The sequence below is a fragment of the Sus scrofa genome, chromosome 13 (assembly GCF_000003025.6).
Source record: "Sus scrofa isolate TJ Tabasco breed Duroc chromosome 13, Sscrofa11.1, whole genome shotgun sequence".
NCBI lineage: Eukaryota > Metazoa > Chordata > Mammalia > Artiodactyla > Suidae > Sus > Sus scrofa.
In genome coordinates this window covers 75,099,114-75,241,629 of record NC_010455.5, presented here as the reverse complement: position 1 = coordinate 75,241,629, position 142,516 = coordinate 75,099,114, and the positions used below count along the sequence as shown (strand labels likewise).

General features: G+C 50.8%; 1 protein-coding gene across 1 annotated transcript; it reads left to right on the top strand.

Moving 5' to 3' along the window:
• Positions 51,970-133,090, top strand: SLCO2A1 (solute carrier organic anion transporter family, member 2A1). The gene is made up of 14 exons (NM_001123195.2): positions 51,970-52,065; positions 90,424-90,561; positions 95,331-95,493; positions 113,473-113,700; positions 114,502-114,600; positions 116,869-117,005; positions 119,523-119,601; positions 120,069-120,233; positions 121,265-121,454; positions 123,361-123,526; positions 125,863-126,026; positions 129,506-129,570; positions 132,027-132,150; positions 132,970-133,090. Exons 1-14 carry the CDS (start codon positions 51,970-51,972, stop codon positions 133,088-133,090), a joined length of 1,935 nt encoding a protein of 644 aa, NP_001116667.2.

Genomic DNA, 142,516 nt, shown 5'->3' with positions numbered 1-142,516 from the left:
TTCTTTGGAGAAATGTCTATTCAGGTCTTTTGCCCATTTTTCCATTGATTGATTGGTTTTTTTGCTGTTGAGTTGTATAAGTTGCTTATATATTCTAGAGATTAAGCCCTTGTCAGTTGCATCATTTGAAACTATTATTTAACCTCAGCTCCTGGTTCAGTTCCCCATTCTAGCTGTATTCATGCTCTGTACAAGCCCAGAACTTTCCTGAGACTAGGTTTCCTCATCTCCGAAGGGAGATGGCCACTGTGCCTACGCTGAGGGTGTCAGGAGGACTCCATGAGCAGTGTCTACCAGGGCTGGGGACACAGGTGTTCTGCAGTTGGCCCTGGTCCACTAACACAAGGGCCCTGGTGCCAGGCAAGGGGTGGACTCTAGAATGCAGAGCAAGGAGTTCCTTGCCTTGCTCCTGCCAGCCTAGGGTTTGGGGAAGCAATGTCATGGTTGGCAACTTTTTAAGAGAGAGAAACATCAGGGTGAGTGCCTTTTTCTTTTGTGCTTCCTAGAAGGCAGCAGTGGGGAGCTAAGGTTCAGGTTTCCATAAACTTGGGGAATGCTCGGGGGTCTTAGAGGGAGCCCTGAAGTTGCAGTGTTGGCTGGGTCTGGTCCTTCCTACCACCCTGATCAGCTCAGCCCTCGGTGGCCCTTTGACCACTGCCTCTGTGTTCAGGGCTCCTTGGTGCCTCTGAGTTTGCCAGGGAGAATCTTGCTATTAAGACTTTTGTGCAATCTTGGGAGGCCTCCATGTCCTAAGCTGACAGATGAGGGTCTATCAATGTTCTCTAAACTTCAGTCATTTGCATGTCATCTGTGTTTTTTGCACAGAATCATCTATTATTTGCAGAACACACTTCTTTAAAAATCTATTAAAGACCGATTCAGGAGTTCCCATTGTGGCTCAGTGGGTTAAGAAACCAACATATTGTCCATGAGGTTGCAGGTTTGATCCCTGGCCTCGCTCAATGGGTTAAGGATCCGGCGTTGCCCTGAGCTGTGGTGTAGGTCGCAGACATGGCTTGGATCCCGCGTTGATGTGGCTGTGGTGTAGGCCGGCAGCTACAGCTCTGATTAGACCCCTAGCCTGGGAACCTCCATATGCCATGGGAGCGGCCCTAGAAAAGGCAAAAAGACAGCAACAACAACAAAAAAGTATTGACAATTTATTATATTCCAAGCCCTGGTCTGTGCACCAGTCGCAAAGAACTTCCTCCCACCCTGTACTTACTGTCTCTGGTTCTCCTAGTCTCTCTTAATTTTTTTGAAGTATTTTTTTATTTTTTGGCTGTCTCTCTTAATTTTTAAAAATTGACTTTACTAGGGCATTTTTTAGTACTATAAATTTGCATACAATAAGACACACCCATTTCAAGTGTACACTCAGATGGATTTTTAATAAATGTATACACCTGGGTAACCACAACCCAAATCAACACACAGAACATGAGCACCACCCCTAGAAATTCTTTCAGACCCCTTTGCAAGCCAGTCCCTCTCCAACACCAGCGCCACACAACTGCTGATCTACTTCCTGTCACTATAGATTCATTTTGCCTTTTCTAGGATTCCATTTAAATGAAATCCTACAGTAGCGATTCTTTGGTATCTGGCTTCTTTTGCTCAGTATAATGTTTTAGTGTTTGCTTCATTTCTGTTGCTGGGTAATATTCTATGGTGGGTATACACTACAATTTGTTTGCCTGTTCATCTATTGATGGATATCTGTGTTGTTTTCAGTTTGAGGCCTGCTGTAAATAAAGCTGTCTTTTCATGAACATATGTCTTCATTTCTCTCACAACCTAAGAGTGGAATTGCCAGGTCACATGGCAAGTATGCATTTTAGTTTATAAGAAACTGCAAAACTGTTGTACCATTTTATACTCCCATGGCATGTGAAAAATGAATGAGAGTTCTGGTTGTTCCACACTCTTGGCAATGTTTGGTATTATCAGTTTTTAAACCGTACCCATCCTATTGGCTCATTGGATGCACAATGGTTTCTCATTGTGGTTTTAATTCATATTTCCCTGATTACTACTGATCTGAACATCCTTTCATGTGGCTTATTGGTCACTCATTCATTTTCTTTTATAAATTAAGTTTGAATCTTCTGCCCACTTAAAAAAATTGAGTTGTTTGTCATCTAATTATTGAATGGTGAGAGTTCTTTGTATATCCTAGATAAAAATCCTTTGTATAATATTCGTATGTGAATATTTTTTCCTGATTTGTGGTTTGCCTTTTCATTTTCTCAAGTGTCTTTTGAAGAGCAGACATTTTTAATTTTGATGGAATCTAAGTGGTCACTTCTTTTATGGTTAGTGCTTTACTTGTGTCTTGTCTAAGAAATCTTTGCCTGCTCTAGGGTCCCAAAGAGTTATTCCTATATTTTCTCCTAGAAATTTTATAGTTTTGACTTTTACATTTGGGTATACCTCCACTACAAATTGCTGTTTTTTTCTTTTTGGCCATGCCCACAGCATGTGGAAGTTCCAGGGCCAGGGATTGAACCAGCACCACAGCAGCAATCCAAGCCACAGAAGTGACAGTGCTGGGTCCTTAACCTGCTGAGTCAACAGGGAATCCTCAATTAATTTTTGTGTACAATGTGAAGTAACAGTTGAGGTTCCTTTTCTTTCTCTTACAGATACTCAGTTTTTCCAGCATCATTTATTGTAAAGATGATAGCCTTTTTCCTAATTGGATTCTTTGTCAAATATCAATTGACCATATATATGTGGATTAATTTCTGGACTCTTTAATTTTTTCCATTGATCTTATGCCTATATAATACTTCATTGATTACTATAGCTTTCCAGAATATCTGAAAATTAAGTATAAGTTCTCAAAATTTCTTTCAAGATTATTTAAGCCATTTTTTATCCTTAGCATTTCCATATAAATTTTGATATCAGTTTTTCTATTTCTTGAGAAAAGTCCATTGGAATTTTGATTGAGATAGTAGTGAATTTATAGCTCACAGTGGGGGAGAATTGACATGTAAACAATGTAGATCTCCTAACCCATGAACATAGAATATCTCTTGGTTTCTTTAGGTTTTCTTTGGTTTCTCTTAACAATATTTCGTAATTTTTTTGTGAACAGGACTTGTACACGTTTTGTTAATTTTTATTTTCTAGGGCCACACCTGTGGTGTATGGAACTTCCTAGGCCAGGGTTCAAATTGGAGCTGCAGCTGCTGGCCTACACCACAGCCATGGCAACACCGGATCTGAACAACATTGGCAACCTATGCCACAGTTTGCAGCAATGCCAGATCCCTAACCCACTGAGTGAGGCCAGGGATGGAACCCACATCCTCACAGAGACAAGTTGGGTATTTAACCTACTGAGCCACTATGGGAACTCCTATTTTATTATATTTATCTCTAAATATTTCTTATTTTTGTTGCCCCTGTAACTGATATTTTTAAAAATTTCACTTCCAATTATTAATTGATGGTAAATAGAAATAAAATATAGATTTTTGTATATTGACCTTGTAGGCTGCAATTTTTCTAAATTCTCTTGTTGCTTCTAGTAACTTTTTTGGGTAAATTCCTTAGGATTTTCAACATAGAAGAGGATATTGTCTGCAAATAAAGACAGTTTTACTTCTTCCTTTCTAACTTTTATTTGTTTGCTTCTTTTTCTTATTTTATTGCCAAGGCCAGTACCGCCAGTGTTATGTTGATTAGAAGTGGTGAGACAAACATCTTAGAATCACTCTTGGTCCTTTCTTGAGTTCCCACATCATGTCATTATCAGATCATATTGATTCTTTCTCTGAAATACACTCAGAGTCAGATGACCTATTATGCACTCTGTAGAGTGGGCTGGTTGAAAGTGCAGACTCTAGAGTCAGAATACCCGAGTTCAAATCTTGACCTTACCCGTTCCTGGCTCTATATTGAGCAGTTACTTAACCTCTTTGAATCCATTTTTTGACTTATAAAAAGCATGTGACTATGATCCTACCTACTCCATAGTGGTAGAATTTTGTTGTTGTCTTGTGAGGATTGGGCTTTGGCTCATGGCTCATGCACACAAAAATCTGTACCAAATAGCTCCCTGGATGATCTCACACTTCCAGCTCTGCCCCCTTGGTCTGCTCTCACAGCAGCCAGCTGGGTCCCGTGAAAAGGCAGGTCAGAACGTGTCGCTCTCTAGTTCAAAACCCTCCAGTGGTTCCTGATTCACTCGGAGTAAAAGTCAAAGGCCTCACATTGGCCTGCTAGTCTAAGCAAGGAGGCTCTGCAAAAGCCCCCACCTCACAGTTCAGACACCCTCTGCTGCAGGGATTGGACTACAGGAAGTTGTGTGAGTTGTTGGGGGCAGGTGAGGGGAGCTGCCCTCTCCCTTTGTGAGGTTGCCCTGCCCTCCAGGAAGTGTGTTCTTGCCCAGCCCAAACTCCTGTTCCCTCCCTGAGATAACAGGGCCACAGCACACAGGCTGGCCTCAAAGGGCCACTGGGCTCCAAGATTGATCTCAGCGAGCTGCAGAGACCCCAGTGAGGTCAGCCAGCCTGGCAGCCAAGCTGCTGATTTCCTGATGGGCTCTGTGTCAGGTCTAGGTTTTCCTGGGGTCCGAGCGGTTCAGCGGCAGACCCTTGGCTTTGGAAAGGGAGGGGTGTCTGCCTGTGCCATTTGGAGGACAAGTTCCAGCCTCGTGCTGGCGTGTTCTCACTCCATGTGTGAGACTCAGTGGCTGGACCCTTGTGCTGGCTGCCAAGGATACAGTGATGAACGAGACACAGGCTGCCCTCACAGTGCTTCCCGTCTGGTGGGGAGGCAGACAGGCAAAGGGCCAGTGGGCCGAGCATTGGCGTGGCAGGAACTCAGAGAAGGTTAGCCACACGCCCCTGGGGGTGTGGCAGGGAAGGCTTCCGGGGAGGGCCACCACTCAATTTCTTGGGAATAAAAGTTGCACCAATCTTCATTGATTTCTTTAGGGACACAAAGACTCAGAGGATTTTCTTTCCAACAGTTCTGATAAGCTGAGCACTGTCACCTACTTCTTACACACCTGTACCAATGACACCTGGTCATTCTGTGTGAGTCAGCATCCTTGGCTGGAAGCCTAAGCCCAGAGTTGTTCTTCTGTCATCCCCAGCACAGGGGACAGCAGGGGTTCTGATGGGTGCTGAGCACCTCCTGTCTGCCCTGTGCTACCCTGGGCGCATTGTATGCTTGACTGCTTATCCTTTGCAGCACTGCCCTGTGAGGTCGGGCTCACGGCTTCCATGTTAGAGATGAATAGACTGAGGCTCAAAGGGGTTCCATTTCCTCCCAGCCATGCAGCTAGGAAGAGGCCCCGTCTGGATTTGCACAAAGATCTGTCAGCCTCAGGAATGAGCCCTTCCCACAGAACTCAGCATTTGCCTTTATGCCCTTTGACACTCGTGAGCAAGGGACAAGTGACGTTTGTGGTGTCACTCTCACAGCCTCCAGGCAGCTGAAGTTTCCGAAGCTGTGGCTGTGACTCAGTGGGTTCCATAACTGCCTCCAAACCTCAGCTCACTCAGGCAGACTTCTTAGCCTCCAGGGTAGCCCTGGGCAGGGCAGGGCTCAGGACAAGCTGAACTCTGAGACTGAATTTCACCCCGTCCCCACCCCTCCAGCAGGACCGGCACTATCGTTGGCCAGCCACAGGGAGACAGACAGACCGACTGACACCCCTCCCCAAAGATGGTTCCCTTCTATGGCAGGTAATGGGTGAAGGCTCGCGTTGATGCTGCAACAGTTCCCAGGTATCCAGCCCTTCCTGGGTACCAGTGAAAGACTCATCATTAAATCGGTCACCTTAAATCTGAATCAGAATTTCCCTCCTCATTTTAGGAGAAGAGGCTGAGAGAGGTTAAGTGATTTTTTTTTTTTTCAAGGTCACAGTATCTGATTTGAGACCCAACTGACCCAAAGTCCCTGCTCTTACCCCCATGGTGTCTCCCTTTCTCTAACCCGTCAGGAGTTGCAAACCCAGCAGCATTCCCGGGACTCACACTCCGCCACTCAGGGTGCTTCTCTGGATGATGGAGCGCTGGGCCGGCGGTACACTAAGTCTGTGTTTTCTCTTGTGGATAAGGGCTAGTTAGTAGGACACTGATGCATGGTCCAGGAGAGGTGACCGCAGAGTTTAAGTCAAAGGGCTGGAGGCTCGCCTTCCAGCTCCCCCTTCACACCACTTCTCCACATGTCATATCAGGAGCTGGGCCAGGAGCTGGTCCTGGCTGCACGTTGTAATCCCCTGACCTAGGCCCCACCCTGGAGATTCTGATTCAGTTGGTCTGGGATGGGGTCAAAATGTTGTGGAAACCGCAAAAACCGTGGCAACGGAAGGAGACAAACAGCACTTGGAGATATGGAAAAGCAAGGTTTATTCAGCACTGGTGTGGGCTCAGAGGAGTCACCTCCAGAATCTGAGCACCAGGTCTGTGTTCTCAGTAACTTTTATACACTACAAGGTCTTGATTTTCCCATGTAAGCATCCCGGACCTCCCCCATCCCCAAGCAGACAGTGTTCCTCCCTAAGAAACTGAGCAAGCAAGGTTACAGAAGCGGAACTGATAAGCAACGCTGGGTACCTGATTAGCAGGGCTGCTGGCTTGGACAGAGAGCACACAGTTGTTACATTATTACAAGAAGGGTGGCATAGTGATGAGCACAGCTGGAAAGGCTTGCAGCTGCCTTCTTAGCCAAGGGGGGGGGGGTTGTTCTTTAGTTAAAACTCCATTTCAGAAATATTGCTATTTTTAGAAATCTCCCCTGTCCCCAGTGATCCTGATTTGCAGCCCCTGGGGAGCCCCCTGGTTTGGCTGATGCAGAGTCCTGCAGCCCCTCGTCCTCTGGCTCCGGCTCACTGACCCCATGGGAGGCTCTGGACTGGAATCCAGTGGCAGTGTAGGGGCCTGAGCCGTGGGGCCTCTGCTAGGCAGATTCTGGATGCCCACTCAGGCTGGCTGGGCCCTTTGGAGAGCCAGGCTCTTCACACACCTGGACAGAGGCTGGGCATGTCCTGAGGAAGTGGATCCCAGTCCCTGGCTAGCCCCTCCCTCAAGGACTGAGGAATTTCAAGACTTTGAACTTGTTTCCTTGGAAGTCTGATTTTGCAGTCTGGTGGCTTAGCCTAGTACCATCCCTTTATGCAGGCATGGAGCCAAGGGCCAAATGAGTGGGACACCTCCCAAGGTGACAGGCATCATCCATTCTTTTCTTTCTCTCTTCACTCAGGTTCTGTTCTCACTCCTCTGAGGCAGGCCCTCCACTGCTGCTGAGTCAGGGAACTGATGGGGAGACACAGCGACACACCCTCATGGATGACAGACAGCTGAGGGGCTGTGACAGCAGTGGGGGGCAGGGGAGCACTGGCAGGGCCATTGTAAGACAAGGCTGTTCATATTTTCCAGCTCCATCAAATGTCCCTGCTTTGATGGGCAGGTCCTCTAGTCTGACTCCGGGCCTACATCCCACTCTGCCCTAGAGAAACCAGGGGTGGGGGTAGTCAGAGGCCCCCATTCACATGGGGTTCTCAGTGCCTCTGAGCGAGGCTGGGGTAGCTGGACACACAGGGGCTCTGTCTTGGGGACCAGATGCACCTCAGTCTGCCTCTCCGCCTGTGCTACCCTAGGGGTACAGAGGAGGGCCAGAGGCATCAGAGCCCTTCCAGGCAAAGCTCCACCTGCCTTTTCACACCCAGCCCCTCCTCTGAGGGGATGTCCTTTTTTAATTTTTTTATTTAAAAAAATTTTTATTACAGTTAATTTTGGGAGGACTTCCTGCTTGAAGGCTCCTCTTCTGCAGGGGTGCACGGCCCAGCTGTGTGCCACAGGCCAGAGCCCTGGGGGGGAGGCCTGCATTTCTTCTCCCCTGGCCTGAGCTCACAGCACTGCCAACCACACTTTCCCAGGAGGAGTTGAGTGCCTGGAGACGGGCCTATAGCCAGGTTATCAAGAAGGTGTGGTAAGCCTGAAACACTGACAGGTAGCTTCCCACAAGACCTGGAGCATTAGGACTAGCCCCGAGAGTCCTGAGCTCTGACGGTAGTCCCCCAACCCTGAGCCCTGATGAGGGTCCCCAAGTCTGAGCCTTGATGAGGGCCCGCCGGCCCTGAGCTCTGATGATGGTCCCGCAGTCAAAAGCTCTGTAGCATCTTCTAAATAAAGTCCTTCTGCTGGAGAACTCTGTCTCATTTTTGGAATGAACGAATGAATGAATGAATCCCAGCATCCCTTTTCAGAATGAATGAATCAGTAACTGACTGCCTCTCCCCCTAACCCCCCGCCCAGCCCTGGCTGTTCCGCCTCCTCCTTAGCCCAGGATTCCCTACTTCCCCTTCCCACCCCCACCCCCCAGCCATCTGTCTATTACTTGCTGGACTTACCTTTTCCTTCTTTGAGCTTTGCAGACTGAGCCCTCTTGGGGGCCATGTAAGCCCATCCTGCTCCTTCTACCACATGCTGCCCTGTGCTGACCCTCCACTCTGTCCCCTCCCAGTCCACGTGCACCTCTTCATTCTCCTTCCATCATGGGCAGCAGCCTGCAAAGGACTCAGATGGCTCAGGCGGTTCTGGCCTGGCCAGCTTCCCAGGAGGTCAGCGCATCACGGGAGCTGAGGCGGGTTTGCTGCTTAGCCCGGGGGTATACACAGGAGGCTGCCTTCCCAGATGGAGGTGGTGAAGGAAGGCCTGTCTGGAGACCCAGAGGAGGAAAAGTGAGCATGGAGGGGAGGGTCCATGGGGAGGAGGAAGTCAAAGATCACGGCCCTTCCCTGTGGTCTGGGAGGACTGGGGCTTCCTCCCTGCAAGCAGATTTGTGGCAGACCAGGCTGCCAGGGATCTGTCTCTTCCCCTACTATGTCCCATGTGGCTGCAGAGAGGTGGGCAAAGAGAGAGAGGAGGGAGGATCAGCCTGATCAACCTGAGCCCAGGAGAGCTGATGGCGGGGTTATGGCACAGAGTGAGGGTACCTTGTGGATTCAGGGAGGGGGTGGGAGGCGGGGGGGAGGAAGCCAGGACAGCATGTGAGTGAGCCCACTACCACTCCTGCCCAGTCCAAAGGGTTCCATCTTTTCAAGTGTATTGATCCCCTTTTGGTATCCAAAATTCTGATGTCTTTCACATGACTGACAGTATTTTTACCTCCTCTTTATGCTAACCATTTCCAGAAAGTAAATTAAAAGCAGACTGTCTACTGAGGTATAGACACTGGACAAAATATTCCTGAGTGCTGTTTAGGAAGGAATGTCCACGTTTTTGAGAAAACTAGCTTCATTTCAATAGGTTAAGTCTTCTTCTCAGATTTGATGTACTGTTCTCTTTCCATCCAATATGTAACTGTGGTGTATTTGGATTCAATTAGTTGCATTATTTAAGAAGCCCACGAATTGTAGCATGTTGCTTAAAAATACTTTTTTTTTTGACTATGGAGATTTTCAATAACAAAAGTAAACAGTAAAACAAATCCCCATGTGCCTATGACCAGCTTTAATAATTAACATATGATGGATCCTGTTTCATCTCCAAGGCCCATTCTCACCCCTTCCCCAGCCTCTGGCCACCGTTAAAGTAAATTCCAGACTTATATCTTTTCATCTGTGCATACTTTGTTTAAGAAGTAAGGACTCTTTCTTCAAAAACATAACCACATGCTATTGTGACACCTGAAAGTTAACAATTATTCATTAACAGCAACTATTCCATTATGTTTAAATTCCTCAGTTGTCTCATTAATGGCTTTTTAAGGATGGTTTGTTTAAGTCAGGATCCAAACATTACACATGGATTGCTTTGGGCTGATATCTCTGAAATCTCCTGTAATATCAAGCAGTTCTGCCTCCCTCTTTTTGTTTTTTTCCCTGGTCATTGTTTTATTGAAGAAACCAAGTCATCTGTCCTGCAGCGTTTTCCATATTCAGGACTTTGTTGATTGCACCCTCTTGGTGTCAGTCACATTTCTCTGTTCCTTCTCTTTCCTATGAATAGTAGTTAAGTCTGGAAGTTTAATTAGATTCATAGGCAATTTCCTCTAAGAACACTTCATAGATGGTGTGATTTAGTTCTTATTTTATTGTAGCAGGAGTCACAGAAATGCCTATTGTCTCTGTTTGCGAGATATACTTCGTAGCGTGAGGCACTGCGGAGATTTCCATCAACATTCTAGCTCATGGTTTTGAAGGACAGTCATGACAAACATCCCCTAGATCCATTATTACATTAGGGTGTACCAACGGATGATTTTCAAACCCTATCCCCCCTTTTGAATTTATGAGCTAACATTCTTCTATAAAGAAATTTAGACATCAACTGTTTAGTGATACTGATATATAGTTTGCACAGGAATTGCAATAAATGATTACTTTTAACCAATATTCAAAATAATAAGCTGGCATCCTAAGAACTTCTAAAGGTGACCAGATTAGCGCTTTGGATGCCTGTCCGGCTGAGACTGGAACTTACTTACTAAGGCCACTGAGTTCACTGCCACAGCCGATGGCTGTCAGCCAAACACATGCAGCTCCCGGCTCAGAGACAACAGACGTTTACTTAGGTCACAGCAAGCAGCATCGGCTTCATGTTGGGGTCAGTCCCTTTGTCTCCCAGGTCCTACGGGATGACATGGAGCACCCCAAGTGAGTATTACACATGCACTTGTGTTGCCTCACAATGTGAAACACTTAGATTTGAGGATGAGGAGTCATCTTTGTCCTGGAGGGAGAGAATGTCACCTCCAAAGTTGCTCTCTGTGAACATAACCCTGATGAAAACCCTGGACAAAGATTGGCTGGGGCCCTGCATCCTTTGCCTACCCATTAAAGAAGGCAGGCGTGCTCAGGGCCGTGGCCTACCCCAGGGTCTTTGTTTTTGTATTATGATGTATTGACTTAGTTTAAGTATATTTGACATGAATTTCATTGCGGTCACTATTCTTTTGATGCTCAAATTTTTCCCTATCTGGCCAGTGGGACTTGACGCTTGTGATCTTCTGAAGTGACCCTAGTAGTCTTGGGCAGCATCCTTGCTTTCTAGTTTAACAAGGTTATTGTAGGATCATCTTGTAAATTTCTTGCTTCAACCTCTGGGCATTTCTCCAGTAGTCTTTCATCAGGAGATGGTACTTAGAGAGTATAAGGACCATAATGCAGGTGCTAGAGGTGCTCATTGTTACTAGGTGGGTCATAAATTCTAGGTCTTTTCAGAGGGCAAAACTAGGAAATTCTTATTTGTTTTTAAATGTAAAAATAAATTATGAATCAATATTAATATTTCAGATTAAACTTTAAGATTACAGAATTTGACTTCACCTTTAAAATTTTTGTATTTGTATCTCCTTTCTCTTACACTGAAAATTTTGATTCCTATAACACTAACATAATTACTTATTTAATTCTAATATAAAATAGTTTCAAAATAATATTACTAATACCATCACACAGTATGATTACTGGAATAAGCAATTTAAGATGTTTCAGTTTCTTTATCACATGTCTTATTTGGAATAATCAGCCAACTTACTGTATTTTAAGGTTGTTTTAATAATTCTCTTGATACCCAATTCGGTTCATTTGATTTAATTTTCTTTAATTACTTTGTAAAACATTAACGTGATCCCAGAGTCAAAGCCATAAAGATAAATTCATAGAAATTCATGGAGTTACCATTGTGGCTCTACAGAAACGAATCTGGTTAGTATCCATGAGGATGCAGATTCCATCCCTGGCCTCACTCAGTGGGTTAAGGATCCAGCATTGCTGTGAGCTGTGGTGTAGGCCAGCAGCTACAGCTCCCATTCGACCCCTAGCCTGGGAACCTCCATATGCTGTGGATGTGGCCCTTAAAAAAAAAAAGAGAGAGATAAAATCATAGAAATTCAGCTTCCATTCTCTTCCCCTAAATCCTTTACACTCTCTTTTCAGGTAGGAAGCCGTTTTTAATTCCTCTTCAACATTGCTTTGGGTTTTGAAATATAAGCAAATATGAATGAATATATATATGCCCACAGTACTTATATAAAAGTAGTGTACTAGACACATGAGTCTACACCTTCTCTTTTTTTCATAAAACAATGCATGCCCTATAGATTACACCAAGAATGTATACAGAAATCCTATTTCTCTTCATAGCTGCATGGAACCCCATTGTCTTGACTTTCTGTGGTTTATTAAACCAGTTCCAGATGGCTGGAAATGTGTATTTCCAGACTTTGGCTGTTATAAGCAGTGCTTCAGTCTTACATTAGGTTGCTTTGTATTTTTTGCTAGTGAATCTTTGGGATAGATTCCTGGAAGTAGGATAGATGAGTAAAGGTGTAATTTTGCTAGGTGTTACCAAATTCCCCTCCATAGAGTTTGTGCTATTTTGCATTTCCTTCCTTGCATACAGTTTAAAGAGGGATGTGACTGTTTTAGTTACTATTTACAATATATCAAAATTGTGTATTTTAGAGCAATTTAGACTTGTGATAAAATACTTTAGAGTTAAATTTTGAAAAAGTACGGAGTGTTTCAAAAATCTTTTAGGATTTTCCGAGCAATGTTTTAAAAGACAAGTGGTATATGAAACAGTAGGATGATTGTCTGGTTTATATTCGTGTTGTTCCCAGGAGAAGGGTGAGGCTTTGACATCAGGTAGACCTGTGTCCTCATTCCTGCCTCTCCATCTATTGTCTGAGTGACCTGGGAGAAGTCATTTAACCTCTCTGGGATTCCAGGGGAAAGCATTAGTGGAAAGTGTGGGATGAGATACAGGTGTGAAAAGCCCTTGGCATAGAGTCTGGAGCAGGCAGACCCCCACATGGGAGAAATTACTAGGAGCTGACTTGTTCTTATTAGAACAACACTGCCTCTCCCCATCCTCACGGATCAGAGCAGAGAAAGCAGCTATGGCAGGACTAGGTTGAGAAATTTGTCCTGGTTTGCCCTGGACTTTTCTGGATTCTGCTCTCAAAGCCCCATGCCCTGGGAACCCTCTCAGTCCCGCACAAACTGGGACGGTTGGTCACGCTCTTGGGGAAACAGGCCTGGCTTGAGGGCCCCAGGACCCCTGCCAGAGGTTGGAGAGAGCACCACCCCATTGTTCTGGGAAGGTCACATGGCAGAAAAAAACAAGCTACTACAGAGGGGACCCGAAATGTTTTGCAGTTGAACCAGAGCCCTCCTCTTGAAAGGCTGATGCCAAGGGAAATTGGGAGTGCTCTGCTCCTTTCTCTGAGTCTGTGGCTAGGATGCATTTTCCATAAGGCCTTTGGCCTCTTGCTGTCCACCGTAACTGAAAGTCCTTTTGGCTGTCCCCAAACGGTTGCTATCTTATTGATAACAATAGTGAGGTGTACAGTAGCCTATTAGGTATTTCAGAATATAAATTTTAATGTAATGAAAAGCAATCCAGGAAACTTTATTTAATCATCCCTATTCACAGGAGGAAGTCATTGTTTAATATTGACCCAGCAAGTGAGAACACTGGTGTTTGGCAGCCTGAGCTTCAGGACTCACAGCAGGGATTTTCATGTCAGACTTGTATCACTCAGTTCCAATTATTTCAATATCTTTGTAAAAGAAAAATGTCCTTCCATAGACTGCGGGGTGCCCCAAGATTGCCAAGAAGAAGGCCACTCAGCCAGAAAGTTCCAGAATGTGCCAGGACCCAGAGTCCACCTCTGACATTCTCCAGCGGATGAGCCTCCCCAGGAACATCGCTGGTGCTCAGCTCTGATTCCTGCCAAGAACCAGGCTCAGGGTGCGGCTGTGGCACGCCAGCCACTCCAAGTGTTAACCCTGATCGGCTTATAGCATGAGTCACACAACCAAATCCCATTAATTGCCTCTGAAATTGTAACTTCATGTTCAGAAGAGCTTTGCAGTCCTTCCAGACCCAGGTCCCTTTCTCCCACGGGGTGCTCTGTCAACAGGAAAGGCTCGAAGCCTCCTGGGGCAGGTTACTCACTCCCTCACTTCCTTTGATCTGCCCGCCCACTGGGCCACATTTCTCCCCTGTAGTTTCAAGCGTGGTGTGTTCCATCACCCCCGAGGGGGATATTCAGACAGTTGTGGTCTGACACCCGACAGCACCCAGGTGAGTGAGTGAAGTTTCTTCACTGTGGGCAGCCCTGGTAGAAGTGATCCCAGGCGCCATCAGGGTGTCCATTCCCAGCCCCAGGCCCTTCCTATTATCACCCAAGGGCTGGTCAGTGGGACCTCCTTCCTGGGGACCTTGATTCTCCAACAGAGCCATCTGAGGGCTAAGCAAATATTTGGACTTGACCCCACTCGGGGTGCAGTGGCGGGAGTGGCGCAGATGCAGCCTGGCTCTCTGGGTCCCTGCTGCAGGCTCTCAGGCACCTTCCAGTCCAGGTGTTGTGTGTACGGGTGGGCCAGAGCCCGTAGCGTCCCTGGGGCCGCAGCACTTCGCCGGCACCCGCTGGTGGGGCAGGCCTGTGGGCTACCATGCTTGGGGACTTGCTTGTGAAGCAGTCTGGCTCCTCAGAGCCTGGGGATTTTTTTTTTTAAGTGTTAAAAATTAGTTTCTTATTTTGATTAAATCATACATAAACCTGAAACAAAATTCAAAATGTATCATAAAACACAGGAAAAATGAAATCTCTATCCCTCTCCCGTCCCCCACTCCATGCTTCCAGCATCTTAGTTTCTTCCCAGAGCTAACCTCCATCCATCCATCACTATGCTAACTTTTAACATCGTCAATGGAATCCCCCTCCCCGAGCGTTGTTGCACACCCTGCTTTTCCCCAGGAAGGACACCTTAGTGTCTCAGTGTTTCTGAAGGGAGGGAGTTGGGTACTTCTGTTGGAAGAAACAAGGGCCACTCGAAAGGATTTGTTTCAAGGCAGGAGGCTGGCCTCCAGGGGCCTGTGGGCCAGCAGCTGGGGGCAGCCCATGGGTTGCTCTGTGGATCTTCCAGTGCCACTGCCTGTTTTCTTTTTCTTTCTTTCTTTCTTTCTTTCTTTCTTTCTTTTCTTTCTTTCTTTCTTTCTTGCTTTCTTGCTTTCTTGCTTTCTTGCTTGCTTTCTCCCTCTCTCTCTCTTTCTTTCTTTCTTTCCTTCCCCCCTTCTCTCTCCCTCCATCCCTTCCTTCCTTTTTTGCTTTTGAGGGCCATACCCATGCATATGGAGGTTCCCAGGCTAAGGGTCGAATCGGAGCTGTAGCCGTCAGCCTACACCACAGCCACAGCAATGCCAGATCCAAGCTGCATCTGCGACCTACACCACAGCTCACGGCAATGCCGGATCCTTAACCCACTGAGTGAGGCCAGGGGGGATTGAACCCGTGACCTCATGATATTAATCTGGTTCGAAACCATTGAGCCACAGGAGAACACTGATCACTGCCTGTTTTCTATTGGGAGAAAGTTTCAGAGACTTGACAAGGGCCACTGAAGAAACTCTCACCCAAATATGTCTTCTCCATGTAAGTGTGTGAAAATTCATTGTGTGTGTGCATAAGCGTGTATGTGTGTGTGTGTGTGTGATGCTGACTGAACATGTATTTCTGATACCATTCCCTTGTGCAGAGTGAGATAGGGCAGGGAAATCAAGCCTTGTTTGTATTCTAGCACTGAGCACATGACAAGGACTGGAGAAACATTTAATCATCTCTTCCTGCCTCCTCCGCCGCCCCCCCCAGGATGAATCCTACACTTTAGCCAATCTACACAAATGTTCTCCAGCTTCTCGGCCTCTGCTCAGGAAACAATTTTGTTGTTTCTTATTGCATTTTAATTCTTCTACGTGGAATTTTCTCCCAAATTCATGACCACCTATTGAAGCTGAGAGCACGCTTTCTGGCCCTCCTTCTCTGGAGTGATTTTCCTGGCCAGCTGGACTAGCCAAAGGCCACCAACGGCATTCCTCTGTCTCACACAAAACTGCTCTGAACCCTAACCCTAACACACAGTAATCCATTCCTTTCCCTGCTCCCAATTCTAACATCAACACCAGCAACACAACATTATACGTGTAAATAGAACAGTTCTTCCCCAGGGCCTGGAACCAGAGGGTTGGGACTCGTGGTCTTTCCATGGGGAGCCACTGTCTCTGCAGCTGAGAACCCTCAGCAGGTAACTTCTATGCCTTGCTCTCCCCTGGCTGATCTTCTCTCTAAACTCCCGAGAAAAAGGAAACTGGAGTCCAAAGAGGGCCTTGCCTGCACAGCCCCAACTTGCCTGAAGGCTGAGTTTTTTCTAGGTGCTGGCTCACCTGGGGACCTGTGGTACCCAGTCCCATCTGCTATGGGTGGAGGAGCGGAGTCATGGCTCTCTGGGGCTGCCCTCAGTATCCACTCATTTAATCCTCATTTATTCGACAAGTGTTATTCCAGACCCCAACAAGCCAGTGATGAGCAGAGAGCTGAGGAGTCAGCAATGCTGTGAAGTGAACTGCAGAGGAGAATCGGGTATGCAGTGGGGCAGACACTGGCAATTTGTCAGGATGGGTAGGGAAGGGTTCTCTGATCGTGGGATCCCTGAGCAGGGACTCAGGAAGTGAGGAAGGCTGTGTGGAGCAGGGGGAACAGCTGGGCTGTCTTGGGGTCGGGATGGGGGAGTGTTCAGGGGAGAAGGAAGGTCCCAGTGAGCCTGGGAGGGGTGGCTGAAGGGAGAGTGGTAAGAGCTGAGGCCCAAGGTTACTCTGCTGGGATCAGGGGTGGGGGTGGAAACAGGCAGTACAGGCCATGGAAAGGACTCTGGATTTGATTCATGTCAGCTGGGAAGGGTCCTCTGGGCTCTGGAACATTCTGAAAGAGTGACAACATCGGACTTACATTTAAAATTGATCATTCTGGAGTTCCCTGGTGGACTAGGATCTGGCATTGTCACTGTTGTAGCCTGGGTTGCTGCCATGGCATGAGTTTGATCCCTGGCCCAAGAACCTCATGCCACAGGCATGGCCAGAAAAAAAAAAAAAAAAAAAAAAAAAAAGATGGTTCTCTAGCCAGTAGATGATAGCGGGGTGAAAGCAGAGACAGGGAGACCCAGGAGGAGCCACAAGAGTGACCCAGTAGGAGACGGTGCTTGGGCCGGGCAGCCACCATGGAGGCCATGGGAGGTGGTCCAGTTCTGGGCAGATGCAGAAGGAAGGTCAGCAGTTGTAGGAGGGAGAGGCACCCGTGTTTGTCAGGAGCCCCTGGAAGGTGGAGATGGGGAAGGCGGCGGGCCCTGGGGTGTCCAGGACAAAACTAAGGAGCGCCCCTCAACCTCGCTGTCTGGCTCAGGAGAACCAGCCCTCTCCACAAGGGCCTTCCTTCAGTTTCTTCCTCATTATCAGAACTTTCGGGGTTAGCCACAGGCTTGAGGAAGACAAAGTCCTGCTCCCCTTCAGGCCCTTGGGGCAGGGCGGCTGCACCGCCAGCCTTTCACGGGGCCGCTATTTTCTCTCCAACACCCGTCAGGTCTTTGTCGGAACACCTTCTATAGCAAGTAAACCCATTGGTCATATTTAGACCAAAGTTCTCAAATTTGATACTGGAATATGGCTTTTAGTAAATAATTTTGATAAAATGATGACTTTTTTTGGTAAACAAACAGCCCAGCCAGGACGGCCTGCAAGACGTGAGGAATTCTGACCCCATCCCGCCATTGTTGTGGGAAGTGGCCGCTGTGTCCTCTGAAACAATAGAGTCTGCAGAAATGTAAACAACGCCCTTTCCCCTTGGTGCCCTGGCCGGGACACCCCCTCTCCTCCTCCAAAGTCTCTGCAAATTGAATAGCGTCTGTAAGGAGGCTCTTCTCCTAAGTTAGAGGTCAGGGCTGAGCCTGGAACCCCTCCAGCCTCCCAGGCAGGGCTCCGGCTTTGGGTGAGGAAGTAGGGGGACTTTGTGCATCTCTGCATCTGTACGTTTGGGGCTGGGAAGACCCTCAAGTGTCTGAGTCTCTGGACACTGTGCTTGGGGCTTTGTTCTGGCCACACAGCACTACCGCCCAAGAGGCTGCCCCCTGCATGGTGGGGGCACTTTCTGCTCCTCCGTGAAGAAGCCATGTCAGGGCTGGGCTGTGAAGCCAGACAAAGACCCAGGAGTCCGGAGGAAAAGAGGCCTCCTCCAGGGGCTGGTTCTGATGTGCAGGCTGCCAGATTCTGCAGGAATATAATGATAGCGGTGGCTAATGTCAGCGGAGGGCTTCCTGCAGGTCTGGCACCATTCTAAACCCTTGGCCTGGATTATACAATCTAATCTCAAAATCGGTAAATGGGGTAGGTGGTTCCGAGGTGCCAGCTCTCCATTGAGGAAAAGGCAACGTGCCTTGGGTCACACAGACTAGGTGTAGTGGGGCCAGGGTGGGAGCCCTCATGGCCCAGCAAAAGAGTCTGCATGGTGACAGCGGCCTGTGGTCCAGTGCATGGTGGGTGGGGCATTGGCTACAGGGCCTTGCAACACTTGCAGACCCGCTCTGGGAGTCCAAGGATGAACAGGACAAAGTCCCTACCCTTCGGGAGATCATGGCCTAATAAAGCCAGGACCTGTGCTAAGTCCACTACCCTGGCCAGGGCCCCTGACCCAGTCATCATTGTTCCCTAGTGTCCCCACGTGGGCAAGAGTAGAGAAGTGGCTTCTGCTGGGGTGCTAACCATACCGGGCTGAGATACTCACCTTTGGGGGCTTGGATCTTACAAAGCTCTTCCCTACAGCAGTAAGTCATGACCTTCAGCAGGGTGAACCCTGAGGGCTCACGGGGCTCACACTGTCCCGCACGTTGCAGGTGCCTGGGGAGGTTCCAGTGAACAAAGAGCATGGCTTGTTGAGGGAGGGGCTGCTGCACCATCAGCCTGCAGCCCCGGCACCTGGTCACCCAGGTGACTTCGGATGGCCCAGGTGGACCCAGTCAATGACTCCCCGGGACCCTGTCCTGTGCCCTGGGAAGGGACAGCACTTTGGAAATCTCTCTTAGTTTTGAGTCCGTAAACGAATATGCCTCTGAGCACCAGCCCAACTGCCCCCCCCCCGACCCCACCAAGCAAGCCTCCCCAGGGTGTGCATGGGAAGCTAGGGGGAGCTTTTAAAGATGAATGGGAAGACTGGGGCCTCTCCAGGCTGTGTCTAGACAGATACTCCCGTCCACAGGACTTGGGGGAGGGAGATATGCCTGGGATGCCAGCGGCTCCTTTAAAGGAGTCAGTCTCCTGGGAACGGGGGTTCAGGACTTCCTCAGGGGCAATATGAGCAGCTCAACCAAGAGCAGCAGGGCAGCACAAGGCAGGGGCCACCAGCACTGCCCCCCACCACTTTCCTCCCCTCCCCAGGGCTCAGGGGGAACCTCCAGGCCCTCCAAGACCTTTGGATTACATGTTGCTTTCATTTGATGAGTTTTTAACAAGCACCCACTTGTGCCAGGCACAAAGCAGCTAACCCCCTGCTCCTGTGGCGCCCACCTTCCACTAGCAGGGTAAACCCCCTTCTCTAAAAGCTGAGAACACCAGAGGGGACTGTGTCTCTCCTGCAGCCAAGAGGGGGACTAAATGGAAAGGGCCAGAGCTGGAGAGTCAGTCTGTGCTGTGCGATGAACAGATTCCAGCTGGACGCCGGCTTTTGTGGCTACAGATTTTTCTATTTAACGAATATTACCTAGAGTTCCCACTGTGGTACCGTGGGTTAAGAATCTGACTGCAGTGGCTCAGGTCACTGCAGAAATGTGGGTTTGATCCCTGGCCAGTGCAGTGGGTTAAAGGATCACAGGTCACAGCCGCGACTCGGATTCAATCCCTGGCCTGGGAACTTCCATATGCCTGTGGCCATTAAAAAAAAAAAAAAAAAAAAAAAAAAAACTTACCTGGAATCCCAAGGAAACTGTGTTTTATTAAGCATAACTTCATTTGGTGCCTTCCTATCTGTAGTGTCGACTTAACAACAGTTGGGGAGAACAATACAGCAGTTTTGATCAACACAACCACGTGAAACCCAGGGTTATGAGAATCAGTGAGAGTCTTACGCCAACCTAGCCCTCAGTGCCTTCCCTTCATCAGAGTTCCTCAACCTCAGTGCTACTGACATGCAGGGCAGATGCTTCTTTATGGTGGGGGCGTCCTGCGCACTGTAGGATGTTTACCAGCATCCCCAGCTTCCACCCACTAGATGCCAGTAGTAACACTCCCTTCACTTGTGAAAATCAAAACTGTCTGCAGATATTGTCAGGTGTCCCCTGGGGGATAAAATCCCCCCAGTTGAGAACCACTCTTGTCTATTTCAATTGAGTAAGATCAGGAAATCTAGTATTTGCAATTGTTAAAAGTGCTCTTTTTCCTCTTCTTTTAAATCAGCTCTCTTTTTTGGTCTTTTTTTGCTATTTCTTGGGCCGCTTCCGCGGCATATGAAGGTTCCCAGGCTAGGGGTCGAATCGGAGCTGTAGCCGCCAGCCTACGCCAGAGCCACAGCAACGCGGGATCCGAGCTGTGTCTGCAACCTACACCACAGCCCACGGCAACGCCGGATTGTTAACCCACTGAGCAAGTGCAGGGACCGAACCCGCAACCTCATGGTTCCTAGTCGGATTTGTTAACCACTGCGCCACGATGGGAACTCCTAAATCAGCTCTCTTGATCCTCCTAGGACCACCTTTAGTTAAATAAAAGTTTTGTTCTGAGATCTGCACAGAAAACAAGTTCATGCCTCAGCCCAAGTTAATGTGTGGGTAGTTTTCAACATACTAAAATTTGTATGTAACACATTTGTGTGGGTGTGTTGTTTTTCATTACAATTTTGAGGTATAGGAAAATCTTCATATTAAAAACTTTCAGACCACAAGTTGACAGAACCCCTAAGCCTTCTGGAGGCATGTTCAGAGCTGCTGGTTTCACACAGGGAAGCGGCTGCAGAGAGAGGCCAGGATTTGATGAGGCTGCAGGCTGGGTGGGAGGGCAGGTTCAAAGGGCCTGTCTGCTGCCCCAAGACCCTGAGGCCTCATCAGACAAAGCCTGCATGAGGTTGGGGGGGGAGCATGTGGAAGACTGGGGCTGGCTCAGGAGAGGCTCCAGAATTGAGGGAAGACAAATAAAACTGATTCAGGGAGTGAGCAGAGGGAAAGAAAGGCCTCTCATCCCACGCGGTTCTAGGAAAGAACCCCCAGTTTTTGGTGACGCAGGGCCAGGAGGTTAAATCCAGAATAATCATAATGAAAACAATCTGTTTGCACCATTCATTGCTTCCAGAAATTCCCGGGAGCAAGTCCAAGGTGGAGAATCCCAGCGGAAGTGCTGCTGGTTGGAAGGGAGAGGGGGCTGGTGGGAGGGAAGGGCGGAGCATGTCTCACCCAGGTCCCAAGGTTGGGGGCACCAGCCACCCTGGGGTGATGGGGTGGGGACCCCCCCTGCAGGCCTCAGAAACAACAGCTGGCTTTAATGTTCCAGAAAAAATTGTCCTTCCCTGGAATAAATTCGTTCTCCCTCCTCTGAAATTGGGAGCTGATTTCAGGGCTCACTCCTGCAAAATCTGCTTCGGCTGTGGTGGGACAAGCTGACCACAGGCCAGGACTTGCCACACAGCAAAATGCAGCCAACAGGACCAGGGGCCTGACAACCACCCTCTGGCCGTATCCTTGGCTCCCCAGGCAGCTCTGGGAAGGAGGGGGGCTGGCCTGGGTGGACGGGGGGCCCCAGGCCTGGAGAGCAGGGGTGCAGCCCCGGTGCCTGAGCACCTCCTCTCCTCCTCCAGTCACTGGGGGGGAATTTCGATCTCGTGACACTACTGGGCACTTTCAACGCATCAAGGTTCTGGTGCTGAGAGGCAGGGGGTCCAACTCCTCACTTCAGATGGGAATCTGAGACCCTGCCAGTGACTTTTCCAATGTCATTGCCCAGGTGTCTTGGCCACCGGCTCAGGGAGCTGTACAACGATTGCTTCTTTCTGGTGGAGGAGGGTGACTTGTCCGGAGCCTCACACTTTATCATCCAACCTGGTGTCCCTCGAGAAAGGGTGCAGGGGTGAGGGAGCATGTGCTGGTGTGCGCCTGGCCCACCGGGAGAGCCGATGCATGTCCATCTGGTGGCACAGACCCCCTGTCCGGTGGTGGGATGGGGTAAAGCCTGGGGAAAGGGTTGGAGCTGGGGTGTGGGAGTGTTGAGAGTGGGGCAGTCCCTTGTAGGATGAGGCAAGTCCTTGGAGGTGTTTGGGTGGCGCTGGGTTGGGGTCCGGCTGGTCAGAGAAGGCATCTTGGGAATGCGGGCCCACAGAGGATGCTCAGAACTTCAGTCTAGGGAGACGTGCTGCAGAAGGAACAAGGGCGGGGAGGCTGGAGAACAGGAGGCACGCTTGGGAAAGGTCGAGCCATCCATATTGACTGCGGGGCAGGGTATTTGGGGAAAAAATGATCAGCTTCAGGACACTTATTTAGCACCAGCTGTATGCAAATGCTGTGCCAGGTTCTAGAGACAAAGGTAGAGGAGACTTGAGAGTTTATCGAGTTTATGCTGCTCATTTTCCCAAGAGATGTACAGAGGCCCTGCTCTGTGGCACACACTGTGGGTTCCAAGGGGAATAAAGCATGGTCCAAGGCTTTGAGAACTCACTGGCCACAGGAAGGCTTCTGGAAGACAGACACACAAGGAATGCAGAGGGCTGTGGGAGCTGCCCGGTGAGGGCTCCTGCTTCGTTCTCGACTCCCAGCCTAATACTCCAGCATGCCCACCTCCAGAGCCCTTATGCCGGGATCCTCACACCCAAGGGAGTCTCTGCACCCCAGAATATGCATGTGTGTATTCCCCCTCTGCCGTCAAAAATTCTCAGAGGAACCAGCATCCCCAGGGCAAGCCCGCATCTTGGCCTGTGCAGGAGTTCAGAGCTCAGTTTATCTGGGAAAAGAATCCCAGGGCTCTGGATTTCAGAATCAAGGATGCTGAGAACGTCTTCAGACCTTGCCTGACGCCTTATTCTGAGGGTCTTGCTGTGCCCTCAGGCAGCAGAGAACCCCAGTCTAGCAGCTTCTCTGCTCCACATTGACAATTGCCACTGGCTACCTCAGTGTCCTCTCCTAGGATGACCTGAGCCTGAAAAGAGTCTCACCTGTGCAGCTTCCTGTGGCCCCCAAACACTTTCTTTGGCCCTAGTAGAGCAGCTGTGTTTTCCATTTCACAGCTGAGGCCACTGAGGCTTGGGGAGGGTGAGGGTGGACTTCCTTTTAGCTTGCGTTCCTTTCCACACCCAGGCCCTGCCTGGTAGCCCCCTCTCCTACCCATCACCCATTGAATTCTACACAGGCCACGTGTGCTCTCTTCCTATGCAACGGGAGTGGTTTCCAAAACCAAATGTGAGGTTTCCTGAAAGGTGCTCTGGGACTGCCAGCTTTCACAGGCTGGGGCAGGGCCCTGCCCAGGAAACCCTGAGCCAGTACTGGCTGGCGTGCAGTGCTGACCCCGGCCTCAGAGGCCTTCCTCTCTTCATCAGGGAAGGATGCTGGGGAGGGTGAAGGAGGCTCTGGGGAGCCAAGGCCCTTCTGGGAACCATCCTAGGAGAAATGTCCCTCCTGCCTGGCCCTGCCCAGTGCTGGGCCATGCCCATACTTCAGCAGGATTTGGTGCTGGGAAGAATGGGCCTTAGCTCCTGGGCCTTGCAGAAGGCAGAGGTAAGCACATTCCAGGGCCTGGCCTTTCTGCCTCAGTTGGAAACTCACAGCAGAAGGAAGGCTTGGGCCTCCCCCCTGGGCTGCACGGAGCCGGCAAAGGGCAGGGTGTGGGGACTGACAGCCTCCCCTCTGCTGGGCAAAGCTCTTGGAGCTTTGCTTGGCTTCTGTTGAGCAGGAAATGACCTGGGAGCCTCCCTCCCCAGGTGCTACAAGGCCCCAGGCCCCTGCCTGCTCCTAGGGCCTGGGCCCCAGCCATTGAGCCTTCTGAGAGAAGGGCGTGCATCTCTGCTGGTGGATAAGACACAGTGCTTCTGGTCCCACCTCCTGTCTGGATGTCCCCAGTGGTCCTGCCTGATGTCCCCCATCAAGGTACACGGGCCTTCTCTGTCCCTCACAGCTTGGCCAGCTCCCTCCTCCGCCTGGAGCAATCTCTCCTCCATCTTCCCCCAGTGATTCTACTCATCCTTCAGCCCCAGCTCTCCTCTCCCTTTCCCGGAACATCTTTGTGGATCCGGGGATGGCTGGTCCCTCTGTCCCATGCCCTGGCCTTTTCCTCCAGAGCAAGCCTCAAGGTCAAAGTTAATGACCTGAGGTGGACCCACTGACCTCCCCTTTCCAGTCACAGGAGGGTAAGGACAGTGCCCGCCTCTTGTGTGCCGGGCCAGACACAGTAGGAGCTGCCCAACTGTGTTTATTGGGTGAGTTAAATGTTCTAGTAGGGTTGGGATTTCTAGAAGTTACTGTCATGAGGCCTTGCAGGCACTTGGGGTGTAAGGAAGTGGGCATGGCCCAGAGCAGGTCCTTTAAGACAGGGTGGGGTCAGGGAGTGTGGGCTCACATGGACGGGATACTAAGGCATGGGGCTGGGCAGCGAGATGGGAGGACAGCTAGTCCAAACAGGACACAGTGTCTTACCACAGGTCTGCAGAGAGAGGAGAGCCTTGTGGACGGGGCAGTGCCCTGCAGAGGATGGCCAGAAGCAGATGCCCTCATGCCTTCATGCCACCCAGGGCCACCAAAAGTCCCGTCTTACAAAAGAACTTCCTCCTTGCAGGAGGCAGCAGTGGACTCAAAGGCAGGGGGTTTGGACCCCGTCCTGTCTCTTCTCTGGAGCCCCGCTTTCCTCATCTGCAAAGTAGGGACCTAAATGATGGGGTTATTGGGAGGTCAGCTGAGAGAATGTTCTTGAAAGGCAAGTCAAATGTCATCTTGCTTTTTCCTTCTTTGCAGAATCATGGGCCAGAGGTGAGGCCCACGGGAAGCGTTCATCACTGTCTGGGCACTCGCCCTCCAGCGGTGGTGAAGGGTCACTAACCCTGCTCCTGTGACTCATGTGCTGGGAAGAAACAGGTTCCTGCACACACTGCAGAGGTGAGGAGAGGTTTCCTTGCCCTCCCAGCCTGGTTGTTGAACAAACATGAACCCAGCTTTTCCCAGGGACCAGGCACTGGCAGATGGAATGATGCTCTGCCCTCAAAAGGCCCCCTTTCCTGGGCTCTGGGAGGCCTGAGCCCTGGAGGGGAGCAGACATTTTCTAGAAGAACCAGCTCAGACTGAGACCTTGGTGGGAGACCAGGGCCCCGCCAACACTCGCTCCTTGGAGGTAGTGCCGGTCACTGGCTGTCAATCCTTCTCTGTAGGTCTCCAGCCCAGAGTCTCTGAAACCCTGGGCTCCTAGGGCCAACTACCCCCGATCCTAGGAGCACCAACCTCCCCTGGCCCCCACCTCACCTCCAAGGACAGCGGCTCAGGCCTCCTGGTCTTTGGCCATAATCCTGGAGACCCCTCTTTCTCTCACGGCCCACACCCTGCCAACCAGTCCTGTCCATCTTGCCTTCATATAGACACCCAAAATTAATCAATAGGGACAGAAAGCAGGCCCGAGGTTGCCTGCAGTGTCAGCAAGGGTGACGGGACAAAGGCACACAAGGAAACGTCTGGGGATGACTGGAAGGTTAAGTAGCCCGTCTGTGGCGATGGGGTGATGGGTGTGTTTGGACATTAGCACTCATTCACCCGGGTCCTTCATGTGGCGTTTAATAAGCCACTTGCACTTTGATAAAGCTGTTGTTTAGTAAAACAAACAGATGTTTCCAGTGACCTCTGTGAGACCCGGGACAAGTCCCTCCCCCTCTCTTAGCCTCAGCTTCCCCAGCTGTAAGGTGGGGGCCTCTCAGGGACTTCCAGCTGGACCATCTGATTGCTCATCCACCGTGACCACCCCCCCCCCCGCCTCCCCGAAACACACATGTCCTTCAGAAGCAGTGCCCTTCTTGTGTGGAAGGCATGAGGCCATGTGGCCCAGGTTCGTCCCAGCACTTTTCTGACCCTGGCTCAGCTCACCAGCTCTGCCTGCAGAAGTGGCTCAGACCAAGTGCTTGCTTAGAGAGAGCTGGATGCCAGGAATCAGGGCCAAGTCATAGGAAAAGAAGGAAGTGAGTAACCCCGCCACTCCACAGCTCCCCAGGCTCCTCTCAGGCCCAGAAAACCGTCAGAAAGCCGGAGCAGCACAGAAGTTTTGCCAAGACCCATGTCTGAGGGATGGAGGAACTGAGATCCAGGGAGTCGTTGTCTCTCAAGTACGCAGAGCTGGAACCTGGCAGAGCTGATGCTGCAAATGCAGGTTGCTGTTAACAAGACTTACCGCAGTGACCATTCGCAATGTATGCAATTATTACGTTGTTCATCCAAAATGAATCTAGTTGTATATCAATTATATCTCAATTATTTTAAAGAAGAAAGAGGTGCAGGCTCCTAGACTCCTAATCCAGTGCTCACCCACAGCCCCCTCCTCTGAGAGTTGGAAGACATGAAGCTAATCCCTGGGTTCCTGGACCTCACTGAGCTGGTCCCCCCATGACCTCGGGCTCTGCCTTTGGGGCCTCACTGAAGGCTGCACCCACCCCTGAGACCTGTGTGCTCCGAGGGCTCCCATTTGGGGCAGGAGGACAAGGGCTCAGAGCCTCCATCTGAGACAGGGTTCAGGCCCTGGAGGGACCTGGACAGGCCCAGGCAGGATCGAGCATCTATTCCCTGCTAAGTGCACCTCCCCCTCCTCCATCCATCAGCCCTGTGAGGGGGCACTCACCAACAGCCCTGTGAGGCTGGCCTCACTAATCCCGCTTTACCCCATTTTCTCAAGGAGAAAGCTGATACTCTGAGCATGGAAGTGGCTTTTTCTGCCTCAGAGCTGCTCACTGGGAACACCAGGACTAGAACGCAGTCAGCCCCTTTCCATAGACTTTCCAAAAAGGAGGAGGAGGAGACAGGGAGAGGGAGAAACAGCAGCCACAGCAGCAGAGCCTGGCCCTTTCGGCATCAGGACCACCTTGTCCAGGCCACTGTCTGGATTCCTTCAGAAGCTCTTAGCTAGTGTCTCTGTTTCTCTCTGTTCCCTCGCCATCTGTTCTCAGCACATCAGCAGCAATCCTACTAGAATGTCATCAGACCATGCTCCGCCCGCCTTTGCTCAGAGCCCTGCAGATGGTCCCACTTCTGAGAGCCAAGCCCAGGTCCTCAAGTGGCCTGGAAGCCTGATCCAGCCAGCCCTATTTCACTCTGATTTTCCCTCTGCACCCTCCTTCTGCCCGCCCAGTCACAGGACCAGGCGCCCTTCTGGCTCAGGGCCTTTGCACTGGTTCTCTCTGCCTGGAGCCCTTTCTCCAGGCATCCTCATACTCTAACCTCTTCTTTCCCTTGAGTCTGTGCTCCAGGACGCCTTCCCGGTATGGCAGCTTCTCCTCCCCAGCCCAGCATTCCTGATCACCCCTTCTTGCTCTGTTTCTTTTTTCCACAGCACTTACATATAACACAATTAACTTATTTATTAATTTATTGTTTGTTTCCCTCTGGAAGACTCTAACTTCAAAAGGCCAGGGGTCAGTCTCCTTTGTAAGCGGTGAATCCCGTTCATCCCCAAGAACAGCCCGGTGCCTGGCAGAGAGCAGGCCCCTGATAAACACTTGCTGAATAAATGAATGTGATGAGGGCCATTACTCTGGAAAGACAAGGGCTTGTGACTTGTCCTTATCAGGGTTCAGTGCACCCCTCCAGCGCTGACTGGCTGCTCAGTTTTACTTCCTTAAGCTTCCATTTTCTTTTCAATTTTTTTCTTGAAATTACTATTTTTTTATTAAAGTACAGCTGATTTACAATGTTGTCCAATTTCTGCTGTACAGCAAAGTGAACCAGTTTTACACACACACACACACACACACACACACACATTTTTTTTCTCATATTACCTTCCATCCTGTTCTATCCCAAGAGACTGGGTATAATTCTCTGTGCTATACAGTAGGACCTCATTGCTTATCCATTCTAAATGTAATAGTTTGCATGTTCTAACCCCAAACTCCCAGTCCACCCCTGACCCCTGCCCCACTTGGCAACCACAAGTCTGCCCTCTATATCTGTGAATCTGTTTCTGTTTTGTAGATAGGTTCATTTGTGCTATATTTTAGATTCCACATATAAGTAATATCGTATGGTATTTGTCTTTCTCTTTCTGTTTATTTCACTTAGTATGAGACTCTCTAGTTGCATCCATGTTGCTGCAAATTAAGCCTCCTTTTTCTCATCTACAAAATGTGATTTATTTTTTGATGTATTACACATGAGGGGCCTTGCAGAGCGCCTGGCTCACAGTGGCCAGATGAGAGCCAGCTGCGGGGAGAAGTGACTTATTTAGCAAATAAATGTTATGAGATAAAGTTCTAGTTCATTAAATAGGATAGTAGAACAAGTGAGTGCAAACTTGATTCTTTTCAGAAGAAATATTTTCTTGCTTCCTTGGAGGGAAATGTTTTGGGCCCAGTCTCAGCCCAGCTTGCTTACTTCCTGGCAGGGGGCTCAGGGCCACCAACGTCACCTCTTTACCTCTTTTTTTTTTTTTTTTTTCATCTTTTTGCCTTTTCTAGGGCTGCTCCCGCGGCATATGGAGGTTCCCAGGCTAGGGGTCGAATTGGAGCTGCAGCCACCGGCCTACGCCACTGCCACAGCAGCGCAGGATCCGAGCCGAGTCCGCAACCTATACCACAGCTCACGGCAACGCCGGATCCTTAACCCACTAGCAAGGCCAGGGATCGGACCTGCAACCTCATGGTTCCTAGTCGGATTCGTTAACCACTGAGCCACGAAGGGATCTCCTCTTTTTTTTTTTTTTTTTTTTTTTTTTTTGTCTTTTTAGTGCTGCACTCGTGGTATGTGGAAGTTCCCAGGCTACGGGTTGAATCAGAGCTGTAGCCACTGGTCTATACCACAGCCACAGCAATGTCAGATCTTCTTTAACCCACTGAGCGAGACCAGGGATCGAACCCGCATCCTCATAGATACCAGTCGGGTTTGTTACCACCGAACCACAAAGGGAACTCTCACTTCACCTCTTCAGACATTTTCTCATCTGTGAAATGAGACAAGGATGTCTTCTCTGCTGACTTCAGGGGACTTTTAAGAATTAAAGGAGGAAGGCCATGTGAAATAGTTTATGGGCAACATGGGATTGCCCTAATGGGGGTGGGCCCAGCTGCATCCTGGATAGGATGCTTGTTGCTTTCACAGCTGTTATGGGCTAGACCGCATCTTGCCCTCATCACATGTTGAACTCCTTCTCTCGTAATGCGACCGCACTTAGAGGTAGGGTCTGTGAAGAGGTAATTCAGTTAAAGTGAGGTCACTAGGGTCACTCTAATCCTATATGGCTGGTGTCTTATAAGAAGGGGAATTTGGGACATGGATACGCATACAGAGAAGACCATGTGATGACATGAGGAGAAGACAGGACATCTACAAGCCAAGGAGAGATGCCTCGGAGGAAACCACCTCTGCTGACACCTTGACCTTGGATTTCTAGCCTCCAGAACTGTGAGATGATAAGTTTCTGTCATGGAAGCCCCCTCGCCTGCGGGACTGTGGGACTGCTGATGCAGGAAACTAAGAAGGTAGGTCTGAGTGAGATTCACGGAACGTAAGGAAGCCACCAGAACCGAGAGCTTGCCTCCTCTCCTGCTGAGAAGCATCCTCCCCGAGCACACACTGACCCCAGACGTCAGTCCCCCGGGGCCCTGTGCTCACCCCTTGCCTCCCTGGGTCCCGGAGTTGTCCAGCTAGGTGTCTCAGGGGAATACCGAGTCTTTCAAGGGGAGTTCTGTTGGCACCATGGGGCTGTCTCCGGGTAAAGATGCAGAGGGACACACCCTGTCAAGGTTCCACGAGGAGGGGGTGTCTGGGAGGGTCTTGGTCACACTGATTCCGCTCACTTTTTTTCCCATTGGCAGTCCAAGGAGAGAGGGAGGCTGTTCTCTCTGGAAAGGGCGGGAACAGGCCCAGGGCCCTGTGCCCCCCCTTTCATCCCTCACCTGCTCCAAGACCCCATCTGGGGCGCTGGGCTGTCAGGTTGGGAGACCTGCTCGTGATTGCCTCTGGGCAGCAGCGTCTCAGATCCTTCCCTGGAGAATGCAGGGCTCTGGAGAGCCGCCTCTGGGCCATCCTCTTGCCTCTCAGGGATCACTTTCAGGTGGTGGGGGGCGGTGGCAGTGGGCAGCCCATCTCCAGACCCTCCTCTCCTGCGCTGGGTCTATTTAGCCATGACATTCGGTGGGTCCACTTGCCTCCCCAAGAACCACCCTGCCCTGATCCCCTCTCAGGCCACACACCACTTTAAATTGCTTCCATCAACAACACAGGCTAAGAGCCAGGGGCATGAGACCCACCTAACAACTCTGTGAAGGTGGACCCTCCTGGAAGAGTTCCCAAGCCAGATGCTGGGGTATGAATCCTGTGAAACCTTGGTAGAAAGCCTCCTATTTCTTCTGCAGAGTAAGGGGGAACATGAGCAAAACAAGGATTTTTCTTGGCCTAACCCAGGCCACCCACATACACTCTTTTTAAAAAAAGCTAGGCATAACTGTGAGCATTGGTCTCTTGTCGTGTGTCACAGGGCAGCTCGTGGTCTGAGGCCATCTCCTCATTGGACTTAGGGAAACAGGAGCCCACGCCCCGGCCCGTGGGGAGAGAGGTTGAATTCCAGCCCCATAGCCTCGAGCCAAAGGGCCACTGGGGCTGAAGGAGACTCAGAAGGTCAACCCCACTCAGTCAGCTCCGGCACAGTCCCCAGGCTGGCTGTCCTCTGAAAGCCTGGCCTGCACGGTAGCTGCTGGCATGTAGGGTTTCAGATCCGCAGGGAATCCTGTTTGACGTTGAATGGGGGCCGGGGTCCAGACCGTAATTTTGGGTGTGAACATTCTGTTCCACTCAATTATTCTCAGGGAAGGGTTTGGGATTTTTTGCTCCTTCCTTCATGCTTCTTCATAAATATGGATGTTTTCTGACAGAAGCTGGACAACAGGCTGTTGCTGAGGTCTGTGGCCTCTAATCCATTAGTGCAATGGATCAAATTGAAATGGCCTTTTCCTGACAGTTCCAAGGGTGGATTAGCAACCCTTGCCTGTAAGTGCTATGGGCTGAGTGACCTGAGACCCCACCTCCCATCCTCTGGCAGCGGGGAGGCAGATGACCAAGGCTGGCCTGGGCCCCACAAGCCCAGACATCCCCAGAAGCCTCTGGGTGTAGGCGGCCCTCTGCAGCCTGGGCTGGAAGGTACCCGGGGAAGGAAGCCGCCTCTTCCAGGGGGTCTGCCTGCCTCTGCAGCTGATACCAAAATGCCTGAACTCACTGCCAGGGAATTTCCTCCTCGTTGTGGCCTCCACATTAACGTGAAGGCAAATAACCCATCAGGAATGTTTTAAAAGATGTTTAGGGAGTTTCCAGGTTGTCACCACACATTAGCCCTCCACACCTCCTCCTTCGGCGCCTGATGCAGTTGGAATTCAGGAGGATGCCCCAGGAATCATAAAATCCTGACTAATTTTTGGAGATATTCAATTATGCTCACTAGATGAATCTTACAAAGTCAGGAAAATATGTTTGGACAAATTTCCAATAACAGCATTTGAAACCACAGGGGACAACTGGTGGTCAGTAGAGGGATGTCCCACCCCTGGGGGCTCAGAGAGTGACTGGCTGTCCTGACCACAGCTGAGCATCCCACCCTAGGCAGCTGCTGGCTGGTGGGAAAGAAAGGAGCCAGATGTTGGTCCAGTCTGGCCAGTGCTTTTCTGGCTTTGCATTCAGAGCAGTTCCACACTCAGAGAGGTTCCTGTCTCAGGGAGTTTGGAATTGGGACACGCAGAGCAAGAAGCAGAGGGACAGACAGCCATGCAGAGGTGTGGGGAAGTCATCTTGAGAGAAAGGGAGGTCCGCCGAGGTGAGAGCCACAGATGCCAGCCTCCAGTCATCCGGGAGCAGCAGGATGAGTGGTCACCTTGGCGGGCTGGTCTCCCGGGCACATGGGTGGGGCCCCGACGGCGTGGGCTTGCATCCCAGCTGTGCGCTTACTAGCAGTAGGACGTCAGGTGGGTCACAGGCCCTCTCAGCCTCACCGTCCTCCTCCTCAAGTGGACAGGGATGGGAAGTATTCCAGAAGGCTGCCGTGAAGTCACACGATAACACACACTGGGCATCTAGTGCCCTGACCGGGACGCAGGCGGGGCAGGTGCTCAATGAGTGCTCAGTGTTCTTAGTGTTAAACCCAAACCCACATCTTGACTGCAGGACACTGCTGAGGTCCTGCTCTGTATCACTCTCTGGCTTCCTTTCTTCCTTTCCAACAAACGGCCATCACCCCAAGGAACTTGAATGTGTCTGTGTTTCTGGCAGCTTGGAAATCTCTCTAACATGGAAATAAAAAGAAACATTTCTATTTGCCCAGGAGCCCAGGTGGCCGAGACGCCTAGTTCCTCCAGTGCTCACTCTGTGTTAAACATGTGGGAAAAGCAGCTGGCAGGCAGTGGCTTGGCCCTTGAAGGGCTGGGTCTCAAGTGCCCTTTGGGTCAGTGCAAACACAACAAGATGCAGCTATGGGGCCCTGCCCAGCTGGTTGAGCTCAGGAAGGTGGTGGAAGCCACTCCAAGACTGGAGTGGAGGGAGGAAGCTGGTGTCCCTGCCCTGACCAAGCTCCAGGAGCTTGATGGCCATCAGCAGGGAGGCTGTGCACTTGTGTGTGTGTGTGTGTGTGTGTGTGCTGGGCATGAACACATGCAGGGAGGGTGGATACGCCAGAGTCCAGGCTGTCCTATGTCTATGCACGCAAATGCACTCATGCCACGACGGGCGTTTGAGGGCAGAGCTGGAGAAGGGGTATGTTGAGGCTCATGTTTGGGAAGAGCTGCAGGGGGCCCTGAGAATGGATAACGTGAACAGGTGTGAGCACGGCCCTGTGTGCGGACGGCCGTGCATACCCAAGCCTGTGTGTGACTTTATGCATGGCCAGCATGTTGGGGAACGACCTTCTGTCTTCAACGGCTCAGCCGGCCCCAGGGCGGGATGGGGTGGGGGTGGGGCAGTCACTGGTCACCTGGCTGACAGGGCTGTCATGACAGCCCAAGCCGTCCAGGAACTGGTGATGGGAGACAGGAATGAGGAAGTGCCAAAGGTTTCTTTGGGTTTTCATTTCAAGGGAGACAAAGTGACCTTTGCCTCTGCCACTTGGGCCTCTGCTGCTCTGCCCTTATGCCCCAGGGAGGGGAGAGGCCAGTTTCACTTTTCTTCCTGTTGTTTTCACTTTCAGGCTCCCTTGAGTAAAGGCCGAGGAAGGTGGAACAGTGAGGGAGGTGGGTGCCAGCTCAGGTACCAATGAGGCCATCCTGCATGGAGGTGCAGGAACCTGCCTGGTCTGTAGCAACAGCTGTGCTGGGCCAGCCCGGCCGACCTGACGAGAGAGGCTGTGACTTCCTGAAGCACATAGAATGGGATTCCTTGTGCTGCTGAGAACCCACGCCTGAAAGGAGGCATGGTTTGTTCAAAGTAACACAGAGATGGTGCCTGGTGGGGGACCCCGGTGTGGGTGAAAGACACCTGGTTGGTCCCCGGCCTCACTCAGTGTGTTAAGGATCCAGTGTTGCTTTGAGCTGTGATATAGGCCGCAGATGTGGCTTGGATCCAGCGTTGCTATGGCTGTGGTGCAGGCCAGCAGCTATAGCTCCAATTGGACCCCTAGCCTGGAAACTCCATATGCCGCGGGAGTGGCCCTAAAAAGAAAAAAACAAAAAGAAAGACACCTGGATGATTGGCCAACAGCAGGTAGAGGCAGGAGCTAAACCCTGACCTATGTGCTAACAGTCTAAGTCAGACAGGCTCCCTACACCTCTATCCACCTAGGCCACTCGGGGCACTTTCCCCTGTGATCACTCTGTTACTGCCCTCACTGTGCCCTCCGGCCCGATCAGGTGCCAGGCAGGTCCCAACCACTCCCACTGGGGCCACAGTCACCCAACAGGCCCTGGGGTCCCTTCAAGACTTTTCCCAGGTGATAAATCTGGGCTTCTCAGCCCTAATCTCCAACCCTTCAGACAGGTCCCCCACTCCCAGGAGGGTCCCTTCTGTGGGACAGGCCCTGAGCTGACCCCAATTTCTCTCCTGGTGGCCAACCTCCAGCCCCCATGTCTCCTCCCACTTGGGCTGTGCCTGACTAGCCCTTGCCCATTGCCCTCCCAGGGCCTGGGGCTCTGGTGGATAGTCATCTGGGCTCTGAATTCTCCAGAGTGCCCCCAACAACAACAACAACAACAACACACACACACACACACAACCCCTAGGCCACCACGTGCACCCGCAGATACTGTGCATCCTTAGGAAATACTCACCTTCCCCAAAACACTGCTTGCTTGCAGGCTGGCTGCCCACCTCTCCTGGCCACTGCAAGGTGGTCCAGCTCTGCCAGAGGCTTGCTCTCCTGCGTCCTTCTCCCATCATCTCCGAGGTCTCCATCTATGTTACGACTTTGTGTTAACAAGATGTGTCCTGGTGGATCCTTGACATTCCTCAGGCTGAAGCAGGTATGTTTTGCATTTCAAATCCAATAATGATAGTCTTTTCCCAATTCACAGAGAAAGTTAATAGAGAGATATCTCTTTTAAGTCCTTCTCCCCTTAAACTTTTTTCTTTCTTTTTCTTTTTCTTTTTTTTTTTTTTGCTTTTCTTTTCTTTACTTTCTCTCTTTCTTTCTTTTTTTTTTTTTTTGCTTTTTAGGGCTGAACCTGTGGCATGTGGAGGTTCCCAAGCTAGGGGTCTAATCAGAGCTGTAGCTTCAGGCCTAAGCCACAGCCACAGCAGTGCAGGATCTGAGCCTCATCTTCGACCTACACCACAGCTCATGGCAATGCTGGATCCTTAACCCACTGCCCAAGGTCAAGGATCGAACCCGCACCCTCAGGGATAGTAGTCAGATTCATTTCTGCTGAGTCATGACAGGAACTCTTCCCCTTAAACTTTTGGCATCTGTGATCTCAAAGAAAAAGAGAGAAACAATAACGATATCAAGCATCTTGATTCAGTTTGTCACCCTCAGTCTGCACATTATATTTGGCTATTGTTTATTTTTACCCCACTGACATGTTTGGTGTGTCTGAGATGAAATGCACGAGGACCCTTGCTTGTAGAATGCATCAAACGGCCCCATTTTCTGGGAGGACACCCAAGAATGGCTTTGCTGTCACCTGACCCTGGGGAACCCCCCCATCTGAGCGTCTCAGGAGGCCTGGCCAAGCTGGATGCTTGTCACCAGCACCCTGACCTGGTCCAGAAACGGCCCTTGGCCACCTAGTGTAGGGTTGCTAGATTTTGCAAATAAAAATACAGGGCACCCAGTTCGATGTGAATTTCCAGTAAACAATGAAAAATTTGTTAGTGTAAGCATGTCCCATGCGAAAAAAAAATGTTGTTTGTTGAAAATTCAAATTGACCTGGGCATCCTGTATCTTATCTAAGGACTTTAACCTGGCACCTGCATCCACTGGTGTGTCCCAGGCGGTGTCAGAGACTCTACAAGCAGCTTGGAACTCACAGTAAAGAACTGAGGTTTGTCAATGATCTATACAGGAGGGCAGGCACTGGCCTCTCCTGGCATAATGCCGCTCTCTCAGGTTCTAGAAAGTACACACACCCTCTAGGCAATCTCACTGATGCCCAGACCTTCAGCCCCTCAGAGGTCACTCAAGTGCATCAGTTTAGACTGGTCACCAGACATGCAGTGCTGTGGTTTATGTTTTCACCATCTCTCTTGCTTTCTCCTTTCTCCAATTGCTGAATGTTTATGTCCCTCAAATACCTATGTTGAAACTTAACCCCCCAGGTGATGGTATTTGGAGGTGGGACTTTTAGGAGCAGATGAGGTCATGAGGTGGAGCCCTCGAGTATGAGATTAGTGTCCTTATAAGAAAGACCCCAGAGAGCTCCTTTGCCCCTTCTGCCTGTGAGGACACAGCAAGGAGACGCTGTCTGTGAACCAGGAAACCGACGCTGAGTCTGCCGGCATCTTGATCTTGGACTTCCAGCCTCCAGAAATGTGAGAAACATTTCTGTTGCTTACAAGCCCCCCGGGCTGTGGTATTCTGTTACAGAAGCCTGAAAGCACTTGTAGAGGCAGAAGGCAGCTTGACAAGAGCCTCCAGCTCAGCATCCAGTCGGTCGGGCACGAAAGATGCCGTGAACATCTCTGTGACTGAGGCCCACACGAGCTCAGAGCTGGACAGGATCCAAGTAATGACACCGCTGTTTGCTTCTGTAAGTTAAATAATAAAGAGGGTTTCTCTATTCTTCATCTTTAATAGCGTTTCCAAACCTTCTTAGTAACACTCTGTGAATTGGAGATATGCAAGTAGAATCAACATTTATTGAAAAGTAGCCAGTATTGGAAACCTGAGATTAATTAATCTTATTCATTTTTCCTACAAAGGGTCACATTTGTTTACTCATATACTTGTGAAATGCTCGGGGATGATTGCTCGAGAAGATGGCTTCTGCACCACACTCTGCCCTGCTTCCCTGCACAGGGATCAAGTCAGCCCCCAGGAGGAGTTAAGGGCTGGGTTCCTTTCCATTCCCCAGCTTCAAGGGGGTGGCCCACACATTTCCCTCGACATCAGTCTGGGGTGAAATCCCTGGCAGGTTGACTCTTATTTCTTCTCTTTGTGGTTTCCCTAAAGATGCCAGGTCACGAGCTGCATCAGATGTTGACAGAACAAGGGAGGAGAGAGGAGTCACTCTGTCTTTTATTTGTGGAGGCGAAGGGCCAGGATGGGAGGGCGGCAGACCCTGGCCTCGGCTGACGGATGAACAGTCTTCCTGCTCTCTCTGCTTCAGGGGTTCTGTTCCAAGAAGTCACTTAGGCATCCAAGCCCAGAGAGGGAAACCTGGGGCTCTGACTTTGGGCCACATGCTGCCCAAGCCCATCCAGCATGAGCCCTGCTGCCTGCGGGGTCTTCTAGGGCTGGGGTCCTGAGGCAATACTGCCCAAGGAAAGGAGCAAGTTCCATGGTACATACTTGCCATGACTTTAGCTGCACAAACTTTAGCACTTTTGTTCGTGGTTTTAATTTTTTCCTAACACAAACTAGAAAAATGTGCTACCAAACTCACCAATATCTTTATTATGCAGTGGCACGGGGTAGTCTGCTTTCCTCAGCCCCACTGTCACATTGTGTAGTTGTTTCGATGAAGATAGCGTTGTCTGCTCAGGGAGACTGTGACGTCCTTACAGAGAGGGCTATGCCCGCATTCGCGAGGTTTTGGCATTGAGAGCGCAATCAACACGGGGAATAGGCATGAAAAGAAGCGGAGCTGGGCGTGATCTTCCCAACACTTGGCTCCAAAAAGCAAGTCCATTTTACAAGTTGGCGACCAAATCAATTCTTTAAACACATCTTTCATCTGCCTTTTATTGACCCCTGACTCCCATCTCTGGCCTTTCTTTGTTCTTTGGTCCTCCTTTTAGATCCCAGATCTCCTGATGCCTGGGAGCAGCGGGTGACAGGGTTAGGGGGTGGAGAGGTACCACTTCATGAAGGATCTTCAACGGGAGGGACGCCTGCAAAGCGACCAGAGGACACAGGCTCCTGCAGAGTCCCAGAGCTTTAAATCATCAGAGAAGGGAAGTCACTCTTACAACCTGTTGGGGGGTCATCAGAAGGCGGTCAGGGGCTCCTTCTGGAGTAGGGTCCATGGAAGCAGGGCTGGGCTGGCTGAACGGTCAGGGAGCCTATGGCCTGGGATTTTCATGTGTGCATGGGTTGCACATGACTGCTCCATGTTCCCTGGCAGGATGAAAGAGGATTTGTTTTATGCCCCATCTGAGAACTTTTAAAAAGGAAGGATTAGAAGAAACAGGAAAAACTCAGTTTGGATGAGAGGAGCCAGGATCACGTCAGATCTTCTGGAATGGACAGATTATCCTGGAGTGAATGCATTCATTCACTCAACAAATATTTATTGAGCATCTTCTGAGTGCCAGGCAGGGATCCAGGCACTGCTCCACAGGCTGTATTAAAGTGTAGCTGTTTTCAATGATTGAGTCATATCTGGGTCTTGGTAAGGAAGTGAGTCCTACGTTATTACAGTATTTATCAAAGAAAGCATCCAACATTCTTAGGCTTCACGCAAAGAAACTCCCCCCACACCCCCTCAGCGGCTTCGTACATTCACGAGCACAGAAGCACCAGAAGCCCCTCCTTCCTGGGCAGATAGGATCAGCCCTTGCCGGCTGTGGGAAACAGGGCAGACCCTTGGCAGGGGCTCAAGGTAAAGGCTGCTTATTTAGCCCCTCGTGCAGACAGAGGGCAGAGAGGAAGGAGCCAGGCGGCTCTGAGGCTCAGCCCCTGGGGAGCGAGGCTGGCCTGTGTCAGGGCTGTCTTCACGCTCCTGCAAAAGAAACGTGTTCACTCTGTTTTCTCTTCAGGGGGGTCCTTCCCTCCCCCGCCAACCCCCACCCCGAGTGGAGGATCCTCTGACTCTCAGCCCAGAAGTGGATGCTGGGGAGGGAGCTCAGAGGGGCCTTAGAGGAAACAGAAAGAATTCTGAATGCAACTATTAGATAATTTTTTCAAGGTCTTTGTGGAAGCATGGCTTTGTGTGCTTTTCAAACACAAAGGATGGGGCACAGAGAAAGTGCAGCCATAAGAAGGGAAGGTCTGAGTCTAACCCAGGAGCAGGCAGAGCACTCTCTGAAGGTCACCGCCACTTACCTCAGCCTTGAGCACCATTAATGACCATTAGTACCTATTTTCTGTTCTCCAGACATAGCAACAATGACCAAGAGTAAGTTGAAAGGAGTTCCCATTGTGGCTCAGCGAGTTAAGGACCAGACTTTTGTCTCCATGAGGATTCGGGTTGGATCCCTGGCCCGACTCAGTGGGTTAAGGGTGCAGCGTTGCTGTAAGCTGTGGCATAGGTTGCAGATGCGGCTAAGATCTGGTGTTGCCCTGGCTGTGGCGTCAGCCGCAGTTGCAGCTCTGATTCGACCTCTAGCCCAGGAGCTTCCATATGCCACAGGTGTGGCCATAAAAAGAAAAAAGAGTAAGTTGGAAAATGAGCCAAGAGTGGGTCTGAACCAATGTCAAGGGCCTCACCATTGTGAGCAGAGCCCAAGGGGGGCCAGAACCTTCCCTGAGCTTGGTTCCCACTTTGGCCTGAGCCTGCTATATCCACCTCTAAAGTGGTGGTTCTCAAAGCATAATTTGTGGACCAGCAGCAGCAGGAACACATAAGAAATGCAAATTCTTGGCCTCTCCCAGACTTGCTGCATTAGAAGCTCCCAGGGGCTCTGTACCATGGGGGTGCCCTAGGGAGCCTGAGAAGCAGCACAAATGGGGGCAAGAGAAATGGGGGGTGGGGGGAGCTTATAAACTAAGCTTCCATGGGGGCATATGTGAGACTGTGGAGATCCTGCCAGGAGCAGAACCCAGGTGTCAGGGAATAAATTAACAAGGCCCCTGGTGATCCTGTCAAGAGCAATCCTTTGTGGTTGTTTGCTTGTTTGTTTGTTTTTGCTTTTTACTTAGGGGTGTACCCTCAGCATATGGAAGTTCCCAGGCTAGGGGTCAATTGGGAGCTACTGCCACTGACCTATGCCACAACCACAGCAACTCGGTATCTGAGCCGCATCTGGGACCTACACCACAGCTCACAGCAATGCTGGATCCTCGACCCACTGAGCGAGGCTGGGGCTCAAACCCCCATTCTCATGGATACTAGTGGATTCATTTCCACTGAGCCACAGTGGGAACTCACAAGAGTAATCCATTGTGATGGTGAGATCCCCAGGCTAATCTACTGTGGGTTGAGCCATGAATGATAAATGAGAAAGCTAGAGACAACCTCAGGTAGCTTGACCATAAAAGAGGATAAAAAACAGGACGGTGGCAAGAGGAAGCTAAGGGGTGGTCGGTTGCTCTGTCATTAATGTGGGGAAACATGGAAACACAAGCAGATTTATTGAAGGAAGAGATTCAGAAGACAGGGAGAGAGAGAGAGTTGAATTTGCAGTGGAGATGGAGGAGGTTCAAAGGAGCAAATCGCTGCGCAAGAAAGCAGGAGATGGACTCAGGGCACAGTCTGAGAGTTGGTCACTCTGGGTCAAGGTGAGGGACAGCACTTCAGGGAATTCTCTGGGTTCTAGGATGGAAAGAAGTAGAAATAGGTGGGGTGGGGAGGCACAAATGAGGAAGGGGCTGAGGGGGCCTGGGCTAGATGTCAGAGCCTTTCAGGAGGCAGGGCTTAAGAGCAGAGGCTTGGAAGTAGCCTCAGGGATCCAGTAGCAAGCCTCCAGCCAGCCCTGCAGCCACTGCCTGGGCCTGGGTGTTAGAGAATGAGCAGAGGGCGCAGGGGAGTGGGCCCTGAGGGCAGCCAGTTCCAGGAGACACAGTGGAGGAAGCCGAGGGGCAGAGGCTGAGGAGGTGGGGGATGGGGACCACAGACCCAGGGTTCACGGTGGGCTGGGCTGGGCTAGAAGGACCACAGGAGCAATTGGGTCTGGGAAGCAGCATGTTGGCGGGGTGGGGGGGGGATGTTGAGGGTGGAGGAGGCAGAGGATCTGGCTCCAAAGACCTTGAGTTTGGGCCCTGTCCCTGGATTGGGCGGGCATAACTGAATGGCAGGGGGACAAACCTCCACTCTGCAGGCTCCAAGTCTGAGGGAGGAGGCAGAGATGAGGGGACTGAAAACCCATCCCCTGAGTTAGGCTGGATGCACCTCCACAGAGTTGTGGTTGGTGAGGTCCTCTTGTTACTTTGATGGCCTCTTCTCTCACTCTGCCTGGATAAAGCCCATCCTAGTGCAGCTCTCACCTTCTCCACAAGCCTTGCCTGATTATCCTGAGACACACTTTCACGTACACGGACATAGAAGCAAAATTGTCTTTTCTGATTCTAGACCAATTCGTCACATCTATTTTATATGGATGTCGTGATATCTATATATAATGCATATTGTAAATGCCCAAAAATAGAAATGGAAAATTATTGGACAGAATACAGCTATAAATAGAAGCTGTGATATATTCCCACCCTGCACAAAGGACGGTCCTGCACCCCCACAGGCTGCACACGCTCCCCTGGAGATCGCTGGGCTGCATGATGAGCCGCTGGGATGTTCTAGGGCCTCAGATTTCCTCTGTGTCTCCTTTGTGAATAAGAATTGTGTCATGGGCATAGTGGGTGCTCAGTAAATATTTGTGAAAGGGACAAATAAGCAAGTGACCCAGGAAGGTTTTAGAATAGAGGCCACGTCACAGCACAGCCAGTGGCGTGGACTTTGGAGTCAGTTGGGTTGCCTTTCAATTTCCAGCTCTGCCCCTCACCAGCCCTGGGACGGAGGGCAAATTCTCAGCCTTGCCAGATCTCAGTTTTCTCCCCAAGGGAGACAGTGCCCAGAGCTCCCTATAGGCTTCTGTGGGGCTGGAGTTTACCGTGAGGGGGGCCACCGCCCTGCAGCAGCCCCTTAGGCTGTGTGATGTGAAGGCTCCAAGTAGCCAAGCTCACATAGAAGGAAATAGAATGCGTGTGAATTTCAGCTGTTGTCAGTGACTAGAAAGTGAGTGCCAGGGAGAGTGGTCAAGGTAGGGGTGGACCAGGAGCAGCCTCCCAGATGACTTCCAGATAAGGGATTGATTTAATTTCAATCCTGAAAATGGTACTTATGAAAAACTGCGGAGTTTCTGTCGTGGCTCAGTGGTTAATGAACCTGACTAGCATCCATGAGGATGTGAGTTCGATCCCTGGACTCGATCAGTGGGTTAAGGACCCGGCATTGCTGTGAGCTGTGGTATAGTTCACAGAAGCAGCTCAGATCCCGCATTGCTGTGGCTCTGGCGTAGGCCAGCAGCTGCAGCTCTGATTGGACCCCTAGCCTGGGAACATCCATATGCTGTGGGTGTGGCCCTAAAAAGACAAAGAGACAAAAAAAAAAAAAGAAAGAAAAGAAAAACTGCTATGCGATCAAGTGATTCCTTCCTTCCTTTGTTTTTTATAAAGCTTATTGCATTTGCTTCTTTATAATGTAAATTTATTGTAGAAATGAGAAAGACGTAGAAAAAATGAAATTTGAAAAACTCATATTCCTACCATGGAAATATCATTTTTATTAAAATTTTGCTATATTTTCTTTTAGTCTTAAAAAAATTCTATGCACCAGCTTTTTTTCCCCTTGGCCTCACCCATGGCTTTCAGAAGTTCCTGGGCCAGGCATTGAACCAGAACTACAGCAGGGACGATGCTGGATCCATAACCAATAGCCCACCAGGGAACTCCCTGCACCAGCTTTTTGAAAAACATAATTGCAAGTATTAAGTATATGTGTATGTGTGTAATCTATAAATTTGTCCTATTTTTTAGTTGCCATCATGATGTAGTGTTTTCCTCATTATTACAGATTCTCCGTGAGCATGATCTTTAGTGGCCATGTACACCCACGGAGCTGTTTCTCCACATGTTTTCAGAGCCTCTGCAGCTTGGTCATCTCCCAGAGGCTCTGGGCAGTCCTGCCTCTGCCCTTGCGTCTTCAGCCGCCAGGGCCCAACTCCAGCACACCATTCGTGGCTCCTTGGCAGGTGAGACCCAGCAGAAGGACAAGATCTGTGTCCAGAAGACCCGGGTGCCAGGCCACACTCACCTCTCACCTTCATTCCTCTTCTTTGAAAGGAGAGTAATGATGATCAGACTCGCCTATCAAAGCAGCTTTGACTCTGAGGCCACTCTGGGAACTGCCCGATGTCATCAAACATTGGTTTATTGGACTCTTCAGAGCTCTTTACATGCCAGCAACAGGAAATCCAGCTTAAGAGAACTAAAATTGGCTCATAGAATTGCAAAGTCCAGCTGCCATGACCCAGGGCCCCGGAGCCTGAAAGACACAGGTCTCAGTGACCTGTGTTCCATATTCCAGTCCTCCGGTGGTCACATCCTAGGACAGATTCTCCCAGAATGCCCCAGACCCCCGAGCAGCAGGGCGGGGAGGGGATGAGGCGCCCACATTATTGGCACTCCTGGGGGAGTGCACGCTGTCCTCATGGCTCAGCAGAGGGCCAGGTCCCTGCCCTCCTGCCCCAGTGCAGTCAGCCCATCTAACCTCATAGCCAAAGGAAGGTCAGGTGTTTCCACCAGGAGTGGAATGGGTTTGGGGAGGGACAAGCAGCAAATGTTCACCTCACTGGCCATCATTTCTACTACAATTCTCTGAGCAGGAATCCTCACCATACCTCAGTGTGAAGGAGCCTTGGGTTCGAATCCCCCCGCCTCGCCCTCCCCCATCCCCCTCCTCTGCTGGCTGCACAGGGAAGCTGTCAACATTCTCTTCCCGATTTCCCAGCAATGGGGCCACACCCCCAGGCGCTCCCTCGGGGTGACCCGTGAACAGGGAGGAGGCCTGGCTTCCAGTGACCTCATCAGGTGACTCAGTGCACCGTGAGCATGGCCCAGGGCGTGTGAGGGACCCCAGCCCAGGCGAAGAGCCCCACAGAGCTGGCAAGGCCCTGAAGCTTATAGCTGATAGGGCGGAGCTGATGCTTCCTGGGAAAGCTGGGGCAGGCTCAGGGGCAGGCAGGGGACAGAGCAGCAGAATGGGTGACTATGGCAGAATCACTGGCTGGGAGCTGGGCAGCAGTTGGGAATTAAGGCCTGTGTGATAAGCAGGTCCCCTCTGGTTGTTCGGGCCCTGGTGGGGAGGGGCCGGCTCTGCTGACAGCTGGGCTCCTGTTCTGTCTCCCCGGTGGCATCCTGCTATCTACATGTATGTTTGTACTTGGTCCCTGCCCGGAAGGCTCACAATCCACCTGATATGGGGTCAGTCCAAACAGCGCCGGAAAGGGTGTGCGCAGCCAGGCAGGACCCATTCCCTGTCCTCGGGGGAGAGAGAAGTAGGCTTCAGGATACTCATGGGAGCCGTGGAGGGTGGGAGGGAAGGAAACAGGGAGCTGGAGGCCTTTCTGGTGAGGAGGCCACAGACCTGGATAAATATAGGAGGAGGAGATGTGGGTCAAGAAACAAGACTGACGAAAAATCAGATTCCTTCCAGAAGGAGGTGGGTCAGGTGGGATCACAAGATCAGACCTTGACCCAGAGCCTGGGAGGCAGAGTGCAGAGCAGGGTCCAGGTGCCCTGGAGGGAGAACCAACGTCATCTGGGCCATGTGGGAACTTTAGGAGATGGAAAGGGTGCTCTTCGCGCCCCTCTCCCCTAGCCTTTGGGGCTTCCGTGGGCTGACCCTGCTGTGGACAGGTGTGAAGACTGAAGGAGAGGGAAAGGTGAGGAAGGGAGGGGACCTCTAAGTAGGAAATGCCCAGGGGTGTGTGTGTGTGTGTGTGTGTGTGTGTGTGTGTTGCTGCTACCAGGACAGGGCCCAGGCCTTGGGCTCTGGGGCAAGAGGGTAGAATTCCAAGGCTGGAACTGGGATATCCAGCAACATCAGTGCACACACAGGGGAAATCTCGGGGGCCCTGGGAAGAGGCTGAATCCTGCAGTTCCCCTCCTGGACCCCCAGCTCTATCCCCAACATTAAGGAAGGATGGGGCTCAAGTTAAGCTTCCTTAGAGATGCTCAGGCTTGGGCCCTGCCTTCTACCACCCCACTCAGCCCTCATGCCTTCAACCACCTCTGGTCTGGAGTGAAAGGTGACAGCCCCCCAGACTCAGCTTCCCTAGAAGGGGCTGGATTAAGTGTCTCCCAGGCTCTGCCAGGAGAAAGTAGGCCTCCTAAGGAGAGAAGAAGGGAACAAGCTGAGGAGGGAACCAGGGCCATCACAGAGGACTGCTGAGTAAGGAGAAAACAACAACGGTAACCACGGTAACCACTAAGGAGGGCTTATGAGTCCAGCTCACCCCTCACACAGCTCTGAGAGGTAAGTGCTGGAGAGAGAGGTTGAGCAACTTCCCTTACGTGACACAGCCAGTAAGCGAAAGAGCAGGGAAAGAACAAGAGGTCCTTTGCACCGTGACTATATGGATGAGGGGTCCCCTCTCTGAGAAGCTGCCCATGCCAGCCTCTGACCCACAGTTCCTTCTCCAGAACTGGGGGTGGGGGACAGAGTTTCTGATCGAGGCAGTCACAGTGCATGGCATCCTTGGATGAGCCCTGAGTTGGCTCTCAGTTCCAGGGCTCTGTCTGGGCTGTTGGAGACAAGACCCCAGGAGTCCCCAAGGCCTAGGTGGGCTTTAGAGCAGTGAGTCAGGTCATATCCCCCGGGGTGCCAGCCTTCCCCTATAGGGGCCAGGAGGGGTGTCGCAGGTGAGGAAGAAGGGGCCTAAGTGGTAGAAATGCAGCACAGGGAGTGATTTTGATTATTACAGAAAAAAATATCTAGAGGTATTCAAAATACACTGCTGACAATCAGTCCTAAGGCAAAGAGCTATTTGCAAAAAAGTTATCCATCAGGTTCCTGTGTGTAAAAGACAAAAGTGAGAGACACCTCCAATATTCAAAGGCAGCAGATGGTTTAAATAACCCCGGGTGGTCCACGCAGCCGTTCACAGACCTGGTGACGAGCCCCTCTCATCGTGGAACAATGCTTATTGTAAAAAGTAGGAGACATATGTTATGCTATGGTTTTTCTAAGGAAAAACATGCTGATGGGAAAGAAATAGCAAAAAATAGAAAACTCAGTAAAGTTTTAATAGTGGTGTGGCATGATGGGTGGAGTAGAATTCAAACAGTTAAATTATTTTTGAAAGACTATAAAGATTAACAGACAGCTGAAAAACAAGCTTCATGGCAAAGAGACAAAGCATTGGTTTTCTGGTTACTTGGCAACATCCAAATGACAGGATTCCCGGGTCCCCGGGCTCTCACACTGCTGAGGACGCTGCAGGTGCTCCCTGAATGTGTGTGACGTGACCCCAGCAGGATCAGGAGGTCCAGGTGAAGTCTGAGCCCTGCAGGGCTGGCTGATAATCACACAGGAGGACGGGCTTTGATAAGCACTGCTCCGGACAACCTGTGCTTGGGCAGGGCGAGCACAGAGGAAGGGGCTGGGCTGCGGCTCCTGCTCAGGCGGGGAGGCTGCTGAGGGGGCGGATGTGGGAGGCGTTGGCTTCCCCGGAAAAGCAGACATCCCATCTGTGTGCCCCGCCCCGAGTGCTCACTGTTACCCCAGGGAGCATGAAGGCAGTGGGGGTCCCAGCAGCAGGACACCCTGCCCCTCCCTCTCCTCGCTGCATTTTCTGGAAGCGAGAAGGGCAAAGTCAACCCCAGAGCTGGATCTAGGAGGGTCCTGGCCGTCCCAGGCTGTGCTCAGACCCCCATTCACGGAGAGTCCTCCAGGCTGGGTGTTGCTGCTGCCCACGCAGTGCCAAAGGGGCAGGGATGGGCTTCTGACTCCTGAAGGGAGTGGCCTGCCCACCCACTACAGCTCTGTCTCTGTGAGCAGGAGACCCCAGGAGCTGAGACTCTGCACCAGGCAACTGGGATTTGAATCCTGGTCCAGCCACCTACTAGCTACAGTATGGCCTTGAGCAAGTTATTTTAACCTCTCTGTGCCTCAGTTTCTCCAAATGCGACATGGCACTAATAAAAGGAAGCCCTTTTATTAGGGCGAGGATTTAATGAATCTGCATTGTGCCAGGGCCTGGCAAGGACAGTCAACACTGCGTGTTTGTTCAATAAGAATATAAACTAGTGGCCAGGGTGGCTCACAGGGGAACAGGCTGCCCCACCAGTGACACTGACAAAGTGGGGGGACACTTGGCTGCAGAGGTACCCTCCACCCCCACCACCTCAACACACAAGGAGCTCAGTGGTCAGAGTTAACCCATGACCACACTTGAGTCCAAACTGTCAACAGACCTTCATCAGCTGCTGCAGGAGCGGTGGGTGTGGCCCGGGGACTGATAAACACACCAAAGGGCCCCTGGCCAGCCACCAGTGACGACAAGGCTGACGACAGAAGCCTCCAGGGGGCAGAAAGGAGGAGCCTGGAATGCAGGCTGTCAGGGGGTTGACAAAGACAGTGAAGGCTCAGCAGTCTCAGGAGCAATGGGTTTTTTTGGAGTTTATTTCAGCTCAACTCCATTTAAAAAACATTTTTAAGGAACAAAATATGCCAGGCCAAATGAGGGACACAGAGAATGAACAAAGAACCACGAGGAGAATTAACCCAAGGAGTTCACAGCTGACTTGGAGGAAGGTACACAGGTACACTTACCACCATTGATTCCCCCCAACCGCAGAGCAACAGCAGCTCCCGCACCAAGAATCAGGAACTCTAGGCACCACCTCGTGCATACTCATAATCGTGTCTCTTAAGACAACTTAGGAGTTCCCATTATGGTCCAGCAGAAATGAATCCGACTAGTATCCACGAGGATGCGGGTTCAATCCCTGGCCTTGCTCAATGGGTTTGGGATCCAGTGGCATAGGTCGCAGATGCAGCTTGGATCCTGCGTTGCTGTGGTGTGGCTGTGGCCAGCAGCTGCAGCTCCGATCTGAGCTCTAGCTTAGGAACTTCCATGTGCTGTAGGTGAAGCTCTAAAAAGCAAAAAAAAAAAAAAAAAAAAAAAAGAAAAAAAGGAAAAAGAGGAGTTCCCGTCATGGCTCAGTGGTTAACGAATCTGACTAGGAACCATGGGGTTGCAGGTTCAATCCCTGGCCTTGCTCAGTGGGTTAAGGATCCAGTGTTTCTGTGAGCTGTGGTACAGGTCACAGACGCAGCTCGGATCCCGCGTTGCTGTGGCTCTGGCGTAGGCCAGTGGCTACAGGTCTGATTCTACCCCTAGCCTGGGAACCTCCATATGCTGCGGGAGTGGTCCTAGAAAAGGCTAAAAAAAAAAACACCAAAAAAAAAAAAAAAAAAAAAAAAGACACCTTAAAGAGAAGGCACAGAGGAGTCAAGGGGTTAAGCAGGTAACACAGCTGATATGAAGGGTAATGGTGTTGACATCTGATTATAGCGTCTATGCCCTCAGCAACACTGCGATCTGTGATAAAAGAGGCAGGAGCACTCAGTGTGTATTAAGGAAGAGCCCAAGCCTCCATTTGTTCATCTGTAAAATGGGCATAATGACCTCGAGTTTCCCGAGTGACAAGAGATACTGTTGTTATAGGGGCCCAGAACAGGTAATCACAGGAGCTGCCCTTGGAAAATAGGAGCCAAGCTATATGAGGCAGGCAGCGGGGACAGGGCCACATCATGAGCAAAACCCTGGAGAAGAACATCTAACTGCTTCAGTTTTGGAAGGAGAGGAAGCGAGAGAAGGCTGAGAAGAAAGCCCAAGCTTCTAGCTCCTTTATCTTTCTCCTTCCCTTTGCACCCCTGGGGCAAGTTACTGTTGGCCGCTGTTTGCCTTTCTCCCTTCTGGCTCCTCCTCAGCCCATGTAGTCAGACCTCTGCTCACATCACCCACCGGATATACTCCTGCCAAGGTCCTAGGTGCCAGCCTACTGCCAATTCTCAGATCTTAATTTCCCTCCTCAGCATCCTAGGCATGTTCCTGACCTCTTCCTCCTTGAAACACTACTCCGGACTCTATCAGCAGACACTCCCAGTCTGTTCACTTCCCTCTGCACTGGCTTCCCTCTGTCTCCTTTGCTGGCTTTATGCCCTGAGCCACCTGGATGTTGCTGGAGCTGGTCCTCGACCTCTTTCTCCACCATTCTCTCTGGGAGACTCGTCTGTTCTTGAGATGCCCACTGCCTCCACATGAGATGTCCAGACCCTGATCTCTAGCCCAGCATCCACCCTGGGCACGGTACCCTTGTACCAATCTGCCTGCTGGGCATCTTGCCTGCGTGTGCCCCAGGCAGTGTGAACTCAAAACCAGCCTGGGAGGATGCACCCCGTTCCCGCAGTTGTTGCTGCCCCTTCTGGGTCCCCTCTGCCAGCAGTTGGCATCACCAATGCAGGTTGCCCAGTTCAGACCCCAAGAGTGATCCCTAACACCTCCCTCACTGTCACCTGGCTGCCATCTCCTTTCGACACCTCTTGGGCCTTTCTCTCCTTCCCAGAACCATCCCCACTGCCACAGAGCTCCTGGGATTCCTTCCACAGACTGTCCCGCTGCACTCAGACCCAGCTGCCAGAATGCAAACCAGCCTTCAAAGGCTCTCCATTACTTTGGGGATAAGACCTACATCTCACTGCACATCTCTCAGTGTTGCAACCTTTTCATCACACACTGGCCCGCCACTGTCCCCAAGTCTCATGCTCCAGCCAGACTGAAATCACTTCCTTCACCCTAGTCCCCCTAATCCTTCTGGTCCTTAGGGCTCCACTGGAACGTCACCTCCTTCAGGAAGTCTTCGTGCTGGCCCAGGATGAATTAGGACCCCTCCTCAGTGCTCCGGTAGCAGGTGTGCACAACTGCTCTCCTCCATCCCCACCGTGAGATCACAGTCTTTGACATCAGGCACTGTCCTTGTGCTTTGTTTTCCCAGTGCTGAGAAGTATTGGGTGACTTCAAAGGATCTGGGAAGAGCCTTGGGAACAGACCCTGGGGGTGCTCTTTTACGGAAATGTGTTACTCTGTGCAGACACTGAACGGAGGCAGCCACTGTATTAACAACATTTCTTAGCCGCTTTCACATGAATAAACAAGTGATCCAGTTTGGACCAACAAGACTTAAGGAACAGTAGCTGAGCAGGCACAGGAGTGATTTGCTTCCCTGTGAGCACGGCTCCTTCCTGTTTCCTGTCTTCCATTTCCTCCCTGGAACTAGGAGAGAAGGCTGGCGGTGGAGCCCCCACTTGTGGGGATGAGCCAGCCATGAGGACAAGCACCTACACACTAAGGAATCTTGAAAGGACCTAGGTCACGACCCCTGGGCTGTCTACAAGTGGCTTCTTACTATGAAAGACAAATAAATTTCACAGAAGCCCCAATTTGGTTGAGTCTCCATTACATTTAGCTGCACTCCTCCTAGAAAAGGCAGATGATGGCAGATAACCATCTGTGGACACGAAGCCTTTCCTTTACAGAGAAGGCTAGTCCTGAGAGTGGGCAGCGGCAAGGTGAATGGAGCAGGATGAGGTGAGGGTTAGAGAGGCTGACCCTCCCTGGGATTCTATCAGAGGAAAACGGTAAGGCCTCATGGCAGCATTTGAGGAAGAGGCTCCAGCCATGGTGACCTTACCATGATCGTGACCTTGGCTTGGGCATTCTCTGGTCTCTGCTTGGATTTACTTGTGAAATCAAGCTGGTAGAATAGGTAACTTTTCAAAGGACAGAGTGCTACAAGTCTGGGGCTTTGGAGTCAACAAAGCTGGGTTCAGGTTCCAACTCCATCACTTATTTGCTACGCGGCTTCCAATCACTCTTTTTGGTTGACTTCATCATGACCTGTAAAATCCAGATTGTGACAGAACCAATAACTTAGACTAATCCTGGGCTTCTTTGGATTTATCCCTGGGGAGGCCAGCAGAATCCCTGATGCAGAACGCCTGGCTGTAACCATGGCTGTCACAGCCCAGTGCCCAGTGTGCATTGGGGGGTCTGTGGGGGCAGGCGTTCTTGTGCTGCAACTTCTCTAAGACGGCATACTAGTGACAAGTTTCATGCCTAATTTGGATCTGGGGCTGCAGCAGGACTCTGGATACCCCTCTATCTGTGGGTGAGTGAAGTGGCCGGAGGCCACCCACTGTCCAATGGCTTTTCCTCCTGCACTCCACGTCCATGGTCCTTGGGTCACAGGGAGAAAGGAGAAGCCCCTAGACATAAGAGAGATGCCCAGAAAGGCATCAGGCCTTGGGTAGAAATAAGAAACCTACCTGGTCCATCTGTCCTGTGGCCCCTGTCTTATCCAAAGCTTCCCAGAAAGTGAGGGGCATCTTTGCCTGGAAGTAGCTGGAGAGGTGGGGGCTTCAAGAGTTTCTGCAGAGAACTGCAGGAATTAAAGAGCTGGAAAAATACCTCCAGAACTGCATTCCTTGTTTCAGCTGATTTTGGCAGAAACTTATCCTTCTCTTGAAAGTCTCACCTTCTTTCTCTTTTCTGCACTACAGTCTGGTGGAAAAATTTTTTTGGGAAAGAAATAAGGGTCTCTTCTATTCTAGGCCTGACAGGAGATCAGTGGGGTGCATCCCTTTTGTTCCTGGCCTACTCCCTTACCCCTCCTCCCCACCCCACCCCCACCCCCCGCCCTCCCCGCAACACCCTAGGCCAGACCCAGCCATGCTGACACTCGACAGCACCTCCAGTTTAACTTGGCTCAGGTCCAGAGAGTTCGAGCCCAGCCCGGGGTGGCCCCCACCTCTCCACCTTTGTTACCCGGCCCCTCTCCGGGCGCAAAGAGCAGTTTAAATATAAATCAGTCCTCGGCACAAACAGAGCCTCGGCGGCAAGTCTCAGAGCCATCACCGGAACCGAGAGCCCAGGTTTTCGGCGAGTGCAAACAAGCAGAGACCGGCTCCGTAAATCTTCCCGAGAGCGTCGGGAGGAGCGCAGAGGCTTCCCCTCCCTTCACAAACGCCGGCTCCTCTCCAGCACCCCCCCCCCAACGCCCCCGGCTCCCGTTGGCCCCTCCAGCGCCCATCGCTCCCCCTCCTGTCTCCTCCGGTCCCCGTAGCCCTGCAGATTCCTTCTCCCGTCCCTTCGAGCCTGCCAGCCAGCGGCACCCCGCCCCTCTGCGCCAGCGCTCGGGGCACCCACACGCTCTGCAGCCTCCCGCCCCCTCCTGCAGACCTCCCCTCCCCGGGCCCGCCACCCCCGCCCCCACCCACCCCCACCCTCCGGCGGGCGGGACCTTCTCCCGGGGCAGTCGAGCCTCGCGGGTCCCAGCCGGGTTGCAGGCACGGAGACAACCCCGGCCGGAACGAGGTCAAGCGCAGCCGGCCGCCGCGTCACACCTGTCTGAGGGGGTGGCGGCCGGGCGGGGGCTCACAGCGCCTTTGACACCGGAGGGAAGGAGGGAGGAGGGAGAGCGCATTTCATCATCGGCGGCGGCAGCAGCGGCCACTTATAAAACTTCTGGGCGCGCACCCTCGCACTCAGTCTTCGCGCTGCGTGCCTCCTCCGGCCACCAGCGCCGCGCCCGCCACCCTCTGGCCGCCCGCCCCGGCCCAGGAGCCCCAGCCCCGCTCGCCCGGCCTCTCATCCCGGGCCCGGCGCTGCCGCCACCATGGGGCTCCTGCCTGAGCCCAGCGCACGCCAGAGCAGCGGCGCCTCTGCGGGCCGAGCCAGCCGCTGTCCCCGCTCTATCTTCAGCAACATTAAGGTGAGTGGAGAACCCGGGCTGTCCCGGCCTGAACCGCGCGGGTGCACCCTCAGCGGGGTGCCGTGGGCGTCCGCGAGGTGCTGGGGGCGCGGGCTCCCTCCCGCGTCCCGCTCTGGGACCCATCCCCACGGGCCCCGCAGGGTGGGCAAAGGGGTGCCTGGACAGGCGAGCGCCTGCTTGGCGTATGTAATTGCGTGTGTGTGTGTGTGTGTGTGTGTGAGAGAGAGAGAGAGAGAGAGGAGAGAGAGAGAGAGAGCGCGAGAGCGCGTGTGTGTGCGCGCGCGCTCACACTCCCCTGTCAGGGTAGGAAACAGGGCAGTGCAAGTACCTACTTATTGGGCCAACTCTACTCAGATAGTCTTGGCACTCACTAGCCTAGGGAACTGTCCTGTTCTTTGATTGAAAAAGAACATCTCAGGGGTATCTTTTTGTCTCCTGTGTGTAGTTACTTCGTTAAGGGAATGGGCTTGGACGTGCCCTGGTCTGGCGCCTTGTAAGAGACAAGACTCGATCCTTCCGAAATGGGAATCAGAGCCCAGCTCATCCTGGATGGGTGACAGAAGAGCTGGTCTTCCCCAGGCTTTCGTCTTCCCCAGGGGCAGTAACACGTGGGCTCTGCTGCCTAGAGCAATGTTGAGAATTCCCCCTAGGCTGGCAACCAACGCTGCAGCTCTTGGACCAGCTTTTCCCAGTCCAGAACTGGCCCCAGGAAAGAAGCGGCTTTCAGAGTCTGTTCAGTAAAGTTGAGGCAGATGATCCTTGTCTGACAAATCATGGGTAACAGTGAAGAAAAGATAGGCGTAGGCAGTTGTGTGGTAAGGATGTTTTACTTCCCATGGGGTCAGGCGTGCTCTCTGCCCCCTCACAGGTCCAAGAGGAATGGTTGAATCCATGCTCAGGCTCTTTTGCCTCTTCTTGGGGGGCAGAAGCAACTGAGGAATGCAACTGTGGTGAGGATGTGGAAGGTTGCAGAGCCCATGAGGGCTCCTTGGTCTCTGGGTAGGTGTTATGGTGCAGGAGGTTGTTTCCAGCCGTATACAATCAGATGGGACTTCGTGAACACCTCCAGTGGTGCAATTGAGGGGAACCCAGATCATACAAAGGGAGGATGTCTCTGTGGGATGTTTAGATGTGTCCAAAAGAAATTGATCTGGAGGTCACAGTGGAGCCCATCTAAGGATTTGCGCATATTGTTAGCAGTGGAGCTGGGACCCCGACTCCTGCTTCTGCCCTTTCCCCACACTACACTAAATAAAGGCTTAATTGATTCCATGGTTAGGTATAAATAAGACACAGAAATTTTGAGATAGTTTAAAATAATTCTCAAATCTCTTCACTTTTGGCCAGACCATGATGAGAACATTCACTGTGTGTGTGGTTTTGGTCCCACTATTTAAAAGAATTTAAATAAGTCTGAGCAGAGAATTGTGGACCATTTGGTATTTATAAATTCGGAATTGGGAGGAAAGGGTAGGGGCAACAGTTGGGTGGTCTGAAAAGAAGGGGCCAGGAGGGAACCAGAGCAAGGGCAACTCCCTCTGTTTTCACTATTCTTGGAATTAGAGGAACAGCTGACAGTGAGGGTAGCCCCAAGTAAGACTGATCCATCCACCCTAAGTCCCTAAAATAAATGAGTTTAAGGCAGTACTTTCTTTGAAGATCTATCAGAATAAGATAATTTATCACATGTTGATGATTTAGCCACACCAGCCTGAGGCATCGGCCCCGGGCCAATCCATCTTCTGAAGGTTCATACCAGTTAAGAGTCTTTCTCAACTCTAAAAACCAGATTCTTTTCATCATTGCTTCCGTTGATCCATAGTGATTCTGAGACCATAGTTGGGAGTGACTGGCACTTGCCACTTATCAGCCTGAAACCAGGTAGGAGACTGGATATCTCAAGACAGATCTAGGGTCTGGAATTCCATCCTTCAAACTCCCTGAAGTCTTTTCTTCCAGGGGACAATGCTGGCTTCTGGGGGCCTTTCTGTTTGATGAGCAATTTCCTGCTCCCAATGACAGGTCCAGTGGCTGCCCTGCACCCTCCTGGTCGTGTATGGACTGCACATGTTTTGTGACAGGTGTGACGTGGAAGGGACAGGGCACACCCAACATGAAGACCCATCACTTTTCTAGGTTCCTCGTTGCTGGAACAGACTAACCAATCAGCTTTACGACATTCCTTCAGACCCCCACATACTATGTGGCTTAGAGAAAGTGGATGAAGTGTGGGGACTCAGAGCCAAGCCCCATGACATCCTCTTATTAACTAGGCAACACAGGGAGGAGTTCCTAATCCTCCTTGTGTGAAAAAGCCTGGTAACATGAACAATTCCCACCTCCCAGGGTCGGGGTAGGGAACCTCTGTAATGATTATATGGAGTGAGGTGTAGGAAAGGGCTTAGTAAACCATGCTGTGCTCCTTGGAATCAGCATCACTGTGGGGTCAGTTCTTGCCTCACCAAACAAGACTGCACATCAAACGTAACTTAGAATCAGTTATTCCACCAATTACACCTCATTTCATGAGGCACAGTTAATAGTTAGGAGGAACTGCAGTTGGAGTTCCCCTTGTGGTGCAGTGGTAAACGCATCCAAGTAGGAACCATGAGGTTGCGGGTTCGATCCCTGGCCTCGCTCAGTGGGTTAAGGATCCAGCGTTGCCGTGAGCTGTGGTGTAGGTTGAAGACGTGGCTCAGATCCCGAGTTGCTGTGACTGTGGTGTAGGCCAGCAGCTGTAGCTCTGATTGGACCCCTAGTGTGGGAACCTCCACATGCTGTGGGTGTGGCCCTAAAAAAAAAAAAAAAAAAAAGGAGGAACTACAGTTAATAATACTGTCCAAAAGTGGTAATAGTAGCTAACAGTAAGGGGTATGTCTGAATGTACTGGGAACTCTTGGAAATGTTTTACCCATATGTAGTTTTCATTACTTTATCAACTGCATGTCATTACTGTCCCTGTTAATAATGAGGAAAACAAGGCTTCCTGAGGCTGGTCCTTTGGTACAGAAAGGGTGGAGTGTAGAGGAACCAGGAAAGAGATCCTCCGGAGTCAGACCCCGGCCCTCTCCATCACACGGTGCTGGGAAGCTCTGGGTTTGCACATGGGGAGATGCCTCTTTGAGTGGTCAGGGCTTTCTCCAGGCCCTGGTGATACACAAATCTCAGCCGTGACCAGGGGCCGCTGCTGTGACTGCAGCGCAGATGCACCCAAACGCTTAGCAGGCTCAGACCTTTTCATTCTTCCTAATCTCATCTCAAGAGCTGGGTGTCTATCGTGCTCTGGGGTGAGTTTTTACAGGAGTAAATACAATCATATATCTTAGAAAACTATACATAGAACTACCATATGACCCAGCAACCCCACTCTTGGGCATATATCCGGACAAAACTCTACTTAAAAAAGACACATGCACCTGCATGTTCATTGCAGCTCTATTCACAATAGCTAAGACATGGAAACAACCCAAATGTCCATTGACAAATGATTGGATTAGGAAGATGTGGTATATATACACGATGGAATGCTACTCGACCATAAAAAAGAACAAAATAATGCCATTTGTAGCAACATGGATGGAACTAGAAGCTCTCATACTAAGTGAAGTCAGTCAGAAAGAGAAAGACAAATACCATATGATATCACTTATATCTGGAATTTAATATATGGCACAAAGGAACCTTTCCACAGAAAAGAAAATCATGGACTTGGAGAATAGACTTGTGGTTGCCGAGGGGGAAGGGGGGGGAGTGGGAGCAACTGGGAGCTTGGGGTAAATAGATGCAGAATGTTGCCTTTGGGATGGATCAGCAATGGGATCCTGCTATGTAGCACTGGGAACTCTGTCTAGTCAATTATGATGGAACACGTAATGTGAGAAAAAAGAATGTATACGTATACGTGTAACTGGGTCACCATGCTGTACAGTGGAAAAAAAATATATATATAAAGAAAATTTTAAAAAATCTTATTTAATCTAGAGACAGTCTTGCTTGCCTCTGGCTTCCAGGATTCCTGCGAAGTAGAGGACCTGCTCACCAGTCTTTGTCAGAGGGAGCATTTCAGCATCCAGAACTCCCAAACTCTAAATTAAAAACAGATTCATTCAGTGATGATGGGAGCAGGGGTGGGGGGAGGTAGGGAGAGCCGTTGTGGCTAACTTATCCTGGCAACCTCAGAGAGATCTGTTTCTTCTTAAAATGAATCTCTTGGGGCCAAACTGAGGTTATCTTATAGAAAGAGTGGTTGACTGGTAACTGCTGCCCAAATTTCAGAAACTCACACACCCAGGGCCCCAGGGTAGTGAAATAATGGATAGCCAGTCGGGGGGGGGGGGTGGAAAACTGGGGAGGAACAGTGGAAAGAAAGGATTAAGGACATCTGCCAACTTGGCCTGAATGGCCCTGGTGACCTCTGACCTGGGAGGGAGGCCCCTAACTAAGGGAGAGGTGCTTTGTCCATAGCTTCCTGAGGCCCCTGACTGCCAATCATGAGGCAGCATCTTGGGCTTAACGCCTTAATTTCCGGAGGAAAGTGCTGTATCTCATCGACCTGCCATCCATGCTTGGGGAGGCACTTTCAAGGGACTCCCCTGGGCCAAAAAATTCCTTCACCAACCCTGTGATTTAAGATACGCCCGCTCCTCCCCAGGGTGTTTCTCTGACACTGAGAACAGCATTTATTCTGTTCTCAGGGTTGTCTGTCCCTGAGAAGGCCCACCTTGCCCTGTTTGTGTGTGTTTGCGGGGATGGGGAAGAAGGGCAATGAGAATGGGTAGGGTGGGGTGGGGTGGGGGTTGAAGGCCACTCATCCTGTGACTGTGCTCAGAGCCCTTCCTGGCTTTCATTTTCGTCTCCTGGTGATGCGTTTGTAACCTGTGCTGCCACAGAACAGATGGAAGAGGGACTTATTTTGAAATAATCATAGATTCATAGGGAATATAGTGCTGAGAGATTCCGTGTACCCTTTGCCCAGTTCCTCCCACAGGTTTCTTCTTACAGAGCTACAGTGTAGTACCAAAAGCAGGACGCTGACTTGATGATGGTGTGTGAGTAGAGGTCCAGGCCATTGGATCATCCCACCACTTCAAGACAGAACTATCCCATGGCACAGAGATTTTGCTGCTCTCCCTAAGTCTTTCTTTAGTGCTGCAATTTTGTCATTTTGAGAACATTGTATGAATGGAGTCATGCAATATGTGACCTATTACGACTGACTTTTTCATTCAGCCTAATGTCCTTGAGATCTATCCAAGCTGTTCCATGAATCAATAGTTTGTTCCTGGAGTTCCCGTCGTGGCGCAGTGGTTAACGAATCCGACTAGGAACCATGAGGTTGCGGGTTCGGTCCCTGCCCTTGCTCAGTGGGTTAACGATCCAGCGTTGCCGTGAGCTGTGGTGTAGGTCGCAGACGCGGCTCGGATCCCGCGTTGCTGTGGCTCTGGCGTAGGCTGGCGGCTACAGCTCCGATTCGACCCCTAGCCTGGGAACCTCCATATGCCGTGGGAGCGGCCCAAGAAACGGCAAAAAAAGACCAAAAAAAAAAAAAAATAGTTTGTTCCTTTTTACTGCACAGCATGGATGTTTTGTGACTGTCTAGCCATTTACCCATTGAAGGATATTTGGATTGTTTCCAGTTTAGGGCTATTACAAATAAAGCTGCCACAAATGATCATGTACAGGTTTTTGCGTGGACATAAATTCTTATTTCTCTGGAGTTAATGCCAAGGAGTTCATTTGCTGGCTGGTATGGTAGTTGCATGTAGATTTTTTTTTAAAGAAACTGCCAAACTGTTGTCCACAGTGGCCATAACATTCTACCTTCACACCAGCCAAGTATGAGAGATTCAGTTTCTCTACATCTTTGCCAGCAGTTGGTGGTGTTACTGCTTTTTAGTTTAGCTCCTCTAATGGGTGTGTAGTGACCTTTCTTCATGGTTTTACTTTGCATTTCTCTAATAGCTGTGATATTGAGCATCTTTTTATGTGCTCATTTGCCAGGTGTATATCCTCTTCATTGAAATGTCGGTTCATATATTTTGTCCATTTTCTAACTAGATTTTTAAACTATTGTCTTGAGAGTTCTTTATATATATGAGATACAAGTCCTTTGCTGGGCATGTGGTTTGGAAATATTCTCTCCCAGTCTATAGCTTATCTTTCCAACTGTTTAATAGGACCTTTCACAGGGAAGAAAAAAAAAGTTTTGATTTTGATAAAGTTCAATTTATCAATTTTGAATTGTCTGTATCCTGCTTTTGGTGTCTTATCTAAAACCTCTTCACCAAATTTTAATTCCTAAAGGAGAAATCCTGTTTTATAGCTGTACATTTAAATCTGTGATCCATTCGGAGTTAATTTTTGTATGGGTGCGAGGTTTGGGTCAAGGTTCATTGTTTCTGCCTGTGATTATGCAGTTGTTCTAGTACCTGTGGTTGAAAAGACTGTCCTTTCTCTGTTGAACTGCCTTTGCACCTTTGTTGAAGATCTGTCAGCCATACTTGTGTGGGTCTTTTCTGGGTTTTCTGTCACGCTTCACTGATGTATGTGTATATATCATCTCCAATACTACAACATCTTGGTTACTATAGCTAAACAGCAAGTTTTAATATCAGGTAAAACTAGATTGTTATTCTGTAATGATATGGTTTCCAAATCTTATAACCCCTTCGGTTTCCCTTCCACTTTGCCCTTTTGGAAGATTTTATGAGAGATTCAAAGGTTGCTTTTAATAACTGGATGGGATCTTAGGTCTTTTTCCTTTTCTTTTGTCTTTTTTTAAGGACCGCACCCACAGCCTATGGAGGATCCCAGGCTAGAGGTCTAATCGGAGCTGTAGCCGCTCGCCTAAGCCACAGCCACAGCAACTTGGGATCCAAGCCTTGTCTGTGACCTACATCACAGCTCACAGCAACACCGGATCCTTAACCCACTGAACAAGGCCAGGGATCAAACCTGCGTCCTCATGGATGCTAGTCAGATTCATTTCTGCTGAGCCATGACGGGAGCTCCAGGATCTGGGGTCTTTTTTTGCTCTAGCTTTCCTTCTGGCCATAGCTGAATGGTTGTCTTTTCCCTTGAATTTGATTTTTCAGTCTCTGTTCCTAAGCTGTTTTCTGTTCTCAGTGACAGCCCTGCAAGAGAGGCATCAACATCTCCATTTCGTCCTTGAAATCGAGGCACATCCAAGACCATGTATCCAGTAAATCCCAAAGCAGAAATTCCCACCAGGGTCATCGCACTCCTAGCCCCTACTCACCCTAGCCACAGAATGCCTCTCAGTTATGGATTCTCCCATCTATGGACATTTGGGCCTGAGCTCAGTGATCTCTGAGGTCCTTTCAGTTTCTCAGATTCCTATCTCATGCTGTCAAGTTGTAGATTGACATGAGACCAGGAACAAGGCCAGTTGAGTCTGAGCTTTGCCTGGAGACCGGCCCTGAAACCTGGCGAGAGTAGAGGGGACGGGCCAGCCAGCTTGTCGTCAATCAATTCCAGCTCTCTTGGTTTAAAGGATCTTGATTCCCTGGAACAGAACAGATTAAATTTGATCAGGGTGGGAATGAAACCAAGGCTGGGAGTCTCAAGCCTCACTGTGGGGTGGGTGGGATGGCCCACTCCAGTGAGCAGCCTGCTTCCAGAGCCACCTTCCCAGCCTCGTCATGGCCTTGTTGGGTGGAGATGCTGTGGAGACGCTAGCTTGCGGGGGCGGGGGAGGCGCCAGCCCTGGGCAGTAACTTCAAGATTTGCAACCTTTGGGACACTCAGTCTGGTCAGTACTGGCACTGACCCCCTCAGGGTTGCCCCCTGCCTCTAGAAATGTGGGCAGACTCACTCTTTCTGTAAGTTCAGTGTACACCCAAATTCTAAAGGAACCTGGGCATTTCACCTTGTCCACCCAAACATCAGCCGTACCTATTTCTGTTCTGAAGGATGCTCTGTCCATCACCTCTGGGAGATGCTGGCCTGAAGAGACGGCTTCAGTTAGAATGCAGATGGTATCAGGGAGGGCTACCGTAAGCTGGTATTTGCCAATCCGCCCCACCAAGATGCCCTGGATTCTAGAAGCGGGTGATTGGGTCTCCACGTCGAGGCAGGACAAGGAAATGAAGGGAGGTGTCTCGAGATTTGGCTTGACTTCCCGTGAATGCTACAGTTCTGTGGCATTTTATGTTTACCCGAGAATCAGGCGAAGTTTCTATTTTCCTCAACAATAGATCTTTGTGTCTTCAAATCACAAAGTGTATGTTCCTCCAAATCTTGGAGGGACAGTGATGCTCCAGGAAGCTATGTTGTGTCTAGCCTCATCTCCCGGATGTGACTCCCAGGTGAAACTTAAGTGAGTTTAGAAAACGATGCAACTCACCTCAAGTCAGAACGCGTTCATCTGGTTAATTCACCCAGTCAGCTTGTTGGGCGTAGAGGGCATGGTACTGAGACAACCGAAGCGGAACAGGGGCAGGGTGTGGATGACAGACAATTCCTGGGCTGCACCTGGGGGCACCCCAGGAGAGAAGCTGGCTAGAGAAGGCGGTATGGCCCCTGTGAGTCCAGGGTAAGGGAGTAATGGGGGGAGGTTGGGGATGCAGGGCAGCAGGCTTCCAGAGTCACGCTGATCCTGCCCAACTGGCTGCCACAGATTGCAGGATGGGATTGAACGGACCACATTCCCAGTCTGTTTTACAAGTCATTCCTGCCTGTGCTTCAGGCCCTTTTGTAATTGTTTGGCTTGCCTTTGAGTCACGGTGCATTTGAGGGAAGTGGCAGGAGCAGAGTGCTGGCGCAGGAGCTGTTCCTCAGCCTTCGCTGCGTGTCTGTGTCTGCCGTGGGAGGCTCTTCCCCAGGCTTCACTGTGCACACTCGGCGCCCTAAGAGGAAATGACTCCTAAGAGTGGAATCATTCATGTTGATTCCAAGAAACAATGCACTGTAGGGCCCTGCTTCCCAGAGGGACCCCCTGCTTCCATTTGCCCAGGACGGAGATTGTCCTGGGACCGAGGACTTTCAGTTTTAAAACTGGAAGAGTTCTGGGTGGATTGGGATGGATTGGTCACCCTACTGCCTCCCTTGCTGTGACATTTACAAGAATGAACTGCCATCCATGGACTATGGAAGGTAAGGGATGGTGCCCAGGAGTGGAAATGAGCCCCAAGGACCCTTGATAAGAAGGAACAGGAAGCTTCAGGGAGAAACGAGTGACAGGGGCCATTTCTCCCTCTTGACCTCCTCCTGCCCAGACTGTCTTCATTGCCATCATGATCTGTGTGGTGTTTTTAACTCCTCATTGTGTATAATCCACACTAATAATGATAAAACTGAGCCATGGTGCCCCTGGCTTATAGAACTACTGAATTTCAGAAATGAGAGTGACGGGGAAGCTCATGTGCTCAAAGAGGCAGGAATCCTCTTGCCAATCTTGCATAGCCCCAGTGATGGGGAACTCACCACATCACAAGACAGGTTCAGCACCCTAGGCTTTTGACCGGTCTCCCCTGTGTTGAGCTGAGGCTGCCCCACCCTTCTGCGGACGGCCCCCAAAGGGAAGCTAGCAGACCCCCCTCTTCCTGGTTCCTCTCCTCACTCTTTCTGCTAGAAAGTGGTCTCCCCTCTCTCACTAGTCCCTCTGGCTGGGTTGAAACAGAAAGCCAGGCTACCTCCCTCTAAAAGCTGGGCTGGGATCTGAAGGCAGGCAGTGCTGAGGGCCAGGTGTGGCCCCTGACGCTTGTTGTCCCAGTTCACACGGGTTTCCTCATGGGTTCTGGTTGTCACTCATGAAGGGGAGGCTGGTGGGTTTCCTGGGACCAGAGGAGACCTTCCCTTGACAGAGCCCCCACCCCATCAGGCCCTGCAAGCTTCTTATGCCCTCAGGAGCTCCAGGCCTGCCCCCTCCCACCCCTACCCTCACAGTCTTCCTTCTCACCCCCATCCTGCTGTCTTCTCAACTCAACCCTCACTGCCCCCTGACTTCGGGAGCATCCATGGAGTGTCTGTGCCCAGCCTTGAAGAGCCCTGGACAGGTCGTTAGGTCCATCCTCCAGCCTCGCTGGACAACATCTCTCTGGAGCAAGTAGTCAAGGGGCTCACTGGGGACCAGTTCCCCGACTTTATCACCAGAGGGCCCAGCAGAGACCCTTACAGAGGGCTCCTGACCCCCTGTACCCCAGGCTGCACCCCCACATCCCACACACCCAGACTGGTGGAGCCAAATTAGTGGAGAGGGAGCCTTGTCTAGTGGGCCGTCTCTAGCCCTGGACCTTGTCACTGACTTGGATAGTGAACTTCAGGACTTTCTAGCTGCCACTTCATTTTCAACCGGCTCTTGCGGTCAGGAAGCTGCCCTCCAGGTTTCTCCTGCAGTGTCCCAGCAAGGCGCAGGCCCACTGGCTCAGCGGGTAAATGTTATACCTAAACATGTACGGTTAACAAGAAGTAGGGACAAGTGCTAATCAAGCCTGTTTTGGTTTATCTTAAAGTCACAAATATTTAGAGTTCCCACCCTCAGCACCAACACATTTTTTTTCTGTACTATCTTTACAAAGACGAATCTGTTTTATTAGGACACGTGTGTGGTAAAATATATGAAGCATGTGGGCATTTAATTGTGCATTGGGTTGTGGGAGGGACCCATATGTGCCAAATTTAGTGAAATAACAAGGTCAGGTGCTTTAGAAACTCTCTCTATGCTGCAGGGTGCCTGTTGTCTGTGTTGTGTAGGGGAGGAAACTGACAGGAAGATGGTGGGTATTGCCACATCAGGGAATGAAAGAGCTGGGATTCAGGGATGCTCTCATAAGACCCCATCCTCTGCGGCTGCTCCCCGGGTCCCACTGCACACCACAGCCAGCCAAACCCAGGGCTCTGCTACTTTGGATGCCATACCGACAGACAGCAGGGCTGCTTGTTTATATTGTTTTATTTCCCCAAGTTCAGTTTGACACTGGTGGCTTTGAAAGCCCTTCTAAGTTTTCCTCTCTTGCTGCACATTCATAAGGCATGACCCACGGTCATGAGGCAAAGCCGATGCTCCAGCTGGACAGTGCGCCGACGTTTGGACCAGGGACCCGGTGTGGAGTGGGTGCGGCCAACTAAATGGCTTAGAAACACTTCCTGAACAAGTAAATGAAAACCCAGTCTGCTGAGAAATGTTTTATCATGTAAGTCATCTGCTCAGAAACTTTTCATGAGGAAACAACTTGTATATCTAGCTACTGGAGAGGCAGTAAATAAATCATGGGACGTCCATCTATGAAATCTTTACAAGTCGTTTTTTAAAGTTTTATTGCAAATAGTTTCCACTCGGGGGGAGGGTTCGTTCTCCAGTGTAAAGCAGAGGTGGCAGGATGGGCAATCGGATGTGGAGATGATCCAGTTTTTACAAGTCACAAGTCTGGAAGAGGGTAGACCTAAAGAGGGGTCTCTATGGGCAGCCTATAACATGGTTTCGCTTTTCTTCTTTGTGACTCTCTGTATGTTTTCCATACTTCCCCAATAAGCATGTCCTGCATTTATAACTAGAAAAAAAAATATTGGTTAAACAGTGCTCAGGTCTGTGGTGACCCCTGCACCCACCTCGGCCGCAGGCGGCAAGATCCCTCACTGAGGGATATGAGATGAGGTGTGAGGTGGGAGGGGGCGTCTCCAGGTCCCTGAGGATGGACCAAGGATGCAGCCAGGAGACCAGCCAGGGGATGGAGCTTTAGGAAGGACTGTCCTGTGCCCATCACCGTTCCCACTGCATTTTTACATCTGTTATTTCATTTGAGTCTAATGGCTCCTCAGTGATGAGCTGAAGCCACATAACCATAACTCTTTAATTAAAGAGAAGCCAAACTATGGAATATTTTCTTTTCTCGGAAGATGGAGAGGTATTTCTGCCCAGGAAAGTCTCTCTGCTATTCTGGTGCCCATTCCCAAGGGCTGGCTCAGACCTTGGGAATCCAGCCCTGAGGGTTGGCCAAACATCTTAGGGAAGTGAGTGTACCTGATGGGCTTTGTGCCATATAGGAAGTGTGAGCCTGCGGGGGAGGCGATGAGGACGGAGGCTGGGACTGGGTCTGCTAAGGGCTGCCTGGAGTCTGGTCTGAGCCTGGAGTTTTACACCGGAGAAGATGTGGCGACATCCTCAGGTGGGCTTTCATGACGTCATTTTGGTGAACCTTGAGTCATTTGGTGACCCACTGTTTGCAAGGCAGCAGTTCTGCTAATGTCATAGACAGCAAGGGTTTCAGAACTTTGAGGTTGGGAATGGTGTCAGGGAGGCTGCCTGAGACGCACTTATTGATTTATTCATGCAACACGTAATTCTTGTCTACCTACCATCAAGCATTGGAGGTACAACGGTGGACAAAATGGAGAGGGCCAAGCCCTCGCGAGAGGCATAAACAGTGGGCAGATGCACAAACAAATGCAGAGTTAAAAGATGTATCAAATTACAGGGAAAAGAACTGGGTTTTGTGAGGAAAGAGGGCGTAGATCCAGAACTGAAGTCTGCTCAATGCATCTGGGGCCATGGACTCCGAACGCTAACAAGTCACCTTCCTGCTTCTGCTCTGTAATCTCTGCATGGGGAACACGACTGTGAATCCGACAGGGTTCTCATGTCCAAAGGCTCTGGTTAGTTGGGATAAGATGGATCATAAAGAACTATAGTGAGTTGTGGTTTTCATCAATATGACAAGTTTACATAACATGGAACCCTCCTACTACAAATACCGAGAGATGCTGCATAAAATAGAACACCACCAAATATTTCAATACAGAGCTGAGCTTGCAAGAAAGAAAGTGAAATCTTCAGGGGCAAGAGATGACACATGAGTTGGATACCCAAACAGTGACCGTACCAGCTGACCCTGCGGCAGGGGTTGGGGGAAAACTGTGTAAAGAAGCCCTTAAGAAACTCCTAATGGAAACTGGGTGTTAGCAGTCACACAGGCACCAAAGATGACTTGGGGAAGTGGCACAGAGACTCATGCATGAAGCTGGGCTCCTTGGTGTAAAGGGAAGCAGTAAAACTCTGGCCACCACTCCAGGAACAACAAAGAAGCTTGTCTCTAACAGAACCTCTGAGTGAGATGATTCCTGTGAGGAATCAGAATCCCAAGTCTCTGCCACATGGAATTGGACATAGAATGTTTACTATCCCTGTGGTATGGAAATTTCTAATAAATAAATTAGCATAAAATTTGGTTCTGGCCTGGTGATAACTCTTTGCCATGTGGTAAACACAAGAGTAACACCTCTCCGGAGGGATACTTCTACAATCCAGACCAACCGGAATCCCCAAGTGAAAACAATGCCCACGGAAGTGAGGCCTGCAATAAATAGTTACACAAGGAAATAACCCACTATAAGCAATAGATGTATCAATGAGGAAGATTTTGAGATTTAAAGACTTTGAGATAATGGGACTTTTTGAAAGAGACTACAAATGTCTATTAAAATGTTTAAGGAAGTGTAAGATGAAATACAGATGCCATGAAAAATGAGGCAGATTTGAGAAATACATAGGGATTCTAGAAATGAAAGACAGAAATTCAGTGAATGGTTAAATAGTGGAAATTCAGTGAAAGGTTAAATAGCAGATTAGATGCAATGAATGGTTACTTAACAGATAATCGCCAAGTTTGAAATCTGTGGCATCTGCACAGATGTGGAAGATGGGGTTGAAGAAGTCACCTGCATGCAGCACAGAGAAATAAAGAAGTGGAAACTATGAAAGGCAAGTTAAGAGACATGGAAACAATAAAAATAAAGTCCAATACAAGCCTGAAATGAGCACCAAGGAGAGAACAGGATGGATAGGTGATAGGTAATATGGAAAAAATGAAAGAGAATTTCCAGAATTAATAAGACATATGGAGGTGTTCCTGTTATGGCTCAGCCTTAATGAATCTGACTAGTATCCATGAGGATGCAGGTTCAATCCCTGGCCTCCATCAGTGGGTTAAGGATCCAGCATTGCCGTGACTGAGGTGTAGGTTGCAGACACAGCTCAGATCCTGCGTTGCTGTGGCTGTGGTGTAGGCCAGCAGCTGCAGCTCTGATTAGACCCCTAGCCTGGGAACTTCCATATGCCATGGGTATGACCCTAAAAAGACAAAAAAAAAAAAAAAAAAAAAAAAGTTACCTCAAAATAAGAAAGCACAATAAGTCTGACAGGAATTTATTTTTAAAACTACACCTATGCGTATCATACCAGAACTGCAGAACAGTAAAGACAGAAAAATTTTTAGAGCTACTAGAGCGAAATTACATATTACCTAAAAGAATTAGTAATTAACAAAAACAACAACAGACAAAAAGACAAAAGACCAAAAAAAAAAAAAAAAAAAAAAAAAAAAAAAGGAGTTCCCGTCGTGGCGCAGTGGTTAACGAATCCGACTAGGAACCATGAGGTTGCGGGTTCGGTCCCTGCCCTTGCTCAGTGGGTTAACGATCCGGCGTTGCCGTGAGCTGTGGTGTAGGTTGCAGACGCGGCTCGGATCCCGCGTTGCTGTGGCTCTGGCGTAGGCCAGTGGCTACAGCTCCGACTCAACCCCTAGCCTGGGAACCTCCATATGCCGCGGGAGCGGCCCAAGAAATAGCAACAACAACAACAACAGACAAAAAGACAAAAGACAAAAAAAAAAAAAAAAAAAAAGAATTAGTAATTAGACCAACAAGACTGTCAGTGGTTCAGCTGGGCCATGTGCCCTGGGGCAGGGCAGGGTCTCTGGGGGCTTCTTTCAGAACCATGTGGTTGAACAGGTACCCTTTTCTACAACAAGGTGGGGCACTGTTCTCAGGAGGGGGTGGCGAGCAGACAAGACCCCTGAGACTTCTGTGGAAAGGAGAACAGACCCCAGGAGACGTGGAAAAGGGGTGGGGGTGGTCCTGCTGAAGGAAAAGAAGCTGTGGAATGAGGGCGCTGATGCTGGGGAAGGAGGGGAGGGCCATAGGAACCAGAGTTTGTGTTCGTGTCCTACTGCTGCTGTAACAAATCACCGTAAACCTAGTGGCTTAGAACAACACAGGTTTACTGTCTTCCAGTTCTGGAGGACCTAAAATCGAGGTGTCAGTAGGGCTGTGCTCCTCCTGGAGGCTTTAGTGGAGAACCTGTTTCCTTGCCTTTCCTGGCTTCTCAAAGCCACTGACAGTCTGTGGCTTGTGGCCCCTTCCTCTGTCCTCAGGGTGAGCAGCTCAGCATCTTGAAATCTCTCTCCCTCTCACTTTTTTTTTTTTTTTCTGACTCTGACTCTCCTGTCTCCTTCTTATAATGATCCTTGTGATTACACTTAGCCCACTCATATGATCCGGGATAATCTCCTTATTCTAAGCATCTCAGTTCAGGCACACTTGTCAAGTTCCTTTGGCCAGGTCAGGCAATGTAGTCACGTGTTCTGAGCATTTAGGACACAGGCACTGGGGAGGCCATTATTCATCTATTTCAGGGTTTGATCAAACCAGGGCCAATAAAAGATACAAACACACACACATGTATGTGTATATGTATATGCACTAAGAGATTTATTTCAAGGAAGTGGTGTATATTATTTAGGGGCTGAATAAGCAAATCCAAAATTCACAGGGCAGGAAGTCAGGAAAGGATGATCATGGGCATTTGGTCAAACTCTTCAGGGGAATCTCTCTCTCCCTCCCTCGCCTGCCTTTAAGGCCTTCTTAATGAATTGAATCAGGCCCAGCCAGATTTTCTTGGATAATTTTCTTTAAAGTCAGCTCATTATGTATTTTAATTACAGTGGCAAACTTCTTTCACAGCCAACACCTAGATTGGTGTTTGATTGAATAACTGGGGGCTGTAGCCTAACCCAACTGACACATCAAAAACACTGTCACGACGAGTTCCCATTTTTTCTCAGCAGGTTAAGGATGAGGATGCGGGTTGGATCCCTGGCTCAGCAGGTTAAGGATCCGGTGTTACTGCAAGTTACAGCATAGGTCAAAGATGCGGCTCGGATCTGGCGTTGCTGTGGCTGCAGTGTATGCTGGCAGCTGCAGCTACCATTCCACCCCTAGCCCAGGAACTTCCATATGCCGCAAGTGTGGCCCTAAAAAAAGAAAAATGAACAAAAAAAACCACTGTCACTGGATCCTAGGGCAGTGGCATTCAGGACAAGTACAGGACAGAATGTGGCAGCAGCAGTAAGAGAGGGCTCCTGGAGCAGTGAGCACACCTGCACAATAGGCCTCCAAAAAGAGGGGTGCAGGGGCCGGAGACCCTTTGCTGAAGTCACTGAGGGGAGGAAGGTGTACTTAGGGGCCAGCTTCTGCAAGGAGGCCTGAAATGGGGCATCCACCCTCTTCTTCCCAGTTTGAAAATCCTTTGTTCCGGGATGCTTCTCTCCCTACACAGAGCAGATGCCCAGCATATCGCCAGCCTCTGGCTGCCACTTCCTATGCTGCCCACAAGTATCTGTTCTGTGCCCTGCAGCTACGGTTACAGCCCCCCGGGCTGCAGACATGAATGGGCAGTGGCATTGGATAGGTGGGTGAGCTCACGTCTGCTGCTCCTAGGGCTGTGGCTGGTAGGCATCAAGTATTTGCTTAGCTCATCTTTCCCCATGGAAAGCTGCTTATTGAGGATTTCGTGCAGGAATCTTGAAACCTCCAGGTAAAGGGGCCAGCCAGACAGGCCGGGTGTGGATGATGAAACCACATTCTCTTGCACTTGCCTTCCAGAGCTCCAGGGGAGACAGCGGGGATGTTCAAAGGAGTTGAAAGGTGGACGGAAATGCACTGTCAGAGCTGGCTGTGGGGCGCTCCCTGCCCACCTGACAGCGTGGATGGACCCCCCCACTGTGTGAGCAGACCCCATACCCAGATGGGCAGATGGCTAAGGGGAGTCAGAGAAGTCAAGGGTGTGTCTCAGTTGTACCCCCATCCCTTTGTAATGGGTTTGCAGAGGTTGGGCCTTGTGTCCAGGAAAGAGGTGCCTGGAAGAAAGGAATTGGGTTAGCGTTTAGGGGGAGCTCCTTAAGTCTGAGCCCTGCAGTTCCCAAAGTGTGGTCCCTGTACCAGCAGCGTCAGTATCACATGGGAGCTTGTCAAAAATGCAAATTCTGGGAGTTCCCTTGTGGCTCAGAGGTCACGAAGCTGACTGGTATCCATGAGGACACGGGTTTGATCCATGGCCTCGAAAAGGATCCGGCGTTGCCGTGAGCTGTGGTATAGGTCACAGACATGGCTCAGATCTGGCATTGCTGTGGCTGTGGCATAGGCCAGTGGGTACAGCTTCGATTTGGCCCCTAGCCTGGGAATCTCCATATGCTGTGGGTGCAGCCCTAAAAAAAGGAAAGGAAAAAAAAAGAAAGGCAAATTTTTATGCCCAGTCTCAGATCCACTGGATCCAGAGGCAGGGCCTGGTATGCTGTTTCAGCAAACTTTCCAGGCCATCCTGATGCACTGTGGAGTTGGAGAACCTCTGCTCTGAGGCCAGTCACGTATCAGAGCACCGATTCACAAGCAGAGGTCACTGCGGTGGCTGGGACATTCTTGTCCCCAGGGTATTCATTAAAGTGACTGACAGGAAGTAATCACATGAAACTGAAATGGTTGTCGGGGAACATGAGTCTCTATCGTGGAGCTGTAATTGATGGAACTTTGGGGAGCATCCTCGACTGGACTCCCAGAGCTCCTGGGGGAGAAAGGAGGGCGGATAGAGCCTTCTTGGCCTTGAAAAGCATGGAGGACACGGGTCGGAATTCAGAGAACCTCCAGGGGAGCTCTGGGCACCGAGGCTTGCTGTGCTAGGCTGAGTTCCCTTTCCATCTCTTTCGTCCCACAGGTAATTTGGAAATGGCCAGTGTTTTCAGAGGCCGAGGTCAGGGGTGATCTAACTAATGATATTTATAGCTGAAAGTTAAATACTGTAGGTAAACAGGGAATTTGAGAAATTGGCTTGCTTTCCCCCTTGCTCCCTCTCCTGCCCTCATTTCCTGTGTTTAGATTGGACATTTCATGGCACAGAGAAGACCTTGACGTCCTGAATGACCCCTCCTGGCAACCGTGGAGATCACTGTGGTCCACTCCCCTGGTCAATCCCTGGGGTCCCGCAGAGCGGAGGTGGGAGGGCGCAGAGGGAAGGATGTTCTGGTGGCTTGTATCTAAATGTGGCTTTCTGATGGGAAGGAGGCTAGCATGCCTTGCTCGTCCTCTTGCCTTGACCTCTCCTGTAACAGTTTCCTTTCCTCTCTTACACCAACACTGGGACCTGGGGAAACTTTTTCCAAGAAAGGCTTTGGGCATTTTCAGGGCTGACTGGAACTTTTCTTTTCTGGATCCCACCCAGTTTCTTCTACCTTTCCCTCTCCAGGCCTGTCAAATGCTTCTCCCTCCTCCCCATCCTTGCTGATCAGAGGAGTGGAGGAGGAGGAAGGCACACAGAGCGGAGGACAGGGGAACATCTTGGGAGGCAGGTAGGAAAATCCATGAGGTGGGACGATGGAAGGAACAGCCTTCAGTTCAGAAAAGTCCAGAAATAAGTTGACATGATGGAGAGAGTAGGGCTGGAATAGAGGCTACTTGGGACAAAGATGCTGCAGGCCACTGTGCACAGAAGACCAAGAAGATGACCTGGCCACTTGCATCCTGATGCAGCCTTCAGTGACAAAGCTGCCCACTCCCAGAGAAGGGGGCCTGATGGGCAGGCTCCTACTCATTTAAAGACTAGACAAAAGACTGGACGTGGAGTTCCAGTCGTGGCTCAGGGATAATGAACCCTATCAGTATGCATGAGGATGAGGCTTCAATCCCTGACCTCAATCAGTGGGTTAAGGATCTGACATTGTCATGAGCTGTGGTGTAGATCACAGATGTGGCCCAGATCCTGTGTTGCTGTGGCTGTGCTATAGGCTGGCTTCCGATTGGACCCCTAGCCTGGGAACTTCCATATGCTGCTGGTACAACCCTAAAAGAAGACAAAAAAAAAAAAAAAAAAAAAAAAAAAAAAAAAAAGACTGGACATGGATCATATGTGTTATTAGAAATCAAATAGCCTATGTCAGCCTCCAGATTCTTTATCTTTCAAGTCAGAAGTCACATGTCTCAGGGAGCCTCATCAAAGGTCCACTGGTCCTCCTTGAAGTTCTGTTAGGCAATATCCCTGGGGCTCTGTTGCAGGCAAACCCTCTATCTTACAGCTGGTGACTTGAAGCTCTGTGGAGTCTAACAAGGTTTGAGGCTCTGGCCTCAGGGAGAAGGAGCAAAAGGTAACAAGATGATGGCACAATATGTCTTCCCACAGCTGTGGTCTTGCTCAAAAGAGTGCTGACATAAACCCTAGAGGGATTTATTTTAAGAGTCACCATTTAATTTGGTGATTGGTCTTTGCATTCCAGATGGCCCATAAGGGATCTTCTCCTTCCTTCTTGGGTATGGGATTCAACAGCTGTCAGAAGCAAGGATCTCTTTCCCTAAAGGCACTTGCTGGCTAGCCTGAAACCAGGCGTGGCTCCCCAGATGTCCAGTTGGGTCTGTCCCAGCCCCACAGCCGTCCTCTGCCTCCTACCACCCACCCTGGTCCCCCTCGTGTTTTGAACTCCTTGTTTCTCTTTCCTTTTCCTGAGCATCTTTAAGATGCTCACTTGGCATCCCCACCTCTCCTTCATCATCAGGTCATGACCTTCTCTCCTGCTGATGTCCCCTGGTGCATGCCACCCCTGACAAGAGGCCTCTTTGACTTTGTCCCAAGACCTTTCATTGGCCTCCCTGCCTCCAGTCTGTCTTCATTCTCCTCTGTTACAGGTTAACCTTTCTAAAAATGTTTGACATGCATTATCCCTGCTCAGAAGTCGTCGGTGATGGCCAGAGAGAGATAAAATTCTATGGCTCCTTTCAGACACTGATCCTCTGGCTTGTCTTGGTTTTGCTCCTCTCACTTAGCCAGCACTTTCTCAGATGAACCAGATCGTTTCCTGACCCGTAATCACACTTGTGTTTTTCCACTCCTTGTCTTGCTCCTGGGCCTGAGATGGCCCCTTTTTTTCCTCTCCATTTCGGACCTTCTCTTCATCCTCAAAGACCTAGGTCCAACCCCACTTTTTCCAGAGGCCTCGCCCTGCCCCTCTTTTTTCTGAGTGCCTCTGGAACCCTTTCTTGTATTGTGCCTCCAGCATGTGCCGTGTGGCCTTGAGAGTAGCTGCTAGTACTGTGTCTCCATAATTTATCTTATTAACAAACGGCTCCTGGGGGTCTAGCCCCACTTGGCCCTTGGTCTCCCCTGGAATAGGCTTGGCCCATAATGATATTCAATAAATATTTGCTTATTGCATTACTTTAGATGTTCTTTCTGGGAAAAATTAGCAATAATGTGCCCCCTGCACCACACACACACACACACACACACACACACCCCGCAATTACACCTGTCAGAGCTAACAGGCCAAGAGAATTGGAATCTGTGTCTGCACCTTTGCCAGAGGGAGACACAGCATTCAATGAAGGGGAAGTCTTGACTGGTGTGTATTTTGAACTAAGGTCTTTGGAAGCAGATCCCTATATAACCATGACTGCCCTGCAATCACAAGTGTGATGGTGTCGCAGAGAGAGGGGGCTGCAGGCTCCTGTGGGAATATGTGTCAGCAAGGGAGTAGCCTAAATAAGATACCAGGAAGACTTCCTGGAGAAGTGATGTTTAAACAGAGCTTGACAGGGGAGTCAGGCTAGCAGGAGGGAAGGAGGGGGAAGGAGAGTGTTCTAGGCATAGGGCAGCAGGCACAAGGAGCTGGGACCCCACATTCAAGGACCCAGGTTCAGTGTGACAGGGTCTGCTGCCTCCCTGAGCCAGCTGAGCAAAGGGAGGAGGCCTCTAGCAGGTATGCATGCTGCAGACTCAGGTTTAGAGCAAGTATGGAAAAGCCAATCCCATCTGGAGCTCTGTCTTACATAAGGTCCAGAAAAACAGGTGAATCGATGTTCTCAGGCTGGTGGAGAGATGCTACAGACCCACTCTCTGCTACTGGTGAGAATCTGTACAGTAGAAGATTGACAGAACACTGTAAACCAGCCTTAATGGAAAAAAAAAATCATTAAAATTAAAAAAAAAAAAAAGGATTTGCCAGCAGCCGACAGCTTCCAGAGGAAGGAGGGAAAACAGTTTCAGCCTGTGGAGAGAAGAAGGTAGGCCTCCTCCACTGCACACAGGTTTCCAGTAATTATTTGTTCACACGGCGGGGAAGTCCGTGCATTTGGGGAACACTCTCCTGGGCCATGAGCAGTCAGGACCCTCCAGGTTCTGGATGGATATCCTCCAGGAGTAGCTAGAAGGCAGAAGAAGGGGGCACCCAGGGTAGGGGAGTGGGGCCTAGAGGCAATCAAATCCAGGATGACGGGGGAGGGGGTCGAGGCAGGAAATGGGTGGCCAGCGCAGGTGGCCTCGGTGGTTGGCTGTCCAAGTGTTTGTCCACAGAGGACAGTAGTGAGGAATAGAGGATTTAAGAACATAGCTGGGTGAATTCTGAGGGACTTGAACAATTACAAAATAAAGCAACCTGCTTCCTCACTCACCTGCAGAGCAGGTAAGCTTAGACTTTCCCTGAAGGTGGAGGAGGGAAGGCGGTGGGCCCAGGAGAGGTGAACCAGGTTTCTGGTAGGGTCTGCTGAGGACATCTGGGCCAGAGGGACAAGATTCTGTCACTGAACTGAGGGGAAGAGGACCAAGGGAGTTGCAGGTGTGCTACTAGTGACTGCCAGAAATCTCTGGGTCCTTGGCTTGTGGCCACATCACTCCCTTCTCTGCCTCCAGGGTCCTGTGTCTCTTCTCTAGGGTCCAGATTTGCTCTTCTCCCAAAGACCTCGGATTAAGGCCTGCCCTATGCCAGCACGACCCCACCATAACTTGATTATATCTGCAGAGACCCTCTTTCCAAATAATGTCGCATTCACAGGTCCCAGGGGTTAGGTCTTTGACATATCTTTTTAAAGACACAGTTCAGCCCGTGATACCCAGCAAAGAGGCTGAGGCAGCATGGGTGATAGAGACTGTCCTTGGCAGAGGCAGAGGGAGCAGGGTGGAGAGAAAGAGAGGTGAGATCATAACAAAGATTCTGGGGGACCACCTGAGGGGCTGAGGGAGGAGGGGAGGCTTGTGGGGAGATGAAGTGAGGGCTCATGGGACATGGCGGCCACAGATATCCCGGCTTCCCTGCCTGTCACCTGCAGGTGGTGTAGTCCTTGGTCTTTTGACTGTCATCGGTCTGTGGGGACCTGAGACCACCAGGGTCCACGCCCCTCCAGGGGGCATCTCCAGGAGGTCAAGGGCTGGGATCTGGGTTTGCACTCATAACTCAGCATTTAGGAAGGACATTTTGTCCTCTTGAGGCATCTGACAGGATGGAGAGGTTTGAATGTTGGGCAAAGCCCTTTCCTCCTGCTGTCCTCCTTGCTGCCAGAAAAGTGGAGGAAGGACATGCCCGCGAAGTGTGGCAATCGTCCTGTGTAGGGCGATCTACTCCCAACAGCTTATCCCACCTGCCGAGGGCCCGCCCTACTTGGGACAGTTTTTAGGGAGCCACCATCACTTTTGGAATTATGGGGTCTCGGAAAGAAAAGAGCACCTGTGAAAACAGCCGTGGTGGTGAATGTTGGGCACCTGGCAGGTGGGGGAAGCCAGGGCGAACAGGATGGAAAGAGCCTCCTGCCAGTGACAGGCCTGTTGAGGGGAGTCCTTGCCTCTGTGAGTACACACAGTGGGGTGGCGGCAAGCATGCCTCTCTGCTGCGTGTGTGCCACTCAGGGACAGTATAGCCTCAGGGGGGACTCTGACATCAGAACAGCGAGAGGGGCCAGCCTGATGACAAGCAGACGCACGCAGCATTGTGATGTCTCTGCACACACGCCCTCGTCTCAGGCGTCTGCTGTCCTTGACTCTGTTATGGTTTCTTAAAGCTTGGTTCTCAGACTTCTGCAGTGGCTTTGATCAGGCCGGGTGTGCTGTGGTTTATCAGGAATGCAGCAGCAGCCTCTGAAGGGGTGGGCGCAGGTGCCAGGCAGGCTTCCCTGGGCAAGGACCCCTTCCTTGTCCCATCAGGGCACCCACTGTTCCCCAATGGAACCTTGGATCCCTCACCAGGCTGCCCCCTCAGGACAGTGAGGGGGATACCCAGGAACCCAGCCCTGTCGCTGCTCAGCGTGAGTCTCTAGTCTCTTGTCTGCTAGAAAACCTGGCAGGGCCAAGAGGTGAAGAGGGCCAAGAGGAGTCCAGGGTTTTGTTCCTCCAATTGCAGGCATTTGGGAGCTCTGTTGCATAGCTGTCCTGGGTACCATTCCTGAAAGAATCTACAAGGGTTCGCTAAGGAACTGATTTATTTCCTTGGAGGAGAAATGGGTACAACAGAAGGAAAAAAAGAAAACCCTGTTGCTTCAAAGAATTCACGGTGTACTTTGATAATTTTATGTCCTCTTACTCATGGCTTCTGGGTTGCTACGTAGCCGGGATGTCATTTGCTGAAATTCCGTCTTTCCCACTGATTTTTCATCATCAGGTATTTGCTTAGAGGACTGCAGCAGTGCTTCCAGGTCATTTCCCTCCTCTACCCCGCTGGCTGATGACAGCTGGGTGCTGGGTGCCAGGACTGCCACAGGGCCCCAAACACTCAAGGTGGTTGTAAATTGCAGTCTGGGCTCAGTGCCATGAAGGAACAATGGAGGAGGCATAACACGAGGGACATTCTTTGTCACCGTATCATAGGTGGATAGAAGCTAACCAAGGGAGAGGGTGGGAATGAAGATGCCTCCCAACCCCTACAGAGAGAACGGCCCCCACTCCCAAAGGCTCTGAGGCAACACATCATCCCACATGGGCCGTGTGTTTTCCATCCAGCTACACATTTTAACTACTTACTACACCAGACGGAGTGTAGGTAGCCTAGCACCTGAGGAGGAGCCATTGTGGCAGGAAGCTCGGCGAGACCAGAGGTGGATGGCAGCTGGAGCTGGAAGGGCCCTATAGGCTGGGGTGATTGGCCTAATTTTGGTTTGAGGTGGGGGAAATCCACAGGAGGATTTTCTCACAGGGTCATGACAGGCTCTGGTCTCCATTTTCAGATGATCACATTGACACACGCTGTGGTCATGTTTGTATAAACTACAAACCAGACAAACTAACCTATGCTGCTAGGGGCCGGGAGGAGGTAGTGACCGAGGGGACACCGGAGCTCTTCTAGGAAGCTGACAAAGTTCTCTTTCTCAGTCTGGTCCCTCATGTGTTTTCGGTGTGTGATGCTTTATCAAGATGTACCCTTATTAGTCGTGCCATTTTTGGTGAACGTCATACTTCCATAAAGTTTCCTAAACGATCATCTGGCTGCTGGTTAAAGAATGGATCAGAAGCAAGAAGGCGTGGGCTTGTGCAAAGGGTAGGAAATTGTGTTAGTGACCAGGTGGGACCCGACAGTGCCTGGATGAAGGACAGTAGTGGAAGTGGAGACAAGGTGTGGATTCGAGCCTTGGTTTGGAGGTTGAAGCATCGGGGTGGAGGTTGGGGGAGAGACCTGGAATTGGTTTGGGCTTAAATTTCAGATATTGATCATTGGGAGTCAAAGTTGAAATGTGTGGAAAGCAGGGCGGTGAAGAGGGAGGTCTCCACCCTAGTTAGGGACTGGAGGCTCTGGCCAAGAATGACCTTTTGGGTAGATGGGTAGGATGCCCAGGGCAAGTGTGTGGAGAGAGACGGGCAAAAGGGCCGAGGAGAGAATCCAGACATTACCCACACCGGTTGGAGAGGCAGAAAAGGGCTCCCACAAGGATGAACTCTTAGAGAAACTGTGAGAGCTTAGGGACGGCAGTGACATCACAGGTGGTGAACGGAAACAGTGTCAGATGCATCATGACTTAGGTAAAGCCGTTGTTGGAGAGTCTGCTGGCTTTGGCACTTAGCTACCTGGCAGTCTTGGTGAAAACATTTTAAGTGATGTCTTATTTGCCCAACCTCAGAAAATTGGGCAGCAGGGTGGAGCAGAATGATGGCGTGACTCGGTCCGTCAGTTGCTACCAACTATGTGATCTGAGACAATTTTGTAAGCGTCCCTGAACCTCGGTTTCCTCAGGCATAAACCGGAGGAATCATTCTTGCCTCTCAGAGGATTCACTTTATGCAGCAAATTTTTTCGTGTGTGTGCTCTTAATACTTAATTTTTTTAAAAAAAAGATTGAAGTATAGTTGATTTACAAGGTGTTAATGTCTGCTGTATAACAAAATGATTCAGTTATGCATAACTATACATCCTTTTTCATATTCTTTGCCCTTATGATTTATTTCAGGATATTGACTATAGTTCCATGTGCTATATAGTAGGACCTTGCTGTTTATCCCTTCCATGTACAATATAACATATAACGCAAACATCTGCTAACCCCAAACTCCCAGTCCATCCCTCCCCCTTCTGCACTAGCCATCACAAGTCTAATCTCTGTGTTTGTGAGTCTGTTTCTATGGGGTTTTTGTTTGTTTTTACTTTTTAGGGCCAGACCTGAGGCATATGGAAGTTCCCAGGCTGGGGGTCTAATTGGAGCTACACCACAGCCACAGCAACTGGGGATCCGAGCCGTGCCTTCGACCTACACCAACAGCTCATGGCAATGCGAGATTCTTAACCCAGCGAGGGAGGCCAGGGATTGAACCCACTTTCTCATGGATCCTAGTCGTGTTCATTACCGCTGAGCCACGATGGGAACTCCTGTTTCTATTTTGTAGATAGGTTCATTTGTGTTGTATTTTAGATTCCACCTATAAGTGATATCATATGACATTATATGCAGCACATATTTATTGACCATTCATTATGTGCCAGGTAGTCAGCTGGATGCAGAAGATACAAGGGACCGCAAAGGAGAAGACAGAAATTAATCAGTAAACAATCAAGATGATGTGAGGAAAATAGCCCCGTGGTTCTTCCCTGTGGCCACAAGGCAGCCTTCCTGGGCAACAGGGTCCCTCCTTCCTCATGAGCTTCCAGGGTCCTGGGCTCTTCTGACACCACGTCCCCACACCCTACTCTCTCTCACTTTGAAACTTCCCCTCCCTTGAGGACAGGAAGGGAAGGGCTTAATGGGCAAAGCCTTCAGGGAGGTGAGGGAAAATACTAACATCTCATCCTGTTGCACAAAGAATAGGAAGAATATGAAGTAGGTGACATTTCCATATTAAAATTCTTTTCTTGCCACAAATGGATTCAAAGCAGTTTCCTTAATGGCTCCTTATTTCACCTAACAAATTCTTGTGCCAACTTCCAAAAAACACAAATGGCCTATGTTTTCCATGAAGGAAAGTTTTTCTGACTTTAAAAAAAAAAAAGGAGTGACTTTGGGAATTTCTGAAGAAGAATTTGGACACATAGTTTTACATAAATGTCAATGATCATTTTGTTTCAAAGTTTTATTTTTCTGGGAAACCTTGAGCATTATGCTTCTAGCTAATCTGATAAACTCATCTAGTCTCATGCACTCATGTTTCATCTCTTCCAGAATTTTCTTTTAATCTAAGATTTCTAAAGCCCAAACCGCAGGTTCTGGTCACCTTGGGCGGTCTCTCACCCTTTGCTCTTTCATCTTCCCTCACAAGGGCCAGCGGGTCAGTCCATCTGCCTTCCTCATCCCTGGGGGCTGAGCTTCAGACAGGCACCACGAGAAACAAAACAACTCAACAGCCACAGCCCAGAGTGTTTGAGGATTAGTGGTATTAGGACTAGAAAGCCCATCTGCCTCCCTTTTATGTGCCCACGTCCCTTCCAGCAAGGATGCTGCTATGGAAATGCGCGTGGTTCTCTACAGATAGTTCTGATCTTTATACATCCGAGGGCCTCAGGTCTGGTCTTATCAAAGGCCTCTTCTATCTCAGGATAACAGCGAAAACTACTGAATTGGGCAGATTGGGACTTCCAGTGTCCAATTCAATAATCCCTTACCTGGAGGCCTTCAGGTGAGATTTTATACAAACTGAGTAGACTAAACTAAAAAACGGTCTAACCTTTAAAACCTGGCTCCCCAGGGCGTTCCTGTTGTGGTGCAGCGGAAATGAATCCAACTAGTATCCACTAGGGCTGGTTCGATCCCTGGCCTTGCTCGTGGGTTGGGGATCCAGCATTGCTGTGAGCTGTGGTGTAGGTCGCAAACGCGGCTTGGATCCCGAGTTGTTGTGGCTGTGGTATAGGCCCGCAGCTGCAGCTCTGATTCCACCCCTAGCCTGGCAGCTTCCACATGCTGTGGGTGTGGACCTAAGAAGCAAAAAAAAAAAAAAAAAAAAAGAAAGAAAAAGACCTGGCTCCCAGAGATACTTTGGCCAGTGCCCCCCGCCGCCCCACTGCCCCCTCCGCCCCAGCAGTGTGACCCCCGGAAGAGTTCACTTCCGTACCATGGGCCTCTGGGCCTGTTGTGGTTTCTGATCACCTCCTGGCCTCCACTGAGGCTTCAGCTCTCCCTGGAGCAGCTCCCAAAGACCTCAGAGATGGCCTTCCTTGTTTGTGCTAGGAGAACCCTGCCAGACAGTAAGGTCACTGTGTAGACAGTAGATGTTGGCCAGGGGCGCTGGAAGGAAAAATTACACTTGGTAGAGGCCCTGTCAGGAGTCTGGTTCAGCTGGCCTCCCGCATCCCAGGAAGGACCCCAGGCCCAGCTCTCCAGCCTGGCCACTTCCCTCTTTAGGAACAAGGAAGCTGTGAGGGAAATCTGTGTTTTTTCCTTTCAGATTGTTCTAATTTTTATACTTTCAGGACCCCAGAGATGTGTCTTTTTTTTTGTTTTTTTAAGTTTTATTGAAGTATAGTTGATTGACAAGGTTGTGATAATTTCTGTTGTACAACAAAGTTATGCATATTCAGTCATACCTATACACATATCCATTCTCTTTCAAATTCTTTTCCCACATAGAAGGACTGTGCCTCACCAAAGCCTTTTTCTGATTCATACTAATACCAATTAACCCTAAAGATACCTTCTCTTCCTGCGACTGTGACTACCACCAACTTAGACCCAAGGCTGGCTATTTTGAATCTCTGAACTTTATCTTGTACAAGCATTCTTCCTGCATGGCAACATCCTTGATTTTCTGAATCACCTCTTGAAAGACAAGGCCCTTTGGGGCCACCAGGCCATGGTTTGGGTCCAAGATCACATCCTGCTGAAGGTGTGGGTGGGATAAGCGGGCCGATTGGTTGAAGGAGGCCTTCCCTGCAGAACATGCCTTTGCTTTGCTTCCTTCTTCTTTTGACAGGACGGGGAGAAGGATCCCCTCTCCCTTCTAGCCCTGAGGGACCCCAGAGGAGCCAACCCACAGACTTTCCTCCCCTTTCAGGGGCTGTGCCTCTGAGGGCATTGGGAAACAGCTGGGGGTCACCCTTTCTGAGTTTCCTTCTTTGCCCCCATTGCATGAGGGCCTTTTGAGACCTGAGCCCCACCTCCCAGGTCTTACCTGAACTTTTTTAACCAGGACTAAGAATGGGCTATAAGAGGAGAGACACTGAAAAAATAGAAATTAAATATTTCTTAAATAGTGGAGATGGGAGTTTCCATCGTGGCTCAGTGGTTAACAAACATGAATAGTATCCATGAGGATGCAGGTTCAATCCCTGGCCTCATTCAGTGGGTTAAGGATCTGGCATTGCTGTGGCTGTGGTGTAGGCCCGTAGCTGTAGCTCTGATTCAACCCCTAGCTTGGGAACCTCCATATGCTGCGGGTACGGCCCTAAAAAGACAAAAAAACTAAAAAAATAGCAGAGATGGGTAGATGCCAGAGCCAGCACTGTCCTCCAATCATGTGCCTTCTGTTGGAGACACACCAACTACTTTGGAAGATTCTCATCAAATAAATGAGGTGTCAGGGAGTTCCCGTTGTGGCTCAGCGGTTAACAAACCTGACTGGCATCCGTGAGGACGCAGGTTCGATCCCCGGCCTCACTCAGTGGGTTAAGGATCCAGCATTGCCATGAGCTGTGGTGTAGGTCGCAGACATGGCTCGGAACCTGCATTGCCATGAGCTGTGGTGTAGGCCGGCTGCTACAGCTCCAATTGCACCCCTAGCTTAGGAACCTTCATATGTTGTAGGTGCGGCCCTAAAAAAAGACAGAAAGACAAAAAATAAAAAATAAAAATAAAAATAAATGAGTGTCAGGATGCAGGAGTGGAGTTCCCATTGTGGCTCACCAGGTTAAGAACCTGACAAGTATCCATGAGGATGGTGGTTTGATCCCTGGCCCCACTCAGTGGGTTAAGGATCTGGTGTTGCCACAAGCTGTGGCATAAGTTTCAGATGCAGTTCATATCCAGCATTGCTTTGGCTGTGGTGCAGGCTGTCAGCTGCAACTCTGATTTGACCCCTAGCCTGGGATCTTCCATATATCTCAGGTGTGGCCCTAAAAAGAAAAAAAAAAAAAAAGGATGCATGCGTGAACTGAGGGGTGGGAGAGGGAGGTTTGTGGGTAAGGGTCTGGGTACACTTTTTGGTTTGACTACTTAGCCCACTGACAAGTACATACTCCTCCCCGCACCCCAATTGAGAAGTATTAGTTTGTTTGCTAGACTTAGCATCAGGAGGTAGGCTAGGTTAATAATTAAAGATGGCAGACATCTTTATCTTCCTTCATTCCCAACATTTCATGATGAGAGCAATGAATTCAAAAATGGTGAAAACCAACAACAGAAAAAAGAAAGGAAGAGAGATCACGAGTGGATGAAACATCCCAATAATTTCAGCAAGATGGCAAACAGTTGGGAATGTTGATGGGTGAAATAGAGTAGAAGAGGGGGAACTGTTAAGGGCAGACATAGGGCTGTCAGTGGGGGAGGCCTTGGACTTGGGACTTGGCACAGCCCTGGAGAGCAGCAGATTCAGAGTGGCCAGGTATGGCAAAGGCAGAAGTGACAAGTGGAGCTGAACCTGAGGGGTCGATGCAACCCTTTCCCCTGGGGAACCTGGAGACCATCAGTTTGTGCAGCTGTGTGCTCGCCCAGGGGTGAAGCCCCTCTCCTGGCTCCCAGCTTGCTTGCCACAAAGTGAAGCAACCCACTCAAGATACAAATACTGATAGAACTATTAAAAGCTGAGAAGGGAGTTCCCACTGTGGTGCCAAAGGACCGGCAGGGTCTCTAGAGCACTGGGGTGTAGGTTCCACACTTGGTCCAGCAGAGGCTATGGCATAGGTTGCAACTGCAGCTTGGATCTGATCCCTGGCCTGGGAATGCCGTATGCCATGGGGTGGCCAAATAAGGAAAAGAAAAAAGTAAAATAAAAAACAATCCATTGGGAGAAAAAAAGAATTTTTTTTTTTTTAACAACTTAAGAAACAAAAGTTGGGAGGAATAGGGAGCAGGTTGGGAGATGTAGCAATAAGTGGGCTAAATCCTCTCCTGTCACAGCATGCGGTCTGAAGTAATCAGGAAATGGCAGAACAAGCATATTATTTTGTGATGTGTGGATGTAATCAGCAGGGACAGTGGTCGTCCCTGAACTGCAGAACTGGCCGAGGGCTCCAGCTGGGTGCAGGGCTGGCCTTGTCGTTCAGAGCCCTTCTGTGTTACTTGATGTTTTTAAAACCCGTGCATGTGGTACATTTTTTTCAAAATAAAGAAAAAGAAATAAAGACTTGAAAATAAATGGAAGTGGATATTGATTCTGTAGGAGGGATTCCAGTTGACCATGAAAAGGAGCTTCTGAATGCCAGTATGGCTCAAACCCAGCTGGGGTATTGGCGTGGCTGGGAAGCTCTGGGGATGTGCAAGCCCCAGGCTATTCCTGCCTGTCTGGGCTGCAGTCCGCTCCAGCCCAGAGCAGGGAGGAACCACATGGACTCTGGGGCCAGATTTTGACCCGCAGAGGTTGGAGGAGCTAAAGCATGCAGCACCTCGGGGTCTCCTCTCCCTCAGGAGAACTGAGAGTGGCCCTCATCCCTCCTCTGAGCTCTCCCCGGACTGCTGCAGAGGCTGAGGATCAGGCTCCACTGAGCTCTTCTTTTGTCTTTCTTCTCCTTCTTCCTTCTCTCCCTCCTTCCTTTTCCTTCCTTCTGAAGAATAGTTCCATTTAGACTGCTGACAGCTGTCGTTTTTGGATCGAAGCATTATTCTAAACTGGGAGGTAACCGCCTGTGTTCCAATCCAGCCTCATCTCCTGCTCCTGATGCCTCTCTTCCCACTCCTGGGCTCCCTCAGCATCTTTTTTTTTTTATTATTATTATTATAGTTGATTTACAATGTTCTGTCAATTTCAGCAAAGTGACCCAGTCACGCATATATATATATGTTCTTTTTCTCACATTATCTTCCATCATGCTCCATCACAAGTGACTAGATATAGTTCCCTGTGCTACATAGCAGGATCCCATCCCTCAGTGTCTTAAACTATCTCTGAGACATCCCATCCTAGGGGACCTTAGGCACCAGGTGAATTTTCTAGAATTTTGCCTTCCACAGGATGCATGTGGACAAAATCAGAGTCACCTGACAGCTGAATCAGTGGTTAAGCAGGTAATAGCCCCGTGGGAATCACACTTCAGAACTTCTGCCCTGTGTTCCTATAGCTCTAATTGGGTGCCTCAGATCATAGTTCTAATGTTTACTTTGGGAAAGAGGGTCATGAACGGAGCAGAGGAAACCATGGCTAGGCTAGACTTTAACCTCTTCTCATTCATCCTGAGCTGTGAGGGTTTCACTCCTTCTCCTACTGGTTTACCCTTTATGGTCTGATGACTTACTTATTTTCTTACAGCTCTGAGGCTTGGCTGGGGCATGGGGCCCCACGCTGGACCTTCACTTGACATCTCAGCATCTTTTCAGCCTGTCTCAGCTCTTTGGCAAAAGTGGTAAAAAGAGTCCTCTTTATCAGAAGAAAGATCTTCATGACCACTCCAATTTCCCTGCTTCCCTCCTCTCCAAACTTCCTCTTCATGTTTGTTAAGATTGGAAAAAGAATAGAGCTGTGAACATGAAGAGTTAGAAGCTTTAGAGTTTCCTTCCCACCACACCCTGCAAGAATGTTGTTCCTCCAGCGTTAGTTTTCCCTTTGAGCTTCCTTCTACAAGATGTGCCTAGAGTCATGTATAGTTTGAGCACATGTGCGCACACACCCACACCCACACACTTAGATATTTACATTGGTTTTGAAGTTTCAAAGTGAGCTCCTTAAATAAACAGGTCTATTCCAACGATATTGCCAGGGCTCCTGGTATCTTTTAAAGCTATCTGTGGAATTCCCTTCAAAGCCTCCAGAACATTATTTTGAGTGCCCTGCTGGTTGCAAATCTTTTTAAAATTAAATTTTCCTTAAATCAACTTTATTGAAGTATGGTTTACGTGTAAGACAGTGCGCTGGTTTTAAATGATGGATGAGTTTTGACAAAGACATACACCTGTGTAAATACCACCACAGTCAAAATATAAAACATTTCTCCCACCCCAGAAAGCCTCTCGATACATCAATGCAAATCTAACTTTTTAGTATGGTTTAGAAATATCCAAAAATAATTTAAAGCCAATCCAAGTAAAGAAGTGGGGCAACTAAGCTGACCAATGATATTTTGTGTCTTGTAAATTTCGTGGCTTATGGACTAATTCAAGGCAATGCTGAAGGGGGAATTTACAATGATTGAGGACTGATCATTGGAACAAATCTGCAGCGTCCCAAACGGCCACTCTGATGGATATATATTTTGGACAAGGGTTCATTAGTTAGACTATTAAAAGACATATTCATTCACTTGGCAATGATTGAGCCCCAATTAAGGACCAAGCATTGTTCCATACCACGGGGATGTGGCATCTTAGAAACCACACGTCGTCTTTCCTCTGTGAAGTCTGCATTCTGGTGGGGATAGATGTCCATAGGAGAGGACTCGATTACATGATTGTAGTTTTAGGAAATAATAAGTGCTAGGAAAAAGGAAAAAAGTGAGGAAATAGAAAACGCTCATGCTATTTTTAAAAAGATAACATGCCCATGTAATATATCTTTATTTCCTTTTCCTTTTGCGAAGAAATCTCAAGACTTGAATTCTACCATAAACTGGTTGTAAAAGAGACATGGAAGAATTCCCTGGTGGCTCAGCAAGTTAAGAATCCAGCCTTGTCACTGCTGTGGCAAAGGTTCAGTCCCTGGCCTGGGAACTTCCACATGCCGTGGGTGCGGGCAGAAAAACCCCAAACAAACAAACAAACAAACGAAAAATGACTGATCACAAGTCACCATAACAAATATAGTAATAACAAAAAAGTTTGAAAGACTAAGAATTACCAAAACGTGATACAGAGACACAAAGTGAGCAAATGCTGGTGGGAAAAATGGTGCTGATAGACTTGTTTTGTTTTGTTTTTTGCTTTTTAGAGCCATACCCGCAGCATATGGAGGTTCCCAGGCTGGGGGTTGAATTGGAGTTATACCACAGCCCCAGCAATGCCAGATCTGAGCCACGCCTGTGACCTACACCACAGCTCATGGCAGCGTCGGATTCTCAACCCACTGAGCAGGGCCAGAGGTTGAATCCACAATCGCATGGATACTAGTCGGGTTCGTTTCCACTGTGCTACAGTGGCAACTCCTGATAGACTTGTTTGATGCAGATTTGGCACAGACCTTGAGTTTGTTAAAAAATGCAGTGTCTGCAAATTACAATAAAGCTAAGCAGAGCTAAGCAGGGGGGAAAGGGGGACATGGAATCTTTCCCTAAAGTGCATTCTGTAGAATGCTAATGTCGGTTAGTGTGTGTGTGTGTGTCTGTGTGTGTGTGTGTAGGGGAAGAGGGGGTTCCATGGCTAAAGCAGCTATGGAGAAAGTTGGGTAAAACAAAGTTAAGCCATCTTTACTGAAGGTTTTCTTAGAGACTTTAATATGCTAATGTGAATTGTAAATAGTCACAAGGGAGGCTTGTGGCATGCAAAGATTTCCAAACTTTTTTCTTCTGGGAACCCTTTCAATTTGGAGCACCTCAAGCAACTGGTGTTCTGTGTAACGTGCTGTGGGAAATTCTGTCCTAGAGTTTTCATGCCACAGGAGACTTGAAAGCAACAGAGAGGTTCAATTACTTGGGTGAGTGGAGGGAGTGGAGGAAGCCTGGGCTTATTAAATATCCCTCCAGAATGTGGAGCACTCATTGTGGGCCAGGCAGGGTGCCAGGTCTTTAAACACAGTCTCTCTCGTGCAAGCCTCACAAGGCAGCAGGATCAGGTATTATCGCAGCTTTGGTTTACTAGTGGGGAGACTGCTGTCCAAGGGTCAAATACGTAGCTGAAGGTCATACCATTTCTTATAGAGTCAGGAAGTGAACCTTGGCTTCTTTGACTCCCAAACCCAAACCATCAAATCCTATAACACTCTGGTGGTAGAAGGTGGGCTGCAGCCTTCTCCCTCTATTTCATCCACTTATGCTCAGAAGCCCCATGTTCTCACAAGGGTTGAATTTCTATTTGTCCTGTGTGTGTCCAGTGTTTGCTGCTCCACGTCATGCTGGCTGTGGAGTGGGTTCTTGGTAAGATCGAGCAGCCTGGGTCCTGTCCACATAAGCTCAGTAGGTGGGACCAGATGGCTGATACTCTGAGTGGCCCTGGCCACAGAGCTCTACTGGAACATCCATCCGCTTCTTTCTCTTCTCCTGGCACCTTCTGCCCACCTTTCCCTCCCCTTCAGCCACGGATCTCATTCCTCTTCATGTGCTGGATCCACTGGTACCTAGCGGCCCAGATACACACCAGCACTTCTCTGGGGACATCCATAAGGCACCCCGACCCGACGGGGCTGCTGTGGTCAAGAGCTGGTGGTGCAGTTGGCTCTGTGGGGGGTGTGGGATGAGCAAAGGCGCCAGCTGGCTCTAGGCGGAGTCTTCCACTTATCCGAAGGGAGTTTTGTATTTACTGGCAAGAGCAAAGGCATATCTTTCAGGAAAAGATCTGAGGGCTTTTTTTCTCCTACTATCCTCACCTTCCTCTTATGAGACTGGGCGGGAATTTGGTAGAGATGAGTCACTCCCCTTAATTTATTATTAATTTGGTTAGAGGGAGACTGGTCTTTCCTGAGCTCTGTGCTCAGAAACTTGGGTGTTCCAGACCTGAATCATCCTCCCTCTCCATCGCCACTCCTCCTGGGCCCCCATATCCACACATGGCCTTGCCCCCTTCCTGGCCCTCAGGCTGGAAACTCTGCCCCTCCCTTCCATCTCAAATCAGAGATAGCTTTGTCAACTCACGCTCTGCCGGAGCCTCTGACCGGGTCCTTCCCCGCCTCCCCACTGCCCTGGACTTTGGTCCAGCCCTTCCTATCTCTCCCGCAAGCTGTTATGAGAGCCCTCACTCCTCTGCTGGCTGCTGCCCTAAATGTCAGCCGGCCGGCCATGTGCCAAGCCATCAAGCTGCCTCTGTGTAGAAGTCAGCATGGGAAGCTGGGATTTTTAGAAGCTCTGCCTTGAACTAGACACAGACCTGAGCCCTGTGCTGGGCAAGGAGGCCACTGAAGGGTATCCAGTCAAAGATGGGGGAGATGATTCTGAGCAAAGACACAGACAGTGAATGTGTACTGTGGGGTAGGGTGACTGACCTTGATGAAGTTTGAAGGGCAAGGTGTTCCTGCTCCAGTGCTGGATGAGGAAGCAGCCCTAAACCTAGTGCTAAAACAATGGCAACATTTAGTTTGCTCACAAGTCTGTCATCTATAGAAGTGTTGATGGATAGTTCACTTCTGCTCCACTTAGCAATGAAGGCTGAAGCTGGAATCTTCTGAAGGTTCTCCCAGGAACATGTCTGACAGTTGATGCTGGTTGCCAGCAAAACGTGTAACTGGAGTTGTCAGCTGTTAACACCACCATGTAGCCTCCCCATGAATAGGGAAGACAGGGCTTTCCTTCAAGGTGATGTCTGGGTTCTAAGAGCCCCTGAAGAGAAAGAGCCATGGGGATTCCTTATTGACTGTCAGGCCTCAGAGATCACAGAGCATTACTTCTGCTTCCTTCTCTTCATTAGAAGCAAGTCATTAAGATTTGTCCAGATTGAAGGGGAGGGAACACAGACCCCACTCCTTGATGAATGAATGTCACCGTCACATTGTAAGAAGTGTATGTGGGACAGGAGATGTTGGGGTAGCATCTTTGTAAAGTATGATCCACCATGGCAGGGTATGGGGCCAAAGAGGTGGGCAGGGTCTAGGACCTGTAGCATCTTGGGTACCATACCAAGGGCACTGGCTTTTATCTTGCAGGAAATGGGGAGCCAGGGAGAGGGGTTCATTTGGGTGAAACTTGATCACACTTGTGTTTGAGAAGGCTCTTTCTGGAGGGCTGAGATTGAAGGTTTGAAGGGGGCAGACAGGAGATCTTTGAGAGGCTGTTCCAAAGAATCTGGGGGAAAGAAGAAAGGGCCTGAGACAAGGCATAACCTGGGCAGGTCAAATGCGAGAGGTGCCAAAACAAAAATCACAGGGCTTAGCAGTGGTGCCACATGCCAGTGATAAGAAGCAGGCATCCAGGAAGATTCTAGGTTTCTGGCTTAGGGAACTGAGTGCAGTGAGGGGGAATGAAGGAAAAACAGTAGAGGTTTGTGGGGGAGGACATGGAACCCAAGTTTGAGCAGTCTGAGAAGGTCCAGGTGGACACGTCCCGCATGCAGTGGGAGGGACTTGAGCATCAAAGCTCTGGGGGAAGTTCTGGATGAGCATCTGAGATGCGGGCACCACAAATGGGATTTCCAATAAATGTGTGCAGAAAGGGTACCTTGTTCAGAGAAGGGGATTCCAGACAGCGTTTCGGGGGCATTAGCTTTTAGGGAATGGTCAGAAGAAGAGGATCTGGCAAGGCATCTGAGGTGAAATTGCCTCTGTCCTGGGTGTAGCAGGCAGCATGGACTTGGGGCCAGGCTCTTGAGATGCTGGAGGGGACCAGTTCTGGGTTTGCCTCTCATACCACAGATCTACCATAGCCCATTGTCACCCTCTTGGGCCCCTGGTTTCCCCAACTGTTGGGCACTAGGATTCCCCCCTCTCCCTCTCTGGCTTTCAGTTTCCCCATTCATAAGACAGACTAGATCATGTTCAAAAGCACTTTTAGCACATGGAGTTCTCTTGTGCTGCAGAGGGTTGGAGGATCCAGCATTGTCACTGCAGCGGCTTGGGTTACTGCTGTGATGTGGGTTTGATCCCTGGCCTGAGAACCTCCACATGCCATGGTCGCAGCCAAAAAAATAAAAGTACCTTTATACAAATGATTAAGAATTCCAATGTGAAATGAGCCTCCCTAGGCAGCCAAGGCTGGAGGGCTGCCCCTGCCTCCAGGTGGACAGGCTTCCTTGGCCCCGCGGGCTTGGGGGAGACAGTTTGGAGAGGTGCTTGGTTTAGTGATGACCTTTTTGGATTTAGATGCAGGGGCGGGTAGCACAGGCTGCTCCCGGGCCTCACAAAGGCTTGCCTTGGCAGGTAGAGAGGGGATGTCAGTTCCCATCCCACAGCCAGGAGCGGGGCCCCGTGGAGGGGTTGGCTTGGCTTTATGAGGAAACGGAAATGGAGGTGGAGCCCCAGTTGCTCCCCTGAGGTGCCAGCCCTTCAATTAAGGGAAGAGCCTTGGCAGACTATGAAACATAATGGCACCCCACCCTTCCCTGGAGGAAGAGTGTAGTCTCCAGAAGGGGCACCTCCAGGGGGCTCTGGATTTAGGGCTCTGGGCTCTGAGCCAACAGCCAAGAGCCCAGATGCCACAACCCTCTCTACCCTCCTTGCTGTGTATCTATCCCTGTCAACCACAGAAAGCACATTTACTTGTCATACTTACTCCTACCCACGGGACAAGGCACTTACCATCATCCTGGGGAGGAACCAGCACCATCGCAAATACCCCCATAAGAGGTGGCAACAGGCTTTGGAATGTTCGTGGAAACCAGCTAGTTTGAGAGCCCATCCTGGAGCCTCACTGGGAGGGAGAGAGGAGTGGGGAATGGATCCAAAGGAGTGGACCCGGCTGACCTCCCCCACCCCCGCCACTTGTTTGTGCCCCTAGGAGTGACGTGAATGGGCTAGAGAGTGGTCTTCAGCCCTCGGAGGACACAGGAGGGAGGGCAGAGCTGTCAGAGAGCAATTCTAGGTGCTGCAGGCCCTGGGCCACGGCAGATCAATCAGGCCTTTCCCCCAGGGATGCTTCTCCACCCCTCTGGTTTTCCCGGACCATTGATGATAATGTGACAAGAACAGAAGGAATGAAGAGAATGGCTCACATGCCTTGACTGATGCCAAGGGTGAAACTGGTCTGAAGATGATGGCATTTCACCTGAGGTCCACCTGATGGAGACAGTGCTCCTGACTAACAGGGGAGGGAACAGGCCAGGGTGCTGGGCCTTGAGGCCTCAGAATGGAGGGTTGAGGTGGGCGGCCAGGGCTCCCGGTCCAGGACCCTCACAGCTGGGTCTGCTCCCCAGGTGTTCGTGCTCTGCCATGGCCTCCTGCAGCTCTGCCAGCTCCTGTACAGCGCCTACTTCAAGAGCAGCCTCACCACCATCGAGAAGCGCTTTGGCCTCTCCAGTTCTTCCTCGGGCCTCATTTCCAGCTTGAATGAGGTAAGCGGGATGTCTGGGCCATCAGACCCCACTTGTGCACCACTCTAATCATAGGGTCCGAGAGGGGCCTCTGGGAGGAGCAGAGGAGCGAATGGGGGAGGGTGGACCCATGGGGGATGGTGACAGCTGCGTGCATTTCCCTGAGTCTGCCCTGCACCAGGCACTGAGTTGAGAGCCTCTGGAGGCACCTGACCTGCTCATCCAGCCCAGAGAGCAGGTGCTCTGCTCTCCCCCTGCCAGTTGAGGGCACCAGGGCTCAGCAAGGGCAGTGGCTTGCCCCAGGTGTATAGGGCAGCTGCCCCCCAACTCTATGCCTCTAATTGAGTTCTGTGGCCTCTCATCCAGCCTCAGTTCAAGGGGAGACAAGCCCTAGTCATGCAGTTGGGGAAGTGGCCCAGGTTGGCAGCCACTCAGAGGGGGCTTCAAGGTCAAGCTCAAGGCTCTCAGCTTTTGAGGTAGCAGTAAGGGACTGGCTTGGTAGAGGGGGAGGTGAGCCAATCTGGACACGTGGGGCGTGCAGCCAGCTTCCAGGGGGCAGGGCCTTCAGGCTGCAGACCAGTCTCCACGCCTCATGGGGTCCAGTGGGTGAGATGAAGAGGAGATGAGGGCTGGGTGTCACAGGCCAGCAGCAGGATAAGGGGCTTAGCTTCAGGGAAGACATCAGGCACCTGCCCCGTGAAGCAGCGGCTTTCTTTGCCCACCAGCCGTGGCCAGGGCTGAGCAGATGAAGTCAGCCAACATTTGGCCGCCCTCAGTTTCCCCTGGGCCCTTTTGGTTTGTGACATTGATAGGCGGGGATGTATTACAAATGGGCTGTGTAATAACTTTCAGATGCTCTAACAGGAAGGCCACAGAGCTGTTTTAGGGGCCGCTCAGCACTGAGAGGCTGAGGCCTGGGCTGGTCTGTAGAGGCCCTTCTTTCCTTGGTTAGAATAGCTGCTGCTTCTTTTTTTTTTTTTTAATATTAGACTGTTTTTTTTTTTCAAACTAACTCCACTGCTGAAGAAAAGTTAGGGAAGCAAGGCCTTAAGCCAATATAAGCCATAACAGCTATGGAGGCACAGCTTCCCTGCAAGAAGCCAGCCCAGGCCCCAGCTGGCCTGGGGGAATGCTGCGAGGTAGGTGGGCCTGGGTTCCCCCTGGACCTTCCTCCCTGAGTCCCCCAATCCCTCCCCCAGACCTTGTAAAGCCAGCCCCAGTTAGCTTAGCTGACTTTTTTTTTTTTGCAATCATTTCACGCAAAATGAATGGGGAAACAAAAAGGGAATCAGATCCAAGAAGCATGAGAATAAAGCTTTATTTTGAGGTACTGGTTCCGGGGTGTCCTAGAACCACGGCTGACCAGGAGCTGGAGCACCTTCCCCATCAGACAAGCTGCCGCCTCACACACCTTCACATCCCTTTTCTCTGTGTATCATAGACCATTCTTACTCCTTGCCACACAAGAGGGGTCTCTTGGGCAGCTGTGTCCTCTTCTTGGACAAGCCTGCCATTTGCTCCTTCGTTCATCCCTTTATTCAACAAATATTTAATGTGGGCCACCTATGTATCAGATGCCATTGTAGGTGGGAGGAGATCGGCATGAGTAGACAGATACATTCTTCTCATGTATCATTTTAATGATAAACATGACATTGATTTATAGAAATAAATAAAACATGGTCAGATCATAGTAAGTACTATGAAGAAAAATAAAGTCATAGAGGGACCTGGTAGTTATGTTTTAAATAACTCTTTATTTAAATGATATTTAAATATATGCCTAATTTAAATAATTTATTGTTAGTTATTGTAAATAGAATGATGTTTAAATAACTCCCTTTTTATTAAGCTATCATTGACATTTGACATTATATTAGTTGTATGGGTGTGTAACATAATAGTTCAAGATATGTATATGTTGCAAAATGATCACCACAACAAGTCAACACCCAGTACCTCTATAGTTCAATTTTTTTTTCTTGTGATGAGAACTTTTAAGATCTCCTCTCTTAGCAACTTTCAAATGTGCAGTACAGCATTATTAACTATAGTTGCCATGCTGTACAACACATCCCCAGGAGCTATTTCCTTTATAACCGAAAGTTTGTACTTTTGACCCCTTTTGTCCATTTCACCCAGCCCAGCCCCCTTCTTTTTCAAATGAGAAGGTTTGATCTGAGCAGAGATCTAAAGTAGGCTAGATGAGAAGGGAGCCCGCAGACATGTAAGACGGAGCAGCAAGTACAAAGGCCCTGGGCTGTGTTCAAAGAACAGCTGGAGGCTGAGTGGCTAGAGGGGAGAGAGGGGGTGGGGACGGCAGGGGAGCAGATCAGAGCGGTAGCAGGGACGGCAGACAGGCTCCACAGGGCTCCCGAGGCTCTGGGACAGACTTTGAATTTTTACTATATCGGGTTTGAGCAGAGGGGATAAGTTCTGACATTTCAGCACGACCACTGTGGCTGGAGATAGACAGCACTGAGGCAAGAGTGGAGACAGAGAGAAGGCTACTGCAGAAATTCAGACCAGGGGTGGTGATGGAGGTGGTGATGGAGGTGGTGATGGAGGCTTCTGGGGGGCTGTCAAAGGTCCAGCCAATGAGATTTGCTGATGGCTGGGTGTGGGTGTGAAAGAGCAGCTGAGGAAGATGCTCAGATATTTTGCTTGAGCCCCTGGTAAGAGGAGTGCCATTTACTAAGATGAGGAGGATTGGGGAGGGGACATCAGGTTTGGGGGTGGAAAATGAGGAATGAGAGATCTGTGGGAATTAGAAGCACATACAGAGCTAGGAAAGCCATGGATTGGCCTAGCTCATCAGGACAAGAGCAGAGGAGTGAGGCCTGAGTTCTGAGACTTAAGAGATCAGGGAGATGAGGAGGACCCAGCCAAGGGGACTGAGAAGGAGCAGGGGCAGGAAGCTAGGAGAAGGTACTATCGTGGAAACTCTGTGAAAGGAGTGTTTCAGGAAGAGGGAAATGATCAACTGAATCCAATGGTGCCCAGAGATCAAGCGAGAAGAGAACTGAGAATCGGTCAGTGGATTTGGCAATGAGGAGTCATTGACATCTTGACAAGAGTCACGAAACAAGACCCTGGTCCCTATTTCCTGAGATGAGGGCACTAGCTTTTTTGGGCAGAAGGAAACTGTAGTATGGGTGGGGCGGAGCCTCTGAACGCTAACCTCCAGGGCTCTTCTGGTCCAGGTGAACTTACCTCTGGGGCAGAGGACCATCTCTTTGGATGGAGTCATGGTCTGAAGTTGTGTCAGCACCCCTTCTACCTTTTAAGATCCTGCTTCCCAAGCTGGGGTCTTCAGTTCCCTTCTTTGGTTCTGGGTGGGACTCAGAGAGCACTCATTCCAGGGAGACCAGGAACATGGAGTTACTGGTGTTTCCAGCCAGGAAGGGACTTATGGGTACTTCAGTCTTCATCCTTCCTTGACAGAAGTGGAAGCAGGGCCAGGGAGGGCCGGAGCAGATTAGGAACAGACCTGCTGGGAGAGAAACCCACTTCTCCAAGGGGCAGTAGACCAGTGTGGTTAAGACTGAGCACTTTGTGGAGTTCCCATCGTGGCTCAATTGTTAACGAATCCGACTAGGAACCATGAGGTTGTGGGTTCGATCCCTGGCCTTGCTCAGTGGGTTAGGGATCCGGCGTTGCCTTGAGCTGTGGTATAGGTCACAGACTCGGCTCAGATCCCATGTTGCTGTGGCTCTGGTGTAGGCCGGCAGCTACAGCTCCAATTGGACCCCTAGCCTGGGACCCTCCATATGCTGCAGGAACGGCCCAAGAAATGGCAAAAAAAAAGAGCACTTTGTGCTGTACACCTGAAACTCACATGACATTGTAAATTAACTATACTTTAATTCAAAAAAAGTGGGAAGTTCCCAGTGTGGCTCAGTGGGTTACGAGCCCAACTAATACCCATGAAGAGGCAAATTCTATCCCTGGCCTTGCTCAGTGGGTGAAGGATCCAGTGTTGTTGCAAGCTGTGGCATAGGCCAGCAGCTGCAGCTCCAATTCAGCTACTAGACTGGGAACCTCCATATGCCACAGGTACAGCCCTAAAAAGCCAGAAAAAATAAAATAAAAATACAAAAATAAGACAAAGATGGGGCACTTTAAACTCAGGCAGTCCTTACTTGAGCCACCTCCTGACCTCACGGCCATGGCAAGTTACTTAATATTCTGAGCCCAAATTCTGTCGTTTGCAAAATGAAACTTGTTATATGATGAAATGAGATTGTGCCTATGGCTTGGTGGTTATTCTGACTACAGAATCGGAGTCTTTAGGGAGTTTGGTTAGGGAATGTATATTTTTTTTATATAATGGTTTTTGGTTTTTTCATTATAGCTGGTTTACAGTGTTCTGTCAATTTTCTACTGTACAGCAAGGTGACCCCGTTACACATACATGTATAGATTTTTGGGAATGTGTATTGCTCTGAGGAGCCAGCCACAAGAGGAAGCTTTCTTAAATGTTACCCTAACAGATTTGGTCTTAAGATCGTTGAAATTTAGGCTATGAGCTTTCCATGGTCTCTAGATACTTCCCTTGGTCTGGTCTAGAAGGCTGAGGCCCGGAAGGGTTTCTGACAACAGGGGAAAGCTGAAACTGCCTGCTCGGGCCAGGGCGAGGATCTCTGGGAAAGCTGGCACCAAAGCTCTGTTGGGCCCTTAGGCGACATCAAGTATCTTCTTGCCTCTCTGCGGTGGTACAGTCAGGCCCATTCGTGGGTGGGTAAGATCAGAGCCTGTGGTCTCACTTGGCTCCTCTGCTCTCTCCGCAGATCAGCAACGCCGTCCTCATCATCTTTGTCAGCTACTTTGGCAGCCGCGTGCACCGTCCGAGGCTGATTGGCATTGGGGGTCTCCTCCTGGCTTCTGGGGCCTTCGTCCTCACCCTCCCGCACTTCCTCTCCGAGCCGTACCAATACACCGTGACCATCGTGGGTAAGTGGCCTTCCACTCCCACCTCAAGATAATTCCGTGGGCTCTGACTTTCAGATAGGCTCTGGGGAGAAAAGCCAAGGAAACTTTATGGTGGGAGAAGCCAGCATAGCCCAGAGTGGTTTCTGCTGCCCCAGAAACAGCCCTACCAACTTTGTAAGATATCCACTCAATCCTCCTGCGCTTTGGGGGCATAGTTAAGAACTCTTTGCTTAATCTCAAGTCAGGAAAATTGTCTCTGGGGTGCTTTTCTAAGTGTCATAGATTTATTTTTACATTTTGAGTTTGTTTGTTTTTTATAAGGTTCTTTTTCTTCCTTTTGCATGTGTGTGTTAAATTGAGCATCGTTTGTCAAAAAGACTATCTTTTCTTCATTAAATATTGTTTGCATCATTATCAAAAGTCAGTAGGCCATATTTTTTGTGGGTCTATTTCTAGACTTTCTCTTCTGTTCTAGTCTGTGTCTGTTCCTTTGCCACTGCCACACTATCTTAGTTACTTCAGCTTTATAATGAAGTCTTAAAATTGGGTAGTGTGATTCCTCCAACCCTGTTCTTTTGTTTCAAAATTGTTTTGTCTGGAGTTCCCATGTGGCTCATCAGGTTAAGGACCTGGCATTGTCACTGCAGTGGCTTGGGTCACTGCTGTGGGGAGGGTTTGATCACTGGCCTGGGAACTCCCAAATGTTTTGGGTGTGGCCAAAAACAACAACCAAAAAATTGTTTTATCTATTCTCATCTGATGGTCATTCTATGTAAATTTTATAATCAGCTTATTTATATGTAAAAAGGTCCTTCTGGAATTTTGATTAGATAGGCATTAAATTTATAGGTCAACTTGGGGATAATTGACATAAAGTTGAGTCTGCCAATCCATGAACAGAGTATCCTTCACTATTATCCTTACATTTTAACCTTGAACTATGATCTAACAAACTCTAAAGCTGATGAATATCTCTATTCTCCAACAGAAGAATAGAATAAGGACCCTAGGATGTTTGAATGTCCACTGTCATCTCCCATCTTCCATGAAATTGTTGACCAGTATTTTAGTTCTGCCTGTTTTTAACCTCCCCCTGCCACCCCCGGTGGTCATTATCATTATAGTTGTTATATACAAATAAGTCAATACGTATTTATATTTACCCACAAATTTACTGGTTTCTTTGCTCACTGTAGCTTCTTGGCATTTCATCTACTCTTGTTGATTTAACTTCCTTTTTCTTGAAGTATAGCATTTAACATTACTTTCAGGTGGGCCCAGGAGTGAGAAAAAGCTCTATGTCTGGAAACGTCTGAATCTCCCCCTGGTTCTTAAATTATGGTTTTGCTATGAAGAGGATTTTCAATTCACAGTTATTTCCTCTCAGCAGTTTGAAGTTTCCATGCCTCTGGCTTCTGGCTTCTCTTGATGATGTTGGGACTTCTTCATCAGTGTCATTGCCATTCCTTTCTAGAAATTCTGTTTCTCCTCTCTAGTTGCCTTTAAGATTTCCTCTCTTCTTTGTTGTTCTGCCTGTTCCTTGTAAGGTGTCTGGTAGGGGTTAACTTTTATTTATCTGTTTGGAACTTCAGTATGCTGTTTCTTTTGAAGACTAAGATTTTTCTTTAGTTCTGAATGTCCCCAGCCAAAAGAAGTTCCCAGCATTGCATATGCCTGTTTTCTCCATTCTTACCTCTATAACTTCATGTGTGTGTGTGTGTGTGTGTGTGTGTGTGTGTGACATTTTCATTTCTGGCTTCCTTGTCTCTTAAATTCTCTTTCATAATTTCCATTGCTTTGTTCACCTATGCCACATCTGTAAGATTTCCTCAGGTCTGTCTTTCTGTTCACTTAGTCTCTCTCTAGCACTGTTCATCTGATGTCTAACCTATACTTTACATTGTAAATATGAATGACTACATGTTTTACTAATTTTCAAAAGTTATTACGATAGTTTTTCAAATCTATCTGCTCTGTTTTCATGGTTTCTTGGTATTTCCTTTTAATTTCTATGTTTGTTTCGGTTTCTTCAATTTTAAAAAATGTATTTTTTCAGAAGGTCCCTTCGTGGCTCAGTGGTTAATGAATCTGACTGGGAACCATGAGGTTGCGGGGTCAATCCCTGGCCTCACTCAGTGGGTTAAGGATCTGGCATTGCTGTGAGCTGTGGTGTGGGTTACAGACGCAGCTCAGATCTGGCATTGCTGTGGCTCTGGTGTAGGCTGGCGGCTTCAGCTCTGATTAGACCCTCTAGCCTGGGAACCTCCATATGCTGCGGTGCGGCCCTAGAAATGGAAAAAAAAAAAAAAAAAAAGATGTATTTTTTCAGTCTCTTTCAGATTGTTTTTATTAGCGCAAATTTTGGGAATGCTAATCCTCCCACATTCCACTTATGCTTGCCCTTATTCATGGTGGAGTATTTCCTTTATGTTCTGTAATGTTTGACAGTGGGGTCATTAGCAGTGGGATGTTTCCTCCTGTGGAAATGTTGTGTGGTCTGGGTGGGAAAGAGCCCCAAGAATGGTTTCGTATTTGCATTTACTTGGCACCCTGGGAACATTGCTGCTTTGCAGCTAATTTTATGATGAGGTATTGGCTTGGGAAAAATTTGCATTTGTTTTAAGGGATGTAAGATGAGGCAGTGGTTTTGTAGGTGCAGCAAGTGAGAGGCCCAGTCCTGAAATGCTTATTCTTGGCCCAGGTATTAGATTTGAAGATGTCTGAGGATAGAAGGGCCACCCAGGGCTATACTGAAGGGTAACACATTCCTGTTTGCTTAAATATCAGCCTGGTTTTTTTTTCTCTCTTTTTTTTAGTTACATGTGCAGATCGGGTCCAAGGGATGAATCACTGAAATGCTAGGAGGGATTCCTTGATAGGTTGTGAGACCTATAGTGAGGGGGGGTAGGTGGCTGGAATGGAAAAAGAGTGGAGCAGGGACAGCGAGATCTAATGATGAGATGCTTGCTGAGTTATGGTCTTTTCTGCACCTCCATGGTAATCTCTAGTGAACTAGTCATGTCTCATAAATTCACTGTGGTGGCCTTGGATCTCTTTGGAGAATTTAAGGCTTCAAGGAGGCTCAGGAGGAAGACAGACCCAAACCCAGGGGTTCTGCCATGCTCTTTCTCCCCTTCTGTCTAGACAAGGAGTCAGAGGCTAGCTCTGTAGGAGAGTCACGGGCTGCTGGCCACCTTCAGAGAGCCGTGTGCCAAACCTACTCCAGACCCATGGTCCCTGCCCTTCCCCATCAGCATGAAGACTAGGCTAATGAAATCAGCAAGGGAGCCTGAGGTGCTGGGGACAGGCTGCGGGGACGGCATCCTGCCAGGCGCCACACACTGTGGCCTGCTTAGCCTGGGAGCTGGCTCCCCCCTGGCCTGGGCTGCATACCAAGGGCATTTGCTTCGCAAAGAGCAGCCACATGGAGGGTGGAGGGTGGTTGGAGCCGGGCGGGGCTCTGAAAGCAATCACTCTGCTCCCTGTTAGGGATGGTCGGCCACTTGGGTCCTTCCCATCACCATCGTCCCTGCTCCAAGGGAAACACTCTGCCTCAGTGTTCTCAGCCCCCCTCCACTGAGAGAGGAAGGAAGGGGACTATGGGAAGGACCACAGCTCGCCTCTCGGCCTGCAGGCAGGACTAGCTGGCCAGGAAAGTGAGCTTCATTGTTTTTTTGTTGTGTAAATTCTATTCACAACAACAGGATGCAATCTTCCTCATGCTGGCTGGGATCAGAGCAGCAGCTGGAAGTGCTCAGGGCTGGGCTACCTTCAGGGCATCTTCTTGGTGCCAGGGGGTGGGATGAGGAGGATTTTGGTCCAGGAGCCACATCTGTGGGCTCTAACTGAGGCTGTGGGTGCCAGTGCAGTGTGGGCATGTGCTGTGCTAATGCGTGCAAATACAAATAGTCCCAAGGTCTCACTTCGTGGGAAAAGTTTGAAATGCGGCTCTTACTTCCAGTGTATTCCTATGAGAACTTAGTTTTGAATTATGCAAGGTCATCAGGAACAAATGAATTTCATTAATTGCGCCACTCTGAATGGCGTCATGAATCTAGGAATGGTCTGGCATTGGATGGTCCTGGGTCTGAGGCTGGGCTTTGAGACCCCCTAACGGCACAGCCCTGGGCCCCTTCCTACACAGCTGAGTCCCAGTTGCTCCCTCTATAAAACTGACCTCCCTCGCAGGGCTGCGGGGCCTGAAGGGCATGTGCTTCGAATTTAGCGAATGGCTGGCACGTGCAGTAACCATTAAGCAGTGGCGTTTAAAAGCAGCCGTGGAGACAGTACATGTATCATGCTGGGTAAACTAGGGTCCCAAATGAGGAAGCGCCTGCTTCCTGAGGAGAGTCTAATAGCTCACGGCCAATGGGCTGGGCATCCTGGGGGCATCTGAAGGCAGCTTCTCTCTGGTCCTCACCGAATATCTATATCCAACCTCTGCTCCAGGGGAGCAGGGCCCCTCCCTTGGTGTAGTCCTGGCTGCATCCTTGCGTGTGAGGCCGTAGGATTTCTCTCAACTGAGGCTTAGGCCGCTGCTCTGCTCTATTCCCAGACTCTCAAGTTGGAGCCACCTGGTGTGCTGGGTAGAGACAGAGCATAGACTTGGACATTCAAACCCCAGCCCAGCCATTTGCTTGCCAAGTCTCCTTAGGCAAGCTTCTACCTCACCTTTCTTTTTTTTCTTCTTTTTGTCTTTTTTTGCCTTTTCTAGGGCCGCTCCTGAGGCATATGGAGGCTCCCAGGCTAGGGGTCTAATCGGAGCTGCAGCCGTCAGCCTATGCCAGAGCCACAGCAACGCGGGATCTGAGCCACGTCTGCAACCTACACCACAGCTCATGGCAATGCCGGATCCTTAACCCACTGAGCAAGGCCAGGGATCAAACCCACAACCTCAGGGTTCCCAGTCGGATTCGTTAACCACTGAGCCACGACAGGAACTTCATACTTCACCTTTCTGAACCTCAGTTTCTTTATCTGTAAAATGGGAACAATAATAAATACCTCCTCTTGCAGCGTGTTCTGAGGGCAATATTAAGAGGAAGGAGTGCTCAGCCTGTGTTAGCTGCTCAGCACGTTTCTCTTTGCCGGCCCTTGATGTGGTATTTGAAATATCTTACTCATCAGTCACGACCCCCCAGACCTATTATCCTGTGTTGATGGCTGATTCCTTCCCCTGGAGCACAGCTGCTCCAGAAATGAACATGGGAAATGGAAACTAACTATGTGTTTTGGGAGGAAAAAAAAAATTAAAGAGGGGCTGGACATTGTGGGAATCACGGAGACCTTTAACAACTAATTGCTAATTTTAAAAAGGCCATGCAGACATTTATGAATGTTTAGATTTTTCTAAATGTCAGTGGGGTCCGGAAATCTGCCTGGCGCCTTTAGAGAAAAGACTAGCTACCCAGCCAAAGCCTCTAAGACGGCTTCTGGAAAACTCGAAGAGGTTTGGGCAGGTGGGAAACAAGCCAACGCGAGACCAGTTCTCCGGGGAGATAAGAGAAGGGTCTTCGGAAACCAGTGTCTGGGGGGACTAGGTGTAACCTGTGAGAGCTCCCAGCCAAGTCCAGGGGAAGTCGGCCCCATGCAGACAATGGATCCTCGAGGAAGGGGGGCTTCCTGAGGGCGAAGCAGGGCGGGGGGAGTCACTTGTATTTTTGGAGCAGTCAAGGGAAGAAAGGCAAGAATTGCCTGCTCTCCTCTATTCATGAAGTTGCTTGACCCTCACCCACACTCCTACCTCAGAGGTGTCCCTAGGCAGGGCGGGTGGAGGGGATCCCCAGGCTCTGGCATGACTGCAGCCCCTCCTCAGTGGAGAACAGGGGCTCTGAAGCAGACCGTACTCCATTGAGCCTCGGAGAGCAGCTCAGAGACCATGAGCTCAGGGCTGTTCAGGATGAACCCCCGGCCGTGGTGCGAGAGGGACACAGCTCTGAAGCTGTGGGGGGACGGGAAAGGCACATCATGTGCAGAGAAGGGAGTTGGGGGGGGGATTGTGTGCAGCTCTGTGCGGGAGGGAGGCATTTCTCTGTGTAGGCAGTGGCCTGGTGAGGGGAGGTGACCAATGTGGAGGTGAGGAGGGTGGGGTTGGGAGGTGCACGAGGGAGGAAATCTGCCGGGGGGTGGGGGTTGTGGGGAGTGTGGGGCGTCTGTGTGGATGTGGAGGCAGAGACAGGGGTGTATACACGTAGGGGGACGCGTGGCCAGGGTTGGGTGGGGGGGTGGAGGTGGGGTGTATGGGGGTAGGAGGAGTGTGTGTGTTGGGGGATGGGGGGTGGACGGTCGGGGGCGGGAGTTGCACAGCCTGGCCAGTTGGATCTATTTAACCTGAAAAGGAAGAGAAAACAACAAGAGGGGTTTGAGAAAATCACGAAACACATGGGTGTTATTAAGTCAACCGACGGAAAAAGAGCCCCAAACGGATGAGAACAACAAAGCTAATGAGCCTTGATGTGGAACATATTTTCAGTGCGCAGTATAGGGAAGAAGAGAAACGTGTGTGGAGAAGTGGCAGAAAGCACCAGGCCGCTGTGCTGCACATCAGCGGAAAAGCAGGCAAGGAGCGGGGGCCGCGGAGAACGGGCAACTCCATAGCAGTGGCCCCAGCAGCTGACCTGAGCACCGTAACCTCTGTCAGGCTCTCTTCACATCTATTTTGTGGGGGAGTCACCGTCCCCCTTGGCTGGCCTGGAAGTAAGATCCCTTGTTCTCCAGGGTCTCCTGCCTGGGCCCCAGTAGGGACTGAGCGTGACACTCCTTCCCCCAGAGGCTTGTTGGTCACATCCCTTGTTCAGGAATGGGTCAGGGGCAGCGGGGAGGACAGGCCTGCTTCAGGTCTGGTGTGTGGGGGGATGCCTGAGGGGCAAGCTGTGTCCCGCTCCCCTGGGGACAGTCATGTCTTGGGGACCCCTGGCAGACTGTGTGTCTGGGGCCCACCCAAGGCAGGGGGTGGAGGGGAGCACCTGGGGTGAGGAAAAGAAAGGCAGGTCACTATTCCAGTGGCTCTGGAAACCCCAGGAAAACTGTCAGGGGGTGGGGGGTAGCCCCACAGAAGCGGTGTGCCAATCCCTGCCCTGCTGGGGCTGTGGTTGAAGGAACCATTGTTGCCTCCAGCCAGGGGCCTCAGGCTCCTGAAGATTCCCAGAGGACACATGGAGGACCACAGATAGGAGAGGGAGGCTGATGCTGCCCACCAAGCCCAGATTCCTCCTGTGCCCCAAAGGCTTGACAAGAGAACCAGAAGGCACCTATGGGCAATGGGCCACCCACCAGGAGGCAGGAAACCAGCAGGGGCAGTTTCTTTCTCTCAGGAACAAAAGGACTTCAGGATTCAGGGCTTGGATTGGCTCCAACCTCAGAGGGATGTGCCCCTCGGAGGCCTCAAGACAGGAAACAGCAAAGAGAATGTGGAATTCCAGGTATTTGGAAGAGGGGCGGTCATGAGAGTGGAGCCTCATGGTGGGGTCAAGGCCCTTGCAGAAGAGCCCAGCGAGCTCCTAGAAAGTTCTTTCAGCTCCATGAGGATGCAGCAGGGAGTCAGCAGCCTGGCTCTCACCACACTGGCAAGCAGCCTCCAGATATTTGAGGAATAATTCTGTCGTTGGTAAACCACCCAGGCTCTGAATCTCTAGTACAGCAGCCCAACCGACTCCATTAGATTCATTCTCTTCGGTCAGAGCCCCTCTTTAGAGCGTTGGGTCCAATATTAGATTTTCAGCCTCTGGACTGTCTTATTAGCCATTGCTACCAGCTTCATGTCATTCATGTCATTCACCACTTTGTCAGCTGGTCTCAGCTCTCCCCAGGTCCAGGACAGTGGCGTTGCATGGTGTACAGGGAGGGCCGCCGTCTTCCTGGTTGCACTGGCCCATCGGCGCCTGCACTGGGCGAGCTTTGAGCCATTCTCCCTAGAGGACTCTCAGCCACGTGTCCGCATCTCATCTGGATGTGGGTCAGGATATCATGACAGGCTTTGTCAAAAGGCTTCCTCCAGTCAACTAACACCAAGTTACAGCTTCCTGCTGGTCTGGGAGTCCTGTTAACAAAGGAAATGAGGTTGGTTTGGCATGACTGGCTCTTGATGAACTCATTTTGGCACAGCTAATCCTCTTTTTTTTTTTTCCCCCTTCAAATTGCTCCTCATCAGCCTGTTAATAAATCTGTGAACAATATGTCCTGCTTCACTCCCAATTGGGGGTGCAAATTAAGCACGCATTTCTTCGAATGGTAAAAGTAAATGGCTCTGAGCCACCATCCTGCTTCCTCAGGTATGTGTCTTCCCTCCTCCTATGCACTGAAAAACAATTTAGATGATGATTCAAGCCAGGCGATGCCTCTTTCCTGAGCCAGGCTGCGGTTTCTCAAGGGCAGGCTATTGTGCAAGAGGGTGGGAGGCGGCAAGCCCCTCGCCAGCCTGTGGCACTGTGCACAGTGGACCTGGCCTCTCATGCCCAGCTTATTGGTCACGTGGCCTCCGCAGTACATGTAAGCCTTTCCCCATGGCCTCTCTAGTGCCAGAGTGGTGATGTAGGAAGGGGTGTCCAGCCTCAGCCTCAGAACTAATCTTGGAAACTCAATCTTGAGAGCAGAGCAGAAGAACCCTCTTTCACTCCCCTGAGCTCCCTCTTTTCCCTACATGGATGTGAACTCTTACAAGCAACCCTCTTGCCCTGCAACTCGTCCATTCCTGGTGACCAGCGCTGATCACTGGTTTCGGGACCAAGTCTCCAAGTTCTTAAAAACCTGGGCAATATTGCCTGTCTCCAGGTTCTGCCATATCCCTCATCCATTTAAATGTCTCAAAATTTCTGGCTTCTTTGAATGACAATTGATCCTATTGTACAACCACCGCATCTCAGGTTATGGTGTTGTCATTAGTTTTAATCTGAATAAGAATATTGCAAGTTCAGTATTATTATTATTACCTACATCTGTTTTGGAGATGAAGAGACTGAGGTTCTGAGAGTTCCCTGACCAGTGAATGGTAGGACCAAGATTTGAACTTGGTCTGGAGTTCCCGTTGTGGCTCAGTGGTTAACAAATCTGACTAGGAACCATGAGGTGTCAGGTTCGATCCCTGGCCTTGCTCGGTGGGTTAAGGATCCGGTGTTGCCGTGAGCTGTGGTGTAGGTTGCAGACACGGCTCGGATTCCGCGTTGTTGTGGCTGTGGCTTAGGTGGGCGGCTGCAGCTCCAATTGGACCCCTAGTCTGGGAACCTCCATGTGCTGCAGGAGCGGCCCTAGAAAAAGACAAAAAGACAAATATATATTATATATATATATATGAGCTTGGTCTGATTTCAAAATAGGTATTCCTTCCACTGCTCCACTATGTGATCCAGCTGTCAACTCCAACTCTGTTGGTTTATGCTGGTGCCAAAGAATACAGCCTCCTGGTTTCCCAAAATGAAATTCAAAATGCATATGCTCATAGAAATCCCTTTCTAAGTGGAGGCTTAGTCTAGTTGGAAGAGAACACATACTATCACAGGGGCGTGATGGACTAATGAGGCTTCATGAACTCCACTGGGGACCCAGTCACTTCTGATTTGCAAACAAGCCACTTTATAAATGACTTTGAGATCTCAATCATGAGTGAGTTCGGGACAGCCTGTTCCAGGCTGCCAGTGGGCGTTGTCAGAGTTTCGGGAAGAACTGTTGAGCAGCTGAATTTAGGAGGATGAGGAAATAGGTCCTTCAAAGTGGAACATTCTGAATGAGATTCCAGGAGTTTGCTGATAGCCTAAAGCCTTGGCACCTTGGCCACGCTTCCAGAAAACTCTCTGGAAGCCCCGGCGCCATTCCCATTGTTCTCCTATGGATTACTCCGGAGGTTTGGGTCTTACTAACCTCCTCTGCATTTGGCTTTCCTCACCCACAAGCCATGTCCCCTTCTGAGCAGGGAGGTAATGAGTGGCTCTCAAGGACCATGACCTGAAGGAGACTTCACTGCCTCCCTCCTGTCTGCTGGGAGAATTGTCTTTCCTCTACGAGAATGATGAGAAGGACTAGTCCAAGGAAAGCCCATTCACCATGGCCTTCCTATGTTGCTCCACCGTTCTAGGGTCCTCTCTCAGCTCCAGTGCTGGATCTTTGAGCCAAGACCTCTTATTAGACCCTTGACTGCCTCCCACTGGCCTCAGCCTGGCCTCACTTGGAATGCGTGTCCTAGAACAATGGAACAACCAGACCTTGGTCTGCCTAGATCTGTCCTGCCTCCATGGGAACCATTCTAGGAGGTAGACCTTCCTGCCTCAGCATCCCCTATCTTTCCAAATCTGTCCAGAAATTAGAGCTGAGATTCCACAGAAGTGAATTATGGGGTGAGTCAGAAGGTTGACTGGCGTGCAGCTGGGCTGCTGCAGGGGTAGCTGGTGGAGGGGAGAGGTCTCAGCCTGTTTCTAGTTAGCATCTCACAGCCCTGTGAAAACTGGCACAGCCAGACCTCTGGTGTCTTGTGGGAAGAAGAATGTGCTCTGATAAACCTGAGCCTTCCAGAAGGGGGCCTCAGGGAAGATGAGAAACAGACTGACAGCCAGCTGTGGAACCCTCCCTGACCTCCCTTTCCCAGGCCCCCCAAGGCGGAGGCAGGCAAGCCAAGTTTGCAGTGGCTGAGATAGGCAGATGTTTCTCTGACATGGTGGGCAGGTCGCAGGAGCAGGGTGGTGAGCTTCTGTAGGTCAGTGAGGAAGCCCGGGTACAGGACCTTTGCTGGAACACCTGAGAAACGGGAGAGGAAGCTCTTTCTTCTTCACAGGGGCCAAGCTCCTGAAAGAAGCTAAAGAATCTGACCCAGGGAGGAGAGCAGTGGGGTGGGCTTAGGAAAGCTGAGACCCCCAGCTTTGCTAAAAGACTCCTAATGCAAGGTCTTTCCCTCCCTCCTCCTCCATCACTGTCTTTCTTCTTCTTCTTCTTCTTCTTCTTTTTTTTTTTAATCTTTTAGGGCTGTACCTGTGGCATATGGAAGTTCCCAGGCTAGGGGTCCAGTGAGAGCTACAGCTGCCAGCCTACACCACAATCACAGTGACTCGGGATCTGAGCTGCTTCTGCGACCTACACCACAGCTCATGGCAACACCGGATCCTTAACCCATGGAGCGAGACCAGGGATCCAACTTCGTCCTCATGGATACTAGTTGGGTTTGTTACCACTGAGCCACAGTGGAACTCCCCTTCTTCTTTTTAAGAGAGGAGCCTAAATTCTAGAAGACTCTGTCCTCCCCAGAGTGAGCTGGCCACGGCCACCTTCTGCAGAGAGTCCCAGGCCTGGGTTCTTGGGTAGCCCACCCTCTGTCCGTCTCTGACAAAAACACCTGTCTCCACATCAAGCCAGGCAGCATCGGGTCTTACCCATTGTCACGCCCTGCTCTTCCTGTGTCCAAGGCACCCAGCATCCACACCAGCCAGCCAGCTGCTGCTTCCCTTCTTGAAGGCAGTGCACCCAAGTAGATTTAAGGGCCCTTCCCCTTTCCCCTGTGTCAGAGCCTGGCCTGGTGGATTTGACCCCATTTAGGGCTGGCATAAGGAAAAGAGAATTTGTTGGGAGATCTGGAGTCAATTTGAAATGCAAAAGAGGAACATAGTAGACTTGGATTTCACGGGAGCCAGTTGATTATTTTTAAAATACACGTTTTTAATAAAGGCAGTTTCTGACATGTAATCTGACATTCTAGAAGTTGGTGATACCATTGAAAGATCCCCAGAGAGGTCTGCCTCCTGAACACTTCACGAGGTGAAATTTCATGAAGGTGTTTGTGGCATCAGTGCACCGTGCAATGTGCCATGTAAAGACTTAACAAGCCAGTCAACATCTTTATGATCCTCGATGGCCATCGAATGGCCCACAAAAAACAATTTTGCCAGCCAAGCTGGCAACAATGTTCTAATAAATGTGACTTGAGGAAAATAGTAAGAATCAGCACAATCAAGAACTAGAATCCAGAAAAGAGAAACACTTACTCTCTGGCCCTTTTTGTTTCTCAGGCTCCTGCTCCCCCTTGTGTCCCTTACACACACTGGCTGTGGGCTGGGCATCCCCACGTGCACAGCTGTGGTGTGGACCAGAACGCCCTGCCTGCCTCTTGTGCAACGTGCAGCCTCGCCTGTCCTGTTTTACTGCCCAAGTAGCTGTCGACTGGGTCGATTCCGCTCTTTGCATGCAGCCTTGCAAAGTGGTGCAAGTTGATCCAGTGTGAACTGCACTCTCATGATCTTCGCACTTCACCCTTGGGCTGTGGTCCAGGCCCCTTGGAGGGACACACCAACCCTCCAGGAACGGCCAGGCTCATCCTGGATGTGTTTGCTTTACCAACCCCACCGAACCTCTGAGCTGCTCCCCTCCTTCCCTTCTGTCTCCTCCTGTGGATTCTTCTCAGCCCAGAGGCCACTTTCTCCAGGAATCCTTCCCAAACCCTCTCTCCAGGAGACACTGAGTTTGGTGCTCCCCCATGTGCTCCCTGGCCCACGATCCTTTCCCAGCTCAGTGGATACCAGGCTATATATTCTTTTATGGTGGTGAAATAAACATAACAAATTTTCCATTTGAATATGTCCAATTCCATGGCATTAAGTACCTTCACACTGTTGTATAACCATTATCACCATCCATCTCCAGATCTTTTTCATGTCCCGACTGAAACTATCCACTAATCACTAAGGCCCCATCCCCTCTTCCCCCAGCCCCTGCCTGGCACCACCATTCTACTTTCAGTCTCTATGAATTTGTCTATTCCAGGTCTTCCTATCAATGGAATCATGCAACTTTTGTGCTTCTGGGTCAGGCTGATTTCAATTAGCACCGTATCTTCAAGGTTCATTCATTTTCTAAGTAGTATGTGTCAGAATTCAACTGTATGCATATATCACCTTGTTTATCCATTCATCCCTCGACGGACATTTGGGTTGTTTCCACCTTTTGGCTATTGTGAATAATCCTGTTGTGAAGACTGGTGTACAAATAGCTGTTTAAGTCCCAGCTTTCAAATCTTTAGGGTAAATATCCAGAACTGTAAATTCTGGAGAATACGGTAGTTCTATTTCTAGCGTTTTGGAGAACTTCCATCCTGGTTTCCACAATGGCTGTACCATTTTACTTTCTTACCAGCAATGCACAAAGGTTCTAATTTCTCCATGTCTCACCCAACACGTTTTTTCTGGTTTTTGATGGGTGTGAAGTGATATCTCACTGTGGTTTTGAGTTGACCAGACAGGGTTGTGGCTGCTTCTCTGATGGTGTGTACATCACAGCAGACAGAAGGGTTTGGCAGGGCAGCACCTGCACCTGTCTCAGGCACCCCAGCAGAGTCACTTTCAGCCCAGTAACTGAACAAATGAAAGTGAATGGAATTTGCTCCAGGTGTCTTTCCAGGACGCAGCATCTCGGCTCTCCCTGTGATGAGCTGACCAGCCTGGGTGTGGTCCCTCAGCAGCTGCGCTGGCAGCAGGGGCCAGTCTTTGCACCTCTTTCCCCGTGAGGTCATTTGCCTTTGGGTGACCGTTACGCCACTCTCGCACATAAGGGAGCCCTAACCCTGCCTCCCTATAGCCAACAGCACAACATGTGACAGGGAGCTGCTGTCACACCTAGTCAGAGACCGGCAGCTCAGCCAAGCACATTGGCAAGTAACAGCTGCTCACAGTTTTAGGGAATTTCAAACCTGGCTCATTTCCTTGAATGAAACCTACTCACAATTTATTTGACTCTTCTGAAAAGCAATACCCATTTGAGAACTTGGCAGCAGCTTCTGTATTTATGAGCCCTTTAGACGTGCGTCAACTCAAAGTTGGCAGAGGGAAGTGAGCAGGGCGTGCGTGCCAATTGTTTGAATGACCGCACGGCTGCACTTGGCCAGTTGGCAGTGCGAGTCAGAGGGTTCTCAGGCCAGGCAGTCTGCTCTGCCCTCAGTCCTGAACATGCCTATGTGGGCTCGAGAAGCCTAGTGGGGTCTTTTTCTAAAGACCAGCACAGCCCATAGCGTGTAAATGTTCATCTGCTCGGGTGTCCTGTGTGGCCCCCACACCCAGTGCACCGTGAGCTGTGAGCCTGACATTCTGCCTGCCTGGCTCTCTGGCAACTGCCCACCCTCTGCAGTGCATGGCCCCTTCTCAGAGTCCTCTGAGGTCTTTCAAAGTCAAGGTCACTGACATGGGGAGTCAAGATTCGGGACTAGAATCTGGGTCCCAGGCTCCCAGTCCAGCCCTTCCAACATCTGCGGGTCTTGCCTGCCCACAGCCACCTGGGTCTCCCCTGGGGATGGGTCTGAGTCTGCCAGCACCACAGCCCTATCTCTGAGTGTTGGACACAGGCCAGTGTTGGTGAAAGCGGCCCTGAGTGAAGTGAGGGGTGGGCTATCCTGAGGTCTCTTTCTCAGCAGGAAGGTGTCACAGTTTTGGGCCTTCAGACCTAAGTGATCTATCTTCCTGAGAATCAGGCTCTTGCACCATCACTGAGCCACACTGGCCTTCCTAGAGGGAGGCAGGCATGGCCATCAGCCACACTGACTGACCAGCTGGTCCAACTTTTCATGCCTACTATGCTTTCTGAAATCATTGCCTTTCAGCCCTTTAATGCCCCATAGGGATGCTCCCTATCCAGTCACCTTACGGTTTCTTCCTACAGGGAAACAGGCTCAGAGAGGTTGAGAAATTGCTTAAGGCCACACAGCTTATCTTTCCTTTGTTTTAAATGCCTTGAGTGAGATATGGTTAATATGTAAAAATCTGTATATTAATGTATAAAACTATGAGTTTGAGGATGGTTATATAACTGTGACATCGTCACCACCATCAAGGCTACAGACATATCCATCATGTCCCAAAGTTTCCTCCTGTCCCTTTATTATTTGTGTGTGTTTGTGTTTTAAGAATACTTAAAATCTACCCTCTTGGTAAATTGTTATTATTATTATTTTTGTTTTTTGCTAGGGCTGTGCCCGAGGCATATGGAGGTTCTCAGGCTGGGGGTCTGATGGGAGCTGTAGCCACCGGCCTACACCAGAGTCACAGCAACACGGGATCTGAGCCGAGCTGGCAACCTACACCACAGCTCACAGCAACACCAGGACCTTAACTCACTGAGTGAGGCCAGGGATCAAACCTGCAACCTCATGGTTCCTAGTCAGATTTGTTAACCACTGAGCCACAATAGGAACTTCCCTCTTGGTAAATTTTAAGTATGCAATGTGTATTTTTATCTTTATGCCCCCCACCATGCTTTCTAGTAGTAGATCTCCAAAACTTATCTGACATAACTGAAACTTATACCCTTGATCACCACCTCCCTGTTTCACCCTCAAAGCCCCCTGGCAACCACCATTCTATTCTGCTTCTATGTGTTCGACTATTTGAGATTCCACCTATAAGTGAGATCGTACAGTATTTGTCTTTCTGTGTCTGGCTTATTTCACCAAAATCCATGTCTTAACTCTTGATACTGTGTGTTTGTTTCATCTCCTTGTCTGAGATTTCAGCAACACTCCCAACCAGCAGCCAGCCCCTTTCCAGGACACCTCTGCCTGGGAGGAAGTAGGCGAAACTTCCCAGCCACCTACAGAGGTTAGAGGGCTCATGAGTTTGAATGTAACTAGCAGAATCTCCCCAGGCCTGGCTCTTCTATCCCTATAAAATGTGTGTTGTCTTTTCAAAGCTGCCATTTCAGACCTGATTTCATTAAGGACTTTGAGTCAGGCATACATGGGTTCAAATACCAGCTCTGGCCCAGTCACCTCTGTGCGTAGGACGCAATGTATGTCATAGCCTTGGCAGCGTCTGCCGGTGCAGTGAATGGAAGTTTAAAAATTCTGGCCCTGGGACTTGGGTCTCTACAGTAGAGTGTGTACATCAGAGAAAGAGTTAACACCCCACCAGGGAGAGACGGTGGAGGAGGTGGGATGGGCAGAGAAACTCAGCCCCAGCGTGCTGCATACTTTTGTAGGCCTAGGGCAACAGCTATGGAACAAAGAAATAACAAATGGGAAAGACATTGTTCAACTGGAGCTACATTTTTTTTTTTTTTTTTTTGTCTTTTTAGCTATTTCTTGGGCCGCTCCCGCGGCATATGGAGGTTCCCAGGCTAGGGGTCTAATCGGAGCTGTAGCCACCGGCCTACGCCACAGCCACAGCAACGCAGGATCCGAGCCACGTCTGCAACCTACACCACAGCTCACGGCAACACCGGATCGTTAACCCACTGAGCAAGGGCAGGGACCAAACCCGAAACCTCATGGTTCCTAGTCGGATTCGTTAACCACTGCGCCACTACGGGAACTCCCTGGAGCTACATTTTTTAATGAAAAAATAGTTTTAATTTAAAAGCTTTTATGGCTGCTTTATTTCAGAAACATCATGTGCTCATTACACAAGAATTAGAAAGTATACTGAGGCAAACACGCACACACAGACACACACACAAAGTCACAGCACAGTCCCATCACCGTGAGAGAGCCATGGTCTTCCACACTTTCTCTGCCTGTTCGATGAGGCTGCACAAATTAAGGATCACACTCTTCGCCAAACTACTCCTTGTCTTTTGAGTCTACAAGATGTTACAGCTGACTTTCTGTGTCACTGAGGCTACAGCCCCAATCTAATTCTAAGAGGCTGCCTCCTGTTTCCCTGTTTGGCTGGACCACTCTCTAACCGAACCCTGCATTGAAATGTGGGATAGTGCGTGTGGGGTGGGAGGAGGAGGAGGGTACAGAGGGACACTAACCAAAGTCCAGGGCTGGCCGCTGGCCTGGCTGCCCACAGCTTCCCTGAGCACAGAGCTGGTGTCAGATCTGGATGACCTTGAGCAGACAGGCATCTTGGCCCCTTTGCCTTTCCTGGGAGAGGCCTTCCTGATGCATGGGGGAGCCCCTGGGCCAGCAGTTTTCACATGTATCCTATGCAAACATCAGTGTGGAGGATAGGAGATGAGGGGCCAGGCTGGACGAAGCACGTGTTTCTGGGTGAGGAGAGGGGACCATGAGGAAGGCAGACCCCTCCCAGGCCCCACTGTCCAGAGCAGCCCTGAGCTCAACAGCACTGGGCAGAGTCCAGTGTGATGATGGGCAAGCCTCATCCACGGCCCTTATTTTCTCTCTCCATGGGACTCCGAGGTCCTCCCAGCTCAGAGCTCTGCCCTCTCTGGGAGGACCACAAATGAAAATGAAGCTGAACCCCATGGAGTGGGATCAGTGACGTCAGCAGTTTCCATCACCTCCATAAGGCTGGAAAAGAAGGCACCTCATGAAAAGGAGTTCTCCAGGGCCCTCAAGGCCTTGGAGAGCTGACAATGCTGATTGTTCAGTGTTGGCCAAATTGAAAACAGTGGCTTCGGAGTGGCAGTCCAGCCTAGCCAGGTCCCCAAAGCCACAGGCACTGGTGCCCACAGGCCACCCTGGGGCCTCTGGGGCCCTCACACAAGGGCAACCTCAGCCCTCTACCTGTAGCATGAGGAGTTGAACCAGAGGGTCTCAAAGTCCCTTCAAGTTCTTGATCAAGTTCTTGATCTTTAGGAGCTGCCCAGGTTTGGTAAGGACATGCAACATCTTCGAGAGCCAGGCTTATCCAGGAGCAAGGGCTCTGGGTGCCACAGCCTCAGGGGAGCATCCCAGTCTGGGGGTAACACTGTCTTCTGTGGGACAGAATGACCTTTGTCCTGCTAAAGGGAACCACCCCTTGGGGGCCTGAGCCTGAGGCTGCACACAGGGGGGCTGAAGGCCCACAAGCCTGGGTGTTGATCCCAGCTCTGCCTTTCCCAGCTGGGTGGCCTGGTCTCCACAGAGGAAGACACTGATCCCTCCCTGCCCAGCCCCCTGCCTGTACCCAGAGAGGAGAAGGAATGGATGTCCCACCCCATAGGGGCTGCCCCCATCAGAGCAGGGAGCCCACACTCCACTGCCCTTTATTCCAGAGCCACTCCCAGAAGGACTGGGAGGAAGGCCAGGTCTGGAGGCCAGCTGCTGCAGCCAGGCTCCCGGGGTGGGGTGAGGTAACAGCACCCACTCTCTCATTGCAGGGAACAGCAGCCGCCTCCAGGCTGAGCTCTGTCAGAAACACTGGCAGGGCCTGCCCCCCAGCAAGTGCCACAGCAGCATCCAGGACTCCCGGAAGGAGACCAGCAGCGTGTGGGGTCTCATGGTGGTGGCCCAGCTGCTGGCAGGCATTGGCACGGTGCCCATCCAGCCGTTTGGAATCTCCTATGTGGATGACTTCTCAGAGCCCAACAACTCGCCCCTGTACATCTGTGAGTCGGGCTTGAAGGGGCTGCAGGGCGGGGTCAGGTCCTGACGTGGCCCAGCCAGTGCGTGCAGAGGTTTGGGGATCTGACACACCTGGTTTGAGTGCCGGCTCCAGGATCCACAGCTGTGTGATCCTGGGCATGAGGCTGAGCCCAGGCCCCCACCCCTCGCCAGCAGGATGGGGCTCACAGTCTCTCTGCACTGGGAGCAGGGGAGCACCTGAGGGATGTATGTGGCCCCTTGGCCCTGGGCCCGACACAGGGCAGCTCGTCAACCTGCAGGAGCCCTGCTGCCATCCAGTCCTGGCACAGGTGGGGCCCATGGATCTTCTGAGCTGGCCACTTAGAGACAAGTTGGCCTCAAAGAAGCGCATGCAGAGCAGACATAGCCGATGACCATCTGACTACTCAAATCCTTCCCTTGGAATAAGCTACACTGAGCATTCCCAGGGCCCAGCCCCAGACCAAACAGACCACGCCCACAGGTTCTGTGGCCCCACAAGCTCCCACCAGGCCTGCCACATCGTACCTGCAGGGAGCTTCACCACTGCATGTGACTGGGCAGAACCTGTAAATGCCCAGGAAGCCATTCCCCCCCCACACACACAGCAAGCAGATGTCTCTGGTATCTGGCTGGAGGAGAAACAGCTTTGGTTCTTCATGTCTCAGGATCTTGAGTGGCTCTGGCCTTGGTTTAAGGCAAGGGGACAGAGGAGGTGATCTCTCAGGAATCCCTCAGGGAGGAAAGAGCCCGGTGCGGCCACCCTGCCCATCCCCCTCAGGCTCCTTTCTCTCTCCCCTTTCCAGCCATCTTATTTGCCATCTCTGTATTCGGACCGGCTTTCGGCTACCTGCTGGGCTCGGTCATGCTGCAGATCTTTGTGGACTACGGCAGGGTGGACACAGGTGAGTGTGTGCAGGGACGCTCATCCCACCACTGGTCCCTTGAAGCAGCCTCCCCAACTCCCAGACGATCAGGGCAGAGGATGAGGCTCCAACTTTAAATGCTCACTGCCCCCGGGAGTTCCCTTTGTGGTTCAGTGGAAATGAGCCCGACTAGTATCCATGAGGATGTAGGTTTGATCCCTGGCCTCGCTCAGTGGGCTAAGGATCCGCTGTTGCCATGAGCTGTGGTGTAGTTTGCAGGTGTGGCTCAGATCCTGTGTTGCTCTGGCTGTGGTGTAGACCAGCAGCTGCAGCTCTGGTTCAGCCCCTAGACTGGGAATCTCCATATGCCCCTGGTGCAGCCCTAAAAAGCAAAAAAATATAAATAAATTAAAAAATCAATAAATGCTCCTTGTGACCCTGCCTCCCCCACCATTCACTTGCTCACTGCTGCAGTTGTGAGGCAGCGAGAGCAGACAGCACGCACCTCCTCTAACCAGGGCCCATGCTGGACACTGAGGGATGCACTGCTGAAGAAAACATACTTTCTGCCCTCAAGACATGCAGCAGGAAACCTTGAGACACGGGGCAGGGCCTCAGGTGTTGCTACCACAACTACCCATCATGGTGGTGGTATTAAAAATTGCTCTATAATTCTTTAATTCTAAGATAGTTTTGATTTTTAAAAATTTTTTAAGAAGAGCTCTTTTGGAGAAAAGATGAAGCACCACATAAAATATACACATGGATTATGACCCTCTTCCAAATGGTATAACATCAGGGTTAACCATGTGGGCACAGGTCATGAACAATCTGTGTCTAATCCTGGTTCTATCTCTTACTGGCTGAGTGATCTTGGGCACATAGCTTCATCTTTCTGTGCCTCAGTTTCCTCATCTGTAAAATGGGGTTAATGGCAGTGAAATAGAGTTGTTCTAATGTTTAGAACATGCCTGATAGCTATTGAAATTGACAGGAGTGAGCTCTTCCAAAAAAAATGATATGGATTAAGCCACTGTGTGTCTTAGGATGAGGAAATGTAGTCCATAGACAAGAACACACATAGTGAGTTAACCATTCAGGGAGCCAGCCTAGGTTGGATCCTGCAAGGGTGGTATGGCTGTTTTAAGGTTGTCCTACACCCTCCACCTCCCAGAAGGCAAGGAGGGCTGGCACTGTGAAAGAGAGGGACCAGCAAAGAGCTTTGGCAGTTCCAAGGTAGGAAGAGCCCTCCTGCATGAGGTGATGAGGGAGGGCCTCCCAGGGAGGTGATGTCTGCAGTCTGTGTGTCATGTGGGTAGGAATCCCACAGGGGTGATGGGCAGGGCCTTCCCAGGAGCAGGAAACCACCTGGACCAAGCCAAGAGGGGGAACGCATGGGGAGTGTGTGGGTGGTAGGTAAGTTCTCACAGCCAGACCCTCAGAAACCTCAGAAATCACACTGCCTCCTCCCCATGCCCAGCATACAAATCAGAGCCTGCCTGTCTCACAAAGAGTGTAGGCAGGACTTAAACCCAGTCATGCTGCCAGAGCCCACAGACCCCTGTCCCCGGGACTGTCTGACCACTGTCATCTGCTCAGTGTCATCCACCTGTACTTCAAACAAAAGGGCGAAGCTGGGGGAGCTGTTTGCTCAGGGTCAAGTCATCTTTGCCCCTGACTGGCACTTTCTGTGCCGAGTTCTGCCTCTTAGTTGCCCAAAGAGACCAGCAACTGAGCTCCCAGGCCACCAGGGACAGTGCCCAGGACAGTGTTGGGCTGAGGGCCGTTCTGCTATCGGCTCCCTCCTCCCATGCCCATGTAGCTTCTTTACAAAGAGAAACAACGGCATACCCTTAAATGTGGAAGGGAAACTTGCCGGGACAAAGCATCTCCTTCGAGGCCTGGAAACCCACTCTGTGGATGATTGGTTTTTTGAGCATCTGAGGGTTATGAGGCTTCCTTTCTTAGGAATCAATAAAATTGGGAGGCAGTAGCATTTAATGATTAAGAGGGAAGGTTTGGATACCACAAGGACATAGGTTTGAAATTGACTGATGAAACGGTGCTTGCCAGCCTTGACCTTGGAGGAGCTGAGATGAACCTCCCTGATCCTCCCAGTGGCCTCCATTCTCTGGGAAGACCTAAAATAGCCTGGAGAGGGAATGTTATCATGACCAAGGTGCCAGTTCATGGCTTACCTCTTCTCCATTATGGGGAGAAATCCCCCCTGATCAGAGGGTCTCTTTCCAGGAGGGTCAGGTCGAGCATTCAATCAACAAACACTTCCGTCCTTTGCTTTCTTTCCAGCTACGGTTAACTTAAGCCCTGGAGACCCTCGGTGGATAGGAGCCTGGTGGCTGGGCCTGCTCATTTCCTCGGCCTCCTTGGTTGTCTCCTCTTTCCCCTTTTTTTTCTTTCCTCGAGCGATGTCCAGAGGGATGGAGGTAAGCTTCTGAGAACCCACAATTGTCCCTATTATGAGAGTTCAAAAAAGGAGGTAGGGGTAGAAGATAAACAGAGCTGAGAAGTTGCAGCAAGTTAAGTGAATTCTGGGTGAAATCTAAACATAATGCAGGATTCCTCAAAGGCGTCGAGAGGTGAGAGTGCTGGTAATGTTCCAAAAGATGGCATCTCCTCAGTGTTCCCTCACCATGTTAGCATCTCAGGGATTGGAAGGGCTCCAGGGAATGTAGTTTGGGAAACACTGAGTTCATCTAAAGGGGGATAAAGAGGGGCGTTCCCATCGCGGAGCAGCGGAAACAAATCCGACTAGGAACCATGAGGTTGCAGGTTTGACCCCTGGCCTCGATCAGTGGGTTAAGGATCCGGTGTTGCCTTGAGCTGTGGTGTAGATCACAAATGCGGCTCGGATCTGGTGCGGCTGTGGCTGTGGCGTAGGCTGGCCAGATTAGACCCTGAGCCTGGGAACCTCCGTATGCCGCAGGTGAGTCCCTAAAAGAACGGAAGACCCAAAATAAATAAATAATAAAGGGGGATAAAGAATTAGGCGGCAGAGTTCCCACTGTCGCACAATGGGATCAGTGACATCTCTGCAGTACTGGGACACAGGTTTGATCCTGGCCCCAGCACAGTGGGTTAAGGATCCAACCTTGCCGCAGCTGTGAGGTAGTTCACAACCATGGCTCAGATCTGATCCCTAGCCTGGGAACGCCATATGCCGTGGGGTGGTCAAAAAAGAAAAAGAATAAAAAATAAGAGCCAATAAAAGGCAAAGATGTGGCCCGGCACAGTTGACTTTTGCACTGAATGGAGCCAGTCATGTCTAATCCTAAAGGACTGAGTAAGAAGGGGATTCCTAGTGCTGCAGGGTGTGAGGGTGGGCTGAGAGTGGAGCATATTGGAGCAGACTGACCTGCCATGCATCTTTCACTCATATCTATTGGAGAAAGAAATGAGGAAGAGATACAAGTGGAAAACAGGGAGGAGAAATCTGGGTGGGGATCTTGACATTAGGGTGAAGGGTCTAAAGCTTGTTCTGAGGCACTGCAGTGACTGGTGACTGCTCTGGTGGCATTGTGGCAGATAGGTCAAGGGAAAGGTTGGGGAGTCGGGAAGTCATGTGTGTAGAGATGGGGGTGCAGCTGAGGACCAGGGCTGCCCAGTAGCTGAGCCAAGGGCAGGAGTCAATGTTCTTGGATGGGCTGCTGAGAAGGACTCAGCAGTGAGCTGGATTGGAGGAGCAGAGGGGCTAAAGTCTGTGGCAAGGTTGAGAACCAGAGGCAGAGCTGGATGACTGACAGTGAGGCGTGTGAGATCTAGGCCCAGCTAGGTGGGGAGGTGCTCAGCTTGTCTTGGGGAAGAATTTCAGAGGTTGGCAGCACATCATGGTGGTTTGGGTTCAGGCAGATCTGAGTCTGAATCCAGCTCTGCTACTTATAAACTAGCTGAGGGATCTTAGGCAAGCAAGTTTCCTTGCTCCTAAGCTTCCTCTGCCCCCCGCCCCTTTTTGGCTGCACCCAGGCCAGGGATCAAACCTGCACCATGGCAGTAACCAGAGCCACGCAGTGACAATGCCAGGTCCTTACCCCCCGAGCCACCGGGAACTCCTCCTCTGCTTTAAAACATGGGAGATAGACTTCCCTGGCGGCTTAGCAGTTAAGGATCCAGTGTTGTCACTTCTGTGGTGTGGGTTTGATCCCTTGCCCAGGAACTTCCTTCACGTGCTATGGGTATGACCCGAAAATAAAAATTTTTTAATTCTTTTAAAATACCCGAGATGGAGTACCTAATCTCAGAAGGAGGCTATGAGGAAGGGACAATGCACTTGGAATGCTGGGCACTGTGCCCACTGTGGAGGAAGCACTAAATGAATGGGAGCTCCTGGGTCTATTGATGAGTCCCCTGGGGATCCCAGTGGCATTGGCACTCAGGGGGCCTTGTGTCTGTGTGGTGGCTCAGAGCTAGGGGCCCCAGGCTGCGGCTGACAAGTGCAGAAGTGGTGGGTGAGTTCATTGAGGGGGATGCACAGAGAGTGCAGGCTAAGACCAGGTCAGAGCCTGGAGCAGGACTCAAGGGGCCAAAAGGAGGCAGGCATTCCTTAGAGAAGCTCGAAAGAGAGAGCTGGAAACAGAGGTCACTGTGGACCCTAATGTCCCAGAAGCCCTCGGCTCCTGGAATCTGAGGACAGGGAAGATGTGTAGCCATGACAGACAGACAAGGGCTGAGACCCACTCAGATGCCTTTTGGCATCAGTCAACAGTGAGATGTACAATAATCTGCCCAGGGGAGGCCCTGGCACAGATGCGTTCTGGTTGGCGGCCAAAGCACCAGATCCCTGACATAAAAGTGATAGTTGCTTTGGACACAGTCCCACACACACCGGGGGTGGCTGACCACTGCCCAGCCCTGGGCCACTAAGACCAGAAGGATCAGGGGCCCAAGGAAGATGGTGGCTTCGGGGAACCTGGACCATTAACATCCACCCCCTTTGCTGCCCTCAGAGGACCCCTGCCATGGCGGACGAGGCAAGGAAGATGGAGGAGGCCAAGCCAAGGAGCTCCCTGGTGGATTTCATTAAACGTAACTGAGTGGCCCGGCGGCCCTGGGTGGGCTGGCCTGGGGCCGGGCGGTCGGGGTAGCCCAGCCCGTGTGGCATTGGGTGTGGTGAGGGGCAGTAAGAGCAGGTGGTCTAAAATGGGCCCATCCCTCATGAGGGCTTCTGCCAGGGGCCCCGGTGACGGCTACTTTGCAGATACCAGGCAACCCAAATTCAGGCCGAGGCAACCCCACCCCCACTGTCTGGCCCATGTCTGCCTCCCTCCCTTCACATGTATAGTCACCCTTCGCCCGATTTCTTCCAGGCCTGTCCTCATTTCATTCAGCCCATGAGCACACGGAGGGGAGCCTGAGTGCTGTGTGTCCCCAGCTGGCCCCTGAACAGCTTGGGGCCTGGCTTCTGCCCCGGGGGGAGGAAGGGCAGCGGCCAGCGTCACAGACCCCTGTGACCACTGCCCCAAGGCCCGGCCCTGAGGGCGGTCTGTTCACAGGGTTCCCCCGCATCTTCCTGCGGCTCCTGATGAACCCGCTCTTCATGCTGGTGGTCCTGGCCCAGTGCACCTTCTCCTCTGTCATTGCCGGCCTCTCCACCTTCCTCAACAAGTTCCTCGAGAAGCAGTATGGCGCCTCGGCGGCCTATGCCAACTTCCTCATCGGTGAGTCCCCAGGGTGCTGCTGCTGCCGCCGCCAGGCTCTCCCGCCGCCCACCCAAGGACAGGTGCAGCCAGACCGGACACAGACAGGAGCCAGAGGGTTCTTGCCCAAGAGAAAGAATTTTAAGGACATTTTTCCTGGTCGGCAACCTAAAATATTCTTGGCAGTTTTCTCGGTCGCCTATCATTCCAGGCAGGAGTGGGTGGAGGCTGGGGGCTGACTTCCTCCCCTCAGAGGGGCTGAAAGCCTGACTGCCTCCCAAAGGCCCAGACACCATCAGGGGCAACAGAGGACTGAACTGGGGGCGAGACAAGATGCCTCCTGGGTTTTCCCTCCTTCTCCAAGGACTTAAAGACATTTACCTGGGTAAAGAGTATGTGGCCCAATAATTCTCAACCCCCGCTGCACCTTAGGCTCCCCTGGAGAGCTTTAAGAAACACAGACACCCAGGCCCACCCTCATCAATGAAAGCAGAATCTGTGGGTGGAGCCCAGCATCCAGCATGGGTGTGTTTTGCAACTGAGTTTGAGAAGCACTGATGTGGTCCCACTAAGTACCCAAGTGGATTATGGGGCCCAGTTCACAGGTGAAGTGACCTTGGTCCTGTGGAGGTGGCAAGGTGGTCAGGGTGTGACCTTTGACCTTTTGTGTGGCCCTTGGCTGTGACCTCACCCCTCTAGCCTTTGGCCTCTGACTAGCATATAGGCAGGTGGCACCATCAGTGCCTGGCTAACCCCATGCAGTCATTGTAAGGTTGGACTGAGGGGCCAGGTAATGAAAGGTGCTTAATAAATGCACACTTAACCCACATCCCACTGGCAGTAAGAGCTCCCCTTACTCCTCCATATCAGGATAACTCTGTGATTATACCTGGTAAACAGTAAATGCTCAGTTAAGGTTATCTGTGACTATTGCAGTTAAACCCAGTGACTGTCCCTTCAGGATGCCATGCCCCTTCTCTGGGGTCCAGCTCAATGTGTGGCCTGCACACACTCGGAGGCCTGTGCACCCAGACCAGCATGTCTGTCTACAGGTGCTGTGAACCTCCCGGCCGCGGCCTTGGGAATGCTGTTTGGAGGAATCCTCATGAAGCGTTTCGTTTTCTCCCTGCAAACCATTCCCCGAGTGGCTGCCACCATCATCACCATCTCCATGATCCTCTGTGCCCCTCTGTTCTTCATGGGCTGCTCCACTCCCAAGGTGGCTGAGGTCTACCCTCCCAGGTAATGGGCAGGAGGGGTGAGGAAGTGCTCTTTGCTAAGGCCAGAGCCTGGATGTGGCTGCCAGACACCTTCTTACCTGCTTCCTCAACTGTCCTCTCTCCTTTGCCCTTGTTCATCTGTTCTCTTATGTGGCAACTGAGAAAATCAGATTTTGAATACTATGTTCAATTATCAGAAGAAGTCAGAGGGTCCAAGTGGGCCTCCAGCCATCAGGGGTAGGGTTCTGTTTTTTAAGAAACACCCAAAACGGGAGTTCCCGTCGTGGTGCAGTGGTTAACGAATCCGACTAGGAACCATGAGGTTGCGGGTTCGGTCCCTGCCCTTGCTCAGTGGGTTAACGATCTGGCGTTGCCGTGAGCTGTGGTGTAGGTTGCAGACGTGGTTCGGATCCTGCGTTGCTGTGGCTCTGGCGTAGGCCAGTGGCTACAGCTCCGATTCAACCCCTAGCCTGGGAACCTCCATATGCCGCGGGAGCGGCCCAAAGAAATAGCAAAAAAGACAAAAAAAAAAAAAAAAAGAAACACCCAAAACGAATCAGTTTGGTTTCAGGATAATCTGTAGGGGTGTGAGGCTCAGGAATCAGGAAATAAGCTATGTTTTATCATGAGCTCTGTACCGGCTAGAATTACAGAGTCTCAGTGAGCTGCCGAAGAAAGATGAGGAACGGAGATTGAAAAGATCTGGAAAAGAACAATGAACGTGATGGCAGACTTGAAAAATTAGGGCAGGTGAGGAAGAGGGCAGGTGAAGTATACCTGTCGATTTGCATAAAACCACGTGGTTTTAGGTTCTAAGTCTGGCTTCATGTTCAGGAAGGACTTTGAGGCCCGTGAGGGGAGGTGCTGAGCAAGAAGCATTTGCTTTTTTTCCTGGGAGTCACCTTTCAACACCTCTTCCTTTAGATTTTGCCCAGTGAGGTTGCAACACCTGGAGATGCCATACTTTTCAGCTTTGGTGTTTTCTCTGTCTTTCTCTTTATGTCTCTGGTGGGCATGAAGGAAGGGAATGTCACTCAGGATGGGGACCCCCTCCCCCACCCCGGTTTATTCTGCTCTCGTGACAGTGGATTGAGAGGCCGAGAAGGCTGTGCTGGGAGTTTAGCACAGGGCTTTGGCCTCAGATTGGTCCCCATTCTGGCACTGCTCTTATTCGTTGAGCAAAATCACTTAACTTCTCTAATATTCAAGCTTCCCATCCATAAAAGGAGCATCATGAATTGTAGACGTACTGTGATAACAGTGCATGAAAAGCCCTCAGGCACAGTGCCTGGCACATGAGAGATGATCCGTTACAGTTAACGTGCATTAGTATAATGATTTTAGCAAAACTCTGAACTGTGGTTCATCCCAACCCTCCCCAAAGAAGATCATGAATATTAGATACGGAGGATGGTGAGATTGGAGAGATTAGCCAGTGAAATCCCTTGCTCAGGGGGATGGAGCGACCTGGGAAAGGGCTGTATAGACCCAGAGGCAGGGGCCATCTAGACCCTGGATTGCCTCGAGGGGCCCCGGCCTGAGCCCAGATGAAAGAGAAGGCAAGGGGACTATTGCCTGTGACTTTCCTGTAGCATTTGCCATCTCTCTCATCACTGTTCCGATAGGTTGGTTGTCTTGACCCCTCCTGCAGTGGGAAGTTTCCCAACCAAGCCTTTCCAATGACCGGTTGGTAGGTTTGGGATCCACTGGCAGAAGAAGCAGCACTGGCCAGCTTCATGAGCACCAGCCAGCTTGAAATTCTCCGCTGGCTCCAGCAGACATAATTCAGATCCCTGGGTGGCACCAGCCCAAGACAAACAGAGCCGCACAGGCACACTAGCCAGGCGGGGAACTCACGCTGGGCTGGAGTGGAGAGGTTTTCCTTTGGTCTTGCTTTGTTTGATTCCCACTTCCTGTTTTGCTGGCAGCACATCAAGTTCTATACATCCACAGCCTCTCGCCTGCCGCAAGGACTGCTCGTGCCCAGATTCCCTCTTCCACCCGGTTTGCGGAGACAATGGGGTTGAGTACCTCTCCCCCTGCCACGCCGGCTGCAGTGACATCAATGTCAGCTCTATAGCCTCTAAGCAACTGGTAAGGGCAGAAGGAGCCCAGGGTCTCGGTGGATGGGCTCCACCCCTGTCATTCCCAGCATTCTGGACACACCTACCTTCTCTCCACCGCCTGTTCATAAGGTCAGGACCAGATGCCTGCAGACCAAAGTCAATGAAAGATTGGCCGAGGTCCAACCAACTCACGTTCCTGAAGCCTAACAATGCTCAGAGCAGCACTCCTTCCGCTGAAGCCTGCCAGTCTCACCCTGGTGGAGCCTAAAGGGCACGTCTGGGTCCTGAGCCTTGGCCATGTTGCAAAGCCACATGGACTGGCCCAGATAAATGGAGGGGGGGCGGCCTCTGTGATGTGGACCTGGAAGGTTAGAGCCGGAAAAGGTGATGGAGGGCATTTGGTTCAACCCCTCGTGACCCTCCTGGGTGTGGCCACACAACTGGCCTGAAGCCTGCAGCTATTTAGGGGCAGATCTGGGACTAAAACCCTGGGTCCGACCTCAGCCTGGGGTGTGTCTGTGCAAGGTCAGGTGTCTCCTGGCGACTGGCCCACATTCACCATGCTCACTTGGCTAGGTCCCGGCCAGCACTCTGAACACTACGGCTCTTGGCCATCTAGGGTCAGCCAGCAGCAAACCAACTCAAGCCATTTGTGCTGTTATTCGAAAAATACTTAGCGAACCCCAGACATAGCCGTGGGTGCTGGGAATTCACCTGGGAACCCATTAGCCAAGGTCCCTGCTCTCTTGAGTTTGCATTCTACCAAATAAATGCACAGGGAGTTTTAGAAAGTAACTCATGCCAGGAAAATTCTTAGTGGGATGGAGTGTGCCTGGGGGCTCCCTGAAAAGGTGACTTTAGAACCGAGCCACCAGAAGAAGACAACACTCTGGAGACCAGGGAGGGAAGCGACGCAGGTGAAGGAACACAAGTGCAAGACCCCAGGGCATGAATGAGCCAGAGTGGAAAAAGACCAGGGCTGGTGTGGCCAGAGGAGATTACATCTGCCTGGCCGGGGAGAAGACAGGGGCCAGGCTTAAGATTTGGATGTTCTTCTTTTCTAAGAGTACTGAGAAGTCTGTGCAGTTGCCCTGAGGATGCCCTCGGAGTAGAAAGCCTCTTATGCCTTTAAGCCTGTGCAGAGGGCACGGACAAGTCTGGCCCTCATTTACCATCATCCCCTGAAAGGATAGGGCAAGGCTGCTTCCACAGCCACCTCTGCAGGCAGAGGAGTGTGGTTCTTAGTCAGTGGGAGGACAGAGAACCTGGACAAGATGCTCCCTCCGTTGCCTTCTAGTTGGAGGAGCCTGTGGTGGTTTCTGTGGTTTTCATATCTCTATTTACTTACCTCTGACTCATCTATTTCCAGAAATAATCTTGACAAGTTTCCAGTAACAAAGCACATCAAGACCAAAACCATTAGCATACTATCAAGAAAAAAAAAAGCAAATTATAAAGAAAAATATCTATGGTTTTAAAAACCCATACTGAGGGAAGTAGCAGCAGCATTGTATATAACTTAATTATGAGCTTCCCAGCAGCCCAAGTAAAGAGGGTATGTAGTTCCAATGCCCAGTAGAAGGAAGCATATCAGCTCATTAGTTCCAATATTAGCCCTATAACTGCTTCAACACTTAAGTGATCATAGGCTGGTCCATCAGACATTGTGAGAAGGAAGGTAACATAGGCAGTGGCCAACAAAGTGAGTTGTGTTGAGTCATGTGGATTCACAGACTTGAGACAGACACCTTCACCAACAGTAGGGATTCCTCTCAGGCAGAAAGTTCAGTGGATCCCACTGTGTTCCTACTGCTATATCTTCCCCTTTTTTGGCTGTGCCTGTGGCTTGAAGAAGTTCTGAGACCTGGGATTGAACTGATACCACAGTAGTGATCTGAGCCACAGCAGTGACGATGCTGGGTCCTTAACCACTAGGCCACCAGGGAACTCCCGATCTCCTATTTTTATCTTCCTTGAACATCCCCGCAATAAACACACGAATAGCAAAAACATCAGCCCACAAAGCCACTGCTGCTGGGCTCAAGGTAGCCTGGCCCAGAGAAGAGCCCTATCAGCTGGAATCCTACATATCCCATCCCGACCTGGGTGTAACTACAGGAGGAGCACAGCCCATGCTGGACAACTGGGTTTGGTGAAGATGGTGTCTGTTGCCCAAACCATGGTCAGAGGTGGGATCCATGGGGCACCTTGAAACCCCATCTGGTCTCCTCTCTAGCCTCCGCATCCAGCATCACCAGCTCTCCAGGGAGGGCAGAGGGGCAAGAGCTGGGGCAAGCGTTTGAAGTGTGTGGGGGGTGAAACATTAACACAGGTTTCTCCTGTTCTCCTCCCTTTCCTTCCAAGACCTACCTGAACTGCAGCTGTGTGAGTGGGGCATCAGCTTCAGCAAAGACGGGCCCGTGTCCCATCCCCTGCGCCCACTTTCTGCTCCCAGCCATCTTCCTGATCTCCTTCGTGGCCCTCATAGCCTGCGTCTCCCACAACCCACTCTACATGATGGTACTGCGGTGAGTGAGACTCTCCTTCCCCTGCTTTCCTCCTCGGCTCCCCCGCCTCTCCCAGCCCTCAGCATCCTTGGGCCATGAACGTGCAATGTTCTTGGGGTGATACAGGAAGCTAAGACTGAGGCACCGGAGCAGAGCACTGCCTGTGCCAGGCCTGTGCGGAGCCCCTTGCTGTGGCCTTATTCCGTGTCACACGTCCCTGCCCCTCTATCCTGCACCTGCACAAGGAGGGCGGAGCTAATGTGGCTGAGCTGCATGACCAAGCCAGGCTGCCTGGCTCCACGCTGCAGGGAGGCCTATAGATTCACTTATCTTTAAGTCCCAAGAGGAGGAGAATTCAGCTGGATACACAAAATTGAGGAAGGAACATGAGGAGAGTTCTCGAGACAGAATGAGGGCCACAGCAAGGATGCAAATAAGGAAAGCCAGTGTGCTTGGAGCCAGGTCAGAAGGGAAAGGTGAGTCAGGAGGGCAGAGATGTCCCATTACAGCGGCACTGAGGTGACACTGAGGTGCCCCTGAGGTTTGGACAGGGAATGAGCCTCTCTTTACCTCACTCTCTGCAAAAGAGAAAATCAGGTTTCAACCGAGTTCACATAACTCACCCCCTGCCTGCCTCCCTCCTGTCTTCACCTGCGTGCAAGCAGAGGGAAAAACACAGGATTTGGAAGCCCGGGGTCAGGGTCAAACGCCCAGCTCCACTGTGTACTGGCTGAAGGTCTTTGGGTGTTGCTGTCTTCACAGAGTCTCAGTTTGCTCTGAAAAGGGGTTAATGATACTGATGTTGAAGAACTGGTGTCAGGGGTATATGGTAAATTGCTTTGTAAATACAGGGTGCTTTGCATATTGGTTAATGATCCCTATTAACCAAATTATTATTAACAGCTAACTAGGTGCCCATGACCTATTTTCCCCAGAAGCCTAGGAGATGACGAAAGGTCTGGGATTTTATCCATTTAAAGGTTAGCTTTGCCACCTACCAAGCTCCTATGTCTGTTACTGTTTCACAAGGATGCTTGCAGACTTCTGGGTCAAAGGCAAAGCACAGCAAGCAGTATGAGCCTCGTGTTGCATCATTATCCTTGCCCACCAAGTCCTCCTGGGTGACATGGAGGGGCCCAGGTATATGTTTCACCTGCAGTGGGCGTAGGTCACAGCTGAGGAATGCTGAGCATGGGAGAGCCACTGCTTCTATAGATCAAGCCTGCTACTGGTCTAGAAGGTTTTTACCTCCTGTCTCAAGGTTGCTCGTTGCTACCACAACCCTGAGAGATGGCCCAAGACGCAAGCAGTCATAACCCTGCCTTCTTAGCATGTTCTGCAGAAATGTGTAGAGATGCTCAAAACTGACTGCCTTCCCAACACCACTGCCTCCCTCTCCTTGCCGCTCCCCATCCATGCCTTCCAACTACCTGTGCCTTCATCCAAGGCCCCCTGAGTGGAGTTCCCTGCTTGCATGCAGGTCAGCTGGGCCAGGGTGGACCCTGTAATCCTGAGAAAGGTGTGAGAGTGGCCATGACGAAGAGAGGGAATAGGATAAGGAAATCTTCTAGGGAAATCTCTGAGTGCGAGGGAAGGGCATTCCTGTCACCTCCCAGAGGACTCCTGTCCAACCACGGGATGGGCGTCTCTAGAAAATCTCTCCCTTCCAAGGTTGGTCAGGGGCTGGTGTGAAAATGGAGAAGAGGCCCCAGTATCCCAAAAGGGTTTAAAGATAAATCCCACTGGGAGAGATGAAAGTATGGATGCTGTGTATTGTGGAGAAGGAGAGGCCTCAAGATGACTTTGTGAGTGAGCCAGGCCTTATTTGTATCAGTCCTGGCCCCCAAACAGGCATAGGCATACAGGCGGGGAGTGAAGGTTTGCTGAAAATGTGTCAGGAAAAGAGAGTGGTCAGAGAGGCAGCATTAATTCAGGGCCAAAGGGGCAGAGACCAGAAGGGGCTCAAGCTCTCCATCAGAAGCCAAATCGGGGTTTCCCAGGTCCCAATTAGTTGAGAATCCAAGGGTCTGCCCAGGGATAAGGACCAAGACACAGAAGCATCTGTTAGGGATTAGACCCTTGAAGGATCTCTGGGCAACAAAGGAGCATCCACTACATTGAGATCCAAGGCATTTTCCATGGGAGGGAATCCCAGTAGGTGCCCCTCTACCCCTGTTCCATCCCTCAGATTAGCTGAAAGATGGTCGCTTTGTAGTTTGCTGGCAGAATTGTGGAAGAAAAACAAAAGGTGTGTGGAGACCTGGGGATTGCTTCTGAGTTCCCTTCCTTGCTGTCCCCTCAGCACACCCACTGGCACCCAGCCAGGAGCATGGGTGCCCGGGCACGGGGAAGCCTGCTGCCCACCTCATGGCTCCCCACCTCATGAATGGCGGTATCTCTGCTCCACGCCCAGCTGGCAGTCCCTCCTCCAGACAGCCTCCCTCCTCCCTCTCTGAACTTCCTTCCTCAGCCAGGCCCCTTCCTCCTCTGGAAGGGAGAAGGGTGGAGGCAGGCCTGGCTGCATGATTTGCAGGACCCAATGCAAAATGGAAATGCAAGGCTCCCGGTTTCAAACTCATTATGAATTTCAGGGTAGCCACAGCAGAGCCTTAAAGAAAAACACAAGGCTTTTCTGAGTGTGGGGCCCTGGCCACCTGGGTCATATGCCCAAGAAGCCAGCACCCACTAGAAGATTCTTTTAGTTGTATACCAGATCGGACAGCCCAGGGGCCCTAATCGCACATTGCCTCAGGGCAGTCTTTTTTCTTTCTTTCTTTCTTTTTTTCCTTTTTTTTTCCCCCATATTTTTAGCACCACACCTGCAGCATATGGAGGTTCCCAGGCTAGGTGTTGAATCGGAGCTGTGGCTGCCAGTCACAGCCACAGCAACACTGGATCCAAGCTGCATCTGCAGCCTACACCACAGCTCAGGGCAACACCGGATCCTTAACCCACTAAGTGAGGCCAGAGATCGAACCCTCATGTTCATGGCTACTAGTTGGGTTCCTTACCGCTGAGCCATAATGGGAACTCCAGGGCTGTCTTCTATTGCTGGAAGATACCATGGGAGTTGGTCAGACCTGCTGCCGTAAACATGGCCTTCAGCATCCTCTCTGCCTCCAGACACTCTGCCCTCTACCTCTTGAAGGGGGCTCTGGGCAGCCCTGAAAATCCTAGAGACCAGTGCTTCTCAAACCTGCATGTGCGCAGAATCTCCTGGAGGGCTTCCCACAACACTGATCGCTGGGCCCGACCTCCAGAGTATGACTCTGTGTCTGAGGTGAGGCCTGAGACTGTGCATTTCTCGCAAGTTCCCAAGGGAAGCTGCTGCTTCTGGGCCAGTGGTCATGCCTTGAGAAGCACTGAGAGGAACAACAGGAGCACAGGGTCCCAGGTGAACCCGGTCAGGCCACACGAGGGCAAGTTCTGATGTGCCCTGAGGCTAGCTGCGGGAGGGAAGGGAAGTCCTCCTGCTGCTGATTTCCTGTTTGCCTTCTCAGTGTGGTGAACCAGGAGGAAAAGTCATTTGCCATCGGGGTACAGTTCTTGCTGATGCGTCTGCTGGGTAAGTGTCGGAGTGGCCCCAGGTGAGGGGGAACTGGAGGGCTGTGGGGTGCAGGGTGGTGACGGGGGAAGCCCTGCCTCATCTCTCTTGTAAAGAAAAGCTGCACGTCATCAACACAACCACAGACAGCAAACCCCGTATGGGTGGTTTCCCTGCCGCTTGAGGTTAGGAAAGATTCTGTCTATGGCATTAATTCCAAACTGAATTATGTAAGAAAAAGGAAAAGTGGGCACAGCTGAGAATACCTAATAGAACACTGAAGGCAGGTATTTTTTTCATCTCTCTCTCCAAGAATTCACTGTAGGAACAAAACTTTGCATTCCTGTCCCAGCCAGAACAGCAGCGGAGCTCAGCCCTGGCTTCCCTTCCATTTTACAAAATCCACTCCTCCTGCCTCTAGTCAGCAAAGCGGGGCCCTCTGCCGGCAAACCCTGCTGTCAAGCAGCCCAGAGCCACGGAGGAAGGGACTGTGCACCGTGGTCAGAAGTGGCCTCAGGAGGGCAAGCAGCCTGCGGGCAGCAGGGAACACCTGCCCTCCCCGGGCGCAGGGACATTCCAGGCCCTTTCCCAGACTGCTCACACTAGACTGTCCCTTCTGGACACCTCCAACCATTAGATGAAACACAGGACACTAATAGGGAGACCCTTGCAGTGGCAGGTACATGAAGTAAAGGGACTGGTTCCAACAGAGGACAGATTTATTGAGGACCCGGGGGCACGCAGTGCAGCTGGGAATATGGTGACTGCAGTGGAAGGGCTTCAGTTGCGATCCAGCTGCGCTTTCTGGCCTTAAATGCTGAAATCCCTGCAGAGCCCTCAGTGCGTTATCACCCAAGAGTCTGGGCTGCATTTCGCCCTGTGGCAGCTGCCATGGTCCTGTTGGGGTGTGGGGGTGATGTCTCTCTTGGGGCCTGCCGGGCGGGAGCCTCTGCGGGGCACTCCCCCAAAGATTGGGTGAGGCCTGGGATGATGAGGACCGAACCAGCTTTTTCAGTGGGGTTTCTCAGTCTTGGTCCCAGAAGCCCCCCTTCAGACCCTGCTCCTCTGGCCTATGTTATAAGCACAGAGGACACAGGGTGCTGGGGTTACCCCACCCTGGTGACAGAGGCACGGTCGTCATCATAGTGCCATTCCTTTTATAACATATCATTTGTAACTTGCCGTGAAACCTCCCCTGGGAAGGAAGCCTCACATTCTGCCCAGCCCAACAGCAGCCAGGATGGACTCTGGAAAGCCCTGCCCTGTTTCTTCCAACCACTGTGAAAACAACTCCTCTCTTGTGGCTTAAAGCACCTGCTCCTTTGTTTTTTTCATCTGAGTTCAGACCACTCAATGTGGGGCCGCAGATAGAAAACCCAGGCTGGAGGGAACCATTTGTCACCTGAGAATGCAAGTCTACCCTGGGTAGAAAAAAAGGACATGGCAAGTTTTAAACCACCCACTGGGACTGAGTTTGGAAATTTGTCTGGACTTCATTTCTATTCAGGGAACATCTTTCAGGAAGGTCAGTCCTTGTGACCAGTTTCCATCCCCCGCTCACCTGGACATTCGGGAGTGAGCTGGTCTGAATAGAGAGGCAGATTCTTGAAGATTTCCGCTTCTGGGCAGAGCTGCAAGAAAATTGCCTCTTTCTTCCCTCCAGAAGCAGCTTAAGGGCCCTAAACAGACACTGGAAGGCTGTTTTCGGTGGTTCTGAGAACAGAGTGGTCTGGCCTGGGTGTGGATCTGTCCAAGCCCCTCCCCAGTCCAGCAACTGCCTAGAACTGTAGCTAAGGATACGGGGCAGGTCCACATAGTCAGCAGTCATAGGGCAGGACCCCTGCTGGACCATTTCTCGCCACTCAGCTGCCAGGAAGATCAAGGGGCTTGGGGCAGAGGCTCTGAACAGCCAGGGTGTTGGGGATGTTGTCTAAGCCAACAGGGAAGCTTGGTGTCGTGGAAGAACATGAGATTTGAACCTCAGAAAACGAGGGTTCAGAGTCCAGCCCTGACCCTTCTATGCTATGCAATGGTGAGCCAGCCAAGCCCACCTTCCTCCCCATTATAATGAGGGCACCCACCCACCTCTGGGTGGCTGTGAGGGCGTGAGGAATTGGTGTCCTAGAGAGCTTCCAGGCCACCTCATGGAGCCCAGCACATCTCCACTTGAGGCCAATCCCAAGTGTGGGAACTGTGTTATCTGTCCAAGCTGGCACGAGGTGACATCTGTGACTCACTCTGCCCTGAAAGGATGCCTCGGCTTCCTGTTCTCTTCTAAGCCTCTAGTGAAAGGGTAATTCAGGCTCCAAGGAAGGCTCTTCTGCTTCCCCTGGTTCCGGGGGATGGGGCAAAAGCTGTTCTCATGTGTGTGGGCCGCACGGGGGCGCTGGGGAGCTCTGCTCCCCACCCTGTCGGGCACCTCTGCGGGCAGCTCCATGTGACCTGAGCTCTCTGAACTCTCTTCCTAATGATGCCAGCCTGGCTGCCATCTCCAGCCCTCTACGGCCTCACCATCGACTACTCCTGCATCCGGTGGAGCTCCCAGTGCTCGGGGAGGCGGGGGGCCTGTGCTTACTACGACAATGACGCTCTCCGAGACAGGTGAGGGCCCGCACAACAGCCAGGCCCCAGGCCCCAGCAGAGGGTGGTCATCTGCTCCAGTGGCAACTGTGGGGCTGTCAGGCCTTGCAGGGGGAGGACCCGGGGGTGCAGCCATGGGCAGGGAGCGGGGCCACCAGTGACAGGCACGTTGGGGCTCATAGAGAACCATCCAGGTAACAAGACCCAGCAGATGCTCTGACATGGCTCCCATCTGTGGTCCCTGCTGGCCCTTGGGAGGGACAACAGCAGAAAGAGGTTTGTCGGAGGGAGAGGCAGAAGCCATGGAACAGTGATGCTAGGCCAGCCTTCCCCTGCTTGGAAAGGGGTGGCCCATCGCGACTCCTGGCAGAGGCCAAGGGCGGATGGGTCGGAGCCCAGCTGCAGTGCTACTGAATTCTGTACCCATCCAGCCACAGATGGAAACAGTTGGGGGAGGGGGCTGGAGGGGGCTGGAGGGAGCTGGAAACAGGGTGGGAGTGACATAGAGGGCTGGGGGAGGGGTGTGAAGAGGTTCCCTCTCCTTCTGGCCATGCTGTGTGGGCAGGACCCTCCAGGAAGCTGTGCTGCAGTGTGTGGGCCTCTCAGGGCGGGAGGTGGCACCTGGATAGGGAGGAGGAGCACTGGATGGGGAGTCTCAGGTCTGTTCCTGCCTACTCCCTCAGAGTTGTATAGTCCAGTGGATAAAAGGAATAAGGAAGTGGTCCCCACCCGGGGGGCCTGAGTGGTAAAGACACATGGCCTGGGCCACTGTGATGATGATGTGAGACACAGGCCACAGAGCCACCACACCCCTCACGGGTCCTGTCCCCCGCCCCACAGGTACCTGGGCCTGCAGGTGGGCTACAAGGCTCTGGGCACGCTGCTGCTCCTCTTCACCAGCTGGCGGGTGAAGAAGAACAAGGAATACAATGTGCAGGAGAAGGCCGCCGGCCTCATCTGACCCTCGACCTCAGCCACCACCCGGCCCCGAGAGCAGACCTGCTCCCACACCCGCCCATATTACTAATGTTAACACGGCATCTCCTTTTTGTTTCTTAAGTAGGAAGAAAAGCCATCGCCATTTGCCTCCCTGTCCCCTCCTCCCAGAGCCCTCCACAGACCCTTAGGGCCGGGTGGGCACAGAGCTGGAGGTGGGATCTTCCCTGGCACCTTGGGAGGGGTCCCCACAGGCCCAGGCTCATCTGGCACAGTGGGGACGCTCATGGAGGCAGCCCCTGTCCCCGAGCCCTCAGGGAGTGGTTTTCTAACTGAGGAGACCTCGGGTATCTGTCAGAGGAGAAGGGAGGGGGCTAGGGACAGAGAGCCTGGTTGCAGCCCCCTACACATCTGGGCTCGGCCCCCTCTGCGCCTCCTCTGAGCCCAGGAGGGTCTGGCTCCCTTCCCCTCCGATCCTCACTTCCTGCCCCAAGAGGCCACTTTGGGAAGTATGGCCAGCTGGTCCCTTCTCCATCACCCACACTCAGGCACCAGAGCTGGGACCAGTCCCCAGGGATGGACCGTCCCAACGCTGTTCACATGAACTCTAGACCCTTCTGGACACGGGTCTGCGCACGTTCATCTCTGTCTTTCCAGGGGCACATCTCAAACGGAGAAAGCTGCGCACGGTGGTGAGAACCTGAGGCAGGCTGTGATTCCCAGCCCCCGCCTCCACCCCACAGCACGAAGGCCAGACGCCTCACCTCTCAGGGGTGGGAAGACCTCCCTTCCCGCTGCAGACACACACACACACACACACACACACACACACACACACACACCCCGCTGCAGACACACACACACACACACACCCGCTGCAGACACACACACACACACACACACACACACACACACACACACACACACCCCTACGGGCGCAGATGAGGTGGCTTCACACGGGCTTCCCGTCTCGCCTTTTAGCCTGAACATCGCAGTGTAAAGAAGCAGTCGGGGATGTCAGCAAGACCAGTGAAGAAGCCTAGGTAGGGAATGTCAAAATCCACCAAGCCGCGCAGCCACCTGCAGCCCAGCAAGCAGAAGCTTGAGAGGTTGACGTTCCTGTTTCAAATAGACTTGAGTTCATCCACATTTTCTCAACCTCTTCTCACCACCTCCAGGGAGGTGGGCGCCTCTCCTGGGCTGGGGCTGAGAGGTGCTGCTGCTGTGCGGTGGAGGTTCAAAGACAGAAGCCAACAAAGGAGGCCTTTATCCACAAATATCTTATTTTTTGGAGACCGACTTTGTGCAAGGCAGCACTAGGGCATGGTTTTCCCCGAGCTCGCCTGTGGTCTCGCCTACCCCCGCTCCATCCACAGTAAGGCCCCCTCCCAGAGTGGAGCCTGCTGGACAGTGCAAGGGATGCACAGCAAGAACCCGGACACTGTCAACGGGACCTTGACCGTCCACGCCCTACCAGACTGAGCCTGCTCCTGGCCTTTGCCAGACAAAGAGCTGACTTGCCATGTCCTCTGGAGCAGGTGAGCGCTGGCCGTGGTCACATATGGATCTCTTGAGTGCTGCTCCCTTTGGTAGACCCTTCCAGAAACCACCTCCGGAAAGGCCCCACTGCCACGAGACCGAAGTCTTTGTGAAAGCCACTGTTACAGACAGCCTGATTCCAAAGCCACTGGTTCTGTGTCCTTGGATCTCACTCAGGAAGGATGGCTCCATGCAACCTCAGGGGCAAGTTTCAGCCTTTAAAATGGTCCTGCTTAGAAAATGATTTCCTGCAACTAACCCTGGTCCTTCTTGCTGCAATTTAACCGAATTCTGAAGGCACTGTCTTCAGCTGAGCTCGTGAACAATGAATGTCAACCTTCAGATTATGGAAGATGGTTGCCCTCCTAAACCTTTATTCTATTATGATATTGCTATTAATATATTATAATTTTGCTATCGATGTAACTTGGTCATGAATGTGTGTTGTCATGTATATCTGTCAGAGAGCAGGCCAGAACCTGGGCCTTCGGGGAAGAGGAGGTGGCCTTGCCCCAACCTTTGGGGGCCCATGGCCATGGGGATGGCAGGTGATGCCACTCTCAACCCACCTTCCTGGTACAGGGCAGGCAGCAGGCGCCTGTTATCCCTTCAGTGAAGCTCTGCAGGTAACTATCAAGGCCCTATAGTGCTGGGCTCTCAGGAGGCCTGATCCCTGCCCTTGAGGTTTTGCTTTTGTGTTTTGTGTTTCTTTGCCACATGCATGGCAGGTGGAGGTTCCTGGGCCAGGGATCGAACCTGAGCCATAACACTGACGATGCTATATCCTTAACCACTAGACCACCAGGGGACTCCCCTTGAGTTTATCTGCAGAAGTGGGATTGGATACAAATAAGTCCATAACCCAGAAGAGAACTAATGCCAAAATCATTACTGATCCCTTGGTCACAGCTGGTACTGTTGCTCCCACAGCAAACCTGCCAGCAGGGATGATAATGGTGTCACCTTCATTTCACTTCTGGAGCAAAGCTGGACAAGCTGCCTTGAGTGTTAGACTCTCATAAATGCACATTCCCAACCCTCTCCACCCAGCCCCAGAGACAGTTTAAATGGGGATGGGGGAGGCCAGGAGTGGCATTTTTAACTGGCCCCTCGTGCAGGGCTGATGTGGATGGTTGTCAAACCCTGTGTGGTGGGTCCTCAGAGCTATGGGGCACCCACTGGTGCTTAGACCACTGAAAAGCAGACTCTCAATAGGTTTCTGGTCAGTTTAAACGTGAGTGGAAGAGAACAAAGTGAATGAGATGTCCTGGGTGGCTGCAGTCAGGGGCTAGTGGGCATGGCAGGTGATGCAAGAGCCTACATTTATACTAGATCCTTACTGGTCCTGGGATGGACTTCTACCTCTGCAAGCTTGAGAGTGCAAAACATGAAACAGTCATTCCTTTACATCCGTTGTGTCTGACCTCAAGCCTCCTGCTGCGGCTGGATGGAAATGCAACAGCAGCCAGCCTTGGGTCTGGCTCCCAGAGCCACCTACAGGCCCTTGGGTCCTGCCATTGTGGGTCTTGGGTCCCTTCCCAGTCCGAAGCACCCTGACAGCCCTGCCTCGCCCTGAGCCTGGAAATCGTGCAGAAGCCAGATCCCAGGACTAGAGCCACCTCCTGAGCTCCAACCAGTCCTAGGAAGCCCACCCCTCTGCTCCACTTCCTCTCGCAGTCCTTCAAGGGTGGAACAAAAAAGCCAGGAAGGGAAGGGTCTGCGGGAACCTTTATAATCCCATCCTTCCTTGGAGCTTCTTGGCACAGGAGTGGGGAAATGCAGTGAGCATTCAACGCCATAGCTCCACAGTATCCTTTGAGCCAGCGCCCTCCGGGCTGAGCTTTCCCATAGCCCCGTGCTGGAGGCCAGACCAATCTTAGGCCCCATTTGAAAATGAGGAATCTGACCTCAAGGACGTAACCATTATGGTCAACTTTATGCAAATAACAACTGGCCAGCCCTCTCTGTCTGCTCCACCTCCCCTTCTGAGTCATTCTGAAATTGGGGGAGGCCCCTCTGTTCCCACAGAAGTTCACTGACGCACGGAAGGGAGGCGGGGGAATCTACCAAGGGTAGTGGAGGTGGAGAGAACCAGGTAATATTTCTATTCAAATAACAAGAACATTACAACTGTTCATGTACCAGGGCTGGGTCAGCCCCATAGCAGCAGGAGTTAAAGGAGAGTCACGGAGAAAAGGGACAAAGAGGAAAAGGCATTCAGCAGAAAAGGCCCTGAGAGAGCGGCACACAGACAGCCCTTCAAGGAGACACCCCCACCTGCTGATGGGTTAGCAGAGTCTTGCTCAGGAAGCAAAGCCAAATGGTGATTTTCTTCAATGGCTTTCAAAGATGGAGAGATACAGTTCATCTGAGACTGACTCCAGACAGTATCAAATTGATATGAAAATATTATATCACAGATTCCCAGAGAAATTGGCAGGGGCTCTGTGTGTGTGTGTGTGTGTGTGTGTGTGTGTGTGTGTGTGTGTGAGAGAGAGAGAGAGACAGAGACAGAGACAGAGCCAAAGAGGAAAAAACAAACAAAAACCCCTGTGAATCCAAGAGAGACATACCTCCTTTTACAACCATAGGAAATAAATACCTGGGAGAAATGTTTTTCTCCTGCCAACAGCACAGAATTCATCATAACCTTTCATCAGAGATTAAATATGTAAACAGGTCCTGGGCAAGCCCTTGGCAAACCGTAAGTGAGAGAAAGTTTTTCTCCCATGACACACCCTGCCCATTTATCCACTCTCTACCCCCCTTCCTACCCCTGCAGTGTTGTTACCATGCTACGCAGGTGTCACTGCAGCTTGCTGAAGTCCCTGCGCCCACCCCTGGGGCACCTGCTACAGCTTGATGACAACAACAATACCTAGAATATGTGCAGATCTTTGCAGCTCACAAAGCCATCCATTCATTTAACAAACTCTTTTAACTGGAAGCTCAGTCAGGACAGGCATGGCTGTGCTATGGTAACAAACCTCACCAGTCTGTCACATGACACAGCAGGAGTTCGTGTCTTGCTCACCTAAAGTCCACTGTGGGTCTGGGTGACTCTCTGGGGCAGTGACCTCCAAGGGGTGGCTCCATCCATCCATGTCATGATGGGCGAGGCAGGCCCAGGGAGTCCTTGAAGGCCATGCACTGATAAGCAAACGTTTTGGTCCAGAGGTAACATGCTTCCCCTCTGCTCCCAGCCCACTGGCCAGAACTAGTCGGTGTCCCTGCCGTACGGCCACAGGGATGGGGAAAGAGAAAACGTCTGTGACTTCAGAAGAGGCAGAAAACCAACAGGGACAAGCTCAAGCCTCCTCCATCACCAGGGAGAACCAGGATGGACATAGATGTTCATCAGACACTTAAGCCAACACTGTCAGATGGAGGAGGGGGGAGGAGCCAGGAGACGTTCTCCAAAGGAGGCAGCATCAATGCTGGGTCCCCAGAGCTGAGGAGATGATTTCCAGGCAAGGCTGAGCAGCCTGTCTGCAGTTTGCAGAGGAACGGGGAGTGAGGGGAAGGCTGGCTCAGAGGAAGCAGAGATGGAGTAGTGGCAGAGGACACGCAGGTTCTCCTGAGATGGGAGGGACTTGCTGGCGCAAAGGGTCTTGTGGCGGAGCCAAAGAGAAGGGCCTGGAAGAGGCGGTGAGGCTGAGCCGATCCCCAGGGGAGGAATCTCACCCACAGCTTCCACCAGCTCTAAGGAAGCCAATACAACCAGTCTTACCCTCCAGATGGAGAACAGGAGGCCCCTCCCAGCTGTTATTCATTTACATATTCCCTTTGTATCTGATGACACATAAATGATGCTTACTCTTCAAGGACACATAATTAGGAGCGAGATTAAGACCTTAACGAAGTCCAAACACTGCGTGGTCATTCAGCAGAGAGGTCAGAGAAGGGGCTTGATCCATCCTCATGGAGTGGACTGGATTTCAAGGTACCCCAAGAGGTGCAGGAGAAGACATTCCAGGCAGAGGTCAGGAAGTGGGAAAATCTGTGCCAGTCCTGAGAACTCACTGGACACAGATGGCATCAAGGAGAGCAGAGAGAATCTCTGGAGAGGCGGTCAGGTCTGGGCTTAGAGGTTCCTGGAGGCTCTGGAGGGTGGACTTACAGCAGGCTCCTAGGTCAGTGCCTGTGCCCACCTCTTTCCACCCAGGCCTGGAGGAGAGCCTCAGAGCCCCAGCCAACCCATCCCAGGAAGGTCCTCCTAGCTCGGGTCCCCACCTGGACTCTGTCTGCCCTGGGAAGGGGCTTCTGGATGGGCCCTGCCATCTCTCCGGGAGTGGTCCTCTTTGTACTTCCAGCCCACACGGCCCACCCAACACATCACAGGGAGCCCCCAGTCTGGTGCTTGTTGGAACCTCCTATTTGCATCCTCCCTCTTGACCAGAGCTCCATGGAGGCCCCTGCACAGGGTGAGGTGGAAGCCACTCTATTCCCTCCCTCCCCTCTCCCCTCCTCTCTCTCCCCATCTGTGCCCTAAAACCCCAGGCCTGGGGCTGGGAGTCAGAAAGGCTGAGTCTTGGGGCAGAATGAGGCAGCTGGTTTAAAGGAGCATCCATTCAGGCTCCCAGTGTGTTGCTCACGTCATGGTCCATCAGTATGCCTTAGGCCAGGCATCCCCTTCTACAGACACCAAATCCATAAACGTGACCTCAGAGATCCCAGATGGGGCCCAATATTTGTTTAAGCTTTGGGCTTCTTTACACCTCACCACAGCGCTTACAGAAGAGGAACCAGTGCGTCCAGATGAGACCAAAGCTCTCCCTTGCGTCCCCACTGAGAAAGACCGAGGCAGGTTTCACGCTGATCTCTTCTCGCTTCTTGACCCCAGCCACCTCTCCGTGCACAGCCAGATTCCAGAAGGATTCCTGCAGCCCAGCGTTTCTACAGCTCAGGTGTGTCGAGCACCTAACCACTGCCCGAAGAGCATCACGTGCGTTTGCACCTTTAATCGTCACCACAGCCCAGTGAGATGCAATTATCATGCCATGTTCTTATGAGGAACTTGAGGAGCGGACCGTGGTCAGGGCCTTTTTTTCTCTTTCCACCAAAGGCGGCAGTGGGCAGGCGCTGGGGTTTGCAGAGCCGCCCTCGCTGGGGCCACCCGAGCCAGGCAGAGAGGCAGATGGCCACTAGAGGGCGTCGCTCGCTCGCTGGAGCCCTCCGGTGAAACGCTGGAGACACCAGGCCCCGACCGTCCGAGAGACATAGGGGTACCAGCCCTGCGTCCTGACTGAGCGTCAGGCCCAGGGGCGCCCGTTACTCGGCTCTGCGTTCCTCCAGCAGCCCAGCGTCCCCTCCCCGGCACCCCCGGGGCCAGCCGGGCTCCTCTTGCCCACCCCGCTCCCAGCGTGCATCCCCGATGGCCATTCGGGAGCCCCGGGAGTCTGATCCCGCTGGCACCTGCCCGTGGTCCCCCGCCCCGCGTGGTCTTGAGATTTCCTTCTCGCGCCCCGCAGTAAAGCAACGTTTAGTCTGTTTATCTGTATTTTCAGAACCAAGGTGGCATAAACACATTAAAGAAAGAGGAAAGTAGAGAAAAGCTACCAGAAAGCACCGAGAGGGCCCGTGAGCACAGATACAGCTTCTTCCACCTCGTGGGCAGGGCGGGCACCCTAGCCCGCTGCGTGGGGTCACACTCTCCCCACATCACCGCTGCCTGGGAACCACCTTTCTGTGGCGTTCAGGTAAGCTCCCTTCCCCCCTCCCTCAGGTTCCTGGAGCACCTCTTGGGGGCTTTGCTTTGAGACAGGAGCTGGCATCAGAGAGAAACCTATGTCTGTATCAGGGCCCTTGTCCATCTTGGGGAGTGTCCAGTTGCCCATCCTGTAGCAAACTTGGGCCTCAGGCAAGAGCTGGGCACCAGGCTTGTGCCTGAACAAGACAGACAGAACCTCTCCCCCCATGGAACTGACAACTTGGGAAGGAAGACAGACATAACCAAGAAGGCGCACAAACTGGATGGTTGTGATTGGCCAGTAATCAATTACAAGTTCAATAGTACCAGGGAGAAGGGCAAGCAGACAAGACAGAGGCCTGAGTAGGCATGCAGGGGGAGAAGAGGGTATGTGGAGGTATCACGAAGGTGACAGAGGCCAGTTCTCCAGTGAGTGGGGATCAGGCATAGAGGAGGTGAAGTCCAGCTGAATCTTGAAGGATAGGAGTAAGTTTGTTGAATGGGTGGCCTTAGAATAAAGGTGTTCTGGGCAGAGGGAACAGCAGTAAAGAGTCAGAGGTGAGAAAGCTTGAGATGTGCTTGCCTGGAGGACAGGGGCTGGGTAGCACAGTTACAAGTGGCTAGAAGCCGAGTGTAGCGGAAGGCAGCCTTTACTGGAGGAGAGTTCCGTGTATACCTCCTTCAGTGGCTGAATGCTGCCTGTGGGTAATGGGAAGCCACTTTTTAAGAGGCAAGATGCAAGCAGATTTCTAGGTTTAAAGGCTGCTGGGCTGCATGTACACTTGGTTAAGGGACCCTGGCTGCAAAGGCAGGTTTTTAGGAAGGAGGCCTCCTTCTTGTCTTTGTGACTGCTGGGGGCAGTGGTGCTGGAGAAGGTCAGAACTGAGATGCTGCAGTGGGGCAGGGCAGGGGGCAGGACCAGTGGGCAGCAGAAGCCTCCCAGGTACCCACAGGCTCACCAGTGCCAGCTGAGCTGCCCAGAGTGCTGAGGATTAGCATGAGAGCTGCCAGGGCTTGTCCCTGCACCGAAATGTGCCTTGTTATAAAGCAGATGTTGGGAAATGGCTGTCTCTGGGCTCGACACATGGGCTCTAATTGGCCCACATGACATTTGCGCTTTTATTTTTAAATTTTTTTTAATTTTTATTTTTACTGCCACTCCTATGGTATATGCAAATTCCCCAGCTAGGGACTGAACAGGAGCTGCAGTTACAAGCCTACAGCCACAGCCACGCCAGTTCCGAGCTTAATATGTCACTTACGCTGCTGCTTGTGGCAACACTGAATCCTTAACCCACTGAGCAAGGCCAGGAATCGAACCCTCATCCTCACAGATACTATGTCAGGTTCTTAACCTGCTAAGCCACAACAGGAACTCCGACACTTGTGTTTTTAAATTAGCTGCAAATATTGGGACAGTTTGAATCTTGAATTTTTTCTTGGACAAGCCAGCATTCGAGCCCCACCAAAAGGGACTGGAGCTGAGTAGAGCCCACCCTTTCAAGTGGTCCCTTTACTCTTAGGGTTGTTGTGGTCCCCAAATCACCTGCTTAGCCCCTGTGGGTGTTTAAATTTTCAGACATAGCCACAGTCTTAAAGAGTCAATCTAAAACACTAGAAATTCAGGTAACTGTTGGAAAGGACCAGTCCAGGACTGGGGCCAGGAGAAGTGAAAGGCTGTGTTTGAGAAATAACCACCAGGTAGGTGAGTGCCAGGCAGAAGCTGTGAGGGATGGTGGTGACTGCAGGTGGCGTCCCGGGCCCTCTGGGGAAGGAAGTCCGAACTGAACTCCCAGCTCTCTCCCCAAACCACCTTTTGCTGACTTTCCCATCTCATTTAATGGCACTCCAGCCTTCTAGTGATTTAGACCAAAAACTTGGAGATAATAGAAAATAATATATTTTTAAAAAATCAACTTTATTAACATATAATTTGCATACCACAGAAAGCATTAATTTTAAGCCTACTGACAGTTCCGTGAGTTTTGACCAGTGAATACAAGCATGCAACCACTGTTTTAATCCAGATGTGGGAATGTTTCCATGACCACCAGAAAAGCTTTTGACACCTCTGTGCAGTCAATACTACCCTCACCTCCCTAGCCCATCCCCCCTCCTCATGCCAACCATCACTAATATGCTTTATTTCTACAGATAACTTGACCTGTTCTAGAATTTCATATAAATGGGATCACACCATACATATTCTTCTGTGTCAGGCTT

Excerpts from the sequence above, each read along its gene's own strand:
- SLCO2A1 (NM_001123195.2), top strand. The coding sequence starts at position 51,970 with ATGGGGCTCCTGCCTGAGCCCAGCGCACGCCAGAGCAGCGGCGCCTCT. Across the intron at positions 120,234-121,264 it reads CTATGCCAACTTCCTCATCG|GTGCTGTGAACCTCCCGGCC; the intron begins GTGAGTCCCCAG and ends GTCTGTCTACAG. Across the intron at positions 123,527-125,862 it reads CTATAGCCTCTAAGCAACTG|ACCTACCTGAACTGCAGCTG; the intron begins GTAAGGGCAGAA and ends TTTCCTTCCAAG.